General features: G+C 54.1%; 9 protein-coding genes across 18 annotated transcripts in view; 4 read left to right on the forward strand and 5 right to left on the reverse strand.

Annotated features, from left to right (window-relative positions):
* The first annotated feature begins 8,452 nt into the window (after positions 1-8,452).
* DMTN (dematin actin binding protein) lies at positions 8,453-21,362 on the forward strand. 8 transcript variants are annotated; one of them, XM_068973766.1, is made up of 15 exons: positions 8,456-8,532; positions 8,779-8,853; positions 9,593-9,748; positions 10,694-10,738; positions 11,078-11,177; positions 11,581-11,637; positions 11,888-12,040; positions 12,480-12,604; positions 13,468-13,573; positions 19,386-19,450; positions 19,597-19,645; positions 19,840-19,847; positions 20,032-20,097; positions 20,370-20,450; positions 20,575-21,362. In XM_068973766.1, exons 1-15 carry the CDS (start codon positions 8,515-8,517, stop codon positions 20,686-20,688), a joined length of 1,218 nt encoding a protein of 405 aa, XP_068829867.1. In that variant the 5' UTR covers positions 8,456-8,514; the 3' UTR covers positions 20,689-21,362. The 8 variants fall into 8 exon arrangements, with proteins under 8 accessions (XP_068829871.1, XP_068829874.1, XP_068829873.1 ...); XM_068973770.1 differs by lacking the exon at positions 8,779-8,853 and having other exon boundaries at positions 8,453-8,532; XM_068973768.1 differs by lacking the exon at positions 20,032-20,097.
* Positions 21,363-28,114: 6,752 nt separating this feature from the next.
* On the forward strand, positions 28,115-43,957 carry FHIP2B (FHF complex subunit HOOK interacting protein 2B). The gene is made up of 17 exons (XM_068973937.1): positions 28,115-28,190; positions 33,320-33,398; positions 36,051-36,223; positions 36,832-36,936; positions 37,257-37,379; positions 37,593-37,817; positions 37,920-38,116; positions 38,650-38,758; positions 38,982-39,058; positions 39,412-39,601; positions 40,188-40,333; positions 40,442-40,570; positions 40,733-40,823; positions 41,146-41,289; positions 41,634-41,774; positions 41,992-42,092; positions 42,327-43,957. The coding sequence occupies exons 1-17, from the start codon at positions 28,146-28,148 to the stop codon at positions 42,463-42,465; spliced, it is 2,214 nt and encodes a 737-aa protein (XP_068830038.1). The 5' UTR covers positions 28,115-28,145; the 3' UTR covers positions 42,466-43,957.
* Positions 43,958-45,962: 2,005 nt separating this feature from the next.
* Positions 45,963-48,448, reverse strand: NUDT18 (nudix hydrolase 18). The gene is made up of 3 exons (XM_068974550.1): positions 48,287-48,448; positions 47,161-47,374; positions 45,963-46,792 (listed from the first exon to the last, which is right to left on the reverse strand). The coding sequence occupies exons 1-3, from the start codon at positions 48,446-48,448 to the stop codon at positions 46,197-46,199; spliced, it is 972 nt and encodes a 323-aa protein (XP_068830651.1). The 3' UTR covers positions 45,963-46,196.
* A 6,213-nt stretch (positions 48,449-54,661) lies between these two features.
* Positions 54,662-70,129, reverse strand: HR (HR lysine demethylase and nuclear receptor corepressor). The gene is made up of 19 exons (XM_068974310.1): positions 70,094-70,129; positions 68,147-68,797; positions 66,553-67,333; positions 65,166-65,316; positions 64,899-65,086; positions 62,777-62,941; positions 61,823-61,912; positions 61,529-61,644; positions 60,401-60,482; positions 59,684-59,847; positions 59,313-59,567; positions 58,818-58,983; positions 58,543-58,612; positions 58,232-58,362; positions 57,990-58,109; positions 57,777-57,892; positions 55,790-55,954; positions 55,252-55,380; positions 54,662-55,112 (listed from the first exon to the last, which is right to left on the reverse strand). The coding sequence occupies exons 2-19, from the start codon at positions 68,756-68,758 to the stop codon at positions 55,050-55,052; spliced, it is 3,564 nt and encodes a 1,187-aa protein (XP_068830411.1). The 5' UTR covers positions 68,759-68,797; positions 70,094-70,129; the 3' UTR covers positions 54,662-55,049.
* Positions 70,130-70,266: 137 nt separating this feature from the next.
* HRURF (HR upstream open reading frame) lies at positions 70,267-70,371 on the reverse strand. The gene has a single exon (XM_068973736.1). It carries the CDS (start codon positions 70,369-70,371, stop codon positions 70,267-70,269), a length of 105 nt encoding a protein of 34 aa, XP_068829837.1.
* Positions 70,372-77,515: 7,144 nt separating this feature from the next.
* REEP4 (receptor accessory protein 4) lies at positions 77,516-81,197 on the reverse strand. Its single transcript, XM_068974128.1, has 8 exons — positions 80,752-81,197; positions 79,873-79,945; positions 79,395-79,471; positions 79,184-79,304; positions 78,653-78,766; positions 78,114-78,249; positions 77,815-77,969; positions 77,516-77,719 (listed from the first exon to the last, which is right to left on the reverse strand). Exons 1-8 carry the CDS (start codon positions 80,781-80,783, stop codon positions 77,654-77,656), a joined length of 774 nt encoding a protein of 257 aa, XP_068830229.1. The 5' UTR covers positions 80,784-81,197; the 3' UTR covers positions 77,516-77,653.
* Positions 81,198-86,964: 5,767 nt separating this feature from the next.
* On the reverse strand, positions 86,965-92,725 carry LGI3 (leucine rich repeat LGI family member 3). The gene is made up of 8 exons (XM_068974571.1): positions 92,520-92,725; positions 91,584-91,655; positions 90,724-90,795; positions 90,336-90,407; positions 90,161-90,232; positions 88,987-89,156; positions 88,690-88,854; positions 86,965-87,782 (listed from the first exon to the last, which is right to left on the reverse strand). The coding sequence occupies exons 1-8, from the start codon at positions 92,723-92,725 to the stop codon at positions 86,965-86,967; spliced, it is 1,647 nt and encodes a 548-aa protein (XP_068830672.1).
* A 6,280-nt stretch (positions 92,726-99,005) lies between these two features.
* SFTPC (surfactant protein C) lies at positions 99,006-101,490 on the forward strand. The gene is made up of 5 exons (XM_068974551.1): positions 99,006-99,047; positions 99,778-99,936; positions 100,530-100,652; positions 100,895-101,005; positions 101,353-101,490. Exons 1-5 carry the CDS (start codon positions 99,006-99,008, stop codon positions 101,488-101,490), a joined length of 573 nt encoding a protein of 190 aa, XP_068830652.1.
* A 1,261-nt stretch (positions 101,491-102,751) lies between these two features.
* Positions 102,752-136,460, forward strand: part of BMP1 (bone morphogenetic protein 1) — a 45,621-nt gene continuing 11,912 nt past the window's right edge. For 2 of the 3 annotated variants that reach the window (XM_068974663.1, XM_068974665.1), the window contains exons 1-15: positions 102,752-102,905; positions 111,139-111,252; positions 114,245-114,415; positions 114,615-114,732; positions 115,034-115,212; positions 115,938-116,043; positions 117,688-117,812; positions 118,355-118,470; positions 129,437-129,539; positions 131,256-131,372; positions 131,624-131,769; positions 131,864-132,059; positions 133,721-133,846; positions 134,681-134,841; positions 135,467-135,647. In XM_068974663.1, coding sequence (XP_068830764.1) covers positions 102,752-102,905; positions 111,139-111,252; positions 114,245-114,415; positions 114,615-114,732; positions 115,034-115,212; positions 115,938-116,043; positions 117,688-117,812; positions 118,355-118,470; positions 129,437-129,539; positions 131,256-131,372; positions 131,624-131,769; positions 131,864-132,059; positions 133,721-133,846; positions 134,681-134,841; positions 135,467-135,647 — 2,113 coding nt within the window. The remainder of the gene's footprint in view (positions 102,906-111,138; positions 111,253-114,244; positions 114,416-114,614; positions 114,733-115,033; positions 115,213-115,937; positions 116,044-117,687; positions 117,813-118,354; positions 118,471-129,436; positions 129,540-131,255; positions 131,373-131,623; positions 131,770-131,863; positions 132,060-133,720; positions 133,847-134,680; positions 134,842-135,466; positions 135,648-136,460) is intronic. The other variant, XM_068974664.1, reaches the window with a different exon arrangement.

The following is a 136,460-nucleotide window of genomic DNA, read 5'->3' on the forward strand; positions in this document are numbered from 1 at the left end:
GAGCCTGGAGAACAGCAGACAGGTGGGGGGTGTGAGCGGGTGTCAGAGGCACCGCATGGCAGCGTGGGGGGTCCTTGCTGGAAAAGTGGGGGCGTGATCTTGCAAGCAGTGTGTGTTTGCTCTGCACCTGTGTTTCAGCGGGGGCTGCCTGTGTAGGTGAAGTGCCTGTGCCCCTAAGGGGGAGTCTGCGCTCCGTGCTGCCAGCCTTGCCATGGCCACATGTCCAACACCTGAGCCAAATTGTCCACCTGGGGGTGCAGGTCTGAGGAATTCCTCCTTCGGAGCTTATGCGTGTATGTAAAGACCAGAATAGGGATGCCCCCAGGATTCAGGAAACTGAATTTGGGAGGCCATCTCCCTTGCATCTCCCTTGCACCAGCCCTATCCATCCAGCTGGTTAAAGTGACACCACCATCTGCCCACAAGACCAGCTATAAATAGAGGCCAGAGCAGGAACAAGCCGAGGACCAAGCAAACCTGAGGGGCTGGGGGGCATAGAAAGATGAGCCTCTTCAGAGCTGGGGGTGTAGATTGAGGATACAGAAACCCAAGAGAGAGCTAAAAGAAACCGGAAGATGAGATGCATATTTAGGGGAGCGGGGAGGAAGGGGGCGCCTAGGGCCGGGCCCTGCTGTCATCAGAAGGGGCAGCAGGACCTTAAGCAGGTTCCCGAGATGGGACTCAGATTTTGGGCCCTCCTGCCCCTGCGTGATGATGCTTCACCAGAGCGTGAGGGGGTGCTGTTGGGGGTTGGCATTAGAGGAACCTCAACCCTACTCCTAGCAGATAGACCAGGGCTTAAACATGGGGGTGGGGAAAAAGGATAAAAAGAGAGGAGGGGAGTGGAGACTCCAAGGAGGGGAGTGGCGTCTTAAAAAGGTGCAGGCGCAGGCTTGGCACAGGATGTTTCCATGAACCACCAGCCCAGGGTAGGGGAATCTGAGGGGCGACTGTGGGTGTCCCCCCTACCCAGACACAGACACAGACCCCACCCTCAGGGCCTCCCCTGTAGGGCCAGGCTGCTCTGGCCCACCCTTCCCCTCTCCACCCTGGGATGCTGTTTTGGAAACTGGTGACCTAGCTGGATCCTGCCTTTATTTCTGGCATTGAGTTGTTGCCACAGTAACTGCGGGGGTGGGGCCGGGAGGGGGAGAGGGTGAAAGGGAAACAGAGCCAAGGGAAGAAAGATGAAGAAAGGAAAGAAAAAAGGGATGGAAAGCAGAAAGAGCGGGATGGGACTCAGAAATGGGGTGAAGCAGGCAGGGACACTGTAAATGAAATTGGTGAAAAAGGAGAGGAGTACCTGACCCTTAACCTACGGGGACAGCCTGCCCATTGCGTAACCAGTTTACCCGTTTACTGTCTGCACAGCCAGCCTCCAGCCTGGCTTCTCCATGCCCCAGGGCACAGAGCCCGTATGCCAACCCCTTCCCCCAACCCCCAGCCTCTCTGCCCCTTGTCCACAGGCCAGTTCAGCGAGCAGGATTTTGGTGGCTCCGCAATAAGGTTAGCGCACGGGACCCCAAATCGCAAGTCCATATTAAAGTGGGATCTTTGGGGACCCACGGAAAAGGGCATTCATTGGCTTTGATCCGAGATAGACCTGGGTAGGAATTCCAGCTTGACATTTATGGGGAGGTGCGAGGGTAGGGGCGGGGGCGGGCGGGGAGTTGGCAAGTCAATCTCTCAGCCGTATTCTCATCGCCTAATGGGAAGACGTAAACGTGTGTGAAGCTAGAGAGGATGGGTGCAAGTCCCTGGCCCAGAGCAAGTGGTAGTTGGTTTAGAATGCGGGCGGGGGAAAGCTGACTAGAGGATCCAGACCACCGGTCGAGCCTCCATTTCTCAAAGTCCAGGGAACCGAGGCAGGTTCAGCTCCTACCTGGAACCGGCCCCAGCGAGGATGGGTGGGCGGGCCTTATCACCCAGGCCAAGCGGCTCTAGTTGCTATGGAGACGGGGCGGGCGGTGTGAGGTGGAACCGGGCTGGGGGTTCAGATAAGGCGCAGCTGCACAGCTGGGGGAGGGTGGGGCGGAGATGGAAGGACTGGGAGCAGCGGCGCAGCTGAGATGGCCCTTCCGCCACCTGGGCTGGCCTTCCTCCGCGGCGCTTTCCCTTTCCTCTCATTGAGCCCTCCCTTCCTGCTGCAGCCTGCCCTCTTGGTCTGTACACCGGAGGCAGCCCGGACCTGGGAGTGCACGTGCAGAGACCAGGGGTGTGCATCGGTTGGGAGCAGGCGCGGATGGAGTAGGGGCAGCTAGTGCGGACGCGCAAGGAAACTGGCTTTGGGAGGGGCTACTCGTGGGTGGAGTAAGCGGTTCGCGGGCGTAAAACGTGATTTGAGAGAAGCTGCGAAAACACTCCCTCCGTCCCTCCCTTCCCCTTCGCCTTTCCCTCCCCCCACGCCCCTTAGTCCACCGCGAAACATTTTCTCTGCTGGCTTAATATTTCACTAGTAAGACCTTCACTCCTTCAGGTTAGTCCCAAATTAACATGCCAGGTCCCCGAAAGGGTAAGATATTAACAATTGCCGCAGGGTGCTTTCCAACACACCAGGCGCTGTGGAGAAAGAAGGTGGCTCAGGGCAGAAGGCGAGGAGACCCAGCCCAAGGGATGAGCCGGGCGCTGTGGAGAAGGGGCCTGGGCTAGAGCGGGGACGTCATTATTCTGAATCATTTGAGTGGCTGCGCTTGTAGGACCGTGTTCATGCAGGGGAGAGTGGGGCGTCTCAGTTCAAGACCTTACCTGTGACCTGGTTCACGGTGGCCCTCTCCCCTCCCTCTCTGGGCAGTGACCACTCTGATGGGCAGTCACTGCCGCACGCTGTAGCCACCCGCAAATGGTGTTCAAGGGAAGGTTGCATGGGCCACCCCCAGCTTCAGCCTGAGGCTCCAGGACCCGTAGAAGCTCTGTTCTCCCAGCTGCTCAGCTGTCCACAGGCCCCACCATGACCCTTACAGTCCTTTCTACTCTCTTCAGCCTCTGCCTAACCCACCTGGGCTTCCCTGGTGGCTCAGATGGTAAAGAATCCTCCTGCAGTGCAGGAGACCAGGGTTGCATCCCTGGGTGGGGAAGATCCCCTGGAGGAGGAAATGACAACCTACTCCAGTATTCTTGCTTGGAGAATCCCATGGACAGAGAAGCCTGGCGGGCTACAGTCCATGGGGTCACAAAGAATCTGACACAACTGAGAGACTAACCCTTTCACTTTCAACCCACGTGTTGGGTCTGCATATGCCCTTCTGTCAATTTTCCTGCGAAAATAGAAGCCTCCTGATTGGGATCAGCTCCCTCTAAATGCCCCTAGGTTGCAGTTACCAACTTCCTTTTCTTCTCCTTTCAGAGGAGCCATAACTTCTTTCTCTCTGCTCTTCACTCTCCACTGAGAGCCTTTACTCCTCACTCCCCACTGCTTACAAACCTGTTCAAGTCTCCCTTTTCCTGAAAAACCTTCAACCAGGCTCACCTCCTCCATAGTTACTCTCCTGCCTGCCTATCACACTTCTCAGAACTGCCCCTCCCTGGCCTATGCATCCTGGCCACCTGCACCCCTCCACCCTGCACCCCATTACTAACAAGGAGGCTTCATGCTTCCTTTGCAGATGCTCTCAGAGGCTGCCAGGTCTTGACAGCCAAACTGGTGAGCTGTCTCTCCTGTACACACATCTTCCCTTCTCTGGGCAATGGACTCTGGGCTTCTCGACATTCTCTCTTTCTCTTAAAATAAAAAAATTATATATATACATTTGGCTGCACGGTTTTAGTTGCAGCATGCAGGATCTTTAGCTGTAGAATGTTCCCTGACCAGGAACCCAGCTTTGAGAATGTAGAGTCTTAGCCACCAGACCACTTGGGAAGTTCCTTCATGACATTCTTTCTCAACCCCTCTTTCCCTCCCCAAATGTCTTTCTTTCCAGGTGGCACAGTGGTAAAGCATCAGCCTGCAATGCAGGCAACTTGGGAGTCAGGGCTTCCATCCCTGGGTTGGGAAGATCCCCTGGAAAAGGAAACGGCAACCCACTCCAGTATTCTTGCCTGGAAAATTCCACGGACAGAGGAGCCTGGCGGGTTACAGTCCGTGGGGTTGCAAAGAGTCGGACACGGCTGAGCATGAGCACACACCACCCTTTCTCTCATATTTATTGCACCTTCACTGTTTATTAGGTCCTTTACAGGAAATACAAAGAATCACTAGGTATACCCCCAGCCCTCGTCTTTGCCCTCCCATCTCCAGATCCTTTTTTTCTTCTAGTCCTCTAGGTACTTCCTAGAATGCTATTTGTGATCTTCTTTCTCCATTGGCAACCTCACGTGCAGACTACCACCTCTAGCTCAAATGGCTCCCAAATTTGTGTTTCCCGCTACTGCCCCCACCTCAATATCAACCTGGCAAGAAGTGAACTCATTGCCTCCCCTTCTCCTGTCACTATCTGCTCCTCCTTTTGGTGGGGTTTCCAGATCCAGTTCTGCTTTGCACATTCTGCCTCTTCGGCCCCAGGCCCAAGTCTAGCGCCTCACCATCCCCTGCCTGGACTGCTGCCATAACTTCCTGGCTGGTCTTTCTGTGGACCTGAAAATTCATCTCCTAGTCTGCAGCCAGACTCATTTCCCCAAAGCACTGCTTAGATCTATCACTTCTTCATTTTGAAAAAAAGTTCCTAAGCATTCCATAGCCCCAGTTGCCCACGGAATACATTCAGAATCCTCTAGTCTAACTCAAGGCATCTACAGTCTGGTCCCCAGCCTCCTGCCCTAAAACTGTCTCAACCTCCTGAGCTCCACAGTTCAGCCATGTTTGCTGTCCCCAGGCAGACATAGTGCTTCCCCGTGTCTCCACTTTCCATCATGCTGCTCTCTCTTCCAAGGGTCCCTTTTTAGTTTTTGCAGGATCTCCAATTAGTCATCTTTCAAGGGCTGCCTTAAATACCTCCTCTTGAAAGAAAGGATTTTCTTTGGGACTCAGTCAGCAAAGAATCTGCCTGCAATGCATGAGATGCAGGTTCAATCCCTAGGGAGGGAAGATCCCCTGGAGAAGGAAATGGCAACCGACTCCAGTATTCTTGCTTGGAAAATCCCATGGACAAAGGAGCCTGGTGGGTTACAGTCCATGGGGTTGCAAGAGTCAGACGTGACTTAGCGACTAAAACCACCAACACCTCGAAGAAATTTTTTTTATTCCCCCCTCTTGATACTCCATTAGGAGTGATTCCTCTCTCCTGTGACCTCTCACAGCCCCTTATACCATCTTTTTTTGTTTTGGCTGCACCTCATAATTTGTGGGATCCTAGTCCCTCAACTAGGGATTGAACCCTGGCCCTCAATAGTGGGAGTACAGAGCTCTAACCATTGTATCACCGCTTATACTATCTTATCTGGCATATGTAACTGTTTGTTTGCATGGGTATTATCTACACACATGGCCTCATTTCTGGAGGGGCAGCTTAGCTTCTTTGACTCATCACTCTATTCTCCATAAGACCACAATGGTCTGTGGTCATTGAAGAGTAGGTGCTCAGAAAGTATTTGGTGAATGGATGGATAAAACAATACACAACCCGGTGGGTAGGTGGATGTATGTATGTATGGGTAGGTGGATGGGTGGATGGGTGGAAGGGTAGGTGGATGGATGGATGAGTGCTTGCCTCTAGGACTAAGTCAAGTGTATGGCTATTTTGATACTGTCTGTTAACAAGGTAAACATGAAAGAGGAGTGAGAAGGAGCTAATAGCTCTTTGAATATATACTAGAGTTTATTCTGGCCCTCAGACACCTAGTTAAAAGCATTACAAAGTAAGTATTAAGAAAGCAAGAGTAAGATGAAGCTCTGGAATGAAGTCTTTCCATGGGCACCAAATACCTAGTGTAACCCTGATGGTCAGAATCTCATCTTAGAAATGCTTGACTCTAAAATTCCAAAAAGACTTAAGAAGTGTGGCAAATGCTAGTCTGTCCACACCGTGAACCTGACACAGTACTGGGAAGGCACTATGAATCATGCCAGTGCTGAAGACACAGTCATTTTCACCTCCACAACGCTGGACAAGTTGTAACCTCTTTGAACCTCAGTTTTCTCACCTGTAAAACAGGTCTACCTTATAAGGTTGTTAGGGGGATGAAACAAAATAATTCTTGTAAAGCACTTGTCAAAATACCCAGCTTAAAAAAAAAACAACCCAGCTTGAGTATTCAAATAATAGCTATTATTATTGTAGAAATTAGCAGTCATTCTATTTGGCAAAAATACATACCAAGCAACATATAATCAAGGACTGAGTTACATGGTCTCTGTTTAAGTTCCACTGGAATTCAGAGTAGTTTATCAGTGAGGACTAGAATAACTGGGAAGGTCTCCTAGAGAAGTGTTAAGGATGACCCTTGAAGGATTGGTGGGATCTGGAAGAAGAGAATAGTTCAAGGGCATGCACAAAAGCAGGGGAGTGGGAGTGAGCTGCCTATGCCCAAGGAGGCAGTTTGGTGGTGGAGAGACAGTGAGAAATAGAATGGCCTGATATAGAGTAACAGATAAGACTGGGAGCACCAATGACCTGTCATTCATGACCTTCTGTGGCAAAGAGTGGCTATAAAAAAGCCATCTAAATTTATCAGTCCTCAGGGAGATAGACATCATGCTGCTGCTGCTAAGTCACTTCAGTTGTGTCCGACTCTGTGCGACCCCATAGACGGCAGCTCGCCAGGCTCCCCCATCCCTGGGATTTTCCAGGCAAGAACACTGGAGTGGGTTGCCATTTCCTTCTCCGATGCATGAAAGTGAAAAGTGAAAGTGAAGTCACTCAGTCGTGTCCGACCCTCAGCAACCCCATGGACTGCAGCCTTCCAGGGGGCAAGAGTACTGGAGTGGGGTGCCACTACCTTCTCCGATAGACATCATAATAGTTAACATTTTACATAGAATTTATATTTCAAACACATCACATGTTATAACTTGCCTAATAATCAGAACAACCCTATAACAGATATTGTGACCATCGTCCGGTTTACAGATGAGAATATGAGTCACAGAAAGGGTAAGTAACTTGCTCAAGGTCACACAGCTTCTGAGTAGCCGAGTCTCCTCTCCCCAGTCACTCCAGTCCAGAGCCCACACTTTTAACCACTACATGATTGCTGCCTCTTCCCTGTACCTTTTGTAGCCATCAGCTTTCTCATCCTGTGGCTTACTGCCAGCAGCTGGAAGACAGTCTCACTGTCACCATCACATTGGAAACTCAGCCAGGCATTAAATGAATGGTTATTATGTGTTTGGTCCAGGGGTGTGCGGGGAGGATGGGAGGATTGCTAAGGGAGTTACCGAGGAGGCAGATCTGGGCTCTGCCCAAAGGGGAACTCCTAATCTTTGCAGCAGATAGGACCCAGCTCCCCAGGATCCAGCCCGGAGGCTTTCCTGCTGAACCAGGGGGCTCTGGCTTACAGCAAAGTAGTACCTCAGAGGGCAGCCTCAGCTCAGGCATTCGAAGATGATAGGGAACTGGGATGTGGCCTTGGTCCCCAGGGTGCTTTACCAAATGCCTGAAAGTGAGATTGCCTGTTGTACCGGGACAGGCACAGGGGGCTGTGGCTCCTTCCCTTCTCCACTGGGCAGGGATCCTACCCAGGGCAGTGAGACAGTTCCCAGTCAGTGGTCTGACTGCTTCCCACCAAGTTGCCTTCACTCTGTGCTTCCCTTCTGCTGTAGCCATCTCATAGTATTACTAAGACCTTCTGTGTTAAAACTTTCTGGGGTGGCAGGGGACTTCCCTGTCAGTCCAGGGAAAGTTAAGCCTCTGTGCTTCCAACGCCCGAGGTACATGGGTTCCATCCCCTGGTGGGAGAACTAAGATACTATATGCCATAATGTGGGGCAAAAAAATAAAAACAAACAAAAAAAACCACCACACCTTTCTGGGCTATGAGAGGGTGTGGTACCTCTGATAGTAGGTTAAGAAGGAGAGGGGCAACGGCCCAAGAACAGAGCCAAGGAAAGGTCATGGCAAGGGAGTGAAACCCTGGGCCTGAAACTGACCACAGGCCGGGCAGGGCAGGTGTGAGGAAGAAGGGATGTGGAGACTGCCTTGGGAACGGCTGACCCTTGCCGTCATTTCCTTTCCAACGAGAGAACAATGGCTTAAAAACAAGTGCAGCCTGTCCGCTTTCCCGTCTCGCCGAGGGCCACAGGCGGCTCGCTGTCCCCGAGGGCTGAGCAAATGAGAAAGCCGAAGCCCTGCTCCCCGGAGATAAGCTGAGCCAGAGAGGGCTGTCCTCGCCCCCGCCCTCAGGAGATTGCGGGGTCCGACAGCCCCGGCTGGCACGTTCTCCCTCCCCTTCCAGGCCCTGCACTCGCCCAGCAGCCTGGACAGTCACCGAGGGATGAGGGCGCCACAGCCTGGCGGAGCGCCCTCTCTGCTCTCGCGGCCCCGAGCGCGCAGCGCCCAGGAGCCGGACAGAGCCTGACGCCTGCGTCGTCTCCTCTCGCGCACAGGATCCCGAGAGTGATCCGACCGTCCACATCCTTGCTGCATGGAACGACTGCAGAAGGTGCGCGGGGCTGCACCCACGCAGGGGCAGTGGGATGCTGGAGACAGAGGGGCACGCGGTGGGGTCCCGGCTCCCTGCAGAGGGTCAGGTCCGGGAGTCAAGGGTGCCACCTGGTGGTTGCCCATGGCACCGCACCCCGGGGCCCCGGAGGCCTAGGGAAGCCCTCCTCTACCCCAGCCCGCTTGCTCCAGCCCGGCCCTGACACCCACACACATTCCCACCTGCCTGCCTTCTCGCTCTCCCCAGCAACCACTTACCTCCCCTGGGAGCGTCAGCTCCTCCCGAGACTCCAGTGTTCCCGGCTCTCCCTCCAGCATCGTGGTGAGTACCCGTTGGCCACCAGCGTCCTCAGGCTGGGAGGAGGGAGGAGTCGGGGACAGGCTGTGTGCTGGGCAGCTTCACTCAGAGGACCATGGTCCTGCCAGGGTTGGCGAGCAGAGAAAGCCCCAGATCCAGAGAAGATTCCATGCACCCCCTCCTGCTGGTCTGGTCCTGTCTCCTTGTATCCAAAGTGCTAGGTGAAGGACTATCATTGTTTTAAGATCACTCTAGCATTACCGACTGAATGGACATGAGTTTGAGTAAACTCTTGGAGTTGGTGATGGACAGGGAGGCCTGGCATGCTGCAGTTCATGGAGTCCCAAAGAGTCGGACACGACTGAGCGACTGAACTGAAAACCCCTTAGGGGCTGCCCTGGTGGCCCAGTCGGTAAAAAATTTGCCTGCAATGCAGGAGACCCAGGTTCAATTCCTGGGTTAGGAAGATCCCCTGGAGAAGGGAATGGCAACTCACTCCAGTATTCTTGCCTGGAGAATCCCACGGACAGAGGAGCCTGGCGGGTTTCAATCCATGGGGTCACAAAGAGTCAGACACAATTGAGTGACTAACACTTTCACTTTAAACCTTTAGAATGAAAACAATAGAAATGTTAACTTATAGGAGCCGATCTCTATCATGGCTGCCCATCTTCTTCCTAATAAATTGAAATCGGGCTCATAACGGCAGTATTCTAGATGAGGCTTTTGGCTCCTCTGTTCCATGGGTACCATTTCCCTTCAGGCCAAGATGGACAATCAAGTGCTGGGCTATAAGGACTTGGCTGCCATCCCCAAGGACAAGGCCATCCTGGACATCGAGAGGCCTGACCTCATGATATATGAGCCCCATTTTACCTATTCTCTGCTGGAACATGTGGAGCTGCCCAGAAGCCGGGAGGTAAAGGGTGGGAGGGTCCTCTTGGACGGGACTCGGGGCAAGGGCTCCCCAAGCTGCACTAGGTGGGGGGCAGGATCCCTCTCACACTTTCTTTCCTGGAGGCCAGATGCAAAAACAAGAAGGAGAACCTGTGCACGGGAATCACCACTCAGCTGGTGACTGAGTGTTTGTACTACAAAGCAGGTAGAGATGGACTGGCCTCTGGCCGGTTCCAGGTGGAGAGCAGGAGAGGCCACGTTTGAGTGGTAGCACCACAGAGTGGGATCATGCAGGAATGGGGCGCGAGTGGGCAGAAAGTGAGCAAATTTGTGGAAAGCATGCAGAAGCCAGCAGCTCAGAGGCCGAGTTTAGCAGCCTGAACTTGGAGGCCAGAAGTCCTAGCTGAGTGTGACCTGTGTGATGGTGTGGTCTCAGTTTCCCCTCCTCCAAAATAGAAGTGATACCTTCGCCCGTTCACCTCACCAGGTAGTAAATGCATGAGATAACTCGGGACAGGTACTTTGCAAACTGTATTGGAGAAGGGGGCTGTGTCATGGCTGAGTGGAGAGAGACGGCCAGGCTATGGGGAGACTTAAGCCTGGTGAGGGGCCCCGACTCCATCCTGGATACTGTGGGTCTTGTCCCTTCCCGTCATTGCTCGGCTCTGGGATCAGGGCCAGAGCCACCTTCAGCTGGCCCTCAGAGCACATGGACACTGCTCCAGAATCCTCAGCTTCTTCTGCTTCTTCATGGGTCCTCGGGAAAGTTTCAGGACCCTCTTCGGGAAAGAGAGGGTGGAAGGCCAGCCCTGAGAGCTGGCAAGGACTGAGAGAGAAGAGGAGGCCCAGAAATCAGCGGAGCAATTGCAGGATTGGGCGCGGGGGAAGAAGTGGCCCACCTGGGGCCTTAGGGACGAGGGTTTAATCCCACCCTTGTGGCTCTGACCAGCCTCCTCTCCATTCACAGCGCTCGCTGTCACCCAAATCCACATCCCCCCCACCATCCCCAGAGGTGAGTCTGCCCCGCGCCTGACACCGGTCCAGCCCTGCTCTGATGGGGCTAGCCCCTGCCCCACACACATCGAGGCTGGGCTCGGCAGAACCTAGGGGGTGATGGAATCAGTGGACCTTGTCCTGTCACTGGCCAGCTCTGGGTCCATCTGTGTCTGACCCAAGATCTCATTTAATCCTTTCTCCTGGATCAGGCACCATTAGTAGATCAAGTCCTTGGACAGCCCTCCTCTGCCCTGGGGTTGGGGGCGTGTGGGCTGCTAGGGTGGGAGCACCAAGATAGTGGAAGGGGTGGGGTGGGGGCCTGGGAGCTGCAGGGAACCGCACTTCTGCTCTGCAGGTGTGGGCAGAGAGCCGGTCTCCTGGAACCATCTCTCAGGCTCCAGCCCCCAGAACTGCTGGGACCCCCCGGACCAGCCTGCCCCATTTCCACCATCCTGGTAGGTTTCACTGTCAGCATGGCTACATCCTTGCCCTAAGACCTCTTTTTTTCCTTCAGGAACCCAATTGCATTACTCTCAGTCCCCTATTCTCTGGAGTATATGCACACCACCAGAACTGGCTAATGCTGGAACCCAGGCAGAGCTCCCAGAGAGAGTGGACCTGTTGTATTTTCCCTCCCACCCAGACAGAAAAGTGTGAAACATCCCAATCCCTGAGGGAGGGATAAATTCTAGGATCTCCAGTTCTGTCTTGGCTCTTGGCAGGCCCCTGAGAACTTCCTACCTCCTCCCAATCCATGTCTCCATCCCCTTCTCTGACCCAGCCTTCCCGTCATCATCACTGTCATCCCTTCCTATCGTCACCACCTCCTTCTCATCCACTGTTACTCCCTCTCCACAGAGACCACTCGCCCAGATTCCAATATCTACAAGAAGCCCCCCATCTACAAGCAGAGAGGTGAGGGTTCCCCTGACGGACCAGCACCCCTGTTCCCACCACCTGCTGGGAGGCTGCACTGAGGGTGGGAGGGCCATAGGGGCAGAGATGTTCATAACATGCCCTGTTCTCTTCCTCGTGTATTGCTCTTGTATCCACGATCTTACAGGTGTGAAGAGGGAGACGTGAGCAAGTGGGAAGCTGAGGTGGGAGGTGGCCTGCTGGGCAGGGTATGCCTGGGCTTACCTTGACCTCCCCCCCACCCCTGCAGAGTCCACTGGAGGCAGCCCTCAGAGCAAGCACCCCATTGAGGACCTCATCATCGAGTCCTCCAAGTTCCCCGCAGCCCAGCCTCCCGACCCCAACCAGCCAGCCAAGATCGAAACGGACTACTGGCCGTGCCCCCCATCACTGGCTGTTGTGGGTAGGAGAAACTGCTGGAGAGGGGAGAGGGAGGCCCAGACACTGCCTTGTAAGCCCTGCTGAAGCCCCAGGAACCCACTCCCACCCCCTACATGAACCCAGCATCCCCATCCCTCTCAGTGTAAATGACCCTGATTGTTAGTCATTCATTCACTTTCCGTTCATTTCTTTCACTGCTTAACAGATATTTGTTGAATTTCTACTGCGTCCCAGGCTCTGTGATGAGAGTTCTGGAAAGAGAAAGAGAAATGAGACGAGGTCTTGGTCCCTGGTGACTTTTAAGTCTCATGAGCATGTGTCTTGCATCTTCACTGCAAGACTAGAAAACATTGCTTTTATTTTAATGATTTGCAGTGTTCCCTTCAAGGTGCAGCCCTAGAGAGATGCGAGTTGAGTGCGTGGTTGATTGACTGATGTGCCTGTTTGCCTGTGTTCCCTAGAGACAGAATGGAGGAAGCGGAAGGCGTCGAGGAGAGGGGCCGAGGAGGAGGAGGAGGAGGAAGATGACGACTCCGGGGAGGAGATGAAGGCTCTCAGGGAGCGGCAGAGAGAGGAACTCAGTAAGGTAGCATCTGGAGACCCCCGCCCGCCTCCCTATGTCATCCTGGGCTTCCTTCCAACGTGGCGGCTGGAGAGGAGCGAGACCCAAAACTGGAAGCTACCAGCCCTCTCAGAGCCTGGCCTCAGAAGCCACGGGGCATCCTTCCAGTGTCCCGTTCTGATCTGAGTGACTTCATGTCTGAAAAGCATGCTGGTCAGAACATGTGAGGAATTCCCCTTCTTTGCCAGGATGTCAGGCTATGCTTTGACAGGGACACAGGGATTGCATGTCACTGTGGGGGACGCCACTTATGATTAGAACCAAAGGCACAGAAAAGGATGGCGTGGACAGTGCTAGGCTTCAGCAGCCACAGTAGTTCATGGGATGAGGAGAAAGGAGTGAGCAGACTGCTGGCCTCCATGCAGAGAGAGGGGGTCCAGGGAGTCAGAGAAAGGCTACTGTTGGTGACATGGGCTTGTGCTCTGGGCATTGTGGCCTGGGATACAGAGGCCCCTGGGGCAGAGGTAAGATCAAGCAGCTCTGACTCTTTGCTCTCAGGGGTGACCAGACCCAGTGTGGCAGAGCTTCCCACAAGAAGGACAGGCTCCATGGGCTCCAGGCTACCAACCAGCCCCTCAGGAACTCTGTCCCCACTCCTGCCTGTGCTATACCAACTCCAAACCTTTTGGAGATGAGAAACAAGTATCAGGACTTCCCTGGCAGTCCAGTGGTTAAGACTCCATACTTCCAATGCAAGGAGCACGGGTTCAATCCTTGGTCAGTGAACTAAGATCCCAGATGCCATGCAATGCAGTCAAAAAAGTTAAAAACAAAAACAAATAAGTACTGATGCTGCCTTGGATCCATCTTCCCTTCTCCTTCTGCAGGTTACTTCCAACTTAGGAAAGATGATCTTGAAAGAAGAGATGGAAAAGTCATTGCCTATTCGGAGGAAAACCCGCTCTCTGCCCGACCGGACACCCTTCCATACTTGTGAGTGTCATCGAGGGGGCTCAGAATCACCTGGCTAGACCATGAATCAAATACTCTGCTGAGTCTGTCACGTGCCCAGCCCTGTGCTACTGTGGGTGTATGAGAGGGAGAAGATTCCGGTGCCGGCCCAGGGTGCTCACACTCTCCTTAGGGCAAGAGCACCAGCTATGGAACAAAATGAGATGACAAAAAATGGCATCAGTTAAAACAGAATTAGCATATTTCATTGAATTCAACGAGCATTTATTGGGTGTCTACCATGTTCTTAGGGCTTCCCTGGTGGCTCAGAATGTAAAGAATCTGCTTGTAATACAGGAGATGCAGGAAATGCAGGTTCTGTCCCAGAGTTGGGAAGATCCCCTGGAGAAAGGAATGGCAACCCACTTCAGTATTCTTCCCTGGGAAGTCCCATGGACAGAGGAGCCTTGTGGCCTACAGTCCATGGGGTCACAAAGCATCGGACGCACCTGAGTGAGCAACTCACACTTCACCATATTCTTGATCCCCGGGGATATAAAGAGTAAAACACTATAGTGCTGCCTTCTGGTAGCTTCAGGGCATGGGGAGAAGTAACATGGAAATGGGTTTTAGCACAGCATAGCAGGTGCTGGGAGATGAGAGCTATATTTGGAGTTCTTTGAAAGGATGCTGACAGGGCCTGGGTTCCAGAGTTGGAGTCTTGCAGAATGAGACACAGTGAGTGGGGGAGAAGGGCAGTGAAGATCCCAGGGATGGTGTGGGAGCAAAGGCCAGGAGCAGCAAACATGCAGCCAGCGGAGAGGGCCTCTGGAAATCTGGAACTACAGAGCACAGAGCCTGTGGTGGAGTGGCCAGGGCTTTGGTGCCACAGTGCTCATCACCAGGACTAGCCTGGGCTTCCTTCCAACATGGTGGCTGGAGAGGAGGGGGGCAGATCTGAGAACCCCAAACTGGAAGCTTGAGGCCTCTCACTGCCTGGCCTTGGAAGCTGTAGGGCATCCTTCCAGTGCCTTCTTCTGGTCAGAGCAGGTCATCAGGCCCCCCAGACACAAGGGAGAGGAAAGAGATTCTGCTTCTTGATGAGAGGAGCCACCCAAGGGCACACAGGCTCAGAGATGATGTTGCAAGCCATCTTTGGAGACAATCTGCCACCCTTCCCAGTTGTCTGGGTAAAAGCTAAAGATTTTCATAGGCCAGGGAAGAGGGAATGAGTTTGAGAATTATACAGACACAGTCTGTATAGTAATAACCCAGAACTTAAAAATTTTCAATTTTACAATGGTGCAAAAGCAATATGCATTCAGGAGAAACTAACTGTACATCCAGTTTTGAATGTTGACCTTTTCCCAGGCTAGTGATGTACAGTATGATGCTCTCTTGACTTTGTTTTCTTTTTGACACATTGTACAGCATAGGAGATCAAACCCGCGCCTGTGCCCTCAAGAAGCCCAGAATCTTAGCCACTGGACCACCAGGGAAGTCCCACAGTGCTTTCCTGAGATGCTGGGCAGCATCAGTGAGCCATAGCTCCCAGTCAGTCACACCATCAAGACAGGAAACAACCCGTGCACGTAACAACCCCAGGGGGCTGTTCAGTTTCTCACTTTGAGTACAGTATGCAGTAAACTACATGAGCGATTCAACACTTTATTGTCAAATAGACTTTGTGTTAGAGGATTTTGCCCAGCAGTAGGCTCCTGTAAGTGTTCTGAGCACGTTTAAGGTTGACTGGGCTAAGCTCTGATATTTGGTCGGTTCAGTGTATTAAATGCTTTTTTTTTTTTTTTACTGTGATGGGTCTTCATTGCCATGCAGGCTTTCTCTAGTTGCAGCGAGCTTGGGCTAATCTACTGGTGGTGGAAGGGCCTCTCATTGAAGTGGCCTTTCTTACTGTGGAGCACAGGCTCTAGGGTGTGTGGGCTTCAGTAGTCGTGGCACATGGGTTCAGTAGTTGAGGCTCACGGGCTCATTAGTTGTGGCCCATGAGTTCAGTTGCCCCGTAGCATGTGGGAATCTTCCCGGACAAGGGGCTGAACCAGAATACCTTGCATTGCAAAGTGTATTCCTTAACACTGGACCACCAGCAAAGCCCTGTTAAATGCATTTTGACTTGCAATGGTTTATGGGCTCGTGACTCCATCATAAGCCGAGGAAGGTCTGTAGAGGAGTTGGAATCAACAGGACTGAGTGACTGATTGGATTTGGGCAGTGAGGGAGGGATGAGTGGGGGGTTTTGCCTTGGGTTCTGGGTAGTGACAGACCTGGGGCAGGTGTCAGGGGAAAGGTGAAGACACTGTTTGGGATATGTGGGTCTTAAGTGCATGTAGGTGGGATGCTGAGTTTGACTGAGTTGGAAGCTTGAGGGGTGTGTCAGGGCTCAGGTAGAATCTTCAGCTTATATATGGTAATGGGACCATGAGAAAAAAATCTCATTGTGTAGACAGAGAGGAGAGAAGGACAGGCACCGAGGGCTTAACAAGGTTCACCGAGGGCTTAAGGGTTTGAGGAGCACTTAACTATGCTCTCCTGGGAGCACTGGCTGGGAAGAAGTGGGGAAAGAGACCCAGTCTTAGGATGCAGGAGGCTGACCTTGAAAGGGTCTGGGACTTGGACCTGGGAGCAGGCCACATGAGAAATTGGGCAAAGAATCAGCCTGCAATGTGGAAGACCTGGGTTTGATCCCTGGGTTGGGAAGATCTCCTGGAGAAGGGAATGGCAGACCACTCCAGTACTCCTGCCTGGAGAATCCCCATGGACTGAGGAGCCTGGCAGGCTACGGTCCATTGGGTCTCAAAGAGTCAGACATGATTGAAGCGACTTAACCCACATGCACGCTGAGCTCAGGGTGAGGCTCAGTGAGAGTGGTGAAGGTTCAGAACAGTTTCTGCTGGAAATGGGAACTGGGTAAAGGGTTTAGGGTCTGTAGTGATACTCATCCACATGGGGTGGGCTTCCCTGGTGGCTCTGAGCGCCACACAGGGTGGTGCTTCCCATAGCCTGTGGGCTGAAGGGGAGCACAAGGTTGTTGCAGATTAGATTTTTTTGTTTGTTTGTGTTTTAACAAGAGGAGTTTTTTCCTTCATATTAAATGTTTAAAGTATTTAATTTATTTATTTGGCCATGCTGGGTTTTAGCAGCAGCAGGCAGGATCTTCGATTTTCATTGTGGCATGCAGGATCTTTAGTTGCAGTATGTGGGATCTAGTTCCCTGACCAGGGATCGAACCCGGGACTCCTGCATTCGGAGCATGAAGTCTTAGCCACTGGGCCACCAGGGAAGTCCCAGGGTTAGAGTTTTGTAAGGCAGGTGCTGAGGGACTAAGTGCCCAGATGAGCTGCTAAGTGTGGATGGAAGTGTGAAAGTAAAAGTGTTAGTCGCTCAATCGTATCCGACTCTATGGGACCCCATGCACTGTAGCCCACCAGGCTCCTCTGTCCATGGGATTCTCTAGACAAGAATACTGGAGTGTGTTGCCATTCCCTTCTATAGGGGATCTTCCCAACCCAGGGATCGAACCTGGGTCTCCTGCATTGCAGGCAGAGTCTTTACTGTCTGAGCCACCAGGAAAATCCAAAATACTCAAGGTTATATGCCCAGTCACAGGTTGAAGGTCAGGGGAGAGTGGGGGATGCGGATGCTGGAGGCCCCATGAAACTGACCAGCAGCTGTGCCAGCAATGTGGCTGATGGAAAACTTCAAACAAAGAAGGGCACTGTGACCCCAAAGTGGGATACCCAGGCTTCAATGTCAAGGTGAAGCCGCTATGGACAACAGGATCCAGGAGCTGACCATTGGAAGGGGTTGCCTGCTGTGGAGCAGAAGTGAAGGTCACTGGGTTGGGGGACTCAAGGACTGTTAAGGCTCATATATGGCTGGGACCTCCACCTGGTCATCGAAGTGATATTTCAGCTGGATGATATTTCAGTGCGGGTGGGAAGAGTCATGGTAGGCTTTTTTAGAGAATGTAGAATAAATAGTTAAGGCCTGAAGAATGAAGCAGAAAGAGAGAAATGTCCCGGAGGTTGGATTCAGCAGGATTAACTAGTCAGGCAAAATTAGCTCTTTAATGTGCATTTGGCCTTGCAGAGTTGAGTAGCGAAACGCCTGCGTCAGCATCATTGTTGGCATCCCTGAACTTGTATGGGACCAATGGTCACATGATCGAGTAGGTTACAGCATAGCTGATCAGCCTTGACAATTGCAGAATTACGAACAGGCTTGTCATTCTGACTTAATGGTGACACTGAAATTAATGGTCACTTTCAAACATAATCGAGAAGTAATTAGGAGTGAAAACCTTATGGCTGAAATTCTACTGGTCCATCAAGGGAGAAGTGCATGCTCACTATCACTGAGGTGAAGCACTTCAGTAATGAATGAAGGACTTCTCTGGCGGTCCAGTGGCTAAGACTCCACACTCCCAATGCAGGGGCCCCAGGTTCGATCCCTGGTCAGGGAACCAGATCCCACAGGCCACAACTAAAGCCTGGCACAGCTAAATAAATAAATACTATTTAAAAATAATTATTGGGGGTTGTGTAAGCAGACAATTCTCTATATAAAAGTAAGGAGTATCAAGAGGAAAAAAACGAGGTTGCCCTAAACACATTTTATTCTCACAAATTTCCAAATAACATATCTTATAAGAATGTTTGAAGAAAACAATTATTCCTCACAGTTTTGAGTCTATCCAGGCTAAACTTTCATGCACACACACAAAAAAATGCTGGTCAAAACAATTGCTATGCAATGTCTAGCCAGCAATGTCAAGCCTCTGGAGATGAAGGAATTTTGAGATTAGCCCAAACAAGCTTTCTAGGAAACCTGTTACTGAAAACCAATTTTCCTGAATTATAAGATGTATTTCTTGAAAGCTTAGTGATGTTGAAAGTGAAAGTGAAAGTTGTTCAGTCATGTCCCACTCTTTGTGACCCCACAGACTGTAGCCTGCCAGGCTTCTCTGTCCATAGCATTTTCCAGGCAAGAATACTGGAGTGGGTAGCCGTTCTCTTCTTTAGGGCATCTTCCCCACCCAGGGATCAAACCCAGGTCTCCGGCATTGCAGGTGGATTCTTTACCATTTGAGTCACCAGAGAAGCCCTTAGTGACATTATTAGAGGTCTAATTGCAAGTGACGTCTGACTTGGGAATGTCAAGTCTAAGTGACTGCGGTGCCATCTAGCAGCTGACAGTGCTGGGAGAATGACTGCTTCTGTTTTATGACATCAGGCATTTGAAATTTGATTACTAACATTGCTAAACATAAAACTAATAATTCGATTCTTTTTACTTATTTTAGACTTATTTTTGTATCCCAGAGGTTCATTGTATGATGGTGAGCCTCATCACCTGGGGCTTCCCAGGTGGCGCTAGTGGTAAAGAACCTGTCTGCCAGTGCAGGAGAGATGTGGGTTTGATCCCTGAATCGGGAAGATGCCCTGGAGGAGGGAATGGGAATCCATTCCAGTATTCTTGCCTGAAGAATCCCATGGACAGAGGAGCCTGGCGGGCTATGGTTCACAGGGTCGCAAAGAGTCAAACATGACTTACCTCATCATCTGACTCTGAATTTGAACACTTGGGCCTTTGGCCCAAATGTCTATTTCGCTCACATCCGTTAAAGAAAGGGGAGGCGTTAGGGGCAGTTCAGAACTGCAGCATGCTGTCACCTGCTGCAGGTAACAGGCAGGAGCTAGAAAGCAAAAGAGCTCCACTGGGTTCCCCCGATTCCCCTCTCCATGGCCCTGCCCCTGGCAGGGGCGGCCAAGGAATGACTCTCAGGAATGACTGTCAGGCCAAAGGGACTGAATCGGGGCCTCCTGCTCTCTTCCAGCCTTGCACGCAGGAACGTCTAAATCTTCTTCCCTCCCCGCCTATGGCAGGACCACCCTGAGCCGGGTAAGGTCCCAGCATCGAACTCACAGGTTGCTAGGGAAGAGTGGGCATGTGGGGCCGCCCGTGAGGGACGGGGTACTCGGGCAGGGGGTGAAAGGGAACGATGCAGTACACTCCCATTTCCTCTGATCCTTTTGTGTCCTTTCCAGCTCCAGTCTACAGACTTCAGCCCATCTGGGAGTGAGGCTGAAAGCCCAGGTGAGAGACAGAGCTGACGTGATGCTGGGCAAGGGGCTTGGGCAGGCCCCAGGGGCAGCCTGTGCGTGCAATGTGGGCAGGGCTCTGTGGCTGGAGGTGGGGGAGGCTGAACTGGCAGGTTGGAGGCCTGCTGACCTCAGGCCTCCAGCTGAACCTCAGAGCCACCTCTGAACAGTGACTCTTCTCTCCCGCAGGCCTGCAGGTGAGTGCCCTCTGCAGGGGAACATGTGGACCACGAAAGTCACGGATGGATGGGGAGACTGGCAGTGCTGGGGGAGGGGGTTGTGGGGCCACGGAGTCACCTGGTGAGGCCGCAAGAAGCACATGAAAAGGCTGGGGAGGTCTCCTTGCCGCACTCTGGCTCACTGCGGCTTTGGTCTCCCCAGAATGGAGAGGGCCAGAGGGGGAGGATGGACCGGGGGAACTCCCTGCCCTGTGTGCTGGAGCAGAAGGTGAGGGGCAGGGGCAGAGGCAGGGGGTGGTGGGCAGGGGACAGAACTGTCTCTAGCGGGGGAGGGCCAGCTTGGGAGAAGCCAGAGAAGTGAATGCACTGAGGGGTCCTCGGGGCTGATGTTGGGAGGGGCAGCACGGAAACTGAATGGCAAGATGGCATGAGACCCCACGGCCCCTTCAGGCTGATAAGCGGGCCTGGGGGACGGCAGGGGTAAGGTTGACAGGCACCTCCATGCGCCTAATACTACCCCCCTGTCCTCCCAACCCCCAGATCTATCCTTATGAAATGCTGGTGGTGACCAATAGGGGGCGAACCAAGTTGCCTCCAGGTGTGGATCGGATGAGGCTGGAGGTATGCAGGGACAATTTGCAGGGTGGGTGAGGGGCTTCCTGCTGGGGAGGACCACCTCCTGGTCACTCGACCCAGCCCCACCTGTGCCTCCTCCCCTAAACTGCCCCCGTGTGTCCCCTCGCAGAGGCACCTGTCAGCAGAAGACTTCTCTAGGGTCTTCTCCATGTCTCCTGAAGAGTTTGGCAAGCTGGCTCTGTGGAAGCGGAACGAGCTCAAGAAAAAGGCCTCTCTCTTCTGATGGCCCCCACCCACTCCATGACTGACCCTCACCCTTGCCGCTTCCGGGCCCTGGAGCTGGGGTCCCAAGACCCCAGAGCATCATCTCTTGGTGGGGGGAGCAGGGGTGGGGTTGGCTCCGTCATCCAAGTTGAGGGGGAGCAAGAAAGACCTCTCTCTGCCTGTTGGGGTTGTAGAATGTGGACTTTCTTCCCCATAATGAGCCGGGACGGGGGAGGGGGCTCTCCTTCTCTCACCCCTGGTCCTCACAGTACAGGGCAAATGCAGTGTGGACTCCCTGTGAGTTAACGTTTGCATCCTCTCCCTGCCCCACCCCCACGTGAATGTCCCAGAAGAGAGTGATGAGAAATGAACATGGCACCTAGTGGCCAAGCCTGTCTGCTGGGTGGGAAGATCTCTTGGGCCTGGTAGGAGGTCCCGTGAGGATGGGGAGCAGCCAGGTAGGCAGAGAGCACCCCAGTACCCCATGTGTACCCAAGCACTCCTCTGCAGCTCACCTGGGACAGGTTCCCCTGCACTTGGGCCTCCCGCCTCTCAGCCTCCAGCAGGGAGGCCACCTGGTCCTCCAGCTCGCGCCCTACCCTGCCCTTGTGACCCCCAAGCTTCAGAGCCTCTTGCTCTAGCCCCGTGGCTTCCCCAGAAGCCTGCGGCATAGAGTGGAGATGTCGCCTATACAGACCCCCAGCCCACCACCAGCCTGCAGGCGGGGTTGGCTAGAATGCTGCCTTCTAGCATCCAAGTCTTGGGCGGAACTCATCTCCTTGGATGGGATGAGGAGCCAGGCTGAGAGTCCTGGCCACCGGTTCTGCCCATGCCTGTGCACCCCCCCCACCACGCTCTCTAAAGAATGTAATTTATTGGGGCACCCCCAGCTGCTTTCCTCACCTTACTCTCCACCCTACCCTAATCACACTCCCAGCTTTTCTTCTCTCCAAATACACATGTGTATATAATTATATATATATTTTTGCCCGGGTCTGGGTTTTGTTCCTGCCCAGACCCTGAGATCCCTTTCTGCAGTGTGTGTGTGTGTGTGTGTGTGATCATGCTGGGGGAGGGGGACTGTGCTTGGAATTATAAGGTTTCAGTGGGGCCCCTAATCTATTTGTTCTTTATGAGCTTCCAGATCGGGGTAGGAGGGACAAGTGATGCCAGGCTGAGAAAAGCCATGGAGCAAGGGTTCAAATGAGGGAAGTGGGAAGGCAGAGTTGCAGGAGGGAGAGAGATGGCACACATACGACCCGCCCCCTGTCCTGCCCCAGGAAAGCCGGGGCAGGCTAGCAGTTCCTGTCTGCCTCCTCTCCTTCAGGGGCTGAGCGATGGTGGCATGGACAAGGGGACAGAAAGTCACACTCTGGAGGGTGATACAGAGCCAGCTGGGAAAAAAGGCTCTGTCCTCCACTGAAGCCCTAAGTGTAGCCTTTGGCAGTCAAGCTCATCAATAGTCAACATGGTTGTACCCTTCCGGGCCTGTGATACCCACAGTTTAATGGGGAGGCCAAACACCCAGGAAAGGTCAACGGTGTGTGAGTGGGCAGTGAGCTGATTGTCGAGGGTCAGGAGGGAAAAACTGGGGGGTGTTGTGTTTAGTTGTGTCCAACTCTTTGCGGCTCCGTGGACTGTAGCCCGCCAGGCTCTTCTGGCCATGGTGGGATTCTCCAGACAAGAATACTGGAGTGGGTTGCCATTTCCTCCTCCAGGGGATCTTCCCGACCCAGGGACTGAACCCACAACTCTTGCATCTCCTGTATTGGCAGGTGGATTCTTTACCACTAGCGCTACCTGGGAAGCTGGGTGAAGAAATGATGGGTGAAATCTAGCAGGAACAAGGGTCAAGCGGAGGCTGAAGGAGAATGGGTAACTTGGTTGACTTGGCAGGACCGTCCAAGGCAACTGGGCAGGGAACAGTCCTGTTTGAGTGGGTGGAGGGGGTGAAGACTGCACTGGAAGATCAGAAAAAGGACTTTGGCTGTGGGTGCTGGTGGGGGCAGGCCCAGATCACCCAGCAGGATCAGAACCTGGGTTTGGGGACCTGAAGAGGTATGCAGTCTAGAGTACCCGGTGAGTTGGAGGAGGGCCCGAGTGTGAACCCAAGACTGTACCTGATACCTGAATCAACTCTCCTGCCCCCCTGAGTTTCTAGGCCCTTCAGCTGAAAAAAAATCAAAGTGGATAACAGTTCCTCAAATGGGAATGATTACTTCTTTTTTTTAACTTTTATTTTGTAGAGTATTTATTTATATGTACTTCTTTTTAGCTGCACCATGCGGCATCAAGATCTTGGTTCCCAGACCAGGATGACCAGGGATCAAACCTCAGCCCCCTGCATTGGGGATGCGGAATTTTAACCACTAGACCACCAGGGAAGTCCCTGAGTGATTGCTTTAAATGGTAGGAGTTCTGTGACATCCAAAACGTTGTTTGATCCTCTTAACAAACTCGTGAGGTCAACAACACACATAGGTTGTTTTCATCCTTTTCCAGAATGAGAGAATTGTGGAATAGAGACATTTCATGTGAAGTTTTCACTAGAGGCTACAAGCAACTAATGAATGCAGACTGGAGACACACATCCCAGTTTCTTCACCACTAAGCTGGGACTTTCCCAGTACAGACAGTTGTCTCTCCAAGGGCAGCAGAGAGAGGAATGGGTATTTAGTGAGTTTTTGGAAGGCTTACCGTGTTCTAGCATGATGGACAGGAGGTCCCAGGATGCTTTGCACCAAGAGGTGGGAGGAATGTTTGATCCCAGGGCACTCTGGGAAATGTTTACAGTAGGGGCTCAACTGGACTTGAGGTCCTAAAGGATTTGAGGTTCCCGAGAAATTTAGAGCAGCTCAAAGTGGAGTGTGTGAGCTCAGACTCCCAGTCATTTCCAACTCTTTGCAACCCCACTGACTGTAGCCCGCCAGGCTCTTCTGTCCATGGGATTCTCCAGGCAAGAATACTGGAGTGTGGTGCCACGCCCTCCTCCAAGGGATCTTCCCAACCCAGGGATTGAACCAAAGTCTCATACCTTCTGCATTAGCAGGCTGATTCTTTACCACCAGCACCACCTGGGAAGCCCTCAAAGTAGCGATCTAAAATAAAACCTAAAATAAAACCTTGGTGATTATATAGTCCAGTGGTTTCCAAACCTTCTTAGTAGCCAGTCTTTTTTTTTAATTAGATCTTACTATTAGTAATTAGAATACATTTACAAGTGAATTTTATAGTCAATTATTATGAAATCAATCAATGAGAATAAGGAAGCTATTTGATGGATATAAAAAATTTAAGCCAGGGATTATATATGACCACTGCCCTTTCAACAAGTGCAGGACCTAAATTACTCTTATTTTTGGTTGCAAAGTATCAACAAAATCCTGATTCACATAGATTCAGATAAGGAGCTCAGTCATGTCCAACTTGTTTGAGATCCTGTGAACTGTAGCCTGCCAGGTTCCTCTGTCCATGGGATTTCCCAGGCAAGAATACTGGAGTGGGTTGCCGTTTCCTTCATAGATAAGTAGTTTACATAGATAAGTAGTTACAAAATTTTGGTGGTTTAAAAATGCACACAAGAGACTTCTCTGGTGGTCCAATGGTTAAGAATCTGCCTCGCAATGCAGGGAACTCCTAGTTGGGGAACTAAGATTACACATGCCCTGGGTGACTAAGCCTGTGTACCCCAGTGAAAGATCCTGCATGACACAAGGAATATCCATCATGCTACAACCAAGACCCAATGCAGCGAAATAAATAAATAAATAATTTAAAATAATGGCACACACAAATGCGAACAGCCACATTCCTAGCGTTGAGAGATAGCAGCTAAGTCCCGTCTCTTTGAATCTGGGCTTAGTGACTTGCTCTTTCAAGCTGTTTCTTCTGCAACAGCCTTCTACCTTCATTTACATTGACAGAAAAGAAAAAAAAGAAAAGTGAAGTCGCCCAGTCGTGTCTAACTCTTTGCGACCCCGTGGACATCAGGCTCCTCCGTCCATGGGATTTTCTAGGCAAGAGTACTGGAGTGGGTTGCCATTTCCTTCTCCAGAGAACTTCCCGACCCAGGGACAGAAGGGGAGGTTTATTCAAACCTCTTCTCAGTAAGGTAAACTGGCAGCAGAATTTAGCTGCATCAGTAGGCTCTAGCACATACACAAGTGTGTCCACTGACTTTTATTAGGGCTTTTAAAATTAAAAATTTAAAATTTAACCAAATAAAATATCATGAAGTTCTTATACACTTCCCCTATATCCTACATATCCTTGAAATATCTTGAAGGGGAAAATAAGTGGATTTAATCTATCCAGCCTGCTTCCTTTACCTACGAGGAAGGAGACCCAGAGAACAATGTTGGACTACACTCTAGATTACTTCTGTTTTAATTTTTTTTAATTTACTTATTTTGGTGGGATCCAAATACTAGCTCAGCCCGGGCTTGGCCGAACTCTAGCCTCTGCATCGCTGCACAGGCTTTTCTCTAGTTGCAGCGAGGGGAGGCTCCTCTCTAGTTACAATGTGCGGGCTTCTCGCTCCGGCGGCTTCTCTCGTTGCTGCAGAGCGTAGGCTCTAGGGTGCGTGGGCTGTATCAGTTCCTGGGCTCTAGAGCACAGGCTCAGTAGTTATGGTGCATGGTCTTAGTTACTCTGACATATACGGTATCTTCCTGGACCAGGCATCGCACCCTGGTCCGAAAATACTAAAGGTGATCTTATTTGCAAAGCAGAAATGAACACACAGAGAACAAATGACTGAATACCAAGGGGGGAAAATGGGGGTGGATGATTTGGGAGGTTGTGAATGACATCTATACAATGCTATGTATAAAACAGATAACTAACAAGAACCTACTGTATTTAGCACATCGAACTCTACTCAGTGCTCTGTGGTGACCTAAATGGGAAGGAATTCCAAAAAAGGACATTCCAAAAATGTCTCATGCATTGTTGTTGTTGTTCAGTTGCCAAGTTGTGTCCAACTCTTCGTGACCCCAAGGACTGCAACACGCCAGGCTTCCCTGTCCCTCACCATCTCCTAGAGTTTGCCCAAGTTCATGTCCATTGAATTGGTGATGCCATCCAACCATCTCATCCTCTCCTGCATTGGGAGGTGGATTCTTTACCAATGAGCTACCAGGGAAGCCCTAGATTGCTTCTTAATACACAATACAGGCTTGTTTCTTGTCTTTGTTCTTATATTTTATACTTTTTTAGCTTAAAAAGCCTCCTCTCATTTCCCATAGGCTTCTCACCAGGGACCAATTGTAGATGAACTGTTTGAAACATCTATTTTTCCCCCAAGCAGCTGCCAGAGAACTGAGATCCAAATACTAGTGCAGCCTGGGCTCAGGGGAACCCCGGCCTCCCCATGACTTAGTCTGGACTGCAGGCTCCACTCCACGGCACACAGCCACCTCTGGGCAGGTGCTGCCTCTGGGGCCTCAGTCTCACTGGTGAATGGGGCCCCCAGGGCAGGGCTGGAACAGTGAAGCTCCAGAATCCCACAGCTCCAGGTCCTCAGATCTGTGACAGGGGCTACCCTCTTCCTTCACAGAACCCCTGGTGCCTTACTTTCTCATCAGATGGTGTCAGGGGTCAGCAGGAATACATTCTGAACAGACATCAGCCCTGTAGCCGTGAGGAATATCTTTCCATTCTGGGCAGGTGGAGGGGTGAGGTGGGGAATGGGCTTTGACTCGGCAGAGCTGGCTGCTAGAAAGCCTCCTTCTTAAGGGCCCAGCTTTGTACATTAGGGGAAAGTCTGCTCCTGTTGAAGGTTCTGCCTGTGTGACTCTGGGGTGTACTTTTCCAGTGTGGCCCCCCACTTTTCCAGGAGACCCACCATCTGTATCTTTCCTTGGTGTGTCTACAAGGGCAAAATGGGGCCAGTGTGACTTCCTTGACAGGAACCATGGACCAGCACTGCAGCCACTTAAAGTAACAAGCAACAATGAAATTAATTTTTATAATATACTTTGGTTAACTCAATTTACCTAACATTGCATTTGAACTTGCAATCAACCTAAAACATCATTGTGTGTGTGTATGTGCCAAGTCACTTCAGTTGTGTCCAAATTTTTGCGACACTATAAACTAACTGTAGCCCTCCAGGCTCCTCTGTCCATGGAATATCTCCAGACAAGAACACTGGAGTGGGTTGCCATGCTCTCCTTCAGGGGATCTTCCCCATCCAGGGACAGAACCTGTGCCTCGTATGTCTCCTATATTGGCAAGCAGGTTCTTTACCACTAGTGCCACCTGGGAAGCCCAAAATATCCTGTGACTATTTTTTAATTTTTAAAAAAATTTATTTATTCATTTATGGCTGCACTAAATCTTCGATGCTGAGAGGGCTTTTCTGCAGTTGCAGCAAGCAGGGGCAACTCTGTAGTTGCAGTGTGAGGGCTTCTCATTGCAGTGGCTTCAGTGTCGCAGAGCACGGGCTCAGGGGCATGCAGCCTTCCGCAGTTGCAGCAGGTGGGCTCAGTAGTTGTGGCAATGGGCTTAGTTGCTCTGTGGTATGTGGGATCTTCCCATACCAGGCATCAAACCCACGTCTCCTGCATTGGCAGGCGGATTCTTTACCCCGAGCCACCAGGGAAGCCCCGTTAGTGACTATTTTACATTCTTTCCTTTGTCTGACATGTCTTCAGCATGTGTCAGTTAGGCGTAACTCCATAGCCACAAGTGGCCAGTGGCTACTGTGCTGGACCGGGATGGGGGAAGAAGTCACACTGACCTGGTTCTGCCCTTCTGGACTCAACAGGGGAAGAAGCAGTGTCTAACTTGGGGAAGGGGATAGCACACTGAGAAAATCAAGGCCAAGGATTACATAGGCAGAACCCTCAACCAAGCAGGGCTTCCTGGAATGTTCAAAGATGGGCCCTTTGGCAGCGTGCTTTCTAGTAGCCAGCTCTGCCAGTTCAAAGCCCATTCCCCATCTTCCCCCCCAGGGCTCCCCGCCCCCCCCACCCAGCCCCTCAGGAATGGAAAGAGATTCTTCATCACAAGGCAGTCAGCCGTTCAGAATGTATGTCTGCTGATCCCTGACATCGTTACGATGGGGGTGGGGGGCGGTAGGCATAATGGGATCCCATGAGGGACATCTAGAGACTTCCAGACCCATGGACCTTCTCATCCCTCATGGGAAAAACGTGCTTGGTCCCACGCGCCCTTCCCTAAGGGTCGTTCGCACGCTGCCTCCGGGCTTCCCCAGGGGCCCAGGCGGACTTGACCTTGTCTTTCTGCTGCCGCGGCGGGCGGCGGGCACCCCCAGCCTCAGGGCCCCTCCTCGCTGCTCCGCCGGGCCACGTCGGCTGCCGGCCTCCTCTCCGACCCCTCGCTGGGCCGGGCGGGGGCTGCAGGGCGGGGCGGCCGGGGCCCCGCCTCCCTCGCTGCGCCTCCGGGTCGCCGCCTGCGCCCGGGAGCTCCGCCACCGCCCCGGAACCGGGAACCGGGAACCGGGCCGCCGTCATGCTGAGCCGGCTCGGGGCGCTGCTGCAGGAGGCCGTGGGGGCGGTGAGGCCGGAGGGGGGCCGGAAGGGCGGGCGCGGGGCCGGGAGAGGAGCCGGCGGGCGCGTGGGCGGGCGGAGGGTGCAGGCCGCCCCGGGGAAGGGACCTCTACCCGGGCCGCACGGAGCCCCGTCTCGGGCCTCTTCGCTCGCCCGCCGCGCCCCCTCCCGGACCCCTCTTCCCGTTTCCAGTGGCTTCTTTCTTCCTAGCTTTTCTCCGGGTCGCTCCAGCCCCTAACCCTTCTCCCCGAATTGCTTCCTGTTTATTTTCCCTGCTCCCGGAGTCTCCCAATTCCCCAACTCCTCCGTGCCGAGTGCTCCCCTGTCACCCAATAATTTCTGCTCAAAATTCCCCCCAAGTCCCCTCCCCCAGCCTGTGGGCCTTCCTCTTCCCCCGCGCTCCTCCCTTCCTGGTCACCTGGCCTTAAAAACTAACTGCCCCTTCCCCTGGTTCCTTGCCTTCCGACGCCTCCAAGACCTCACTCGCGCGGTAGGCCCTCTCACCTTCGACTTGGGAAGTGCAGGCCCCAACTGCCCAAGTCCCCACGAAGGGTACAGATAACAATCGAAGTGTGTTGGGGGGAGCGGCGCCTAGCCCAGGAAACAGTCTTATCCTGGGTACAAGTGCCGTTTCCAGAATGTTATCTCAATCCCAGGCCACCGCAAGCCCCGTTGACCTTGAGTCCAGAGGGGCCAGCTCTGGTGGTGCCTGGGGTGGCCAGGGGGGCAAGGAATTTGTGTTTCTGCCATTTTCTGTTGGGTTTGAAGGCTGGTCAGAGGCGCCCACAGTTCACTCAGCAAGATAAAAGTGCAGGTTTAGATAGGGTAGGCAGGATGCCTTCCAGTCAAAGTAACCCTGCCAAGAATCTGCCTGTGAAGTTAACAATTCTTTTGTCCATAGTCTAAACTCTCCTAATTGATCAGTTGAGTGTATCAAATGTTCTCGGGAGAAACAGCCTTGGATTCTATCCTTTTCCTTCTCAATGCATGCCTGGGTGCTCAAGCTCTCAGTCCAGTCATTTCCTACTCTTTGTGACCCCATGGACTGAAGCCAGCCAGGCTCCTCTGTCAGTGGGATTTTCCAGGCAAGAGTATTGGAGTGGATTGCCATTTCCTCCTCCAGGGGATCTTCCTGGACCAGGGACCGAACCCACATCTCCTGCATTGGCAGGGGGGTTCTTTACTGATGAGCCACCAGGGAAGCCCCACCTCCCCAACACACAGCCCAGATCAGGGCTTATGACTGAGAACAGTCTCAGCCTTAAGCAAACTTGTGGGGAAAGTGAAAAGTTCTGCTTTCTCAACTCTTTCACCTGCCCCAGGCCTGCCCTGCAGGCACCTCGGGCCATCCTGCCTCCGGAGGGGATTCCAGAATGATCTCTCCTCCCCTCCTCTCTGTCCCCAGTCAAAATAGCTGTCATGTTAGAACATAATCTAACACTCCTTCATACCTGTCTGGGAAAGCTCCAGACACAAGGTGGGTGAACAGGACAGACAGGACCTAGCCCTGAGTGAATTTCTAAGGCTTCCTCTGTAGAAATTTCAGTGTCTTGCTGGAGGCGAGTTGGTGGTCACGGGAGATATTTTTAGGCGGGTGTCCTTAGGCCCCTCAGTATACAACATATAGTCGATGCCCTAGAAATTTGACTGGTCCCATGTGACCACCAGGGGAGATGGTCCCCTCTCCCTCCTCAACCCCAAGCTTGAGCACAGATCTTCCCAGGGCTGGGTCACTAGGTTAAAACCCCCAGCAAGTTGCTTAACTCAACTTGACCCAGCAAGTGTTAAGGAGAAAGAGTGCTCTCTCCTGCCCTCTTCTGACAAAATAGAATAGCAATCTTTACAGTTATTTGTAAAAAAAATAATAATAATATTATCTTTAAAAAGAAATCATTTGGTGCAGTTTGTTTTTTCTGGAGTTACAGTAGCTAACAATATATTCAGGTAAAGGTTATCTAATGGGTTTTTTTTTAGCTCTAACGGTCTGTTTTGGCTAACTTTTGTTGTGTTTCTCCTTTTTTTTTTTTTTTCCCTGGGTTGTTCTTTTTTCGTTTAAGTCCAGCTTAAGGCTTTAGGAGACTATAAGTGAATTTTAAGGTTAGATGAGACCCCATCACAGGCTTGTGAGGCGATCATGGTGTGGTTAAGGGTCAGAGGGTTTTCCCAGAAAAAGGAACTGTGGGAAGGGCTTGAGGGTTTTGTTTTTTTTTTAAATGTATTTACTTGTTATTTATTTATTTTTATTTTGGGCTGCACTGTGTCCTCGTTGCTGCGTGCAGGCTTTCTCTGGCTTCGGCAAGCGGGCCTATCCTTTGTTGTGGTGCTCAGGCTTCTCACTGCCGTGGCTTCTGCTGTTGTGGAGCACTGGTCCCGGGTGCATGTGGTTCGGTAGCTGCAACCCTTGGTTCAGCAGTTGCGGCCCTCGGGCTCCAGGTGCATGGACGCTGTGGGTTTAGTTGCTTCACGGTATGGGATCTTCTTGGACCAGGGATCGAACCTGTGTCCCCTGCATTGGCAGGCAAATTCTTAACCACTAGACCACCAGGGAAGTCCAGGTTTAAGGAGTCTGCTGATATATTTTAGTAAGTATCAATGAGTAGTCACTCTGTGCAGAGCCCTTTAGGGACTCTCAGAGATAGAAACACAGAACCCTGGCCTTGAGGGAGCTCACAGTCTCCTACAGAGATGATTGTTCACCCAACAATCATAGCATCATGTAGACCGTGATAAGATGCAGTCACTCCATATGGTCTGTGTGTTTAGAATGACTGTGGGAGGTGCCACTTCCATAAAGGTCAAGGCCCCCACAGCTAACTCTGAAAGAAGACTGCCCAGGCTGCCAGGGCAAGGGGCAGTATCTCTGATTCAGTGTCATTTCTTCCTCCTCTTGTCATAATGGCCTGCTAAACCTTCATTTTGCATTTGTCTCCTACACACCTACCAGATGACTCTTCTTCAGGAGCTCAGAAGATGTCACTGACCTGCACCCAACTGCCTGCAAAGAAAAAAACAAGGGACTTCTTGGTTTTGCCAAGAAGTTTAATGCCCCACACACTCATCCATCCATCCTTTTGCTGGACACACTTTGCAAAGATTGTTCTGCAGGAAACGTCTCTCCTGTGTCTCTTATTGTTGAAATCAGACCAGTTCTTCGGGTTTTAGTTCTTGCATGATCTCAGCATAGCCTCTTCATTTCACTTGTTGGAACTGACCCTTCTTCGCCCAAAGGTCACTGTCCACCTCTCCTGTGTTCTCACACCACTACTACTACTTTTATTTGACTGCCCTGGGAAGACCTTTTGATTTTCATTGTTGCATGTGGCATCTTCTGTTTGTGACATGGGGCATCTAGTTCTGAACAAGGGATCAAACCCAGGCCCCATGCATTAGGAGCATGGAGTCTTAGCGACTGCACCAGCCACTATCTCCCACTATTTCCTGTAGTTGAGTCATCCCGTGCATTGTATATTCTCTTCTCCTCCATGGCACGTTTCTGGAGGACTGGCTCTTAGACATCCTTGTGTGGCTCATAGCATCAGGCGTGGTGTTTCGTACACAGTAGGCATCAATAGATACCTGCTGAGGGAGTTGTGGAAGGAGGAGACACCCTGTCCTGTGGTGCAGTGAAGCATGAAGTTAGAGAGAGGTGCGTCCAGGGACCCTGGAGACAGCTTTGTGGAGGCGGTAGCTTTGAGCTGGACCCCACTGGGGACTGCTAGGACCTAAACAGGTGTAGGGGGATATACAGAGTCTCCTAGGCAGAGGAGCAGCTAGAGGAAAGACCGTAAGGTAGGGATGTGGGTAGGGACTACTGGAATATGCATTTTTCCCCTGGGAACATTGACTCTGCAAGAAAAGAGAAGAAATGCCCTTTTTGGAGAAGTTTTCAGAGGTAGTGGTTGTTACCAGTTCAAGGTTAGTTCCACCTGGGGCATGGGAGTGGAGAGGTTGCTTTAGGAGAAGGGGGAGGTTCGAGGGCTGCTCATGGAAGATCGGAATTCCTTGGGGTGATTGAAGGAGCTGGAGGTGTGGACATGAGCAGAACTGAGAGAAGATAGGGGTGCACACCCTGCACTGTGAACAAAAGATGCAACACGTTATAAGTAAGGTGGGCCTCCCAGGTGGCACAGTGGTAAAGAACCTGCCTGCCAATGTGGGAGACCCAGGTTCAATCCTGAGTCGGGAAGATCCCCTGGAGAGGGAAATAGCAACCCACTCCAGTATGCTTGCCTGGGAAATCCCATGGACAGAGGAGCCTGTCGGGCTATGATCCGTGGGTCCCCAGAGTTGGACATGAGTTAGTAACTAAAACACCACCATAAGTTAGGCACTTTTTGGTGGATGCAAGCCACATGGCACATGGGATCCTAGTTCCTGATCAGGGATCCAACTGGCGCCACCTGCATTGGAAGCACAGAGTCTTAACCACTAGTGTGTGTGTGTGAAGTCACTCAGTCGTGTCTGACTCTTTGTGACCCCATGGACTGTAGCCTACCAGGCTCCTCCCTCCATGGGATTCTCCAGGCAAGAATACTGGAGTGGTTTGCCATTTCCTTCTCCAGGGGATCTTCCCGACCCAGGGATTGAACCTGGGTCTCCCACTTAACCACTGGACCCCCAGGGAAATCCCACTTGCTTCATATTCTAACATTACCCACCTAGCTGAATTGAGTTGTGGTGGCCTTCAACCCAAATTTTCAGACTCTCAGAGTGAAATGGACCCAAATGCTTTGTCTCTGCCACATTTTCCATTTATATTTTGTTGTTTTGGGGGTGCTTTCCTGTTTTCCTCTACATACCTCTATCATAGCATAACCACATTGTACGGAAATGATCTGTTTCTGTGTCTGTTTTCTGCACCAATAGTCTTAGCCACTCTGGGATGGGGGATGATCATGACATGTTTCAGGACCACAGCATCTCAAGGAGGGAGGGGGTGTCTGGGGAGAGAACACAGGAGATTATTGGGAGATACGAAGACAATGTGCAGATGTCCTGGAGAAAATGTGTTACTGATTCAGTTTGAGAACCCAGGATCCCAACTGCCTCCTCCAGGGCCCAGCAGCCGTCCAACACTTAGCAGATGGTAGAATGTCATAGTGGCAGCCACTTAGGTTGTGTCTGCTCTCTCCACAGCGGGAGCCCAGCATTGACTTGCTGGAGGCCTTCGTGGAACACTGGAAGGGCATCACGAACTACTACATCGAAAGCACAGGTGGGGCCTCGTCTCCTGTGCAGGGATCCCTGAAGTGTTTGGGGAGCGAGGGGTGGGTGGGGGTCACCTCACAGCTCAGAGATGCAGGTGTCCTGGGGAAGGTGACATCCACTGCCCACTTCGGAGTGGGGGCTGCCTCACCCTGACCTTCCAGGAAGGGACCTGTGTGAGTAGGAGTAGGGACAAGGAGGCTGGGTTTCACTGGCCTGACTCTGCATCCCAGATGTTGAACTCCACTTGCCCTTAGCTGGGCAGAGTATCCAGGCCTTCAGTCCCCAGGTACCTGTGCCCAGAGCTTACCAACTAAAGAAAAGAAGTGGAATAAATTCCTCTTTTCCTTGAGCCAATTTAGAGGGCATTTCCCTTGTAGAGATCTGGCACAGGAGGAGAAAAAACCAAGGCACGTAGCGTGCCTGGTCCTTCTCCCCCAGCTGACACTCTAGCTCTGGTTCATCTGGGCCCACCAGGATCCCTCACTGAGGGGGCAGCGTCTCATTGGCTGCTTGGTAATCAGTATGCTGGGCTTGGTGGAGATGCACTGGTTGCTAAGTAACCTTCCCTGCATTCCTAGCCTTCCACCTCCTAGAGTTCAGACTGGGGATTGACTCCAGTTTTGTTGTTTGTGGTTCAGTTGCTCAGTCCTGTTCTGTCTGACTCTTTGTGACCCCATGGACTGTAGCCGGCCAGGCTCCTCTAGAGTTTGCTCAAATTCATGTCCATTGAGTCGGTGATGCTGTTTAACCATCTCATCTACTGTTGCACCTGCCATCTGCCTACACCTTTCCTAAGGGCTTTACTTCCAGCCTGAGCCAGCCCCAAAAATTAAAAGTGGCCTTAGGACACTCTGAGGGGCCCTCTGAGTGTTCTGTTAGACCAAGGTCCTCAGTCTTGGCACTGGTGACATCTGGACTGGATCATTCTTTGTGGTAGGAGGTTGGGGGGTGGGGGTACACCGTATGTTTAGCAGCAACTCTGACCTCTACCCACTAGATGCCAGTAGCACCCCCTCCCCATTGTGATAAGCATAAATGTCTCTCCAAACATTGTCAGATATCCTGGGGAGCAGGGGCAAAATTGCCCCCAGTTAAGAATAATTGCTTTAGGTGGTGCAGTGGTTATGAGTCCTTGCTTCCATAGCAGGGGGCATGGGTTCAATCCCTGGTTAGGGAGATAAGATCCTCATGCTGCACAGCAGCAAAAAAAAATCCTGATCCATACCAATAGGTCATTTTATGGGATTAATATAAATGTAAAATATATCCTATTTTATATAATCTAAAATAACAAGCAATAGTTTTTAAAAAGAATGCTTTAGATTGACGATCTCTTTTTTTAAATTGAGATATAATTGACATATAACATTATGTTAGTTTCAGGTGTACAACATACTGATTTGATACATGGATATGTTGTTAAATGATCATCACAATAAGGTCTAGTTAACATCTGTCACCACCTATAGCTACAATTCTTTTTTTTCCTGTGATGAGAAATTTTAAGATCTCTGTTAGCAACTTTCAAATATACAATATTATTAACTCTAGTCTCCGTGCTGTGCATTACATCCCCAGGACTCATTTTACATCTTGATTTTACACCTTTTGGACTGAAGATCTCTTGTCATGGAATCACAAGCGGAAAACTAGGAAAAGTTCTAGAACTGCCTCACGTCCACCTGGGGCTTCACCTGGCCCAATTCATTAATTACCAGACGGTCTCTGGACCAGAAGTGCAGGGCTGGGTGAGGTGAGCTGCCTTGCTCAAGAGTCTATGCTTTCAAGAAAAGCTAGGGGGTGCTGCAAGGCCAGTCCCAAAGTGCCAGAACTTTATAAAAATCCTCCACCCTGTGAGACTGACTAAGAGAACTCCACTAACCAGCAGGACCTGGGCATCAGGCAGTGAGTTTGAGTCTGAACCCATGGTCATAAATGGATTTTTTTTTCAGCTTTTTTTTTAAAAAAAGAAAATAGAGTATTGCCTTCCATGAGTATAAAAGAGACATAAATAGGCCCCTGGAGGTTATCTGTTAGGAAGCTGAAGACAGCTTCTAAATCATAACAGAGACCCCTGAGCCCATAGCTTCTCACTCAGGCCCAGAGCTAGCCGGCAGCCCACCAACTGTCCTACCCCAGAGTTCAGAGAAAAAAATGCTGCTTGCTTAAGTGCTGGGACCTGTACACATGTCCTGTCAGATAGCTATATCCTGGGCTTCATCTAAAAGGTCTTTCATCTTTTTAGCTAGCACATGCTAAGTCAGTTCAGTCATGTCTGACTCTTTTGCAGCTCCATGGATTATAGCCAGCCAAGCTACCCTGTCCATGGGATTTTTCAGGCAAGATTACTGGAGTGGGTTGCTATGCCCTCCTCCAGGGGATCTTCCCGACCCAGGGATCCAACCCATGTCTCAGTCTCCTGCATTGGCAGGCAGGTTCTTTACCACTAGTGCTACCTGGGAAGCTCTTTTTAGGGTTAGCTAGAGAGGCATCAACTGTAAACTGCCCTTTGCTCTGGTCTTTGAAGAAAACTTAACCTGGCCTTCTCCAGGCTGTTCTGTCTCCCTGACTACCTCCCCTAGACCCTGTGGGTTGACCCTTTAAGCCACAGTGTCCCTGGACTTCACCCCATTCACCTTGTTTCCTGGATCTCTGTTAGATGAAAACACCCCTGCCAAGAAAACAGATATTCCCTGGCGGCTGAAGCAGATGCTGGATATCCTGGTGTACGAGGAGAAGCAGCAGGCAGCGGCTGGCGAGACGGGGCCTTGCCTGGAGTACCTGCTGCAGCACAAGATCCTGGAGACCCTGTGCACACTGGGCAAGGCCGAGGTGGGCCGGACCTCGGGTGCCTTTGCAAACTTCCGCTTGAGCTGGGGCCCCGGGGATCCAGGTCTTTCTACCTGTGCTCCTCCTAGTGCCCACCCTGGGGCAGGGGGCAGGGGGCGGGGGGTAGGGGTGGGATTGGGGTGGGGTGGGGTGCGGTGTGAGCTCGGTGGGGACGGGATCACTTGGGATGGCTCAGAACAGCCACCACCTTCCCCAGGCTTCAGGCCCTCACTGCTTTGCTTTGGTGGCGTGTTCTCGCTGTCCTTGGGTTGAGGACATGCTCCCTTTCATTCAGTCCCCGTTCGTTCATCAGTGATGTACTGAGGACCAACCATGTACCAGCCGTGGCCTAGGCGCTGGGGACCCGACAGTGATTGAAACAGGCGAAAATTCTAGTCAGGTGCATCAAAGGAGCCCACGGATAGTATGTTCAATAACGATAAGGTTAGGGACAAAAATTAAGGGAGAAAGGGGCAGGGCAGCAGCAGGAGGCCAGTTTCCTAGTGTGAGAGGAGGAGGCGCTGGTGGAGAAGGCAGTGAGGGGAGGAGCAGTCCAGGCGGGGGCGTTGCCTCGCCGACTGACTGACAGGCGCTCTGTCCCTGCCCCGCAGTACCCACCTGGCATGCGGCAGCAGGTGCTCCAGTTCTTCAGCAAGGTTCTGGCCCAAGTGCAACACCCACTCCTGCATTACCTCAATGTCCACAGACCCGTGCAGGTGAGGGGCCCAGAAGGTAAGGGGTGTCCGGAGGTGAGGCCTGTGCTTTCAAGCAAAGCTGGTGGGGGTGGGGTTGCTCCAAGGCCAGGCCCAAAGCACCAAAACTTCCTTGACAGAACGCTCCGCTTTCTGAGACTCTAAAAGAGCTCCCCCTGCCCCCCACCCCGTCCCCAGCTTCTCCATCAGGCCCTGGGCACCGTGCCGCATGACTTGAGTTTGAACCCTTGGCCGTGCACAGATTCTGTTCCCTGCTGCCCCATTCTTCCATCTCTTCCCTGCCACCCCATCCCCCTCTTGTCTCTGTCCTGCTCCCCTTCTAGAAACTTCTCCGACTTGGTGGGACAGTTCCTGGATCCCTCACAGAAAAGGAGGAGGTGCAGTTCACCACAGTCCTCTGCTCCAAGATCCAGCAGGACCCAGCCCTGCTCACCTATATCCTAGAAGTGAGTGCCTCTGGGGAGCAGGAGGGGGAGGGCCCAGACCCCAGGGCAAGCCCCCGGTGGCCCTGCTGAGGGGCAGAAGGATGGAGCAGGTACTGAGGAGGCACTTGACAGGCTCCCCTCCAGCTCTAGACTGAGGCCCCCTTTGGACTCCCAAGGGGCTGTCATGGAGAATGGTCTGCACCGCGGCCTGGCCTTACCCATCCTCCCTTGCAGGGTAAAAAGACTATTGGTAGGAAGGCATCCAGAGAACCCACCGCCTCTCTGAGAGAGGCAGCCAGTGTCAGGGACAAGGACCGCCCACACAGCAAGGCTCCGGACAATGGTACCTGTGGGGCCTGGGCCTCAAACACCCAGCTGCCTGCTGAGACCGAGGAGCCAGATGGAGCCATTGGGGAGAGCAGCCTCATTACCACCCTGATTGGCTTGTGCAAGAGCAAGGTGCTGGCAGCCTCCAAGACACAGGGGGCGGGGACGGGGTGGGTGAGTTGCTGGGAGGTGGGGATCAGCCACAGGTCTCTGAAGTCCTACCCTTATCCCCAGAAAGGTCGGGTGGCCCTGAAGGCCCAGGAGAACCTGCTGCTCCTGGTAAGTGTGGCGTCCCAGGCGGCCGCCACCTACCTGGTACAGAGCAGCCCTTGTTGTCCTGCCATCGTCGAGCACCTCTGCCAGCTGTACCAGTCCCTGCCCAGCTCCCTGGACCCTGCAGACATTGCTGCTTTAGAGGGCATCAGCTGGAGGTAGGCGCTTAGCTAGGGAAGGCAGGTCTACATTTTCAGCAGCTGGAAGCCCTACCTGGCATCTTCCTGGTAGCCTCTCTTGTTTTCCAAGGGGAATGGGGACCCCTGCTGGCCACCCTCCTCCTGAGGCTATAGCCCATGCCAGGGGCCTTCTCACCCTCCAGGAAAGCATCACTCTGGTTTCTGCCCTCAGGAAAAGTGAAAGTGTTAAGTCACTTCAGTTGTGTCCAACTCTTTGCAACCCCATGGATTATAGCCTGCCAGGCTCCTCTGTCCATGGGATTCTCCAGGCAAGAATACTGGAGTAGGTTGCCATTTCCTTCTCCAGGAGGTCTTTCCCACCCAGGGATTGAACCCAGGTCTTCTGCACTGTAGGCAGATTCTTTACCTGCTGGTCTGAGCCACCTGTCTGCCCTCAGAGCCCCCAGTAGAACGGCCCTCCGGCAATGGAGGTTCCAAGGCAAAGGGTGAAAGAGCCCACTTCCTGGCTATACCTGAACCAGGCCTCACACACTTCCTTTACTCTCATGCAGGTTACCCAGCGCCCCATCTGATGAGGCTTCCTTCCCCGGCAAGGAGGCCTTGGCTGCCTTTTTGGGCTGGTTTGACTACTGTGACCACCTCATCACAGAGGCACACACGGTGAGCAGAGCGGGTGCTCCGCCCCACCTCCAGCTTCATGCTGCTCTGTTCTGTCTCTACCTGGAGGACCCAGGGGATCTCTTGGGAGCTGGGCAAGGCCCAGGATCAGCAGATCCCCCTCTACTTGTTATGTTAGGCTCTGTACAAGGACACAGCTATTTCTCAGTGGAAAATTGTCGGTGGTCGGTAAAACGCGTTTTAAGACGTGCTCTTTGGCACCCAGGTGGTTTCGGATGCCTTGGCAAAGGCTGTGGCTGAGAAGTTATTTGTGGAAATTCTGCAGCCCCAGCTCCTACACGTGTAAGTTCTATCTAGTTCCTTCCAGGTGTGGCTATGCTCCGGGCGAAATGCCCACCCCACCAAGCCCTTTCCTGTGCTTGAGGCCAGGGACCTCCTTGGCCAGAGTCATGGGGTCAGTGGGCTCCATTGGTCGATGTTCCCCTTCACACACTTGTGACCCAGAGCCATGTGGGCTAACCAAGGCCTCCCACCCTCAGACTCTAGGACCTCAAGTGGAACAGGGAATGAACAGAGAAATACCAGCAGAAGATGCAAGAGAACCAGGAAGGGGTTCTGCGCCTCTGCACCCTGTCCCTCCCTGCTCGTCCTCTGCTGTCCCCTGCCTGGCGTGGCTCAGTGCACTCTCCCCATAGGTCTGAACAGAGCGTCCTGACCTCCACTGCCCTGCTCACAGTCATGCTGCGCCAGCTCCGCTCCCCGGCGCTGCTGCGGGAGGCTGTGGCCTTCCTCCTGGGCATGGACCAGCAGCCTGCAGCCCCTGAGGATAGCCCCTGCACCCTGTGCGCCCACCTCATCAGGCACTGTGACCACCTCTCTGATGAGGTGAGGCGGGCAGCCCTCCTCTTTATTCACCTGCACCCCACCTTGCCCATGGGATTTCCAGAAGCTTCTTCCCATTTTCATTAGTTTCAAGGCGGTTCTACCTTTGAGGCACTGAAACCCAGCTGCCTCTCACCTCCAAGCAAAGAAAAAGACAGTGACCCAGTGACTGGTAGCTAAACTCTTGTCCCGCAGTAATTTTCTGTGATTACAAACTTACGATGACACTTTTTATTTTTACAAAGTGCTTTTATTATATTCACTTGGCTTGTTGGAGGCTGACAGCCGCTCTGTGAGGTAGGCGAGGCCGGTATTCGATTTTTCAGACATGGAAACTTAAGGTGCAGAGGAGCCAACTGGCTTGCCCGATACCACACCTCAAATTAGTTAATGGAACTGAGACCAGCCAGACTTGTGGTTCTCAGGCCAGCACCCATTTACTCCCCTTGAAACCTGCCACCTGAGCCCCTGGCCAGAGGAGGCAAACCCCCATCCTAGGGGACCTCTTCTCACCTGGGTGAGCAGTTTCCAGGCACTCCTGGAGGCCCGCATGGGGAAAGGGTGTCCCACTGATTCCTTCTTGCCCCAGATCAGCATCGCCACACTGCGGCTGTTTGAGGAGCTACTGCAGAAGCCCCATGAGCAGATTGTCCGGAGCCTGATCCTGTGCTACCTGGAGGGCCGTCCTTACGTGGCCCGTGGCTCGCCTGAGCCCGAAAGCTACGAAGACACCCTGTAAGTGAAACCCGGCACCGTGGAGGAGGCCTGGGGCCACTCAGAGCCCCTCCCCGGCCCCTGCTGGTTTCTGTGCTCACTGGTGCTGCACTTTTCCGCCCGGCACAGAGACCTAGAGGAAGATCCCTACTTCACCGACAGCTTCCTCGACTCTGGCTTTCAGCCCTCCACAAAGCCTCCCCCGGCCCCTGCCACCAACCCTGATGGCAAGACAGCAGTGACCGAGATTGTCAACAGGTAGGGGCCCATCAGGAAGTCCAAGCCACCTGAGCTTTGTTCTGTCTTTGGCCAGAGCCCTGATGGGGCACAGGCTGGGATGGAGTGCTCCCGAGGGCTGGAAATGGAGCAGGGCAGCCCAGGCTGGGCCCTCCTCCCCACATCTAGGGTCCTGTCTCTCAGTTTCCTCTGCCTCGTTCCTGAGGAAGCCAAGACATCGGCCTTCCTGGAGGAGACAGGATACGACACGTATGTCCACGATGCTTATGGACTGGTGAGTGTCGAGGCCTCTGCCCGTGCTCAGTCCTTGCCACTTAGAGTGTGGGGTTAATGCACTCTGCCCCTGTGATCTCCAGCCCAGTGCTCCCAGCTCTGGCCAAGCACCCGAGCCCCATCTGCCTGTGTGGCTCTCCCAGTCTGCTGGCACCCCTGACCGCTGGCGTGTGTTAAGTCACTCAGTTGTGTCCGACTCTTTGTGACCCCATGGACTGTAGCCTGCCAGGCTCCTCTGTCCATGGGATTCTCTGGGCAAAAATACTGGAGTGTGTTGCCATTTCCTCCTCGGCCTATGTCCTTAACTCTCCCGCCTCTTTTAGTTCCAGGAGTGCAGCTCCCGAGTGACACCCTGGGGCTGGCCACTGGCTCCCCCACCCCTGGACCCCCATGAACCCGAACAGCCTTTCTTTGAGGGTCCCTTCCTCCAAATGCTGTTTGACCGCATGTCCCGGATTTTAGAACAGGTAGACAGCAGGGCTGGGCCCTGGCCATGGGGTGAGGTCTCTGGAGTCCTTCGGGAGAACAGGGCCCAGCCCTGGGGGTCCAGCCATCTTCCCTTTTCTGGCTCCACGACCCCCCTCAATCCCCACCTTTCTCCAGCCGGGAAGCCCCGTCTCGCCTCTGCTTCACACGCCCTAACACGTCCTGGCCCTCAGCCCCAGGGAACCCATGATGCACACATCACGTGCGTCTCCAACCCCCGCACACGTTCACACTGGCCAGGCACAATGCTGGGGTGGAGGAGGGCAGGGGGTAAAAACGCTCAGCACCCCTGCCAACCCTTGCTTGTCCACTGCGCTCCCCACAGCCATACAGCCTGAACCTGCAGGTGACCTCAGTCCTGTCCCGGCTCGCCCTCTTCCCCCACCCCCTTATCCACGAGTACCTCCTGGATCCCTACACCAACTTGGCCCCTGGCTGCCGAAGCCTGTTCTCTGTGCTCGTCAGGGTAAGGGCGCCCAGGCCGGACCAGAGGAAGCATGCCAGTGCTGGGGGCAGGAAGGGAGGGCAATGGGACGGGGGCGGGCTAGGGGCTGCAGGTGTGGGCACCCTTGCCAGCGCCAAGGGAGAACCCAGGTACCACCCACCCTCCCATGGTATGACCAGGCCAGGGACCCCACGGCATGGTCTCTGGTCTCATCAGTCCCCTCTTGTTCCCACTCCAGGTGATCGGGGACTTGATGCAGAGAATTCAGAGGGTTCCCCAGTTCCCAGGCAAACTGCTCCTGGTGCGCAGGCAGCTGATGGGCCAAGTCCCCGGGGAGCAGTAAGTACCCGAGGGAAGCGGGTGCCCAAGGAAGAGCCCAGGGTTGACATGGCGAGGGCTTCCAGGTGGGGGAGGCACCAGGCCAGGGGCAGAGGAGGGCTCATTGCTGAGGCCTGTGGTCCCTCATAGACCCTCAGAGGTGGCTGTCCCTGGGTAGTCCCTCAGATACTGGGATGTCCCACTGGGCACACTCCTCACACTTCCCAGCTGTGACCCCTGTGCTGTCTCCCTCAGGCTGGACCACCAGACCTTCCTCCAGGGCGTGGTCGTCCTGGAGGAATTCTGCAAGGAGCTGGCTGCCATTGCTTTCGTCAAGTTCCCCCCACACAGTCCTCACCTGCACCTCTCCAAACCCCGAGAAGGGCATGTCTGAGTCAGGAGGGGAGACTCCCGTTCACGCCTCTGCCCAAGAGCTGCCCCCTGCCTGGCGGTGGTGCTGTCACTGTCCTGGAGCGGGGGGCTGGCCTTGGCTCCATCTCCTTTATATCCCAGGGACTTCTACCCGTGTGGAGGTCTGGCCTTCCACTCTTGGGTTGACTCAAGACCACCTTGGCCTGTTGGCTGCACCAGACTGGATTTCAAGGAGTGGGTCTCTGAGGTACCAGGAACCAAGGAGCCAAGGTGGTGGCTTCCTGGGCAGCATGGTGTCCTTGGGGCCCTCTCTGGGGAGTTGGGTGACAGCCAGGTGAGCCCCCCGAGCCAGAGCCTCATTTGCTCTGTGCCTGTCACCTGTGTCCATGGGTCTTCTGTGGCCACAGCCAAGACCTGAGACTCAATTATAGGGGCACAATGGGGAGTAAGTCAGTGGCTCTGAGGCTGGTCATGCCCCTAGGCCAGAGAGATGGGGGCACGGCCCTGTCTCTGTCCCACTAGGTACCACAGATACTGCTGACACTTGATGTTTTTTCTCCTGCCTTCTTGGTTTAACCCTTGGGGAAGGGGCCATGGATGGCAGGGGAAGCCCCTCCTCCAGCTCACCCTCCTAGAGACTGTTGCAAAATTCCAACAGCCTCGTGGCAAATGCCCAAAGCATGTTCCACAGCCAGGCGGGGGCAGCTGCTAATGAGAAGCTTGATGTAACTGCAGCCAGGGCAGGAGAGGGCCTGGGAAGCCGGGGGGCTGGATGCCAGGCTCCAGCTCCAGCTGGTTTCTCGCTGGCGCCTTCTGAACCCGTCTCGGCAGGTCCACAGCACCTGGGCAGAGGGGCTCAGAGACCCGGGGAGGCCAGGCCTCACCCCAAGCATTCGGCTGGGGTCCTCCACAGAATACTGTTCCCAGCAGAGCCGGAAGGTCCGGGTCCAGGTGAGGCCAGGGTGCCCACCAGACCGCAGCCTGCCCCGTCCCTCCCCCACCCCCTCTCGACCCCAAGGCCTGGCAGGGTGGGGCTGGGGCACAGGCAGTCCTTTGCGGTGCCGTTCTCCCAGCGTGCCCTCTGCGGCTGGGGCTGCCACCCCACCCGGCCCAAATCTGTCTCGACCTGCAGGAACACACAGGCGGCGCCAGGCATTACCTCACAGCAAACTGCAGTTGCTGGCTTAACTCCTGGGCAAGGAGAAGCAGGCCAGAGCCCCTTTCGCTTCCTTTTCCTGCCCATGCCGCTTCTAGAAGCCGGCCACAGGTTGCCAGGGGGTGACATGAAAGCAGAGGAAACTCGGTGACCTCTACCTCTCCTGCGTTCCTCCAAGCTGGGGAGGATCTACCTGCTGTTCCCGAGGACACCGTGCAAGTCCCTGCGTGTGCCCACGCATGGGCGTTAGCATGGAACGAGGCGGTGAACTGGGTCTGGACTCGATTCAGAAAGAACGTTCAAGCGTCCGGGAGTCAGACCCTCCCCTCCTCAATGCACTTGGGCATTCGCACAGTGTCTCCCCAGACAGCATGGCAATAAATGGTGTGGTTGCATGGTCATGGCTGCCCCATTCTTCTCTGCCCTCCCCGTGTCCTTCTGCCCAGGGCTCCACTGCTCATTCAGGCACATCTTCCTCCCTAAGGAAGACAAATTCAGTTCTTCTCCCAGCACAGGAGCAGAGGGAGGGCAGTGTCTGTGTGGTGGGGGTGGGTGGTAAACAGGGGCAGGCTCTGGCAGCGCAAATGTGATGTTCCCCCAGCGCCTGCCAGGAACCGGGAAACCGGCCTCTCTTGGGCAGGGAGCTCTATTTCTGCTCGGCCTGCCTACAGCTGAGAGCCGGCAGCTCCAGAGACACTAAGGAATAGGCCACCTGGGGCATCCGTGCACAAGTCTCCTTTGCAGGGTTTGTGTTGTGAAAGGTATGACTGCTTTAGTGGTGAACAGTGGGCCTGATTTTTATTTTTTGCAGCACTATGCAGTGTGTGGGATCTAGTTCCCTGACCAGCGATGAAACCTGTGCCCCCTGCATTGTGTGTGGATGCCAGGGAAGTCCTGGGCCTCATATGTAAAAAAATCTAGTCCCTGAGTGCGTGGAGATGCTCTGGGGAGGAAGGTCACCAAGAGTCCTCCAGGCAAGGCAAGAGGGAGGGCTAATCAGTAGCTTTCACCTCCTGGCATGTTCCAGTCACTTGGGCTGCTTTTAAAAAAATACCGATGCCCTGGTCCCACCCTCCATCAGTTAATCACATCTCTAAGGGCACACCCACAGTTGCTCTTTTAAGGCTCTCCAGGTGATCCTAGTGGGCACCTGGGGTTGAAAGTGCTAGAGTTAGGTGCTCAGTCGTGTCCGACTCTTTCTGACCCGATGGACTGTAGCCCGCCAGGCTCCTCTGTCCATGGGATTCTCCAGGCAAGAATACTAGAGTGGGTTGCCATTCCCTTCTCCAAGAGCTCTTCCAGACCCAGGGATCAAATCCAGGTTTCCTGCATTGCAAGTGGATTCTTTACTGTCTGAACCACCAGGGAAGGGTTGAAAACTACTATTAATAATAGGCTAAATAATGGAAGTAAAGGTCACTGTCCAGTGTGCTTACAGACTGGTGCATCCCTCAGACACTGAGAAGGGATCCAGAATAAAAGGGTTTGATTCCTTCATTTGGAAGAAGTCTTTAGAGGAAACAAGAGGGTTCCTAGCACAGCTCCAGAGGTCAGAAAAACAAGATGGCAGCCCAGAGAGGCACAGCAGGGGGCCTCTGAGGTTGTCCTGGTCCTTGAGCGTCAGAGTGGAGTTACTTCAGGAGGGAAACCCAGCCAAGTATTTTCCCTGCTCAGAACCAAAACTGTACATCCAGTGATGCATGTATAGCAGTCAGTACATATTTCTTCATTTCCTTTGGTTTTCCCTTAAACTTCAGTAAAGTTCTTTAAAAAAAAAAAAAATTCCTACCATGATTCAGCTGAGCTAAGGGGAATGAAGAGAGGGTTTTGGTCTGGCTTTGGGCTGGAGTTGTACCAGGGCAGAGGCAGGAATGAGCCTGGGGGCGGAGCGACGCTGATCCCTCAGAGAAACTCAAGGAGAAAAGAGACGGGCAGCTCTCACAGCTCCTCGCCCACCTGAAGCTTCTGGGCATCTCACTGCTCAGACCTTGGAGGGGATGTGCCCACATCCCACCCAGCAGGCCTGCACCAAGCTGTGGTGGACAAAGGGAGTCTGCCAGCCGGTCACCTGCTGTCTGGGAAGGCCTGTGTGGTTTCCATGGGATGAGTGGAGGAGCTTCTCTTGATAGCAGCTCCCCCTTCCAGCTCAAGTCCGACCCACAGAAACATATAGGTGGGAATGCAAAGTCAGTAACACTTATTTACTCAGCCAGGGACCCTCTCCCTTGGAATGACCTCCCCCACACCCATTCCATGTTCTAAGTGCCTAGCATTTGGCAAGGGCACAGAAAATGAGGAGATGCCACCTCAGGTCCCGAAGGTCCTCACGTCCCCTTAGGGAGTCCTGCCCTCATTGGAACTTCAGGGCAACTGAGTCCCTGAGCTCTGGACTCCTTGTTCAGCTGAAGGCATTGTCCCTTTGGGTGCTGTGCAGGGACCTGCTCCGTGGTGATAAGAGAGGGCAGTCCCCCTGGGAGCCAGGAGAACTGCTCAGGTCCTCATGCAAGATCTCTGACTGCCACACCCCTGCCCCGCTCCAAAGCAAAAACTTCCTCCGAAGCACGAAAGCCTTGCTCCGGCCCACTGACGCCCACCTCCTATCTGTTGATTGGGACGACAGATGAGTCCCGAAGCCGCTGTAAAAGCTGGTTTTGTAGGTCTTCCTCCACCACCTTCCACCAAAAGAAGTTCTCACCCCGAACCTTTGGGGGCTCGTTTTGGAGACCCGGATTCCGAAAAGCCACGGTGACCAGCACGTTCATGCAGATGCCATCCGTTAGGTCTTTGCCCAGGTGTTGCAGTCCAAGCAACCCCTTGGTCTCTACTGCCAAGTGGTGCAAAGCCAGACACTCCTGGAGCAGCCGCAGGACGGCCATCTTGATGCCACCCCTCTGCTCCATGGGAGCGAAGCCACAGGCGGTGACAGGCAAGTGAGGCGTCCCCACTGTGCCCGCCAACACCCACACTGTCTGGACGCTGGTGAAGGTGGCCACAAGTCGCTGGCAGACCAGACTGCAGGGAAGCTCTTGGGGAAGGAGGAGAGGGTGCCTGGCTCGTTGGCGATACTGGGCAGCGAGGTTGACCAGATGAAGAATGTCCTGGGCCCGCAGTGGGGTAGGCAGTGAGGTTCGTGGGTACCAGCCAGCCTGTAGGGACTCTGCATCTGCTTCCTTGGGAGTCTTGAGAATTCCACCTGGTGGAGATGCAGGGGGTGTGCTCAGTTGTGTCCAACTCTGCAACCCCACAGACTGTAGCCCACCAGGCTCCTCTGTCCATGGGATTTCCCAAACAAGAATACTGGAGTGGGTTGCCATTTCCTTCTCCAGGGCACAGGGAGGGAGAAAAAGTCTATGTTGAATGAAGTGGTGGCCCTGGTAGAATAAAGGGCCACCCAGGGTTCCAGCTGTGACCCAGGGGGGAGGCCCAGGATCAGGTGTTCAGTCTGGAATCTGGAGATGCCAGGGTTATCCTAGCCAGACTAGGGGCTCATCTCACCTGAGGACAAGCCAGGGGACTGGTGTCTACTGCCCTCAGCCCACACTGCCACCTGCAGGGCCATACCTGTGGGGCGGGTGAGGAATGCGAAGCGGATCCAGGAGGGCCCCCGCTCCTCCACAGACAGCAACGTCAGAGGCTCACACTGCAGCCCGGCCTCCTCCTTCACCTCCCGCTGCAGCGCCTCCACAATGGTCTCCCCAGGCTCCATCCGCCCCGCAGGAAGGTACCACGACCCACGGCACTCCTTCTTGGCCTCCTGGACCAGTAGCACCTCATCCTGAGGGGGAGAGAGAGGGTCCTCACCCACCCCAGCTGGGATGGGAGCTCCAGGGGGGCAGCAGAGCCAGCAGCCTTCACTTGCTCTGGGTCCAGCTCCAATCTCAGATATAGTCGCTCAATACCCACATCCCAGGGGCCACCCTGAAATTGCTGAGTTCTCCAGGGAACTGGCCCTGGGTATGGGGACTGCAGCGGTCTCTGCAGTTCATCTTTCCCTGCATTCAGGTTTCCATTTCAGAAAGGGGTTAAGAATTCTGGTAGCTACTTCAGAGGCTGGAGATTAGGCCTCCAGGGAGGGTTGCCCTGCGTCCTGCACTGATTAGCATCTGCACAAGTCACAGTATATCTCTCACCTCCCCTCACGGTTTATAAACTGTGTGGCCTGCTTAGGCTTTGAAACACACCCCAAACCCTCACACCAAACAACTCCTACCTATGGCTCTGACCCGTTCTAACTGTTGTTACCGCACCATGTACAGGGATCAACACCAATCAGAGCATCAAACAGGGGGTCAGAGGCCTGGGTGTAAGGAAAAATTGTGCACTTACTGCCCATGGGGCCGAGGGGAGGCCTCTGAAGCACTGGACAGGTTTTTAAGCCCACTCCGTGGCGGGCACCGCGCTAGCTTCTGGGGAAAATGGAAGAGGAGTAAGACAGCCTCCTCTCAGGAACTGAGGCCTGGTGGGATTAAACAGGCTCGTGAACCTCAGTTTCCTCCCTTGTACGTTGGGAGGATCGCAGGGCTGCGCTGCTCAAGGCTCAGATGTTAAGTGTGAAAGTGCTTTGCAAAACTGAGAAGAGCCACACACCAGGAAGCTGTGGCTGTTGCCGGTACGTCCTTTGTTCCCTACCGGGGCTGGCTGCGAGCCCCAGAGACCTGGGCGGTGGGCCCGACGGGCGGACGCTCACCTGCTCGTTGAGGAACACGGCCAGCACCACGTAGCAGACATTCTTCCGCAGCCGCACCGGCGCCGGCGGCTCCCCAGCCGGCCCCGAATCATAGTTCTGCACGAGCAGCCCCCGGCCCCCCAGCACGGCCGTCAGCGCCCCTCTCAGGCCTTCCGAAGCCATAAGGTCCCCCGAGAGGCGGCGGGCCGGGAACCGCAGATCTGCCGAGCCGGGTGAGATGTACGTGGGTGACGGTGGGGCCAGTCGGCCTCGCCGCCCCCCCCCAAGGACTCGGGTCGGGTGCGCTCGCGAACACGGAAGCGCCCGGCGTGTTGTGGACGCTGATAGGCTGAGCGTCACCGCGGCCGGCTCGGATTGGCTGGCGCGCAAAGGTCACGGCGGGGGCGGAGCCAGTCCATAATGGGGCTAGGCGCCCAGCCCTGGTGGTGCGGACGCCACACCGCATCTGCCATTGCATCGGTTCCTCCTCTTTCCCGGCATCTCAGGCCGCCAGCATCGCTAATTCCTCCAGCGCGCACTTGTCTGCACGGGTTCCGACGGTGACGTCACCTGCCCGCAGGCTGCGGAGCGGCGCAGCAGCCAGCGACGGTGACATCACAAACCCGAAGACGTAACCGGGCCCGCGGCGTGGACCCAGTGTCCAGCACTTGTAAACAAACCTCGGCATTGCCCTAAATGACACTTCCCAAATAACCTTATTTCTCTACTGAGAAAGTACTGGCTGTCACGTGGCAGGGAGGACAAGAGCTCCTGCCTTGGAGAAGATTCTGATCTAGTTGGAAAGGTGGACGTAGACAAATAATGGAAAGCCAGCTGACTTATAAGTCGAGTGCTACAAGATTGGTTCAAAAAATTGATTTGGGCATGAGATGCTGCAGGCGCTCAGAGGAGGGAGATGGCAGAGTGGGGATGGTCGGAGGTGTGCCTGGCCATGGGAGGCACAACTTGGAGCAGAGATCAGTGCGCGTAGCCGTTATCAACCTTGTCCCGGCCTCCAGTCCAGCGCATTTCCTAAGCAGGGTCCGGGCCCTCTCCCCTTCAGGGGATGGGTACTGCTCCTTCAACTTTGTTATTACCGCCCCCGCCCCCCCAGCCCCCCCTTCGCCCCCTGCCCCACGCTCCGCCACCACTACGTTGGTGGGGTTCTGGTCTGTTGAGAGCAAGGTGTGGGTTGATTTCAGGAGCTCCTTCTTCTCCCCCAGCCTGACCTTTCCTTCTTCCTTTAACCTCTTCTCAGGACAGGAAGGAAAAAGCTGAAACCAGACAAGTCTGAGCTCCTCAGTCCCAGTGAGGGCTCCCTTTTCCCTCCTCCTGGCTTTGGTCATGCCCCTTTTCTGGGGGACAGTAGCTTGGTGGCGCTAAGCACTGGACTTGGAGTTGGATGCCCAGCCATTGCTCCCTGGTTGATTCTGTGCCCTAATAGCGTCAGGGACTTGTTTGTGGGTCTGTTTTGCGGGCCTGTTTCCTTGTCTTTCTTGTTGTCATTCAGTTGCTAAGTCATGTCCAACTCTTTGTGAGACACAGACTACAGCACGCTAGGCTTCCCTGTCCTTTACCATCTCCCAGAGTTTGCTCAGACTCATGTCCATTGAGTTGGTGATGCCATCCAACCATCTCATCCTGTCGTCCCCTCCTCCTGCCCTCAATCTTTCCTAGAATCAGGGTCTTTTCCAGTGAGTTGTCTTTTCACATCAGGTGGCCAAAGTATTGGAGTTTCAGCTTCAGCATCAGTCCTTCCAATAAATATTCAGAGTTGATTTCCTTTAGGATTGACTGGTTTGATCTTCTTGCTGTCCAAGGGACTTTCAGAAGTCCTCCAACACCACAATTTGAAAGCATCAGTTCTTTGGCATTCAGCTTTTTTTATGGTCTAACACATCCATACATGACTACTGGAAAAACCATAGATTTGATTATATGGACCTATGTTGGCAAAGTGATGTCTCTGTTTTTTTCTACAATAAGTTGCTAACAGCTCTTCCTTCCCAGGACTGCTAGGAAGGTGAGCCATCATGAGAGGAACTCTCTGGACTGTCCAGCATGGGTCACCACCACCAAGCAGCCCAGCAATGCTCCAGGCTGGGCTCTCCTGGCCACAGCCTTTGTGCCTACCAAACAAAGGCTCACTTATGAAATGTGCCTAAGGGCCACCATGAACTAGACCTTAGTCTAGGGAATTCCAGCCACACCAGATAAGCCTCCTTAGGCCCTTCTCAAATACAAACTGACTGCAAGGTCTCTGGAGGCAGGACACTGGATTAAGCTGTGGGTTATCCCTGGGGGAGCTGCAATCATGTGAGGCAGTTGTGAACGCTGCCACCCCCACCCCAACCAAGACCTCAAACGTTCCAAACAACTGAATTCACAGGGCTGAAATCAGGCTCCCAGGACTGCAAAGCAACTTTTTCACATATTTGCCGGGCACACATGCATGTCTGTGTGTGTTTAGACCTTTATTTTCACATCTGTGAAATGGGGACAGCATTCATCCCAGACTCCCTTCTGCCTCCCAGGGATGATTTGAGAGAGAGTGAGATCATGTCTGGGCAGGGCTCTGAAAGCCTCAGAGGCGGCCTAAGATAAACACCAGACAGCCTAACTGCCTGGAAGAGCAAAGACTGTGGCAAACCGCGGCTCCACTCTCCCCATTATCACTGGGCAAAGCGTTCCTCGCCAGTTGAGTGGACCTAATCACCCCGGTGATGGGAAGCACATGAGAGAAACTTGAAAACCAGCTGTAAACAGTGAAGGGCCCCATGGGTGGAAGGCCCTAGAGGGGGTTGTGCTGTACCATGCTAAGCCACTTCAGTCATGTCTGACTCTTTGCGACTCCATGGACTGTAGCCTGCCAGGCTCCTCTGTCCATGGGATTCTCCAGATAAGAATACTGGAGTGTGTTGCCATGTCCTCCAGCAGGGGATCTTCCTGACCCAGGGGCAGAACCCACCTCTCTTATGTCTCCTGCATCGGCAGGAGGGTTCTTTACCAGGCCTTCCGAGATGCTGAGAAAGACAACAGAAAGTGACTGTCTCCAGGTGTCAGAGGGCACACACCAGATGGAGACAGGAGACAGGAGAGGCCCTAAGACAGAACTGGAAAAGCTGAGGGAGGGAGAGGGGCTGAGATAGAAACCTCTAGAACCTGAAACCAAGGTAGGGCTCCATCAAATGTGCTCTGCGTCCTCCATTCCCACAGAGGCTAGAGCACTGGCTTGTGTGGGTGGCCGCATGCAGCCCAGTGGACAGAAGTGGCTGAACTGGTTGGCCCTGCGGTGCAATGCTTCCAGCGCCCACAGGAGCCAGGCTTGGACCAGCCATTTCAGGGCCTATGGACAAGCATGTGCATGTGAGCACGTGTGCAGAAAGACAGTGTAGGCAACCTCAGAATCGGGCCGGGCAAGCAAGGTGGGGGAAGGGTGTCTATAAAGTTAGAGTTCTTTAAAGGAGCAGCAGCCCTGGCCCTGGACAAAGCAGGAAGGGTGAGGAGGGCAGCAGCCCAGGGCACTGGGAGGAGGAGGCCCGACTTCAACCTGTGCGCTACCACTAGCTTCCCAAGTGACCTCGAGGGAGCCACATCTACCCTCCAGGCCACCTGTAAGGAAGATGAGTGGATCCTCAAACAAAATTGGTGAAAGCCCAATAAAGTCTGTTGCTTAGTTAATAGAGTTGTATCAGTACCAGTTTCTTATATTTTGATCACTGTACCCTGGTTACATGGGCTTCCCAGGTGGTGCTAGTGGTAAAGAACCCACCTGCCAATGTAGAAGATGTTAAGAGACAAGGGTTCGATCCCTGGGTTGGGAAGATCCCCTGGAGGAGGACATGGCAACCCACCCCAGTATTATGCCTAGAGAGGAGCCTGGCGGGCTACCATTTGTAGGGTTGCAAAGAGGTGGACACGACTGAAGCAATTTAGTACCACCACTACCACGGTTATTTAAGATGTTACCACGCGAGGAAGCTAGATGAAAGCTAACTGGGAACTTCCTGTAGTATCTCTGTGACTCAACTGGAAACCTCAAATCATTTCAAAATAAAAAGTCTAAAAGAAAAAAGAGACTTACCACCTTCACTGCCTATGGCTTGGCTTCAGTCCTTGTTGGGGAACTAAGATCCCACAAGCCACAGAATACAGCCCCCCCGCCCAGAAAAGAGCCTAAAAAATGTATTTGATAAGAAAAAAGAGAAAGGCAGAGTTGGATATGTACATTCTGATGTCACTTCCAGCTCTGAGGTTGTGAAATCTGGGCCAGTGAGCAGGACTAGAGCAGGTAGACCACAGGATGCTGGGAGAAACAAAGGCCCAAAGGACAGGGCTGGACTGGGGGTGGCCCACTGAGCCTCCTTGAGGAAGAGGGCCACCAAGAGCCCCAGGTTGTTTCAGGGTCAGTCCCCACCTGGACTGGCTTCATTCCCAGGTGAGTCCTGGAACATTTGGTCCACCTTCTGTTCCCTAGGAGCCCGACCCAATATGCCCTCAAGAGAGGACTGGAAGGGGGAGAGGCCCGGAGAGGGGAGAGGCCCTGTCACGAGGCCTTACCCGTCTTCCCACAGGAAGGACCCCATGTAGGGGGTTCTGGGGTGACATTAGGACACAGCATTACAAGGTGAGATATAGGTAAGGACAGCTCACTCTGTGCCACTTGGAACAAGAGCAGCTGCGAAGTGCCTGTCTGTATTGGAAGGAAGAGGACAGAGGAGACAGCAGCAAGGCCATCTGCAAAGCCCATTAAGTGTGAAGGCTGTGATATCCATGAGGTAGCTCGAGTCAGGAAACCTGGCTCCAGCCCCAGTGCTGCCAGTAAAACTGCTGTGTGACCTTGGGTGATGCTGTGTGACCTTGGGTGTGACTTAACCCCGGCCTCCCTCTTTCCTCTTCTGTAAAACAGAATTAAATAATATCGACCCCAAAGTTATGATAAAGAGTTTCAATGAGATCAGTTAAAACACTGACACGTCAAAGGCAGTAGTTCCTTAATTTTCTCTTCTTTGCCTATCCCAGGAAAAAAAAATGAAAATAGCCTAGCCTTGCATACAGAGAAGAAATTGAATTATTTGGAAAAATGGGTGATGTTTATGTAAATCACTGCCAAGCCTAAAACAATATAAGTGACCATTTAAAATAAATTGGCTTCCCTGGTGGCTCAATGGTAAAAAATATGGAAGCAATGCAGGAGACTGGGGTTTGATCCCTGGGTCAGAAAGATCTGCTGGAGAAGGGAATGGCAACTCACTCCAGTATTCTTGCTTGGAGAATCCTATGGACAGAGGAGCCTGTGGACTACAGTCCATAGGATGGCAAAGAGTCGGACACGACTGGGCAACTAACACTTTCTTAAAATAAAGGTTAGAGAGCAACCCAGAAAATGATGATCAGTGTAAAAGAAAGAAACTTAATGCAAAACACCCCCAATTCAACCATGTGTAAAACAGATCCCTGGAGAAAATAAAACTAAAGGAAATACACCAACATAAGAGTGGTTGGATTGAAGGTGAGTGGAGATAAATAGTATACAGGTTTTTCTTATTTTCTAAAAGTTCTGAAAGTATATTAAATTTATAATAAAAAATTTTATTTCATAAAAAAAATAACATTCCCAGAACCACCGCAGGAACAATTGTAACAAGAGTCAGAGCGTGTTGGGGGTGAGAAATACAAGGAAGAGGGGAGGGGTGGAGCCACACCAGAGGGCCCTAGGGGTGGGGAGGGACTGTCAACTGTCTCCAGCACCAGCCAGTGGGCATGGGGCTGGCCATGGGCACCGACGGCAAAAGGCTGGTCAGGGGCTTTCTGGGGCCAGACTCCCAGAGCTCCAGTTCAGACAGGAGAGATGTTTGGCCTGAAGTTTGCAAGGTGAGTTAGGGCTTCTGGGGCTCTAGTGTCACACAGGGAGATGCCATGCTGCTGTGACCGAGACCTCCGCCTTGCCTGCTGTCAGGAGCATCCTCAGGGTCAGCCCCCCTTTGCTCCTCTGTGGGAGGGAGGGGCACAGCGCCCTCCCCCACCCTAAGAGGAGCAGGCAGGGGTGTCTGAGGTCCCTGCTTCAGCCCCCTTCCACCCTGCTCCAGTTCCAGGTGTCCCCCTCCCTCCCTGTCCACATGGCCTGCAGGAGCAGGGCCAACCACAAGGCAGCATTCACAGAACAACAGCCTTTAATGGAAATCCCGAAGGAAGGAGGCAGAGGAGGGAGCAGGGATGGGGCCTCACCCATATCTATCGCGCCCTCCGGCCAAGCCTAGATGGTGACCTGAGGCCGTCCCCTCCCCACACTTCACAGCTCTGTGGCAGGAAGGCGGGATGTCAGTGACCCCTTGTCTAGCACACCTGCAGGGAGAAGGGCCTCTGGGAGCCCAGGAGGATGTGGGTGGTATGAGCAGAGCTCAGGCACAGGAGACAGCAGGAGGTGAAGCAGCAACAGAAGGTGTCACTTAAGCCAGAATGATGCCTGAGGTCCCCCAGGGAAGGGCTGTTTGTCTGCTGGGTTGGGGGCAGGGGTTAGGGGACAGTCACCCCCCAGTCTGGGTCTGATACCTTGGAGAAGGGCTTAGGGACAGAGCAAGTGCCAGTATGCAAAGGGCAGGTGTAAGCTTCAGTGGCACTGTGGTTGTTGGCATCAGGGCTCAGGTCAAGGGCAGGGAACGTGGTGCCTGTTTGTATCCAGAGTGCGGAATTGATCCAAAGTCCCCAAGTTCCCCAGTGCCATTCTCTGCTGAAGTCATGCCTGCCCCTGACCTCCACCCCAGACACCTGGGACCTCCCACCCCTATTTAGCCTCTTGCAATGTTCCCACAGCCACCTTCACTGCTTGGAACACAGCCCAGTCCATCTAGGAGAAAGAAAGAGGACAAGGAGTTTACAGTCATGCCCCTGGGCTCACCCTGCCAAGAAGGCCCTCCCTGGACCCAGCTCTGCTTGATGGCGAAACTGGGCAGCACACCCAGGCTCCTGGCCAGTGTTCCACTCACCTGGGCATAAAGCAGGCGGTGGTCAGTGGGCAGGCTGGGCCCCTGGTGGCAGAGCTGAGCAGAGAGGGCAGAGGTCTCAGGGGACATGAAGTGCTGAGTGACGCTCACTGTGCTTACCAGGCCCTGCACCTGTGCCAGGGAGGAGACAGGTCGGGGGGGCGGTCAACGGAGACTCAGGGTGACGCATCCTGCCCCTCTGATTCCTGAGCTCTACTTCTGGTTAATGAGCCCCACCCAACCAGCTCTCAGAGAGCGGACGCCCTGGATCCAGCAAGGGGCACCACAAAGGGTGTGGCCAAAAGCAGGCCAAGGGGATGCCAGAGATGGTGCAGGCAGAGCAGACAACGAGGGATAAGCTTGATGCCCAGTAAGCTTGATGACTTCAAGACCACAGAATTCTCCTCTTCCCTCCAATGGAGGCGTGACTTCCTGTTCTGCCTAGCTTCGCAGGAAGAACAGAGGGTATAACAGCCTGGAGACTGCTTCTGATACTCTGAGCTCTCTGCAGAGCCCCCACTGGCACGCGCTGGGGAAGCACCTGGTGGGGAGCCCCCGCGGGGACCAGCACGGCTTCTCCGGGGGCCTGCAGCAGGGTCCAGCAGCTCACACCCCACTCCTCCCGCAGGCGCCGCCGCAGCCCTGCGTCCAGGTAGCACCTGCCAGGGGTACCAGGCTCCAAGTTTCCTGCCCCAGTGGGGCACACCTCAAAGAAGAGAAGGAGGGATGAGCAAGTGGAGTGGGGGAGAGGCTAGGGTAGGGCTGCAGGAAGATGGGGCATGGGCTTCCCAAAGGCCAGAGACACAGGTAGGAGCTGTAGAGTCTTGAAGGGCAGGTCGGGGAGGATGTAGAGGTGACGGGGACAGGACCCGGGTACTGGGGCCTGGGGCCGCTTAGGCCAGCAAAGCAGAGATCTGGCTGGAAGAAGATCAGAAGGAAGGATTAAGAGTCTGAGGCAGAGGGTCCAAATCTCTGCTTTTCCTGGGGATAGATGGCTTGAATAGCCTCTGTGTCTCTGGCCCTGGGCTCTCTGCTCCCTCCCTCCAAAGGTACTCCTTTCTCCAAAACCCAGGAAGACATCCTGCAGAATTGCAACTCATAAACCGTCTATGCCAGGATCTCTTAACTTGGTGGAGTCCTGGGACATCCTGAACTGCATGCTAAAGTGGGAGAGTAGGTAGCCATATGTCCCTAGGAAGACAATTTGAAGCTTTCGTCAGATTCTCCTAAGATCCCAGATCAGAAGTTCTGACTCTCAGTGGATGAACCTAGACTGTCTAGGCTAAGACCTCTGAAGCAGGCAAAGCTTTGAGGGGCCTTCACCACCCCTCCCCTCTCCAACCAGAGTGGGGAGCTTCTTGTGCAGACAGGGGCTCATGGAGGCCATGGAACCCAGCCTTGTGCTCCAGGTGCCCACCAGCTCCTTCCAAGCCCTTCAGTTAGGACCTCAGCCATTATCCCTGGGCTCAGGGTTCAGACCTCCAAGACCAGGCTGATGAGTCAGGCTGGACCGTAGGCTGGACTGTAGAGTAATCCCAGGCAGGTGCCAAGAAGTCCGACCTGGAATCTGAGCAGTGTTTCCCAGGCCTCTCAGTGAGGCTATGCCCCTCCGACCCTCCCCATGAATCATCGGCTTGGCCATTCAGGACTGCCCACATCCAGCCACACCCAGCCCAGACAAGGCCATGTGTGTGTGAAGGCATACTGTGGTCTGCTCCGCTCTGTGTGTTCCAGCCCATGTGAGTCCACCCATCTTTCCACGCGTGTGGGTAGGGGGGTGGTGATGGACAGCCACGCTGACACTTGCATGTCTGTGTGTGCGCATGTGCCTGAGCAGGGGTGACCCTTGGTGGGCGTCCCTTCCCTAGGACAATCAGGGCTCCGCTGGACTTTGGAACCACAGGGCCTCGGCCACCTTCTGCTCAACCCCTCCTCTTCTCCTTCCCTGCCCCTTCTCTAGGTCCCATCTCTCCCTCTGCCTACTATGGCTGCCCCCCCTCAGCTGTTCCTTGCTAGCACCCCAAAGGGCACCTCCTCATAAAGTGTGTGGGTTAGTCACTCAATCCTGTCTGACTCTTTGCAATCCCATTGACTGTAGCCTGCCAGGCTCCTCTGTCCGGGTAATTCTCCAGGCAAGAATACTGGAGTGGGTTGCCATTCCCTTCTCCAGGGCATCTTCCTGACCCAGGGACTGAACCCTGGGTTTCCTGCACTGCAGGCAGATGCTTTACCATCCTGAGCCCCCAGGGAAGCCCTATCGAATGTGGTACCGGTGACAACTGACGAAGACGATAGACCCAGGGCCCAGCCGGCGGCAGCTCGTGCCTCACTCCATCACCAGGTCCTGCCTCAACCCCCGACTTGCTGTGCACCCCACCACACACCTCTCCTAAGGGCCCCGTCTGCCTCCTCTGCACCTGTCGAGTCCATCTCACCTGAGGCGAGGGAGCGAGCACACAGGGTACACACAGAGGGAGAGCTCCTGGGGCTGGGAGGGGAAGGGGAGGGGTCCCCGGCTCCCTCCTCACCATCTGGAGAAAGCGGCGGATGCGCTGGGCGTCCTGTGCCCGGAACACATGCCACACGGTGCTGACCTGGCTGCCCGGGGACCACAGCCCCTCCCCGTCCAGGCCTGAGAGGAAATCTGGGAAAGAAAGACAGCTCAGGAGGACCCGGGGCCAGCAGAGACACCACTTCGCCTCAGAAGCTCGTGCCCACCCTGCTTCCAGCTGAGGACGCACCTTTCTGTGTCCGGCGCCAGGCAGGCAGGGGGGCTTCAGCATGTACCAGGACACTGACCAGGTCGGTCACCTCCACACAGAGGTTCTTGGTCCCCAGGTGCCCACGGTGTGGGCTCACACCTGTATGGAGGTGGAGAAAGGCTAGTTGGGAATAGGCCCCAGGACCTTGGCACAGACTCATGGGTTCTTGGGGATGACAGCTAGAGGGGTAGGGACTGGGCAGGAGTGGAGTGCACACTCACCATAGGCTGCCCACAGCTGGGGCTCCAGTGGACTCAGGACAGGGCCGGGAGGGAGGTAGGAAGCCAGGTTGAGTTTCCCATGGCGGGCACAGTACTCTGGGAGTGGGAGGCTGGCAGCCAGGTCCTCTACCCTGTGTTGAGGGGGCAGGGGGAGGGTAATGTCACACCCAACAGACTCAACTCAGGCACCAGGGACCCTGTCACAGCCCCTGAGACTAGGGTAACCCTCCTAAGGCAAGCACAGAGCACTGAGGATCCGAAGTCCAAACAGGAGATGTGGGGAGGCCCGGGCAGCCCTTGGCACCACATACCTGATGGTGTCCTCGTCCCCCAGAGCTCTGTGCAGTAGGAACACCGAGCCCTCTTCTGACTTCGGGCGACCTAGCAAGGAGACAGAATAGCTGTTGGCTCAGGGAGAAACCTCATGGGCCCAGAGGGCCCTGCTCCCATGGTGGTGATAAGAGTCTAGTTTCTGCAGGGGGCTCTGCTTCTAGCCTCCCCCAGGTCCACTCTGAGACTCCACGGCCTTGCCCACTGCCACACCCCAGGCTCAGGCTCCCGCCTCTTCCTCATCTGGGATACTCACTCTCAGGCCGGGAGAATCCCTCCCAGAATGTTGCGCTGCCCAGGCTGGTGGGCTGGGGAGGCCCAAGGGGGGTCAGTGCCTGCACCTCGCCTCTGAGCGCCCCGAGAGCTTCTGACCCCCAAAGGTGGCCCTGAAGTGTCCTCTGAATTCCTGACACCAGCACAGGCTGCAGTGGGAAAAGAAAGGGGAACATGGGGAGAATGGAGCGGGTACCCAGTGGGGCCAGACTGTAGCATGTTGTCAGGCACCAGAACGGCATGGGGACCAGCCTTGTTCCCTCTGAGTGACTGACCAGGTTGCCTCAAGATCAAAGGCCCTGTGTGTATTCGGAGGAGGGTGGTCATGCCCAACAGACTCAACCCAGACACCATCACAGCCCCCCTGACTAGGGTAACCCCTCAAAGCAAGCACAGAGCACTGAGGATTGCGGGGCCAAAGAGCCAGGAAGCCTCCCTCAGGCCTCTCAGGCAAGGCCGTGGGAGCTGGGAGCCTCACCTGGCCCTGCCTCCAGTGCTCCTGGAAGAGGTGGAAGCCTCGCTGAGGCCTGGGCTCCTGCAGCCACAGCAGAGCTCCAGGGGGAGGCAGCCGGGGCCGAACGGGGGAGAGGGGCAGGCCCAGGCCCTTGCGCAGGCCCGGCCCGGCCCGCATTCCCGGCCCTGCCCGCAGCCCCGGCCCCAGGGCTTTTTCCTGGATCTTCCGCTCCACGACCTGCGCAATGATGCTGTCCAGGATGTTGGTGATGCGGTCGTCCTGCGGGGAGGGAGGGACAGAGGGGAGGGAGTACTTAGGACCCACCTGAGCCTACAGGGGAGGGTAGCCCAGCTTGGGTCCCAGGCCCCCAGGCCTCCCTTTACGCCCTTGCTCACGCTGGGCAGGGCCGGAGTGACAGGGGCAAAGGCCATGTGTATCCGTTCATGCCCCAGGCAGAGTTTGACAGCAGTGGAGGCAAGCAGTTCACACAGAGAGGGACAAGGCAGGGGCCCTCGGCTGGCACGGTCTTCTGCCGGGGTCTCTGTGGAGTCTGGGGTCTCTGTGAAGGAGGAGAGGGGTGCGGGGCTTCACCTTTCTGTAGAGGTTCCATTGCCCACACACGTGCTTTCCTCATCTCCTGGCTATGCCTGTTCAGCCTTCGCTGGCCTTGCCCATCTCAACTCTGCCCTAGATGCACTCACCTCCCACCAGCCTTCCTGGCAGGGTCTCTAGGGCCTCTCCAAACGAGGGACTCAGATCAGGGGTCTGGACAGAAAAGAGCTAGAAGTCTTGTCCTAGATTTTACTGAGATTGATTTTCTTTAGATGGAGGAAGGCATGGCACCCCACTCCAGTATTCTTGCCTGGAGAATCCCATGGACAGAGGGGCCTGGTGGGCTACAGTCCATGGGGTCTCAAAGAGTCAGACACGACTGAACTGACTTCACACACACACACACACACACACACACACTACACTTTCTTTAGGATGACTTGAGGAGAGAAATGGTGATGGGGGTATGGATGGCTAAAGCAATTCCAATCTCTCCTAGGGATTCCAACCTGACTCAGCTTCCCCCACACAGTCTGAGTGAGGGGCAGGGGGCTGCTCACCCTCTTTAATGTCCTTGGTCCTGTTGGTATCCCCATTGCAGGAAGGTTGTGGAGTTGGGGGAGTTTTCTCCGTCGGCTCCTTCTGTTAAACCCAGTCACCACCGCCCCCCCAATCCAATCAGAGATGTAAAAATGGCAAATGCAGCTCAATCCAATTCAACCCCCAAGTATTCACAGTGGACCCCTGTAAGTCCTAAAATGGTGTTTACAAGGAGCAAAATGTCATATGATAGAGCATTAGGTGGAGAAAAGTTGCCCATGGACTCATGCGTGCAGCCGGACCTAAAGTCTATGTAAAAGAGGCTGGAATAAACATGGAGGCAAATGAATGGAAAGAAATATGTCAAAACGACAATGGTGACATTATAAGCCATTGCTGTTTTCTTATCTATATTTTCCACATTTTCCACAGCTGGAATGTATACAGTATCTAACACACAAAAACCATTCTCTAAACTATTTATTGAATATATGACTTTTATAGTTAAGTACATGAACTTCATAAAAAAAAAAAACTGTGAAATGCATATTGAGCACCTGCTCTGTATTAGGTGTGGGGAATACTAAGAAGAGGACTTCCTACGGTGGCTCTGGTGGTAAAGAACCCATCTGAATCAATGCAGGAGACATAAGAGACGTGGGTTCGATCCCAGGGTCAGGAAGATCCCTTGGAGGAGGGTGGCAACCCACTCCAGTAATCTTGCCTGGAGAATCCCATGGACAGAGGAGCGTGGCAGGCTATACAGTCCACGGACGGACACAACTGAAACAGGTGAATACGCATGCGCATACTGAGAAGACGGGCGCACACTCTGCCTGCAGGCGCGCTCTCCCAAGCGGAAAGAAGAAATGCTGGCAGTTATACCAAGAACACGCACAAAGAAGGTGGGAGCTCCCGGCAGGCAGAGTGAGGACTTCTGGGGCCTGGGTGGGGGCAGATGCTCGAGCTCACTCCAGGGATCCTGGTCCCCAGGGGAAGAAGAGAAGTGTCCCAACTTCACCCAGCTTCCACGTCCCTCTTCATTCCCACTGAAGGACCAAACCCTGCCGAGGTCAGAGATTTGAAGACACACTGCCTTATCCTGGGCCCCACAGGGTAGCGCCCTATCCCATGCCCTGCTTTCTTACCTGCAGGCTTCCATCCCCAGCAGTCCACACTCGGGCATCAGCTTGGCAGGGGCAGTGCCCCCGGATGTCAAACTTGACCCAGACCTGGTGCATTGCAGCGCTTAATTCTGCCAAAGCTGTAAGGGGTAGAGGGGAGATGGGACTTGCCAGTGACGGCAGACAGGGGGCCACTCCTGCACTGCTTGGCCTCACTCACCAGGAAGACATGGGATAGCGCTGAGGGACATCCACACAGGAAGCTGGTCTCCCCCTGGACCCACCCTCTGTCCACCCTGCCCCTCCAAGAGAGCTCACCCTGACTGGAGACAAACTGGGTGAGCATCAGGGAACCGGCACTGTGCCCAGCTTCCTGGCCACACTTCTCTGTGGACTGTCCCTGAGAGCCTGTTGGGGTGGGAAGGCAGAAGCTGTGGGTCAGGAAATCAAGGTAACCTCAGGTTAAGGTAAGGTCAGGGAAGAAGGGCAAGGGCGTGATATTTCAATCGGGGACCTAGACAATCTACAAAACACGGGCCTTCTGGGAAACTTGGGTTCCATAGTGACATAAGGTCCTCTGCTTGCAGAACACAGAGCCTTTAATATGCTGAGTGCATTGCAAGATGATCGTGTAGAATACGGTGTTCCGAAAGGTTTCTGACCCTGGAACTCTTTTTGGCCATGTCTGTTGGAACACTGGGAAACTTCAAGTGTTGAGGTGGCCGAGTTGAGCCAAGGGAGAGAAAGCTGAGAACCATGAAGACAGCAGGACTTGGAATCAGAAGACCTGACTTTAAATCCTGGACCTAACACTTACTTGTTGTGTGACCTTGGGCAAGTCACTTAACGTGAGTTTTTCTTCCTATCTGGAAAATGGAGGCAATAATATCCACCCCTCAGTGTTGTGAGGTTTAAAAAGGTACAAGCTGAGCAAAGTGAGGGACAGAGAGTAGGCATGTGACTTCTTTCAAGGGTGGGCTAGAACACAGGCATGGCCCTCTGATCTGGAGAGGAAACTGTCCGGCCCAGGGGGCACTGAGCAGGCTGGGGAGGGAGACTCTTGGGGAGACTCAGCCAAGAAATGGCCTTGAACTCTTTTTTTTTTTTTTTTTTGGCCCATGCCTTGGGGCATGTAGAATTTTAGTTCCCTGACTGGGGATTGAACCCATGCTCCCTGTAGTGGATGCAGAGTCTTAACCACTGGACCACCAGGGAAGTCCCTGACCATGAACTTTAAAGCAGCCCTTCCGAGGCCCCCAGCTCCTTTCCTACCTGCTTTCTCCCTGGTCCTCCCAGCACCTGCCATGCGACCACAGGCCACACACAGCCGGTGGCTGCAGCGAGGGCATCGCCAGTGGGTATTGAACAGTCCGTGGTGGCAGTGGCTGCAGCAGCGTGGAAGGCTTGGGGCGTCCTCAGTCCCGACTGGTGCCTGGCCTGCTAACCACAGGAGAGAACAGGGTCAGAGGGGCCTCAAGCCAGTGGCCCCTTTGGGGACCTCATGTGGGAGGGATGCACAGACAGGGGCAGTTTTCACTGAGGGGTTACCCCAAAAGGGAGACAGGCCTCTTGCAGTCACCCTGGATCACTCAACAGCCCCTCTACCACATCACCATCTGCAACCAACCCACCCAGGACAGCTCAGTCAGTATGCCCCTCCAATGCCTGTCCCAGGGCTTCCAGATCCACCCAATACAAACTTTCATCCCTCATCCTCCAGGGCAGTGGGGTCTTCTCAGGGGCATGCGTGCTAAGTCACTCAGTCATGTCTGACTCTTTGCGACCCCATGGACTGTAGCCCACCAGGCTCCTCTGTCCATGGGATTCTGGAGTGGGTTGGCAAGGATACTGGAGTGGGTTGCCATGCCCTCCTCCAGGGAATCTTCCCAACCCAGGGACTGAACCTGCATCTACTCCATCTCCTGCATTGGCAGGCAGGTTCTTTACCACGAGTGCCACCTGGGAAGACCGTTTCCTCAGGGACTCCTCTGTATCTCAGAAGAGGAAACCTTACTCCCTCTCTCACCCAGAGTTTCAGACTAAGCACTTGCTGGCAGGTGGGAGGTCGCTGGTGAGCACACGTTCATTTACTCATTAGACACACACTTGTCCCATCTCGGACTGGGTGCTGGTAGTTCAAAGCTGGTCAGAACCTGGTGCTTGCCCTCCCAGCACTCACATCACAAGGCGAGAGATGAGCCCACAAACACGGCAGTGATCATGGCATCACGGGGTGGCTGCTAGATTATGAGTGGGACGGAAGCGTGAGGGTGGGGACAGTTGCCCAAACGGGCCCCAAGTGATGAGTAAGTTTTCATTCACCAGGTAGGAAGGGAGGAGAAGGGCATTCCAGACGAGGGATCTGAGGTGCCAAGGCCTGAGGGAGCAGACAAGCTCAAGTGAGCTGTGCAGACAGTGATGCGGTGTGCCGGGAATCCGGACGGAGGGAGTGGTAGGGTGGACAGGAGCTGGCTGTGAGAGGGGAAGGGGCTGGACTTTCTAGGATAGGAGGGAGCCACCACTGCCTGGATGGGAGGGAAGGTTGAGGGAGAGTGGATACATATATATGTGCGGCTGAGTCCCATTGCTGTCCACCTGAAACTATCACAACATTGTTACTTGGCTATACCCCAATACAAAATTAAAAAAAGAGGGAACCACCTATGGGCCTCATCCAGGGAGTAACAAGGCCAAGGGTGTGTCTTTTCCAGGATCCCATGGAAGGGAGCCTGGAAAAGACCCTGATGCTGGGAAAGACTGAGGGCAGGAGAAGGGGCGACAGAGGATGAGCTGGTTGGATGGCGTCACTGATTCAATGGACATAAGTCTGAGCAAACTCGGAAGATGGTGAAGGACAGGGAAGCCTGGCGTGCTGTGGTTCATGGGGTCGCAAAGAGTCAGACATGATTTGGTGACCAAACAACAACAAACAGGAGGGAGAGGCTGGAGCCAGAGGCACTAGCTGAACACCTCGCTGCACTCTGTTGACCTCTAACCTTGGCCCCAATCCTACCAGCCTCCCAGGGCCTGACAGTTGGCCGCCCCGGAAGCCTTCCCTCCCGTGCAAAGCCACAGGGAGCTCCCCCGCCACCTCCTGGAGCTCTTACAAACACTTGGCATTCAATCTTGTTTCCCTAGCAAGCCCAAAGCTCTAGAAGCGTCGGGCCAGACCAGGTTTTACACCTTCCCGACATCCTCCGCCCAGGCCAGAAACTTCCGAATACAAGTTGACTCAGAGCCTGAGCTGGAAATATGGGCACAGCAAGGCAGGAGCTCCTGAGCTGAGCTGGAGGCAGGATGGGCAGGCAGTACGGGCAGGGAAGGAGGTCCCATGAGAAAGCACTGGCCACAGGATCAGGCCCTCGCAGCGTGAATGCCCCATGGGTGCACTCACCTTCCTGGTGCGCCCAGACCAGGGCCTCCCGCTCCCTTCTCAGAACACGGCACAGTCGGTCTCCCAGTGCGCTGAGCAGGTGCTTGGCGAGGCCCACGCTGAGCCCAGCCTCCGGGCCAGACCCTCCTCCCTCCTCGGAGCTGGCTGCCGAGTCCTCCTCCTGTGGCTGCTCCCCTCCCAGCGGCAATCTGGAGACAGGGTGGAGGCAAGTGAGCGGGGAGCCCCCACTGGGAGGGTGCTGAGGCCAGCCAGGGGCAACAGGCTCACCTGGACAGTGGCTGGGAGTAGTGGGCAGGCCCTCCCGTCTCGCCAGCTGCCTGGGCACAGCCTTGGCACTGAGTGATGCCTGCCACAGGAGGCACGCCAGGTGTATCCTGGGGCCCTGGGGCCTGCAGGCTGGCCCTGTCGTCCCGGGGTCCTGAGGAGATATGGCAGCAGGTCGGGCATCTGGGCCTCCTGGGCTTTGGTGAGCCCCAGGCCCTGCCTTAGCACCCAGCCCGCCCCCACGTGGGGCCAGCGCAGCTCCTAGGCCCAGGCCTATGAGGCCGGATTCGGAACAAGAGAAGCAGGCCTCCAAAAACTTCAAAAGAGCTGAGCCCTGACACGGACTGATGGGCCACGAGGTGGGCTCTACGATACTAGGGTAGCTGGGGCTCTAGATACAGTTGGTGTAGACTTGGGATGGCTTTGCCTCAGGCTCAGTGATGCCACTGGCTGTGTGACAGCGTGAAGAGGCAATCCCAACGTGGATGGAGGGCGCTGGAAGGTGAGAAGGCCGCAGAGTTTCAACACAGGCCACAGGTGCAGTAACCCAAGAAGGCGGTGGAGGAGCCAAGAGCTTCCCACTGCAGGCAGAGGCCTGGGAGAGTGCAGAAAGACCCGTGCCAGGCGCAGGGGTGCAAGGCCAGCGAAAGAGTCCTGATCCAGGCCCAGCTTCCAGGAGGCCGAGAAACTGAGGCGGTCCTGAGGAACCGAGGCTGGGTCGGCAGTGCCAGCCTCTGTGAAGGGCACCGCGTGACACAGGGGTCCAAGTCGTGCCCAAGTCCTAACACCAGCAATGTTCACACTGACTTTCCATGATCCAGCTGGCCCAGAGATTTGTCATTTGTTCCTGGGGCAGGACAAGGGGTCCTTCAGGAGAGCCAATTCTCCAATGGGGTTTGTGGCCCAGATAATCACAGAGATGCCTGTTCACTGGGTGCTTACTTAGTGTCCTTCATGTGAATGATATGGTTTCATCTCTGCAGCAGTCTTTACGAGGTAGGTGCTGTCTTTATCCCCATTTTATAGATGAAGAAACTGAAGTCCAGAGAGGTGAAGTAACTAGCCCAAGGTCACACAGCACCTAATCAGTCAAGTCAGGACCCAGGTCCTTTGACTCCACGCACTGAACCCTGTCATTATATTCTCACTAGTATGCCATGACTTGGGAGGAGGCACAGGAAAATAGGAGCCACTTGCTGGAAGGCTCTGGCTTGTAGATGCTAAGGGACTCAGTGAACTACCCCATTGAGGTGGACAATGGGGCAGCTGGATGTAACCCACTTATAAAGGTATACTGACCCCACCTCCCTGGAAAGCCCCTGTCCCAGTGGTGCCCTCCCAAGTAGGACCCCCAGCAGCCCCCGTTTCCACCCCATCTCAGTCCCCTTACCTCTGTGTTCATCACGGTGTTCTTTCTCCACCTTGTTCCCAAATAATGAGTCCAGCACTTCCTGCCGGCCTCTGGCCCCCTGACCCACACTGCCCGGGAAAGGACCGGTTGGGCGCTTGGCAGCTGGGCTGCTCGCTGTTCCCTGGACCTCGGGGCTGCTTGACCTCTTGCGGGCTGGCAGCTGGGCTGCCGGGCTCTCCTCCTCCCCAGGGCAGCTGTCTGGGTACCCAAACTGCTCAGAGTGTCGAGTGAGCCACGTCTTCTTCAGCTTGGTGTGATGGCTGGGCGGGCAGGCCCTGGGACCGGGGGTCTTATAGGCTTCCTCGCTGGATTCACTGGGCTCACTGGTGGCCCCCTCCAGGTCCTCCTGGCACTGCCCACAAGGGTCATCTCTAGCTGGTGGGTGAGATGAGCAATAGCCTGCCTGGGTGGTATGAGGTCCAGGAGATGGGCACCTTGTTGTGGCTGATGGCCCCAGCTGGTACCCAAGGCTCCCACCTCCAGGGACAGCCCAAATATTGCCAAGAGTATGAACCAGGCCTGGGGAACAAGTGGGCCACGGGGTCCGGGCCACAGTGTCTGGATGTCCCAGGAGAAGGGGACAAAGGTTCGGATGCCTGCCAACTCCTGTCTCTCCATCCCTCTGGTGGAGAGAAGGGTGTTCCACCTCCCCAGTTCTCTGGAGATGCCCACCAGGGGCTGAGCCCAGCAGCCCAGGTTCCACAGTTGCCAATGGGTCCTTTGCCAGCCTGAGTATGCTTGGATCCTTGTGGTAAAAGCCCTAAAGAGAGGAGAAGGGATTAAGCTAGTGCTGACTTTGCTTCCCAGTGCTTAAAAGGACAAGAACGGGTGTGTGCCTGTGTGGCTTTAAGAGTTGTGAAAATACAGAAGAATCTACTGGTAAATAGGCACTGGATCTCTAAATGCCTGCTGCACAGCCTCATAGCCTTGGATATCCCAGATCCTTCCCCAGGATTTCTCAGGTCTCCCCATAATCCAGCAACTAAAGGGTTAATGCCACACACAGTCAAAGGGCTTTCAGGATCTATTCAAATGGTGTGATACCCTGTACCATACTGGATTCAAAATATTTTACATCTCATCCCCGAGATGACCCTGGAGGCCACTTGGAGGAGAGGTGCCATAGGTACAGGCCATAGGACCACCAGCACATCCCAGAGGACCTTGTCTGCCCCTCCTCCCAGAAGAAGACCACACATTCTGAGGCCCCAGTTCCCAGGGTCTCCTTCTGGGTGGACAATGGGTGAGTCAATTCCTGAAATGGCCCAAAGGCCACAGGGTCACTCTTGGGATGGCCACCCTTATGCTCAGGAATCAGGGGGCTGTAGCGAGGCAGGCAGAATGCCAGCGAATGGGTAAACATCACCTAATGAGAAGGCTATGCCCAGAAAAGGAATTGCTTGGTGTTGACTCTGTCTGAGCTGATAGCCTCCTCCCCAACCTGGGTACCACCTTATCTTTTCATCAGAATGGATTGGCAGAGTGGTCTGGCCCTGCCAGTGTTGCCCCCGGGGCCTGCTGAGCTCCCATGTGTGGCCTCAGCCCCAGGTACCCTCTCTGCTCCAACACTCACCTTGCTGCCTAAGCTGAAGGCGGAGGGCACTTTGGGCTGGCCCCCGGAGTACACCCAGGGGTGTGGGGCCAAGGGCCAGTCACATGGATGCTCTGGGGGCAGGCTGGACACTAGGTAGGGTGGCAAGCAGGTGGGCATCCAGAAGGGAGCTCGCTCCAGGATCTTGGTCTCCAGAAGGAAGGGGCAGTGCAAGGGTCGGAAGGCCACAGGGTCACTCTTGGGATGGCCACCATTACGCTCAGGAACCAGGGGGCTGTAGCGAGGCGGGCACGGTGAGCCACAGAATGCCAGTGGATGGGTAAGCATCGCCTCCTTCCAGCGCAGCCCATCCTTGCTGCTTGGCCAGCCAGCCTTCCTCTCTCCATTCCGGGGACCTTCACCTTCCACCAGAGGGAGCGTGTCCTTGGGGCTCTGCGGGAAGCCAGGGGGCAGCCAGGAGCCTGGGGTGCTCAGGACACCCCTCCAGAAGGGAGCAGGCTCTCCCAGGCACAGTGCCGCAGGGCGCAGGCCATCTCGTGGTGGGGTGTCTAGATCCCGTCCTGCGATCCCATTCTCAGGGGCTGTCTTCTCCCAGGCTGGGCTGTCCTTCAGGAAGCTGGGCGGACCCTCCATCACTCTCCTGCCCTCATGGGGCTCTCCCAGAGGGGGTCCCTGGAGCAGAACCATGACGGCATGAGTTGCTTAGAAACATGCTTCAAGCACCCCAGTTCCTGGCACCGCCCTTGCAGCACCAAGGCACCCCAAACCAGTAAGGCAAGTGCCAACCTACAGCTAGGTTCCATGCTACCTGCCCACATGAGACTCGAAGGACCTGCCTGGGTGGGATGCCCCAGTAGTGGGGAGGTTACCCTTTCCCCCAAGTGCCTGGGACCTGACAGCCCACCTGGGCCAGAGCCCCTTGTCAGAGACTACCATTTCTAGGATGACATGTCCTGGCCTCGCTGAGCCTGGAACTGGTCATGAGCCATGGGGAAGGACAGAGGGTGAGAACCCAAAAGATGAGCTCTGTAGAAGGTGCTGCCCTGGGAGACAAGAAGGTTGGATCCTGGCCCTGATCCAGTCCCCTGCTGTGTGACCTCGGGCAAGTCAGTTCACTCCTCTGGGCCTCGGTGTGCCCTTGTGTCAAACACGGTTGGGAGATGCACAGTTTCGGAAGCCTCTTCCTACACTGCATCTTTGTTTCCTGGGGTGCTGCCAGGCCACCCCGAGCCCCACCTGGGCTTGTGTGGGTGGGCAGTGCAGGCAGGGCAGGCTGGAGTCATCGGGAAGAACAGGGCTGCTGGCCCGAATCCGTCTCTACACAGAAGCAGCCTCTTAGCGGTGCTTTACAGTTTCTTAGCTCCTGAGGCAGAGCCCAGGACAACTGCTGGGGGCTGGGGTCCCCATCGCTGCCCCAAGGGAAGGAGTGAGCCAGTCTGGGAAAGGGGAGTTAGAGGCCTCAGGCCAGATGGGTCTATATACCCCAGTCTAGCCTGCAGTGCAAGGGCGGCTGTGGACGCTGGTAACTGCAGCCTGGCCGGGGGGAGGGAAGGAGGCGGGGAAAGCAGGCTGGGCCCCAGAGAGAGGCAAAGGAGGGAAAATTGAACGTGCGTGCAAAGGACCAGGATGACAGGTGGTACCGGAGCTGCTGCACTCTCCCAGCAAGGCGGCATGGCCCAGTAGGGGAAGCCCCAGGAAGGAGGCGAGGGAACCCAGGAGAGCCGTGACATAGGGCGCTTGGGTTTTCTGGGGCCACTGCTCTGACACAGTTCAGCCCTGTCGGGCATCCTAACTTTCAGAGGTGTGTGGCCCAGCCCAGAGGAGCAAGCAGAGCTCACTCCCTGCTTGTGGCCGGCTCGGTTAGGAAATGCAGGGCTATGGGCGTCCTCTGTAGCCGGCTCGGTTCGGAAATGCCCGGCTATGGGCGTCCGCAGAAGGCGCGGGTCTGGCGCCCGTCTCTGCGCTTACCTGGGCTTCACGGGCCCGGCGCGGCGCGGGCGGCGGCGGTCGTGGTGGCCGACACCGGGCGTCCTCTCCCCATGGGCCGGCTCCGGGGCCTCCTGGCCGGCGGGCGAAGACTTTTCTCCCGCTCTCTGCTCAGCGCGCTCGCGCTCTCTTTCCCCCGGGGCGGCGGGGGCGCTCTAGGGCCGCAGGCTGGAGGGGTCGGGCTCCGGGATCTGCAGGATGCGGCACACGGCGCGAATCGGCCGCACCAGCTTCTGGGCCGAGGCCGTGGGTTGCGCCATGGGACGCCGAGACTCCGTGCTGCGCCGCGGGGAGGGCCGGGCCGGGGCTAGGGAGCGGGTGCCCCCGGAGGGAGAGAGGGAGCCGGGCCGGGGGGAACGCGCGCCCCGGGTCGGAGATGGCGGAGTTGGGGGGAAAGGCCGGGGGGCCGGGGGGAGGGGGTCGTGCCTGGAAGGGGGGCCGATCCCGCGACCCGGGAGAGAGGCACCAGCGAGGGCGCAGCGCGGAGCGGCGCGGCTAATGGAGGGAGAGCCCAGCGGAGAGGGCAGCAGGACCTCTGATCGCCATCGCCAGACGCGCAACTGAGAGTGGGGAAGCTGCTCCGCCGGTTTCCTCCTCCAGCACCCTGCGGGAAACAGGAGCCCGTGATTCGGCGGCCCCGCCTGGGCCTGCCCCCTCCCGGGCCCCGGGGGCTTCCGCCAACGCCCCGGCGATGCCACCGGCTGCGCACGGGGAGAATGAGCCCTTTGTTCCCCCCTCCCCCCCGCGGCACCCGGGCGCCTGCCGAGAGAGGCTCCCCCGGGGCAGCGTGCCAGCTTCCCAGCCGCCCCACCCTCCCGTGGGCCCGGCCCCGGAGCCTGGCAGGCGGGCAGCACCCCCACTATAGGTGCCAAGCCCGGGAACTGGAGCAAAGGGCGGGAGGGGCCGGACCAGGCCACCGATGGGGCGGGGTGCCCCCAGGGGTGCCAGGGCAGGGCGGCTGGGAGGGGTCAGTGCCAGAGCTGGCAGGGGCAGTCGAGTTCTCACGGGTCAGTGATGGGCGCTCTGACCCACGCCAGCCACCCCGTGCCTCCTGGACCACTGGCTCCTGGTCGTCTCCAGCTCTGGCACACAGGCACACTCGCTGGCCCCACTCTGCCCAGCCTGGTCCTCATCTGGCCAAGCTGCTGTCCACCGTTCCAGACCCAAGCCCCCTTCCAAGGGGGTGTCCTGCACTAGCCATGCTAGAAGGGTCTAGACTCTATTCTGTTCTTGGTCTAAGGGTCCCAGTTTCATCCGCTGCCCAAAGAAGTGGGACCAGATGCCCTCCCACCCTGTGTTCTCGGGGTCGGCCCCTGGCCTGGGATCCCAGTGTCTCCAGGCCCAGGACTGGAGAGGAGCCCATGGGAGTGGCTCCTGGGAGGGAGCAGAGAGGAGGAGAGGAAATGGGAACGCAAGGCACCCTCCACCCGAGGAAGCATCCCAGCTCCTCTGCGGGGGTGGTTCCAGAGCACAGACACAAACAGACAGATTCAAACACACACAGACAGATTCAGACACACACAGAAACCCACACGCCCAACAGGCGCTTCCCTTCCCCTGGGGCACCCACCACCCACCCCGCACAACTCCCCTGCCTCCTTGCGGAAGCCATCCTTGGCCTGCCTTTACCCAGCCTGGGATATGGGCAGTGCCACCCCACCCACCCCCGGTCCATTGAAGGGATGAGTTCACGGATGTGGCCAGCCTTGTCCCAGGTCACTGCACCATTCCTGGAGAAGGGCGCCATGAAAGGCCTGAAGGGAGCCTTCCTTGAGAGGCCAGAGGGGAGGCAGGGATCCTTGGACCAGCTGAGAAGAGGAGGGGTCCTGAGGAGAGGAGGCTTGAAGGGGTCAGCACCGGGCACGACTTAGGTCATGTTGGCATAGATTCTCCGGCCTTTTGCCTCCCTCCAGAGGCTGGCTGGTAGGGGTTGTTTACATGACTGAGTTGTTAACACTCCCTTCCTCCCCTGGCTCCCCTGAGGGGTGGCCTGGACCTGAGTGTGCCCGGGGAAGTGATCACGGAGGGTCTAACCCAGATTGCAGTCCCAAGGCCCCCGAGCCCTATCCTCCCAATCCTAGGCTGGTTCCGGGATGCGGATGGGGGCCGGGGTGTGCCCATGGTCCCCCATTTGTGTCCTCTGGCAGCCGAAGCTTGTGGGAGAGTACGGGGGAGAGTCCAGGGGGAGAATCCTGGGGCTCGAGGCCTAGAAGAGGCTGGGCTGGCCAGGGTGGGAGTCTGTCATGAGGGCCGGTCACTGTCATGCCCCAAGGGGATGGGGACTGTCCCAGGGGAGTGGAACAGACACCCATCCCACCCCATTTGCCAGTCTCTCGGGTCACTGGACTAGACCAGGACTCTCAGGACAGGCTCCTAAAAATGCCCAGGGGGTTGTGGGGGGGGAGTGGGGCGAGAAGGAGCCCCTTTCCACCCTCACCAGTTTTCCATCCTGCTCCATAGCCCATGCCACAGGCCCAGAGCCCTTGTAGCCGGCTGTTCTGTGCCTGAGGACAGAGCAGGTCTGAGGAGACACACAAAGACACAAACACAGAAGGAAAGCCACGCAACGTGGGGACACAACGCCGGCTCCGGCTCCGTGGACAAAGGCGAGCTGACCAACACCCTCCCCCCACGAGCAGGCCGCTCCTGCCCCGCGCCGACCCCTGGAGAGCACACACACTCACACACACACACTGAGACACACGTTCCCGCTGACACGCGCAGCAGCACTCACAAGCCAGCTGACCTCACGCTGTCCCCAGAGCCCCTTACCTGGGCAAGCACAAGTGCCCCTCGGGCGGAGCAGCCCCCTGCCCAGGGGAGGGCAGCAGGCGGGGGCGGGGGAAGGAGCCCCGGAGAGTCAGGCCAAGCTGCCACTAATCCGGGCGGGGAGAGGGGGGGCACCCACGTCAGAGCGGGGACTGCCGGGTGGAGGGCATCTCAGGACATCCCCTCCCACACACGCGGCCGTCTGGGCACCTAGCCCTGCTTCCCCAGCCCCTCCATCCTTCAGACAGCTGAGGCCGGCCTCCCCCCCAACCCCCTATCCTTGTGGCAACGCCTGGGGCGGGGGCAGGGGGGAGGGGGAATACCGGGGAGATTTCTCCCAGGACGCTGGGGGAGGGGCGGAGGAAGGGAAGTGTGGAGATGCTTTGGGAGCCAGGAGGAAGCCCTGTGGCCGATGCCCCCTCCCCTCTGACCCACCCACCCACCCACATCTCTACCTATTTCCTCTTCTACCTCCCCGGTGCCCCTCCCCCCTCAACCTTCCCTCTCCTGCAGTCTAGCCACCCCGTAGGGAAAGCCACCTCATGCTGCCCCAAACTCACTCAGGACCTTCTGCCTAGCAACCCAGCTCTGGTCCCCCACCCTGGGGTTTCCCCAGCAGGGCATCATCCTCTTGCCCAGGCTTCTGCCCCTACCCAGCTACGGGGCATCTCTGATACTCTGCAGGCAGCGGTGGGGTGGGGACAAGGGATGACTGCCTAAGAGTTGTCTCCTCAACCCTCTCAAGGGTGGGGCCGTGTCAGCCAGGACTCCCCAACTCAGCCTCGGCCCGGGCTGTGTTGAAACAAGAGGCTAACCACGCTGCCGCCGCCCACAGTAACACTGAAAAATGCACCAGTGAGGCCGGGGCACCTGGAGGCCAGAGGTGGGGAAGGGGGACCAGGATCCAGAGGAGCCAAAGAGGCAAGGAGAGAAAGGAGCTGCCTGAAAGGTCCAATGGACTGTGGGCGTGGGAGGGGGGTGCTGTAGGGAGGAGGGAGTAGGAAGATCTGAAAATGAAGGACCACTAGGGAACTTGGAAGCATTGGGGGGCATCCCTCAGAAACAGGCCAGGTGGATGGGGAGGCCGGAGTGAGCTCAAACCAAGCAGGACTGGTACCTGGGCCAAGCAGAGGTGTGTGCTTCTAAGGGGACTGGCCTAGGCTCTTTATCTCTGTACCGATGCCCGTGGCAGCAGAACCTGGCCCATCTGTGCTCCAGGCCAGTTGGAATTCTGGCCAGCTCTGATTCTGCCTGGGGAGGCAGTGGGCACACTTGTGGGTAATTGGGGATGGGGGTGTGGGCAGGCCAGGGCACAGCCCAACCTTCCCCTAGGGGCCAGGCCAGAGAGGTGGCGGGTTGGGCTAGGAACCCCATGCAGAGGGAAAGGATGCCAGGCAGGTGTCTCAGTGATTCTCAGAGGGAAGCCCAGTCTGCATCCAGTGCTGCAGTCTCAGTATCACACGTGCTGGTCGAGAACTTGGATTTCTCCTTGCCCCTTCCCCTCTGGCCTCAGGAGGTCTTGGAACCCATACAACTGCAGCAGACATTCACCAAACATGTATTACAGAGACTCGGGCATTTTCAAGGCTCTGTGATGGGCACCCAGGAGATTCATAATACAAAAATGAACATACAAGGTTCCCTGGCGTCGAGAAGCTTCTGCTCCCTTGATGCTTGTTCTTTTACCAGCAAACATTTGCTGAAACCTCTCAGGTGTCAGGCCCTATGCTGGGTGCTGTGGGTGAAGACTGGGGTCAGGCATGTTAACAGACTATTAAGGGGTTTCTGGTCCCAGGCTGGGAAAGTCAGGGGAATGTCACAGAGGGGGCAATGCTGAGCTCAGAAATGAGAGAACAAGTATTTCACCATGAACCACAATATGTCACCTGCTCTAACCACTATTTGCTCCAGGACAGGATACAAAAGTAAGATGTAGATCTGTTCATTATGAAGCCACAGTGCAGTGTGGGAGGTGGTCTGGATGAGCAATCAACCCCAAGGGGACATGGGGAAGACTCACAGAGGGCTTCCTGGAGGAGGTGATGTTTGAGTAAAGTTCAAAGGGTAAATAGGAATAGGACAGAGCACGGGGGGTGGGGGAGGGTGGAGAGGGGGACAGGAAAAGAGCCTGGAGTCATGAGTCCAGATTGATAAGGTGGGGAACAAGAAGCTATTGGCATCTGGATGGGCAGGAAGCAGAGCAGGCAAGGAGCATGCAAGCACAGCCCAGAACAGGGTGAACTGGCCAGAGATCAGGAGCTTCACAAGGGCCTAGAGTCAAGGAAGGCTTTTAGGTGACATCTGATCATGAAGAAACACTGTGACAGCCTGGAAGGAAGACCATAGGAAGCACAGGAGATTCATAGAGCGGAGCAAAGGCCTAGAGGCTGATGCTGGAATGAAAGAGATGCTTCCAGAGACAGAAATAGGAGCAGCGGGGGCAGCCAGGCTAATGGGAAGGCTGGGGCCATCTCTAATTCAGCCCCGGGGCCCTAGTGACCCTGCCACTCACTGTAAGGTACCATCCGAGGAACGAGGGCAGGCGAAGCCCCACAGCTCCCAGGAAAGCTCCCTTACTGCCACACACTGTCAGCCTCCTGCAGTTACTCCCTGCTTTGAGTTTTTATTTCATTTTGACAATTTATCACATGCTCTTCTGTTTTGTTCTTTTGGTACGGGGCTGTGGATCCTGCCATTCCACCCCTACCAAAGCAACCTCTGGGCAGACTTGCCTCAGGAGATGGTGCTCTGACCCAGGGGCAGCACAATCGTGGAAAATTGCTTTATTTTTCCAAGTCTCATCCTTCCATCTGTAAAATGGCTATAACTCCCACCTGACAGTCTTGTCAGGAGGATTTAAGGAAATCACCTCTTTAAGATGCACAAGGTCCAGGACACAATCAGTATTTCATCTCTACTAGTTTCCTTCTCCTTTTCTCCCTGGCAAGAAACTTTCTCATTTACTCTCGTTCTGCGCAGTGGTTAAGAATCCTGACTCTGGGGTCAGACTACCTGGTTTCCAAGCCCAACTCTGCCACTTACTAGCTGTGTGACCTCAGGCAAATAACTTGCCCTCTCGGTCCCTGTTTTCCCTTTTGTGAAATGGAGATTATAATAATAGTAACTGCTCTGTAAAGATTGTTGTGAGGAATAAATTAATACCCGTTGGGGGCTCAGAGCAGCCCCTCCTGGGGCAGCCATAGTCTAGATGCTAGCTATTACTAGACTTTGCACCCCAAGTTTCTTGAAACATGCCTGGTACCTGGCAGATGCTCAATAAAGATTTTTTGAATGAATAAATGAAGAGATAAGGCAACCCCATGATGCAAGGGAACATCACGATAGGAAATCACTGAACACCAATCTGCGAGGAGCTAAGCCACCCAGCAGATTAAGTACCTCTCCCGAATAAACCCGGATAATCCCCACACCAAGAGTTAATCCACACTCCTCAGGTCACTCTGGGTGACTACCCCATATCCCCTCTTCCCACCTGACACTCTCCCCCATCTCTAGACTTAATCAAAGGTGGGAAAGGACAGCAGGCATATGGGTGGGAGAGGGGAGCAGCCCTAGGACACTACAATAAGACCAGGGCAGGAGAGGGCAGGGCTGGGCACCGGCTGCCCCAGGGATTAAAGGATGAAGTGGAGCCAGCAGACAGCCTGGGTCGCAGAAGAGATTCGAGGATGGGGCAGGCTGAAGACCAATGACCACAAGCAGCAGGGAAGGCCTTTGGAGGCAGAGCCAGGGTTCTTGGATCAGCCCTCCAGCCATCCAGCGGCCACGCCCCTGCAGGGGCAAGGCTCTGCTCAGCCTCCAAGCCCCGCCCTCCTTGACCTGGAAGCTGAGGGCAAACCAGACTCTGGCAGCTGCTGCCCCCCCGTGGCCACTCCATAGAGGTGCAATGCTCCCACCGTCAACCTGAGGGTTTGCAGACCTAGGCACCCCTGGAGGTGCCCAGAGGCCCGGCAGGCCCTTGGAGGAAATCGGCCTCCCCAGGCCTTATCTGGCATAGCTCAAGTTAATCCCCTGTGAGATTATCGTGCTACCTGAGGTCCCTCCCCACCTTCACTCCCACTGGTTTCTACTTCCCATGAAGGTCCGCTTCCATCTCCTCCTGACTGCTTTGTTAGACTGTCCCCTTCCAGGGCTGTCCCCCAACTCTCCTATCTCTGAGGTCCCCAGGAGCTTTCTGTAACAGTATTTTCCACATCACAACTATCTGTCAATGGCCATCTGGCCCTACTCTAGTCTCAGGCCTTTCAGCACTGGTCCTAGGCCGACTGGCCTGTGGCGGGCTGTTTAATAACATGTGCTGTGAGGACAAGGACTACAAACAGAAGAGATGGAGCACTTTTATGAGTTTATTTATCAAAACTTCCACAAACCCAGCCTCATTCATCAACACAAACCGTACAATGAGCAACCCCCCGCAACCCCACCCACACACAGGCCTTGGAAAAGGCTGTCAAGTACTTTAAAGGACAGGAAGGAAGGAACAGAGCTGGGTGACCTTTGGGTTTCATTTTCCAGGGGTCTGGGGAGGGCTCTGGTCCCACATCTGGGAAGGTAGAAGGGAGAGGAAGGCAATAAATAGAACCGTAAGCCCAGCCTGCTTTGGTACATTGTGGGTGCTGCCCTGCACGTGGCCAGGAACTATCAGCAAGAGCCAGGAGGGCCAGGAGGGCTGCTGGTATGGCCAGAGGTCCCTCGGAAGGGCCCCAGCACCCCAAAGGGCAAGAGGTAAGACCCGGCCTGGCTCCGCAGACCCTAGCTGTCCATGTCTGAGGGTGCGGTCTTTTTCCTCGTCCGAACCTTCAGGGAGCGCGAGGTGCCCTGTTGGGGGAGAGGAGGCAGGCACATTGTGAACAGTCGGGGCTGCGGCAGCAGTAAGGACAGCCCCCTTCCCTCGTGCCTGCCTCACCACCGACCTCCCGGGCCAGAGGCTTCCTCTTGATCACACGCAGACTCTGGCTGCGGCCCAGCGGCTTCTCTCGGGGCCGGGCTGGTGGCTGGGGGACCACTTCTGTGTCGGACCAACACTCATTATCTGTGTCACTGTCTCGCAGGCCCCCTGCCCGGTACCCTGTGTGGAGGAGAAGGAGACAGGAGGCAAAGCTAAGCATTTGCCAGGGCTGGGGGCAGACTGAGCCAGGCCTTCCTCCGCCCCAGGGGAGGAAACCATTCCTCTCTCTGGGGGGCAGAGTTTCGGGTCCCTCTGCCCACTCACCGATAGGTGGCCTGTGGCGGGGTACCTGGTCCTCCAGGTAGAGGGGATCCTGGTAGGTGAGGGCGGGGCCGTCAGGGATTGTGCGCAGGTCCTGCATGGAGAAGCTCCGCAGCCTCCCGGCCAGTGCACCCTGACTCTGCAAGGGAGCAGGAGCCGCTGTACCACCTGATGGAGGGGGCAGGGCTTTGGGCAGAAGGGGCCTCAGGCAGGGGAGCTGCCCAGGGAAATCAAGGCTGACCTGCGAGCAATCCCTGGGGCACAGGCCCAAAGGCAACATGGCAACCCTTCTAGTCCTGTGCCGGGGTGCCAACAGCAAGGTTGGGCCCAGAGACAAGGAGCAGTGGCTCACAGTCAACGTTAGAGCAAGAGAGTCTGAACTTCAGCTCCATGCTCCCACCAACACCGCAACCTGTCACCTTTCACCCCGGCTCCCTGGCATGGACAGCTGCTATCCCTTGGCTCCCTGACTGAGAGCTGGACCCGCCCAAAGGGCCCTGGGGGTGGGCGTAGGGCTGTTGGAAGGCTGGGGCCCAGGGCACCTTGGTAGCAGCCTGCACAGCAGCAGAGGCGGCAATGTTGAGGCCCCGCTTCCCAAAGCTGAGCACCGTCTCGTAGCTGCGCTCCTTGGCTTGCACAATGTAGGTGTCGATTTCCTGCAGATGATATGTTGGGGAGGAAAGCTCAGGCGGACTACCCGGGTCACTCCTGTACGGACCCAGAGAAACCACTGGGAGTAATGCCTCCTGGTCCACCCCATCCACAGAGCAAAGGGCTCCCCACCCACTCACCCATTCCTCCACCTCAATGATCCACCACGCTCCAGGCTCCCCACACCATCCCCAAACCAGCTTCCAGCTGATGTTTTACACCCTCCAAAGATCATTCACCTGTGCACCCATTTGATTAGTCCAGAAGAGGAAGAAGGCAAGGCTCTGTCAAGGTCCCACAGTTCAACAGCAGTAGGACTGAGATTAGAGCCCAGATGTCGCCCAGTGTCTCAGGCCCCAAATCCAGGGCTCCTCCCCTTGCACCGACCCCTACGCTGCCCACCCTGCCTCCCCCTGGGGTACCTTCTCATGGCGAGACAAGGATGGGTGGACAAACTTTCGGTAAAGCATGCTGGCCCCCCTGGTGTAGGGCGAAAGCAGCCACAGCACAAATGCCATCTTGATCTCGTAGTAGAAAGGGAACCTGTGAGAGCAGAGGGGCAAGGTCCACCAGGGAGCCAGGCCAGGGAGAGCCAGCCCCTCCACGCAGCCCACAGAACCCCGGTGCCCGTACCAGGAAATAAAGATGTCCGTGAAGGTCTCCACCGCCATGAAGAGCGCAAAGACGATCCAGTACATCATCCATCGGACCTGGATAGGGTGAGGCGGGGCGAGAGGTCAGGAGCCAGAAGCTGAACCGGCAATACCAACTCTCCTGTCCTGGGCTGACCCAGTCCAGAGATTCCAGAAAGCCCTTCCCACTGCATTCCCCTGGCACTTGGCTGGCCTTACAGAATTGCCTCTGGGAAACTGCCACTCATTCCTGTACCCACCCTCAATCAGCTTCACCCACAAGATCTTACAAAGAACCCCAACAGCCCACCCTCCATTCACACCCATGCTGCTTCAGGATATCCCACCAGATTATACCCCTGAAAAAGAGGGAGCCCAGCTTGGACCCCACACACCTCGCCAAATCCTACCACACACCTCGCCAAATCCTACCACACCCCTCACCTGGGCTGAGCCCTCCTGCCCACCCCCACACTCACATATTCACGAATGTTCTTGGTCTTCACAGCCTTGTAGGAAGCATAAGCTGGGTACAGCATCCCAAACACCAGCCTGAAGAGCAGCTCCCAAAACAGAGGAGAAGTGTGAGGGGCACCATTCCCCACCCCCTGCCAGGTGGCCGCCTCCCAGGTTCAAGGCGGCAGTACCTGCCCTGTTCTTCCCGCTTGGCTTGCACAACCTGTGCCTGAGTCAGTGCCCTGGAGGCCACCTCCCTACCCTGCTGTTTACAAACACCCCAAGCCTGCTCAGGCCTGCAAAAGTGGCCCATGGGTGCATGATGCAGGGAGAGCACAAGGTGGGTGGGAAGCAGGCTTCGGAGCTGTGAGAACACCAGGCTGATTCCTCTCCTGGACGTGCCATCAGGCGCAGGGCCATCAGATCCGGCAGTGCCAGGTTGCAGACAGAGATATTTCAGCCAGGTGCTAGAGTACCGAACGGTGACAAGTAGGACTGAGTGGGGAGGCTGAGGCCAGGATGGTGAGTCACGTGAATGACTACTCAGTTGGGAAGCGCCCACAACGTGCCACATCTTGTGTCTGCCAAGGGGCTGCTGGCCGGCCTGTGGTCCTCTCTCTCCCACGCACCTGCCTGCAAAGTGTGTCTGACTGCAAGGGGTTTCGCCTGGGCGTCAGCCAAGTAGGCTTGAGGGTGGGGGTACCAGCGCGCCCCACCCACCCCCACCCCCGCATGCCTTGTGCAGGTTCACAAGTCCGTTAACCCCTGCCGTGAATGTTGGAAGGAGGGAAAATGTGTAAGGGAGCTCAGAAAGCCCCCTTTCCACCTGACAGTCCCAGTTTCCACCCCAGGAGCGGGTTGAAACCCAGGGACAGAGGGAGTATTAGAACGGCCATACTCACACCACCAGGCGACAGATCATCCACGACACCATTCTGCAGCCTTGGGAAGGAAGGGCGATCCCTCCAGGAAGACGACCAGAGAGAGGGACGCGTACGCCACGGTGGAGGTGCAGGAACCACAGGGGCACTAGGGTTGCCCCTTTGTGGAGGCGGAGCCTGCCGCTCACTAACTCCTCGGTGCGGAGAGCCTAAAGAAAGGGGAGATGAGCGGGCCGGGGCAGGCAGGACCGACTCGGGAGCCGGTACCCGCCAGCGCGCTCCTTCGCCCCGCCGCGCCGCTCTGACAGTTACAGCCCTGACCCGCACTTCCTGCTCCGGAGAACGAAGCGTTCGGCCCTTGCCAGGGGCACCGCGAGTCCCGGGCCAAGGGTGGCTGGTCGCAGCCTGCGCTCGTGCAGGTCCCCGGGCCCTCAGTGCGCCGGGCCACCGGCACCGGCTTCGGGGCGGAGTTTGCAACTCACTTGAAAGTTGCACGGAACTGGGCGCTGCCCAACCCCAGGTCTCCGGCGCGGGGCGCAGGCGCAGAGAGGCTCCGAAGGGGGCGGGGCGAGGCCAGGGAGGCGAGAGGCCTGCCACTTAAAGTGGCGATGCTCAGCCGTCTCGCGGCTGGGGTCCATAGGTTGGAGTAGCCCTCGAAATGGGAAATTTGGAGGTGGGAAGCGGAAACAAAAAGGTGGGGCCGGGGGAGGAGGAAACGAAGGAAATTCGGAGTCTTGACTTTTCGGGGCTCTTTACTGGCTCCTCTCTTTTACCTCGTTTTCCCGCCCTCTGTAAGATGGGAATGGGCGTGAGATGGGTGGAGGTCCCGGGTTAGAGGCTCAGTCGAGAACTAAAGGAGGTTTGGCTGAGCGCCGCAAATCTCGCTCTTACAAGCACTAGGTCAGGAGATGGATAAGCGCTTCAGAGGTGCTGAGGTGACCTAGACGGAAAGCGGAGAAGACTCGGAGGAGAGGGAATCTGAGGGGCTCATCACCCCCATCCCAACGCACCCTGAAGGGTGGGCTGCAGGAGTTGACTTCTCCCACGTCCGTGGGCAGGCAGATTTGAGAAATTCTGGGTGAAGTCCTCAATCCATCTTCCCCCAAAGTTTGAAATGCCACCTATTTTCGTGAGTCAAGAGCACAGATATCCCTGAGAGCTTTAGTATCAAGAATCGCCACTTTGTAGTGCATTTTTGAGCACAAGGCTTGAACTTTACAAGACCCCCTTTTTACCATTTAGGAAGTAGGCTCAATGGTGGAAAGTAACTTGCTCAAGGGCACCTGATGGTGTTTGACGGTGGACTATAAACAAATGTTTGGCTCAGCCTTCTTTTGAGGGGAGCTCTAAGAAGGGACAGGTAATGGGAAAGCTCCTCTAGGAGGAAGGTATGTATCTGCAAGAAGGTGGGAGGCTAAAAGAGAAGACTTGCAACATTGTAACACATATTTTAGTATATATGCCACTCGACTGAGTGATATATACATATATATATATACATATATATATATACACATATATATATGTATATATATATGGAAAGTGGTAGTCACTCAGTCGTGTCCACCTCTTTGTGACCCCATGGACTGTAGCCACCAGGCTCCTCTGTCTATGGAATTCTTCAGGCAAGAATACTGGAGTGGGTAGCCATTCCCTTCTCCAGAGGATCTTCCTGATCAAGGGATTGAACCTGGGTTTCCCTCATTGCCAGCAGATTCTTTACCATCTGAGCCACCAGGGAAGCCATATATCTATTTCTATAAAAATTATTTTTGAAAAATCAAAAGAAGACAATCTTTGCTGCTTCTACAGCTTTGCAGGTGGGGTTGCATTCTTTGTACCTCTTCTGCTAGGTGCCCCATTCCTCCTTCTGGACATGGGGAGCACATCACCCTCCCCCGACCCAGCACAGCCTCTTCACTGCCTCACGGAGCTAAAGTGAGGATGACAGCTGAGCAGCCAAGAGCTGTGGGGGCAGTTACTACTTTTTATTACAGCCATAGTTAACCCTTGCCATCTTTCAGAAGGACGGAGTAGCTAATGATGGAGGCTAGGGAAAGGAGGCTTTTGGGAGTAAATAAACACTCAGTGATTATACAGTCATAATTATGATCATCAGTTTTATTGGTACTGCTGAGTGGGAGAGCTTGCAGTGAAACCGGCCCACAGGAGAAACTCCCCCAAGGCCCTGATGCCTCCTTCTCTCCGCCCCCACCTGCTCATGCTTTTTGGAGCTCCCACCTAGACTGGAGGAACAAGAACCATCCAGGGCTAAGGTACAGGCAAGAAGGTCCTGACCACCATGCAACATTGTAACAAAAGTGAAAAATACCCTTGTCTTCTTGGGGTAGAAGGATGTGATTGATCCTCTGGACAGCTCAGGAGGAGCAGGGTGGGGAAGTGCAGAAAAGGGAAAAGACATCGATTCTTCTGGAAGTAAGGCTGCCTGGGCTGACTGTGTGCATGTGAACCTCTAGCAGCCTTCGGTACTTGCTGGAGATCGGCCTCTCCTCCCCTACCCTCAGTGCCTTCCAGAGTCACCTGACCTCAGCATCACAGGCTTCGCTTTACCCCCATTCACTGGAGAGGAGCTCCCCTGTGCCCACTCTAAGCCAACCCAACTGGGACTATCTCTCAAAGGGAGACTCTTGGTCCCAGTGACTGTGCTTGGAAAATGTAAGAGACAATATGCCAGAGGTCTGTGGCTCAAAGCAGAGCTCAGCAGGGAGGGGCGTGAGGCTGACAGCTGAGGGGGGTCACCCTCTTGGGCTTTGGCAGAGTGAGTGGACTCTACCTCTCACGCCCTTTGGTCCTGAGCTGTTGACACAGTCACCCGGTTACATTGGGTTGCTAAGCAGCTCTCTGGACATACAGATGACCTGCCCCTGGCAGGTGACCATGCAGGCATACGGTGGATTCCAGCCCTGCCTTGTGCAAAAAGCTGGGCATTCAGGAGGGGGAGTGTCTCTCATCCCCGGGAGGTGCCCTGGTGGGGGGTGGGGAGCGACAGAGTGATGTTTATCTTTCTACTCGGTGACAAAATGCCAACATGTCTAGAAGACTAAACCCACTGTCCCTGGCAACCTCTCCCCTGGCAGAGGATGAGACCCCATTTGAAAAAGTAGGACAGGCATTCCCAGGACAGTATGGCTGGGGGACCCAGGAGGTCCCTGTGCTAAGCCAAGAGCACGTGAATATGGTTTCAGAAGGTGGAAACCCAGACATATCACCTATGCGGTTCCCTGTTGTGAGAACTGGGCATCTGAGGCTAAAGGTAAGATGTAGGGTACAGGGGCTCTGTGAAGATACTGAAGGACAGGGAAGCTTGGCGTGCTGCAGTCCATGGGGTCGCAGAGTCAGACATGACCTAGTGACTAAACAACAAAAACAGGGGCTCTGAGACCCAAGATGGGTAGGAATCCTCATCCATAGAAAGTGGGTCTCCTCAAAGATCAGCCTTCTCCCTGCCATTAAACAGTCTTCTGTGAGACACTTGGGTATCTCATAGAGTCCTACAACCAAAAAGTCTTAGCTTTGTGCCAGACACATGATTCTAAGGGTCATACATATATTATTGTTGTTCAGTAGCTCAGTTGTGTCCAACTCTTTGCGACCCCATAGACTGCAGCATGCCAGGCTTCTCTGTCCTTCACCATCTCCCAGAGTTTGCTCAAACTCTTGTCTATTGAGTCACTGATGCAATCTAACCATCTCATCCTCTGCCGCCCCCTTCTCCTTTTGCCTTTGATCTTTCTCAGCATCAGGGTCTTTTCCAATGAGTTGGCTCTTCACATCAGATGGCCAAAGTACTGGAGCTTCAGCCTCAGCATCAGTCCTTTCAATGAATATTCAGGGTTGATTTCCTTTAGAATTGACTGGTTTGATCTCTTTGCTGCCCAAGGGACTCTCAAGAGTCTTCTCCAGCACCACAACTCAAAAGCATCAATTCTTTGTTGCTTAACTTTCTTTATGGTCCAACTCTCACATCGGTACAAGACTACTGGAAAAACCATCGTTTTGACTATATGGACCTTTGTCAGCAAAGTGATGGCTCTGCTTTTTAATATGCTGTCTAGGTTTGTCATAGCTTTCCTTCCAAGGAACAAGCATCTTTTAACTTCATGGCTGGAGTCACCATCCACAGTGATTTTGGAGCCCAAGAAAATAAAATCTGTCACTGTTTCCATACATACATCAACATATTATAAATCTAATGCATTCAAATCTCACACTAATCCTGTCAGGTAGGTAGCATGGTTAGCCACATTTTTCAGATGAGGAAACTGAGATTCAGATAGGTGAAGGAACATGCTTGAGACCTCCCAGCTAGTAAGTGGCACAATCAGGATCGGGCAAAGTAGGTTTTATTATCTACTTTACAGAAAGAGACTCTCAGCTGGAGGAAATCAGTCCACTTGCTTGAAATCTCACACCAGGTCTGAGGGTGGCAACCATGATGCATGTTTGTCCAGCAGAGGGGGATGGAGAGGCGACGAACCACTGAGCTTGTCCTTAGCCCTATTGGTTGGACTTGACCTGACCGAGGGACAGACTCTGATCTCAGTGGGCCCCAAGACTGTGATCTCCAGGAAGGAACACTTGGCCATGAGTCAGCCCCAGGTGATGGAGACTAGTCACACTGGCCCAGCAGCTGAGTGTCATCAACGTGAACTCCTGACCCCAGCACCAGCTGACCATGGGATGCTTACTCCTTCCGTAGAGGGAGGGGAGCAGGGAGGAAGGGGGTCTGACATCTGATGCTGGCCCCCTCTAAGCATCAGGGACAGAAAACACAGCTTTGTTCTTAAGGAAATAGGAGCTGCAGATCATCGCTATTGGATACCTGAGAGCCATCAGTGGGGTGGGATTTTTATTTGAAACAAGTGAATCAGATCATTGCCCCCAAGTGCTTCTTGGGGTGGGATCTTGCTACCTGGGGGCCCTCATACCATTTGGGCACAGGGAAGAGCCTCCCCACCCTGTGCCTCCCCCACCAATTCTGCATCTCAGAGCCTTCTATTCCCAGTGTACAGCAGAGGGCAGCAGAAGCTTGGCTGTCAGGGGCCGCTTCCTCAGGACCCTCCCTCCCTCCCTCTCTCCCCGCTCGAGACTCAGCTTGCATTGAAAGGCAGTGCTCTTGGGGTGTGTCTCTGTGGTTCAGAGGGGTGCCAGGGCCCCCAGGGTGCTCTCCACTCCTGGCACCTGCCCAGATACCTAAGGTGCTTGGCCAGCCCATGGACACATCCAAAGGAGCCCACACAGCACAGGGTCCACGTCCCAAAGGTAGGGCTGAACCCAGAGGGCAGTCAGAGGCAGGGGCAGCTACAGGAAAGAAAAGCAGAAGGCCTTTACCTGGGTGGTCTCCTGTGAGTGAACCAGATTCAGGGTGAGAGAAGGAAACTCCAGTGAGAACAGAGACAGCGCTGGGAAGAAGTCAGGGTCGGCTGTTGTTGTTATTGCTTCAGGCGGAGGGGCTTTGTCCCCCAGGAAGTCCGGCTGGTACCCAGAGGCTGGTACCACCATTCCCGTCTTATCAGCCATGGGGTGGGCACACCAGGGGGTGAGTGGAGGAGGACCGGTACTATGTGCCCCTCCAGGAAGAGAGGCAAGGTCACGGAGGAGACCCCCTTCAGGCAGCACTGAAGCTGTACATGTGCACACGGAGACAGGCGTGTAGACAGATGTGTGTGCATGTCACTGAAGGAGTGTGTCCACGTCCACATGTGCCCGCAGAGGGCATGTGGCATGGGAGAGTGTGCCCGGCAGCATGAAGGATGTGGCCACGGGCTGCAATGCGGAGCGTGAGCAGGTAAACAGACACCCGGAGCACCAACAGGAAAGACTAGAGGGTCAGAAGGTTAAGCCGAAGAGCAGGAGGGAGCAGTTCAGCCTCCCTCGCTCCCTCCCAGGACCCCTCCCCAGGCCAGAGCACGTGGAAGGCAGCAGAGCAAGGGCGGCCGCGGGCGGGGTCAACAGGCGTCCATACGTGGGAGGGCACTGGGCGCTGGGTTGCCAGGTGTGCATACAAGTCTTCATGCTGATTCCAGTGAAGATTAAGGGGCATCCCTGGGCTATAGTTCATGGTGCGGCCCATGCTCACTGGGGTGTGTACATGTGAGAGCACGTGTGTGGATGGGCTATGTGTGTCTTCCCACAAGCGCATATGTGGCTCACCTGGAGGCTCCGACCCAGCCTCCGGCGTTGCCCGAGGAACCCCAAAGCCCCCGCAGCTCCCTAGGCACTGAGGTCCACCACCACATGTCGGTACACCAGAGTCTGTCCCTTGAAGCTGGGCGCCAGGAGCAGCTGGGCATCTCCAGCCGGCATGTAGCAGAAAGCCCGGGGGGCCTGCACTGCCAGCTCTTGGAACCGCAAAAACTTCTGCCGCCCTTCATCCCACTGGTAGATCTGTGTGAAGGAGAAGTCGCTGCCTAATGCCAGGTAGCGGCGGCCGCCCACCAGGAAGGGTTGCAGGGCTAGCGAGCCCCGGGAGGGCAGGGCCTGCACCTCGGAGAAGCGGGCGCCCTCCCAGCGCAGGATCTTGGAGTCACCGATGTAACGGCTGAGGCACAGGTAGCTGTCGCGGCCCGCACGGAAGTGTTTCACTGCCTGGGCATCAGGCACCTGAGTCACCTCACCCTGAGCCACAAACTGCTTCTGGGTGCGACTCCACTGATAGATGACGGGAGCCTGCGAACTGCTGGACACGATTAGACGCGGCTTTCCCTCGCCATCCACGAATTCCAGGTCGGTGTCACGGTGCCAGGGGTGCAGGGCCTGGTGGGAGTAGAAGCCATTCTGGTGCCAGCGGTAGAGGCTGGTGGCACCCGCCTTGGAGCTGTCGGCCACAGCAAAGTACCAGTCACCATCGATGCGGAAGGCCTCGAGGTCGTTGGGCTTGCGCACACGCTGAGGGTCAATATCCTGCAGCTTGGTGAAGCGTGTGGTGTTGGGGTCCCAGTGGTAAATGTAAGAACCCCCAAACAGCTGGGCCACCACCACGTACAGCTGGCTGTCCACCACCATCGGCTTGCAGTGCACCGCAGAGGGGGCTGCAGGGTGGAGGAGAGCAGTATTAGGGGCCCCCCACACCACACCCTCAGAAAAGAGGGTCGGGCCCTTCCAAATAAGACTCTCTGCTACAGCATTCTCTCCCTGCTGAATATCCATCGTGTGCTCAATGCGTTCTAATTGTCTCACAGCTAAGAATCCATCTCACCGTCACCCTCCCTTTGCCTTTGACCCCAGAGTTCCAATATAAGCTTACACTGAGCACAAAATAGGTGTTGCTAGATATTGACCAACTGAATAACCATCATGTCAGTATATTGTGTACAAAGGCTCAGTGGTAAAGAATCACCTGCCAATGCAGGAGACACAGGTTCTATCTTTAATCCAGGAAGATCCCACAGGCTTCGGAGCAACTAACCCAGTGCACCACAGCTATTAAGCCTGTGCTCTAGAGCCTGGGAGCTGAGACTACTGAGCCTACCTGTGCTGAGCCCATCTGTGCCACACCTGCTGAGGTCTGCATGCTCTAGAGCCTGTGCTCCACAGTAAGAGACGCCACTGCAATGAGAAGCCCATGCAGCAGCGAAGACCCAGCACAGCCAAGATTAAAATACATAAATAAGTAAATATATATATATACACATATGATTCAGCTTAGGCATCCCCTCTACCAGGAAACCTTCCCTGATTGCCCAAGGTAGGCCTCTCCTTTGGCCCCCAGAGGATTGTGGTCATATCTTCCTCCTAGCACCTATGTATTATGTGGATGTTATCTGTGTATGTGTCAACCCTTCCCCCTACCCCCCGCCTCGCCAAAGACTAGGAAAGTTCTTCTTATGGACAGAGACCATGTCTCATCTATCCTTCTACCTGTAGGAACTCAAGGAAGAGGAACAACAGAGCCCACCCCACCCTCAGGGCCACAACAGCCAGGCCAGGCCTAGATACCTGGGATTCTATCATAGTCTCGAAGCTGCCTTTCAACGTAGTCCCACTTGAGGATGGTGCAAGCGCTGGCTCCTGGCTGGGCCAGAGCCAAATAAAGATCGCTGGAGTAGAGGAAGGGCTCGGCTGACACTGCTGGGAAGGACAACGTCTGGTACAACACGAAATCTGCAGGGACGAGGGGTTAGGGGTTAGGGTTAGGTTAGGGAGAAGGGTTAGGGCTACTCGACTGGCAAGGCAGGGCACCGGGAGCATCCCAGGGGAGACCCAGCCTGATGCCCAAGGTGGGGCATCTCCTACCTGTGGTGATGCAGTCGAACTCACGCAGTGGTAGATCCTGCACCTTGTGCTCTTGGAAGCGGGGTGGGCTGGCGCAGTAGATGGGTGCCACCGTGGTGTTGGTGTGTGCCAGCCACTCCACCAGCCACTTCACCTTGCAGTCACAATTGAGCGAGTTGCCCCGCAGGTCCCTGGATCATGAGGGTGATGGAGGAGGCACAGAGAGGGGCAGGCTCTCAGCTGCTCTGCCCACCCAGGCCCTCTAGGTTTTCAGTAGATGTTGGCAAGGCTGCTGCTGGTTGCTTATGTGGCATCTTTGTGCCAGTTAGAGAGAGGTCCCCCATGGGGTGGGCTCAGCCCCGCAGACATGTGCTTGACCAGGAGAGTACAGGCTGAGTTTCAGCCCCTGCTTGTCTCCTTGGCCAGGTGCCTTTTCCTGTGTATGACTTCCATATCAATCTGCTTCATCCCCGTTCCTCCAAACTTTCCTCAGTCTGGGGCTTTTTTTCTTGTAGAAAAACTGATCAATGACTGTGGCTATGCCACTAGACTTTAACACAGATTCAAATCAAACATATGTTTTAAAAGCATATATTCAAAAAGTACACTGTAGGAAGAAGGCTCAAGAGGGAGAAGACATATGTATACTGATTGGTTTCCCAGGGGGCGCTAGTGGTAAAGAACCCATCTGAGATGAGGGTTTGATCCCTGGGTGGGGAAGATACACTGGAGGAGGGCATGGCAACCCACTCCAGCATTCTTGCCCAGAGAATCCTATGGACAGAGGAGCATGGCGGGCTACAATTCATAGGGTGGCAAAGAGTCAGACACGACTGAAGCAACTTGGCATGCACAGAGCTGATTCACGTTGTTGTACAGCAGAAACCAACACATTTTAAAGAAATTATCCTCCATTTAAAAATAGATTAAAAAATAAAATACTTCCCAAATTGGAAAAAATATACACATAATGTCTTGCATGCATTTTAAGAGGGTCCACAAATGCCTTGAAGAACCTCAACTTGAAAGGCTACCAATCTCTGTATAAATCAACCTAGCCTTCTTCCCCGCCCAAATCTAAACCCTCCCAGCCTGTCAAGACCTTATGATCTTCCAATTCTGGCTCCCACACTGCTCCCTCCAGGGCCACGCCCTTCTGTGCCATTGTCAACAAAAGGTAGAACTCAGGCCTTACAATTCACTCAGGATGTCCAGGGGCCGAAAGATGTCTCTAGGCAGTGTCTGCAGGTTATTGTTGGCCAGTGAGCTGAAAGAGAGACCTCTGGGTCACCTACCTGAAGGTCATGGCCAAGGCCAAAGGCCACAGGAGACAGGGGCTTTGGGCCGGTGTATGAGCGTGATGTACTCACAGGTGCGTCAAAGACTTGAGTCCTCGGAAGGTAAACTTGGATAATGCCCAGATGTCATTGTTCTCAATGAAGCTGGAGAAAACAAGAACTTATTTCAGCTGCCATTCAGCATCCCAGACCACTTCCCCCAACCCCAGCTGCTTCCCTATTGCCCTCCTAGATTCCAGCCCATGACCCTAAGGCAGGCTTTCATTCTGAATCGGGACATGAAGCCTGTGGTGACAGGCATCCAGGCGGGATGGTTTACGCAGAGGGATGGATGAAACGACCTTCTGCTTGGGCCCTGCAGTCAGAGGATTCAGAGCTCTCTTCCCACCTCCCCTCCAGCCCTCCTCTCTCCATCTCTGTTCTCAGCCCTTCTCCCAATTCCCCTTTCCTTCCCACGCACAGGTACTGCAGGTGTGACAGTCCTGTGAAGGCATTGTCTCCAATCAGTGTAAACTTGTTGGAATTGAGTAACCTGCAGAGACAAAGGCGGATTAGTGTTTCCAAGGGCACGCCTGCTATGCCAGCTCCCAGCCAGTTGCCTCACCCCCAAGCCATGCCTCCCACCCTGGGGACCCTAGCAGAGAGTCCCGGAGCAGCCTGGGTGGCAAGTCCAGGCGGGAATCTGCTCTGGTCCCAGAAGCTCCCAGAGCCCCCATTTGCTCCTCGGGCATGTCTCTCCTGTCAAGTTGGGTCCTTCCCCACCGCTCTGCCTCCCACCCTCACCCAGCTCACTCCAGTTCCTCTCAGACCGATGGCAACTTTGAGGATAATCACGTTTATCTTTTCTTGTGACTGGGGCTTCACGCATAAATATCTCCCTTTAGAATTCCAGACCCTCCTGTCTTCCCTCCCTTTCAGCTCCAAGCTCTCTTTTCAAACCCTGATCCTTGGGGTCACTTGTCTCTAAGGTGACCTCTCTCACCTGCACTGTCCACCCTCTGGCTCCAGCCCAAACTACCGCACCCAATTCTTTGGGGTCTCCAGAGGACACAAGTCCATTCCTAACCGGGCCCCAAATATCCCCGTTCTTTGCTTTTGCGTGCAACCTGGACCTTCCTTCCCCAAATTGCTGCTCTCTGCGGCCCTCTGGACTCCGCACTGCTTCACTGTTTGCGGCTCTCTCACTGGAGCGAAAGTAAGGGACACCTGCACCTTGACCTCCACAGACAACTTAGGACCACTCTCCTCTCCCCTCCCCCTAGTCTGAGATCCTTCCCTTCCCCTGCCCGACCCTGCCCTTCAGCAAAGCCCTGTCCATACAGGAACTGCAGCAGTGGCAGGTGGGAAAACGCTCCATCCTGGATCTCCGAGAAGGCAGCATTCACCAGCGTCCTGCAAGGTACATCTGAGTGTCAGTAACCAAGGGGAGAATACAGGACTGTGCTGGGATGGCATGAGGTGGACAGGGCAATGTCTTCTGTATACACTCACCTTGGAAACTCCCCATGTCACCTGGCTCCACCCCCCTCTCCCTCAACCTGAGGCTATTTTCCCCTTCTCACAAGCTCATTATCATCCTTCACTACTGACTCCCTGAGTACCAAGGACCTCGGCCCAAAGAAGGTTCCATTACCCATACCTGCTTCATCATCCAAACACCCACAGTGTGCTGGGTGCTGTTGAGGGATGGAGCACTGGGATGGGGCGGTGGATTAGCATCTTTCCCTCAGGGACCAACCACACAGCCTATCTAGTCCCTGAGGCTGCTTGCTGCAAGTGATAGGCTGGCTGGCCCCGTGCAGAGTGCTGGCAAGACCAGTGGCAGGCGTCCACCAGTGCCAGGGCATGGTAGGGGTGTATCTCCCTTCCACCCTTCCCCCTGCTGCCACCTTCCCCCTCCAAGAGGCCTTCTGTCCTCGGTATGACATCACAGGCAGGGGCCCCCATGCTCATGTAAACAACCCCCTCCCTCCAAGTCCAGCGCCCGCACACAGTAGGTCTCATTAATGCTCATGGTGATGATGATTCTTTCTTGGCCATAAACACTCTTTTTTCCAGCCATGGCTGCTTTCCCCAGCACAACTGCAGAACTCCCAGCCAGGCTGCTGCCTCTAATCTCCAGTTCCTGAGGACCCCTGGAGCCCTCCTGGTCCTCACACTCTGTAGACGGGGAGCAGGGGTTCTCCCCAGAGCAGGGTTTTTGCCTTCTTCTTTCCAGCTCCCCCACCCAACCGCACCCCAGTCCAGAGCACTCACAGAGAGATGACCTCGGAGGGCAGGTTCCTGGGCACTGCCTTAGAGTCCACGCAGAAGGCAGTGTCCCTAGTGCAGGAGCAACTCGGGGGACAGGGGGGCGTCTTGGGGGGTCTCTTGGCGCCGACTTGCAGCATTAGGCAAAGGCCCAGGGTAGACAGCGCCAGCCGCCGGAGCCCTGAGACCCGCCTGGCCTGCAGCCCCGCCATGCTGCCTGCGAGCTTGCGGCCCCCGCCCCGCCGCTCCCGGCCACCCCGTGTGGGCGCTCCCGGGCAGCCGCTGTGACAGCTAGGGCCCCCCTGGCTGTCCTCTGCAGAGCTACTCCTCCGGCCCTCGGGCGCCGGCCGCCGTCCCCGCCCCTGCTCGCTCTCGCGAGCCGAGCACTCGGAGAGATGCAGAGATGCGCGGAGCCGGGGGCCCAGCCAAGGGCTGACAGGTTGGGAGGACGCGGACTGCGGCGGGCGGCGGGGGCGCGCAGGGCGGAGCGGGGGAGTCCCCGGTGTGGGGAGGGGAGTAGCCACAGAAAGGAGTGGTTGCGCCCCGGTCAGCCGCTGCGCGCCCTACCGGCGGGACCATCGGCTTACCGGCCTGGCACCCAAAGCGGCTGGGCGCGCGCGCGCGCGCGCGCAAGATCTCCTTGTGAACCTTCGCGCGGGCACACTTGTCTCTGCTCGGACATGTATTTCCCCGGGGCAGGCATTTCTACGCTTTGGATCTATGTGCCTCTGTGCTTCTGTTTTGGCCCCCAGCGGCCTGTAAGCAGAGTTCGTGGGCATGCCATGTGTCATAAGTGACATGTGTGTATCTGTTCACATCTCCAAAGGCTAGTCAACAGAATGTGCCTTTGTGTCTGTGCGAACCTAAACGGGAAATATCACTGGAGCTGGAATGGGAACGTGTGGAAATCCAGAACATTCCTCATGAGGCACAGTCTGTGGTCGTGGGTACTGGGAACAGCCTTGGGCATTTCCAGTCCAACCCTTGGTTTAACAAAGGAGGAAACTAAAGCCCCAATGCAGAGGAAAGCAGCCAACCTTGTTATCACATCTATTAGTGTGCTGTGTACTCTGTGTACTTAATCGCCTCAACCTTTTGAGGTCTTTGTTATTAATCACCTTTTGCAGATAAGGAAAGTGAGACCTGTAGTACCCAAAAAAGAAAGTGACAGAGCAGGGATTTAAAATGCACTCTGCCTGACTCCTTGGGCTCCCTGGTAGCTCAGCTGGTAAAGAATCCGCCTGCAATGCAGGAGACTCTGGTTTGATTCCTGGGCTGGGAAAATCCCCTGGAGAAGAGATAGACTACCCACTCCAGTTTTCTTGTCTGGAGAATCCCAAGGACAGAGGAGCCTGGCAAGCTACAGTCCATGGGGTCACAAAGAATCGGACACAATGAGTGACGGAGCACACACTACCTGGCTCCAGGGTCAACAATTGTTCCACACAAGGGGTTTTCAAAGTCTGGTCCAGGGAGCCCGGGGTCTGAGGACCTTCCAGGGAGTCTTTGAGGTCAAAACAATTTTCCTAATCATGTTAAGGCATTATCTGCCCCTTTCATTTTCACACTCTTACAGATGTACCCTGGAATTTTCCAGAGGTCACAAGACATATCTTCTATGAAATTAAAGAAATTTGCAAAAATGTAAAACAAGGACTCCCTGCTCCATAATTTTTTGTTTTGTAAAGTAGTTAGTTTCATTACATAATTTATCTTATGTGTGCTACAAAACATTGGTATTCAGTCGCTAAGTGGTGTCTGACTCTTTGCAACCCCATGAAGTGCAGCATGCCAGACTTCCCTGTTCTTCACTATCTACTTGAGTTTGCTCAAACTCATTTGTTAAGGGTTCCTGAAACCAAGAAGTTTGAGAACTGCTGCTTTCTACTACGTTATTTCCCAAGGGTGTGTGGGCGGGGCGGGGGGGTGGGGGGGGTGGGGAGGATTGTCCCGAGAGCTCACAGATACAGTCAGGTGGAAGGGCTCCCAGTTCAGTGCACTTTCCATCAGTCCAGAAAGCCAAGATCACTGGGTAGAAGATGCTTCCCCAGCTGTCCCTGGCCTCTGCCAGGCAGGGATTCTCTGGTGTGAGTGTAAGTCTATGTTCTCCCAACCAGGGATGCCCCTGCCCTTGGATGCTCACTTGCTACTGCCCATCCAGCTGCCCGTGCTGCCCTCCCCATGCCAGTTTGTGGGAAGACAAGCAGTGGGGGTGGGGAGGGTGGCGTGGGCAGCTGGACAACCATCGCCACCCGTCCCTGGCACGGCTGTGCCCAGCACACAAAGGGCAGAGTGAATCTTGTCCCTCCCCTGCAGCTGAGGGGCCAGAAGGAGGAAAAGAGAAAGCATACACAGGAGTGGCTACCATGGGCTTCTCCATCACCCATGGTTCTTGGAGAGCTTTAACTCAGATACAGACAGAATGGGGGAGTCTGGGTCCTATTCTTAGCCAGTGGGAAGAGGTGCCCTGGGGATGAAGTCCATGGTGATAATCATGACGACTGAACTTGCACATCGTGATGTCATTGGATCCTTACAACAGCTTGGAGAGAGGAGCAAGATAGGCTGCATTAGTCCCCTTTCACAGATGAACATGCAGGTGCATGCGAAGTTACTTCAGTCGCGTCCGACTCTTTGTGACCCCATGGACTGTAGCCTGCCAGGCTTCTCTGTCCATGGGATTCTCCAGGCAGGAATACTGGAGTGGATTACCATGCCCTCCTCCAGAGGATCTTCATGACCTAGGAATCCGACCCGCATCTCTTATGTCTCTGGCATTGGCAGGTGGGTTGTTTACCACCTGGGAAGCCCACAGATGAATACACTAAAGCCAAGAAAGGCAGATGACTTATTCATGGTCCCAGAGCTGAGCTGATCAGTGAAGCACTGCGTCTTCTACATACTGAGGGAATAAACTACTGACCCCTCATTAGGAGCCCTGTCTTGTTTGGTGACAGTCTCATTATCACTGAGTAGAGTTACAGGTTGGCTGCATGCATGTGCCTGGGCCTGTGTGAAGCCTCAGGAAGGCATGGTCTCAGGGCTGGTCCCAAGGGCTGGCAGCCTGGTTGGGAAGAAGGGCAACACAAAACACCCACAGAGCTGAAGGGGACAGCAGTGCCTGCTAAGTGGCAGGTGAATGTGCAGGAGGGAAGGGGCACTGTGGGCTAGGGTGGGAGCACAGAGGGGGTGCCACTGGCTCTTGCCTGGTCTTTTAGGGTGGGTGGTATTCAGAGAGGTGAAGAGGCATTGAAGGTACGCTTTCCAGCAAGGAGAAATGGCCTAAATAAAGGCCAAAAAGTGAAAAGCCCAGAGCAGAGGGCTGGGATAGTGTGTGTGTGGGGGTGAGAGCGCTGCATGCTTAACTGAAGGCCCCTTGCCCCTTTCTGAAAGGAAGAAAAGAGTCCCAAAGCCTTCCATGTCAGTGCCAGCATGTGCATTCCCCTTATGAAACTTGAGAGCACCCTTCCTTCCCCAACTTCCAAAAAGGCAAAAATGAATTAATAAAGAAAGGGATAAAAACAAAGTTGTAAGAACCACAGCCTAACGGCAGCCGGCAGGGGAGACTTTCCCCAGCAGACAGAGATGCTGGCAAGCTCCAGGCACAGTGCCTGCTCAAAACAAGCCCCACAGCTGGATCTTGCCCCACCCACCCCCAGGATGCCCACAGGGACCCCCAAGATGCTTGCCATTCTCCTTGGTTCTCCCGCTGGCCCACTGCCCATCTGGCTCAGGTCCAGTATGTGTGAGTCAGCCAATCAATCCAGTGTTGCCAGGACAACCGGGGCAGAAGTGGGGGCCCTGGGGCCAGCAGGGGTGGGCATGGCAGGCGGGCTGTCTCCTGCATCTGGCACCTGCAGCAGCTGAGGCTGCATACAGTCCCTAGAAGGATGCTTCTCCTCCCTCCTTCTTCCTGGACTCCCATCCCTCTCTCTCCCTCCTCCTAGGACACTTGCTGCTAGAGGCTTAGGCAAATATTTAAAGTGGCAGTTGGGGGTGAGGAGGGTGGTGGGAACAAACACTTCTGTCTCTCTCTGCTTTCCGGAGCTTCTCTCCTGGGACTCTCAGCTCAGATGCCATGCCATTGTGCAACCTGGAGGCTAAAGGCTCTCCAGCTGGAGAGGGGGTCCTTGTGGAGACAAGGGAACCTGCCAGGGCTGGAGAGTTGGGGGCCAGCTCGTGACTGAAGGGCAGGGCCAAGGTGGGAGGGGGTGCCCAGCAAGGGACAGGAATTGGGGTGAAGTGTTGGAGTTCAAGTACAAGGAGAATGGGGTGAGGCCAAGAGAGGAGTAAGGTGTGGGGCTTTGACTTACACTTGAGTTAAAGTTCAGAGGTGAAGGCAATGTAGAGACCACTTGGCCCAGCAAGTGGAGGGACCTGGAGAGAAAGGAGGCAGTCATTAATTGATGAGGTTTAGTACTACAAAGCAACAGAGATGACTTTTGGGAAAGAGACAGGAAAGGGGTAGAGAGGAGAAGAAGAAGATCCAGAAGAGGTTCAGATCTGGGTAAGAGCATCCTCAGAGGACAGAAAAAGAAGAGTGTTGAGAGGGTAGGGTGCAAGGCAGCACTAAGCAAGTGGGCTGATTCAAGGACAAAGAGATGGGGACCCCCTCAGACACCACCACCAGCCCTGTGCAAGGCTGTCTGGGCATAACTGTCAGGTGAGGACTCCAGCTTGGGACTTCCCTGGTGGTCCACTGACTGAGACTCCACACTCCCAATACAGGGGGCCCAGGTCCAATCCTTGACCAAGGAGATAGATCCTGCTGCCGCAATAATGATAAAAGGTCTCATTTTTTTGGCCCAGTGCAGCCAAAAAAAAAAAAAAAACCTCCAGCTTGATCTCTGAAAATGGTTTGCTCCTTCTTTGATGCAGAAAACCCACAGAAACATGCAAACCCAGAAGTTCAAACATTCGTGTTCACTTTAGGAATATTCATGAAACAGCGCAGGCTATCAAGGGTATGTATATCCCTAAGGCCACCAAGTGTTTGAAGGATGTCACTTTAGAGAAGCAATGTGTGCTGTGCCCTTGTTCCAATTGTGGAGCTGGTTGATGTGCCCAAGCCAAACAGAGGGGCTAAACATAGATTTGGTGACCCAAAAAGAATGCTTGAGTTTTGCTGCACGTGCTTAAAAATGCAGACAGTAATGCTGAACTGAAGGGTTTCGACGTGGATTCTCTGGTCAACAAGCCCCCAAGATGCTGCACAGGACTTCGCAGAGCTCGCAGTCGGATTAACCCCTGCAGGACTCCCCCTGGCACACAGAGATGATCCTGACTGGGAAAAGAGCCAGTTATTCCTAAACGTGCACAGAAACTTGCGCGGAAGAGAAAGCTGTCCCAGAAGAAACTGAAGAAGCAAAAATGTATGGTCTGGAAAATAAATTCAGCATAAAATAATTTCAGGGACTTCCCTGGTGGTCCAGGGGTTAAGAATCCGCCTGCCAATGCAGGGGACACAGATTCAATCCCTGGTCCGGGAAGATCCCACCTGCCCTGGGACAACTGAGCTGGTGTGCCACAATTCCTGAGAACTCACTCTAGAGACTGTGCTCCGCAACAGAAGTCACTACAGAAGAAGCCTGTGCACGGCAACTAGAGAGTAGCCCCTGCTGGCTGCAGCTAGAGAAAGCCTACAAGCAGCAGTGAAGACCCAAGACAGCAAAAATAAACAAATAAATAAATACAACTTAAAAATAAATGCAAAAATGGTAAAACCAGGTTAAAAAGAAAAAGCCTTCAGCTTACACATAAGCCCATACAAAGAAAGAAAAACTGCATGTTAGTAAGAATTTATAACTAGAAGGGACAGTTTTCAGAATTTGGGAAAGAATGACCAGGGGCATGTCTGAGGTTAGGTACAAGACATGTGTGAATAGGCAAAGAAGGTATACTTGAATTGAAAATCTGACACTCCCAGGAAATTTATGAACCATTTATGAAACTCTGCACTGATGCCAAAGCACCTCGTGCCTTTGGTACTATCCCTGTGGGTCCACAAGATTTCCCCTTCCTGGAGCTTAGGCTCCAGGGGCAATTTGGAGGCAATTCTGGGAGCAAATCTGTTGGGAAGTGTGGTGGACCCATTGGGTCTGGCCCTTGGTTGCCAAAGAGGTTCAGCCTGGCAGAAGAACAAGAAAAGCCATAAGATGGCAGGGGCAGGTGCCAGCAAGAATGGTAGGCATGCCAGGAAGACACCCACGGTGAGAGGTGCAGATTTCTCAAGGGCAAGGTTGCTCAGCTTACCCAGCTTTGCCTTCCCTGGGGCCAAGAGGACTCACGCGCCAGGGCCAAGGGCCCTTAGGTGCTCTTGCAGCTGGCTTATCCGGCCCTTGGCTCTGAAGGGCCAGGAACAAACAGGCTTCAAAGCTGAGGGCTTGGTTGGCAGACAGGGGCTGGGTCTTTTACCTCTGTCCTGTGTCCATGCTGGCACATATAAGACCCTAGTCATACTCAGAGATGAGGAGGGAAGGTGTCTACAGCAAGATGGATGTGGGCAGCAAAGAGGTCTTGATGGAGAGCCCGCCGGTGAGTCTGATCGTGTGTACATGTATGTGTGTGTGTATGTGTGCAAGAGTGTATCTATGTACGATGGGCTCTGCCTCCTCCAACTTCTCCAGGCCTGTTTCCTCACCCAAATTCATTCACTCAACTAACCTAGGACTGTGCTAAATTAAGACAGGGACACCAACCACTAAGACAGAGACTCTTGGAGTAGCAGACTCAGCAGCCACTAATTCCCATACAAGGGGCTGCGAGCCATTAAAGGGGTCCATGGAAAAGACTGTAGAGAGCACTGGGAAAGGAGCCACTACGCGGGAGGTCACAGGAAGCTTTGCAGAGAAACTAACATTTGAGCTGGCTCCAGAGGAACAAGCCAGAGCTCAGCAGGTGGAGAAGGAGGAAGGCATTGCTGGAAGAAGGGATCATACACCTAAAAGCATGGATTTGGAGGGGACCTGGAGGGGATGGGTGTGGCTGGGATGTCAGAGGTGTGGAGGAAACAGCAGCAAGTGAGACTGGTGAAACAGGCTCTCTTGGATCTGTTCAAGCTAGACCTCACTTCTAAGCATCTACGAGTTTGTTGGAATCCAGGCCCCCTCCTCCAGGAAGCGTCTAACCGGCTCAGCCCTCTTCTGCACATCCATGGCATTCTTTGTTCAGTCCCGGGAGAGACTGGGAGGGTGTCCCGGTTGTGCAGGGAGAAGTGGCATCTTCATGACCTCATACCTGTCTCTTCGCCTGCCCCACATGTCAGGACTACTCAGCAGTCCCCGGGGGCCGGCTCCGCATCCCCTGCTGTCCCGTGAACATCAAACGCCTTCTCATCGTGGTCGTGGTTGTGGTCCTTGTCGTCGTGGTGATCGTAGGAGCCCTGCTCATGGGTCTTCACATGAGCCAGAAACATACAGAGATGGTGAGTAGGCTTGGGATGGGGTGGGCAGTGGATACAGGGCAGGTCAGATAGAGGCCCTGGGATGGGGTGGGCAGAGAGCAAATTGCCCACGGGGAATGAGGGGAGGAGGCAAGTGATGCCTCAGGGAAGGACAGAGGTGGAAACAGGGTGGCAAACTCTGCCTGGGCTTTTTCACCAGCCCCCACCCCACAGTTGGACAATCTCTTCCCTCCAGTGCCTGGTTCCCCTGGGCCTCTCTGAGCTCCCAGGGAAGAAAGAATTGCATTTGAGTAAAGAGGACTGGGGCCTCCCAGGTGGTGCTAGTGGTAAAGAACCCGCCTGCCAATGCAGGAGACATAAGAGATGAGGGTTTCATCTCTTACCAGTCGGGGAAGATCCCCTGGAGGAGGGCATGGCAACCCACTCCAGTAACCTTGCCTGGAGAATCCCATAGACAGAGGAGCCTGGAGGGTTACAGTCCACAGGGTCTCAAAGAGTTGGGCATGACTGAAGTGACTGAGCACAGCACAGCACAAAGGGAACTGAGGGTGGGCATGAGGTGCAGGGATGAGTGGGGAAAGAGGAATGCCAGGCAGCACGATGCCCTCCTCTAGGTTCTAGAGATGAGCATCGCAGGCCCGGAAGCACAGCAACGCCTGGCCCTGAGTGAGCGTGTGGGAACCACTGCCACTTTCTCCATCGGCTCCACTGGCACTGTGGTGTATGACTACCAGCGGGTGGGTATGCGCGGGCCTCTTGACCCCAAGGCTAAGGAACCAGTGATAATTCTGTGCTAGACCTCTTCAGCTTTGGCCTTCCTACAGGTTCATCTCTCCCCACGCCCAGCGCTTTTGCTAAGCGCCAGATTCCAGTACGACTCCTTCCAGTGCCCAGCCTAGAGGGGGATGGCCTAGGACCAGAGTTAGGAGTGAGCTAGGCAGCGCCTTCCGAACTGACCCTCGTATGTTCCCATGCCCAGCTCCTGATTGCCTACAAGCCAGCCCCCGGAACCTGCTGCTACATTATGAAGGTGGCTCCGCAGAGCATCCCAAGTCTCGAGGCTCTCACTAGAAAATTGCAGAACTTCCAGGTGGGTGTACGGGTAAGAGGGAGTGGGTTGGTTTTTCCCAGGGCTGCTGGCAGGAGCATTTTAGATGATGATTTTTTCACCTGTAAAATGGTGCTCCTCGTGGACTGCCAGGTGAATGTTCTCCCTGGATCCCCCTGCACCGGACCTTTCCTAGCCAAGTTCCCCATCCCTGCCCCGCAGCCAAGCTGTTGGCTTAGCTGAGCCCACACACCCCCTGGGGGCTCTGACTCCAGCACAACACCTTCTTTACACAGAGAGACTGCCTGGTACACCTGAGGTCCCACGATAAGGACCACAGGTGAGACAGAAACTCAGTTCCCAGGCTCCAAACCAGATGCTCTTTCCAGGCCAAGCCCCCAGTGCCTTCCTCGAAGCTGGGCCAGGAGCAGGGCCGTGACGCCGGCTCAGCATTCTCTGGGGACCTGGCCTTCCTGGGCAGGACCGTGAGCACCCTGTGTGGCGAGGTGCCCCTGTACTACACTTAGGACTGGTCAGGTGAGCAGGTGTGACCTCCAGGGCACAGGAACAGACGCAGTCCTGACGGTTTGGGCCACCTCTTCTTGTCAGCTGACCAGGCACTGGGGGACCCAACAAGATGGGGTCACCTACAGAGCTCCAGGGAGGGAAGGCTCACAAACACCCCCTCCAGTCCTTCTCCCTCACATAATAAACAGTGTTTCTTCGCTTCCCAGGGCCTCAGGGAGCCCCAAAGGGACAGCGGAGATCCAGGGGCAGAGGGACTTGTGCAGACTGGCAGGAAGCGGATACTGTCGACACCTCTGGGACTGGCCCTGGAGAAATGGGAGCTGTGGGGAGAGGTGGGCAGAGGTGAAGCAGTTCCCAGGGCCCAAGGGGGCTCCTACCACCAAAGATTAAAGCATCCTGATTGCAAAACGCGTCTGTCCTCTCACAGCCCGGCTCTTGGGGGGTGCCGGCCAGGGGAAGGCTAGAGCCTTGGGGGCGCCAAGCCGGCTTTCCCGTTCTCCCCTATCCCAGAGTAAGGAGACTGGGGAGCAATCCGCGGGCTCGAGGCGCCCTCCAGTGGCGTCTCCCGAGGGAGGGAGCGAGACGGAGACGGCGAGAGACCGAAGGACCGAACTAGAGGGACAGGGACCGAGATGGGCGAGAGCGAGGGTCCGAGAACCCGAGAGAGCGAGAGCCGCAGGCGGGGAAACGCAGTCCGAGACAAGGGGGGCTAGAGCAGGGCGAAGGCTGCACGATCGACCCGACGGCGTGTCCGGAGGCCCAGGAGGGGGCTCGGGCCGGACACCCCGGGGACCGGCGCCCTCTTCCCGGCCCCGCCGCCTCGCGCCCCGCGCCGCCCGAGCCCCCTCCGGGCCTGCCGGCTCCGTGTCCTCCCCGCCTCCGGCTGGCGTGCGTCCCGGCCCGACCGATCGCCGTCCCGGCCCCGAGGGGGGCCGAGCTCCGGGCGAAAACCCGCCCTCCAGCGAGCTCATTTCCCTAAAGAGGGGGAGAGGGAGGGAGGGAGAGAAGGAAAGAGACGGAAAGAAGGGAAGGGAGAGCGGAGAAGCCGGGCCGGAGAGGGGGCGGGAGACAGGAAGGAGGGAGGGCGAGCAGAGGGAAAGGGAAGAGGTAGGGAGAGCGCGGGGGGAGAGCGGGCGGCCGGGAGCGCCCTCCCCTCGCCGCCAGTCCTCCGCTTCCCCTCTCGCCCGCTCCCGCGTCCGGGCGCGACCCGCCGCCGCCGCCGCCGCCGCCGCCGCCGCCGCTGCCGCCGCGCCCGCCAGCATGCCCGGCGTGGCCCGCCCGCCGCTGCCGCTGCTGCTCTGGCTGCTGCTGCTCGCGCGCCCCGGCCGGCCGCTCGACTTGGCCGATTACACCTATGACCTGGGGGAGGAGGACGACGCAGAGCCCCTCAACTACAAAGACCCCTGCAAGGCGGGTAGGTGCCCCCGACCCCGCCGGCCCGTCCCCGGGGCGCCAGGGCCGGGTGCGGGCGGCCCGGGGCCCGGAGGGAGGCGCCGGCTGCTTGAGGGTTCGGGGGAGGACAGTCCGGTGTGGGAAGCTGGGAGCTGCCTGGTTGGCAATGCAGTGGGGAACAAAAGAAAGGGAGAGAGTCGGGGGTGGGGGGAAGTTTGGGGGAATTGTAGGGACTGAAGTTTTCCTGCGATTGGTGTGAGCTGCCCAGTGGCTACCTCTGGTGTGACCCCAGGAGGGTTCCTCCCGGGATACCGGGAGGAAACCTGTGGCCAAGGAGGCTTTTCCTTCTACTGGAAACTTTTCCGGCCAAACTCTTGTGTGTGTGCGTGTGTGTGTGTGTGTGTGTGTGTGTGTGTGTGTGTGTGTGTGCACACGCAGTTTTCCCTTCTGCCAGATCCGGGGCTCCAGCACACTGGTGTTTTCCATCCTGTCTGTCTGGGCTGCCCTAGGGGCTGCACATCTGTCCGGCTGGGTTCAGGGAGGCCTCAGTCTCCAAGCAGCTCTCCTGAGACCTCCCCCCAACCCAGTCCAAGTGGAAGAAAGTTTTTTTCAAGGGATCCTCTGAGATCATGCCCCCTGGGGATCCCATTTCCCCACCAGCAGCAGCAGCTTACTAAGACCTCAGAGACAGCTGTCAAAAGTCAGAGAAGCCAGTTCAGGACTGGGACTGACTTCTGTCCCCGTGTGCCAGAGGCCCCTGCCAAGGCCAAGTGGTGGTGGAAAGGGGGAAAAACAGAACTCAGATACTGTATATCAGCTCTCTCCATCCTACAGACATTGGAGGTTAATTAGCCCAGGTCAGGGCCCCGGAGGGTGTGTGTGTGTGTGTATGTGTGTTCTTTGTCCATGAAGACCTGGTGTAACCCCTTCACTCCTGCTGGGCCCAGAGGGATTCCCCCCTGCCCCCCCTACCAGAGTGACCAGATGGTCTTGCACTCCAGCGGTTTGCCTGATCGGATGACCCTGAACAGGCTGCCATGGACAAGAGAACACATAGGGCATAAGATATCAGAACCTTTCCTCAACTTCCAGCCTCTGATTTCACACTGTCTTCAAATAGCCAGGGCCAGGGGAATGACTCGGGGTGCTTGGAATTCTAGACATACCTGTGGGTGGCATGGGGGACTGGGGGTCAGGTTGCTCTGGTTCTGACCCAGGGGATCCCTCTTTGGGTGATGGAGCAGAGCAAACTGCAGGCATAAGGGACCTTCCAGTGGGAGGAGGAGAAGCCAAAGCCTCAGCCCTTCCTCCTTCACCCCAGCTGGGCTGTGAGCAAACCAGATGTTAGCCTCCATCTTTCTCACTGGGCTTGGGGTGGACATAAGGCTAAGTGGCTAGAGTGTGGGCTTTGCAGACAGGCAGACATAGTTCTCAATCCTGGACCCACAACTCATTAGCTGTAGCATCTTGGGAACAGCAATTATCTCTGGACTTTGCTTTTCTCACCTGTAAAATGGAACTGATAATATGTTTCTCCATAGACTTGGTGGTAAAGATTAAGTGTGAGAACACATATAAAATACATATTAGAGCTTAACACTCAGGAAGCACTAAATAAATGTTGGTGGCTTACCCCCTGTTTTCTGTGCCTCACACACTTACTTCATTTTTTTTTTTTTTCCTGAGAAAATAGGCTTGGTTTTCAGGAAAAGAGAATAGCTTTCTAACCCCATCCTGTGTCATTTATTCATTCAACTGCCCTGCATTTGGGCTTCCCCGGTGTCTCAGACAGTAAAGAATCTGCCTGCAATGCAGGAGACCTGAGTTCAATCCCTGGGTGCGAAGATCCCCTGGAGACGGGAATTGCTACCCCTCCAGTATTCTTGCCTTGAGAATTCCTTTATGGAAAGGTGCCAGGCCATGGTCTTGATGTTGTGAGAGATAGAATTATAAGCCAGGCTCCCTGCCTTCAAAGAGCTTACAGTCCAAAAGGGGCAAAAGACATCTGTGGATGAACCAACTGCACAAACCAAGATATCTTACGTGCCACCTTGGAGGGAAAGCCCTTAAAGGCTCAAGGAAGCTCTTGCCCCATGGTAGTGGTGCTGGCAGAGAAAGAGTGATCACAGCATGCCGGGAAGGTTTGGGAGATCTTCACGGAGAAAGAGAGCTGGACAAGGCCTTAAAGAATAGGAAGGAAGCCAGGCTGATGTATTTCACTACCAGTTGGAAATTGGAGCGATTTTTTGGAGCAGCGGAGGTTCAGGGCTCCATCCCAGTCTCAGATTTCATGCTGGCTGGGTGGGGCTAGCTGAGTTGGAACTTCAAACGAGGGCTTTGGAGCAAGTTCTCCACTAGGGTGAAGTGAGGCTCGTGGGGAGCTGGGCCAGGCCTAGGGGTGGCCAGGAGAGCCTGACAAGGCCAAGACTTGGGGTTGGAGCAGGCTTCCCTCCTTAGTGTGACTGGTACAGCCCTTCCTCCCTCCTGCCTGCCTCCTAAGACCCCATATCAGCACCCTTGGGCCTCAGGTCCCCAGATTCTTTCCTCTGTGTTAACTTCTCCTGCCTGCTGTTACCTCTTGCCCCAGCTGAGCCCTGACCTCCAGATGCTGGTGGCAGATGGTGTCTGTCTTGACTTCCTTTGAATGCACCTGGCTGTACCTGCTTGATGCTCTCCAGCTCCCTTCTCTTCCTTCTCCTTCTTCTGACTGTCAGAGTTCCAGTTACTGTTGGCAGTAAGGACAAAATGAAGACCCTTGAGACCCTGGAGAGGTTCAGGCAAGACCAAAGCAAAGGGCAGGAAGCCAAAATAGCCTGTGTGTGCTCAGAGCTGTTTCCACCAGGCCCTCTTTTTCTCTCCCAGGGAGATTGCGACTCAGCCCTCATTTTTTGTATGCTGGGATGCCAAACCATCAAGGAAATCGTTTCCCAAGATTCCCAGTTCCTTCTGGCTGCCCCAGATGACTCAGGGTTCTGGGAGAGACCATAGAGGCAAGAATTGGGACGCAGCTGCTCCATTCAGCAGAGAAGCCCACAGGGATGCTCCTGAGCCAGCAAGGAACTTAATTCTGCCTCAACTGGCAGCTCAGAGATATGCTATGGGGAGGCCAGGTGGTCTAGTAGCTCACCATCCTTATCCCAGGGGCTTTGTAACCCAGATTTGGATTTCACAGGGCCTCAGAGGAGTAGATTATAGGCTCTGGAGGTTGAGAAGCAATTCCTTCTCCTGCCAGACCACTTTCCCCCTCCAGACACGCTGCATGAGTCACCCACCCACCTATACCCCTGCTCCATGAGTCACCTTCTCTTTTCGGTGCCCCAAGGGAGGAGGAAAAGTCTTATAATCTCCCTGGACTCGGGATGAATGGCAAACAGTGGGACTCCCCTGGAAGAAGAAGCTCTCAGAAATTCTAGTTTCTCCGTGGATTTTGGGAGAAGATATTGGGGGAGGAGGTGATGTAGTAGAGTGCATCACTCCTCAGGCCACTAAAGACCTGAGGATAGCTAAGGGATTCAGCTACTTTCCCTTTCTCCTCTCCTCTCTCCATTTCTAAAGGTGCCCCTCTCCTTCAGTGAGGGGGTGTAGCCTGTGAAATGGAGTGTGCACATACATTTCTTTGTGTATTTGAAAACACTGGGACTTGCACAGGGAAGCAGTTAGTGTGTTTTTACACGTCTGTGGGTGTGTCCCTGCTTTATGGGCAAGTCTATTCATCTGTGCATGTAGGTACTCCTGAGAACATGTGTATGTGCAAATATGCCCCTGTGTGGAAATGTATGCCTCTGATTAAGTACATGCAAACACTTGCAGGGGGGCTTCCAGGTAACACTAGTGGTAAAGAATCTGTCTGCAATGCAGGAGACCCTGGGTTTGATCCCTGGGTGGGGAAGATCCCCTGGAGGAGGAAATAGCAACCCACTCCAGTATTTATGCCTGGGAAAATTCCATGGACAGAGGAGCCCGGTGGGCTACTTATCCATGGCGCCACAAAGAGTCAGATATGACTGAGTGACTAAACACACACACAAACACATGCAGGAGCTTAAGCATGTCCTCCCCCAACTAGAAGCTTGCTAGAAGCCTGCATTTGTGTGATGGGTGGGACCTGTGTAGGACACCTGGTACACATGGGTCTTTATCACACCAGCCAGGCTCCTCTCCGTTCTTCCAAAAGACGAGGCGACTCTGTGGAGTCCCAAGGCCAACTGAAGGATGTGCTCAAAGGATGCAGCTTGATGTCTTTCATCTCCTGCTTGAGGTGGGGGGACTGGCTATGGAGCATTCATAAATGCCCCTGGCTGATTTATAGCCTGAAAACAAAACAAAACATTGGATTCCATGTTGAAAACAACTACTACTCTGACCTTGACCCTTCCTTCTGGGTGAGGAGGGGCTTCCTGGACTCTCCAGAATCCAGTTTCCCTAACTGCCCTGGAGGGCATCGCACATGGTCAGGGCCTTCAGCTCCTGGCCATAAAGCTCTCCTGCCCACCCCATCAACCCTCCCCCCTCGGTTCCCTCGCATTCCTCAGTCATGACATTCACACCACTGGGTGCTGCTGACAGTGAGTGCTCCACTCCTAGACTAGCCCAGGGCTGCTAGACTAGCCCAGGCCTCTAGCCTAGCCCAGGACTGGTCCTGCCTTCTGCTCAGCTAGCCCTCCACACTGCCTTTCTCCCGCAGGCCAGCACAGTTCTGTGGCCTCTGTACTTGGAATTAAAGGTTCTGCTTCTCAGGGGCTTCACTGAGCCCAGAGGCCTGAGTGGGTGAAAACTGTATGGCCTTGAAAGTAGAAAGCTGACCTTGAGACCACAGGGCTATTATTGGGGTGATGTTAACAGTGGCCATTTCGTGGGTGCTTACTATGCTCCAGGCTTTGGGCTGGATGCTCTCTTTACATGCTTTATTTTGTGCAGTTATCCTGGGAGACAGATTCTTTTATTAGCTCTTTTTTTTTTTTTTTTATGTAGGGGAAAATTGAGCTTTAGAAGAGTTTTTGTGACTTGTCAGTGAGAGGGTAATCACTCAGATTCAAAGCAGATCTGTCTGACTCCAAAGACCTTGTTCTTTGCTGCTGTGTCCGAAGATGAGTTTAATATCCAGTCACACTGTATCCCTGTGATGCCTGTGGTTGTGGCTATGTGAGCCTGAGGGTGCAGTGTCTGTGTAGAGGTGCAAAGAGAGAAGAGGTGTAGGTGCATTTACACTGGGTGCCTGTGTAAACTTTAGCATATAGGACCCGCCACCACCTCTGTGGGGTGTATCTTCCATCCCATGCCCTTGCTCAGACCACAGCTGAGAAGCACCTTGTATTGCTGTCCTATCAGTTGCTGAGCCAAGGCCACCAAGGGTGATGTTTTCAGTAAGAAAATTTTTCCCATGTGGAGAAAGAAATTCTGGGCCACTTACCAGTTGGTGACCTTGGCCAAGTCGTTTCCCATCTCACATTCAAGTGTTCTGATCTCTCAAATCAGGGCTGGCGTGAGCATGCGTGCTAAGTCACTTCAGTCGTGTCTGACTCTTTGCAACCCCATGGACTGTAGCCTGCCAGTCTCCTCTATCCATGGGAATCTCCAGGCAAGAATACTGAAGTAGGTTGCCATGCCCTCCTTCATGGGATCTTCCCAACCCAGGAGTCAGACCTGGCTCTTGCATTGCAGGCAGATTCTTTACCACTCAGCCACCAGGGAAGGCCCACTCAAGTCAGGGAAGAGGGCTCAAATCTAACCACTAGGTTATTTCTCCACGAGTTTGTAATGGGATGCTCCTTGGCAAGTGTATGGCTGGAGTTTGGCTTATTGGGAATATCCCTGGTGGGCCAGGATTAATGGATTCATTAACGTGAGAGCACTTCGTCAACAGGAAAGCACCAGGCAAATTTCAACAGATATTTACATAAGGTGTCATTATTGCTACTATTACTGGCTTAAAGGGTTTGGAACTTGCTGTTGGTTTGTGTGTGTTGGAGCTTTTGCATGTGTGTTTTAGGACTGTCTCTGATGTGTGTATTTTTTGGTGGATGTGTGTTTCTGAATGAGTATTTTTGTGTATATGTATTTAGAATATGGGGCTTCCCTGGTGGCTCATTAGAAAAGAATCTGCCTTCCAATGCAGGAGGTGGGAGTTTGATCCCTGGGTTGGGAAGATCCCCTGGAGAAGGAAATGGCAACCCATGTCAGTATTCTTGCCTGGGAAATCCCATGGACAGAGGAGCCTGGCGGGCTGCAGTCCATGGGGTCGCAAATGAGTCAGACATGACTTAGCAACTAAAAAAAAACAATTTAGAATGTGGGTTCTACAAGCTGACAAACTCGAGTGCAGTGAGCACTGGACTGGGAATTGGGAGGCCTGAGGTATAAATCCAGCCTTGGTAGTGACTAACAGCATGATCGCCATTAAATCATTGCCCTTCTGGGCCTCAGTTTCTGCATCTATAAAATGGGACACTGGCCTAGACAATTGCTAAAGTCATTCCACATTCTGCCCATCCAGCTCCAGATCACACCTGTCGAAGAGTGAGTGTCTGTTGGCACATGTTTGCACGCCTGACGTATGTCAGCATGACACTTCACTTGAACAAATGTATATCGAGTGCCTCCCACCACCAGAAGGGGTGGTGTGGGTGCTACTTGTGTGTGCAGGACTGTCTATGTGACTTTTGTAGCTCTCTTTTGGATGGCACAGGTGTGGATGTTACCGTGAGTCTGGCAGAGCACTGACGCCTGTGTATGATGCTGTGGTGATGACTAGGGGTGTGTGTGTGTGTGTGTCCACCCAGTGGGCCAGCTGGTGAGGAAAAACCTGTGTGCAAGGCCTCAAGGTTAGAACAGTTTGTGTAATGCTGCCCGCCAGGCCTCTGTAGCACTGGGGATGAGAAACAGATGTCGCTGTGGGTGGGTCTGCGGGAGGCTGCTCTCTGCTCCACCTCCAGCATCGCCTCCTGCCTCCCCCACGGCAGCCCAGCGTGAAGCTTGCATCTGAGCATCTTCCAAAGTACTTTCCAAAGGGCTCAGCTCCCCCTGTATTTCTCAGAAAGCAGACTGTTCAGCCCATCCCTCTAGAAACCTCAAGAAAAGATGTTCAACATCACTCATTATTAGAGAAACACAAATCAAAACCACAATGAGGTGTCATCTCACTCCAGTCAGCATGGCCATTGTCAAAAAGTCTACAAACAATAAATGCTGGAGAGGGTGTGAAGAAAAGGGAACCCTTCACTGTTGGTGGGAATGCATACTGGTACTGCCACTATGGAGAACAGTATGGAGATTCCTTAAAATAAGTTGGGAATAGAATTGCCATATGACCCAGCAATCCCACTGCTGGCTGGGCATACCCCTCAGGAAACCTCTCCCCACAGCACCAGGAATCAAAATGCCCTGGGCTGGGGGACTCTTTTCCCCCAGATCTTTCTCCCTCCCGAGAAGGGGACTTGAGACTCAGAACAGGAATCACTGTTAAACCTTTTCCTCCAAGCCCATCAGGTGTCCTGACTTCCCTACCATACTTTCCTGCTCCCATTTTTATTCATAGGGTCTCCCTCAGTGTAATTGAAATGGCAATTGTTAAGCGAATTCCATATGCCCAGCACAATGCCAAGGTTACGGACCCCCAAAGTAGACACTCTGTCCTCTTAATGCCTTTGATTTTGTTGGTAATACCCATCCCTTCCTGGAATTCTCCAGCTCTGTTTTTGTTTACTTGTATATGTTTGAAGGTCAGTTTCCTACAAGCGAGTGGGAACCACTTCTATCTTGCTAATCACTAGAGTAGCACCTGGCCCACAGTAGGTGCTTACTGTGTGCTCAGACTCTTTGTGACCCCATGGACTATAGCCCACCAGGCTCCTTTGCCCGTGGGATTCTCCAGGCAAGAATATTGGAGTGGGTTGCCATTTCCTCCTCCAGGGGATTTTCCTGACCCAGGGATCCAACCCCCATCTACATCTCCTGCTTTGCAGGTGGATTCTTTACTGTTGAGACATTACTAGGCGTTTGCTAAAGAATGATGGAATATGTGAAATGACTCTGTCTTTGAGAAGTCTGGTGGAGCTGAGCATCAGCTTTGATGAGATTTCAACTGAAAAATGAGCCTGAGTTTCCCAAAAGATCCTCAAAGCTGGCCCCGCACTACTGTTCTTCCTTAGAAGGCATTTGAGGATTACAGTTGCAGTGAGGGCCGGGGCGGTGGCCACAGGGTCAGGCTGTCAGTGCTGCACTGGGGGACTGACTGTCCTTGCCTCTTCTCTTTCCAGCTGCCTTCCTTGGGGACATCGCCCTGGACGAGGAGGACTTGAGGGCCTTCCAAGTGCAGCAGGCTGCGGATCTCAGACAGCGTGCAACCCGCAGGTCTTCCATCAAAGCTGCAGGTACACTGGGTACGGGCCAGCCCCCCTCTGTCCCAGAAACGGGTTCCAGAATTGGAGAAACAGGGAATGCCTCTGTTCTCAGCCAGGCCCTTCCAGGATAGAGGTGGTGAACTTGAATCCAGCATAAGGGCTTGTCTTCTCCTAGTGTATTTTTATCCCTTCCAGCGTAGTGGCAAGTGTAGACATACCCAGAAGCTAAGCACCCATGTTGTTTTTGCTTACAGTTTAGGAAGTACTTTCAAAAACATTATCTAACTTGACTGTCCCCAACCACCTTCAAAGGTAGGTCAGGACAACTCCCACTTTACAGGCACAGATCTTCCTCACCTTATGATTGGGCTGAAAGTGTCAAAAAGTCAGTGTTAGTTGCTCAGTCGTGTCCAACTCTTTGTGACCCCATGGACTGCAGCCCCTCCAGGCTCTTCTGTCCATGGAATTCTCCAGGCAAGAATACTGGAGTGGGTAGACATTCCCTCCTCTAGGGGATCTTCCCGACCCAGGGATCAAACTTGAATCTCTTGCATTGCTGGCAGATTCTTTATTATCTGAGCCAAGATGCGGTACATCCTAATAAACCCATCATAAATTGAAAATAGCTGAAGTTGAAAATGCTTTTAATACACCTAATCTATTGAACATTGTAGCTCAGCCTAGCCTACCTTAAAGGTGCTCAGGACACTTACATACACCTATTACTGGGCAAAATCATCTTAACACAAAGCCTATTTTATAATAAAATGATGAATCCCTCATGTAATTGTTGAATACTGTCCTGAAAGTAAAAATAGAATGATAGTCTGGGTACAGAATGGTTGCAAATGTGTGGGTTGTTTCCCGGTACGATGGTGTGGCTGGTGGGGAGCTGCAGCTTGCTGCCACTGCCCAGCATCTCAGAAGATACTCCCTATCGCTAGCTCAGGAAACTTAAAATACAAACTTTGAAGTATGGTTTCTCCTGAGTGTGGATCACTTTCGTCCCATCATAAAGCCAAAACACGGTAAGTCAAACCATCATAAATCAGAGACTGTCTGTACAGAAACCAAGAATCACAGAGGTAAGGTGACTTGCTCAAGATCCCAGAGCTAGTCAGTGGCAGAACTAGGACAGGAACCCAAGCCTTCACACTCTAAATCCGAAGTTCTTTGCTCAACCCCACAATCCCTCCTGGCCTCTCCTCCTGCTCCCATTTTGCAAGCTTCTACGCATCCTTCATGGCCCATCTCAAGAGCTTCTCTTGGGAATCTTCCCTGATCGTCTCCCAGGCATGACCAGGCCACCATTTGCTGTGCTCTCTCTGCTCTGAGCTTATACTTTTAGCATCTCACAAGTCAAATCACACTGCAATGACTGGTTTATACCTCTCTCTCCCCAACTGGACTGGAAGCTCTTCAAGGTCAGGGGTGGGTCCAAGCACCTCCCAGCCAGCCTGGCACTTGTGAATGGGGGAGGGGAGGGTGGGGTCGAGGCCCTGGGCTCTTTTAGTTCTGTCCAGCCTTCTCACTGCTTTGCAACGTGGTCCTGCTCACAGATAACCCTCCCCTTGCCAAAGTGGGGGATTCTCACTTGGGGCCTGTTCTGGGCACACTCTGGTGGTGTTGGGTAGTTGTCCAGTCTGCATGAGGGAGGATCTTCGCTGGGCAGTCCATGGAGTAAAGGTCAAACTATGCCAGTGAGCAGCTGGCATTGGAGGGTGACCTGGTAGCCTGATAACTGGCAAGGCTTATTTGACCTTAGTGGGGGGACTAGGATACATGGGATAAAGGGAAAGACAAGGGGAAAGCTGAAAGGAGATTTGGATCACCTGGACCTGCCACTTACCATCTAACTTTGGACAAATCTTAGGCTTTAGTTTCTTTATCTGTCAAATGTAGATAGTGACACTTGCCCAGTCCAGCATGAGAGCTACTGTGTCAAATGAGGGCCTGTACTTGGGAATATTTAAAGAAGACATTAAGTTCTGTATGCTCCACAATTATGAAGGTTCCCTGGTAAGCTCAAGTGGTAAAGAATCTGCCTGAAATGCATGAGACTCAGGTTTGATCCCTGGGTCGGGAAGATCCCCTGGAGGAGGACACAGCAACCCACTCCAGTATTCTTGCCTGGAGAATTCCATGGATAGAGGAGCCTAGTGGGCTCTAGTCCATGGGGTCACATAGAGTCAGACATGATTGAGCGACTAACACTTACATTAGCTGAGCAGGAATGTTTCCTAGTCTCAGGTTCCCTGTAGGTCCAGGGAAATGAGTACACCGCTGTTCTCTTATTCACTTGTAGTCTATTCTTATTGTTCATGACAGTTACAGTTTATAGTTATAAGGTTATAACTATAACCTTATAGTTAGTTATCCCATAAAGTCACTGCAAACACTGAATTAGTGAATTCTGAGCCATTACTCCTAGGAGAAATACAAGGTTAAGTTCCTACAAGCCTCTGGTCACATTTTCATCAACTTGTTAACACATAACCAAGTCATATATGTGTTTCTATTTAAAGACATCTTATTTGCTATATCATTGATTTATTAACACTGAATTCATGGTCAACAGCACTGTAAGTCAAGCCTGAATGAAGATTATCTAACACAGGTATTTTCTGTATATACATCCCAGCCCTCTTGTACCTGGGAGTTAAGGGGAGGGTCATTTTAGACAGTGAAATCACCAGGAAAAGGCATAAAAATGCAAAAAAAAAAAAAAAAGTGGCGCTAACTAAATTATGAAGAAGATACTTACCTTCAGAATGAGCTGAAACAGGGAGGCAGCCTGTCCCCTTGTTCAGGCTCAGCCCAGGTCATGTACATTGGGTGACTCAAATTTTTCACTGCTCTGTGCATCACAGCCAGTGACCTTGAAAGAGCTGATGGTCTTGATTTGGGGGTTTTACAAATTTTACTGAGTGGGCAGGTACAGAACCCCTAGACAATGAGGATCGGTTGTCATTTGCTTCCTCCTGCCCTTCATGCTCTTGCTACCAATGGCTTCCTTTTTCAGTTTCAGGAAACTCCTCTACCCTCAACAGCCAGAACGCTAGTATGAAGCCTCAGAGGAGAAGCCGTGGGAGATGGAAAAGCCGGTCCCGGAGCCGGCGGGCAGCAACGTCCAGACCAGAGCGGGTGTGGCCTGACGGAGTCATCCCCTTTGTCATTGGGGGCAACTTCACTGGTGAGCATGATGTTGGGGGCGGTTGGGGGTGGGGGCCCCCGAGCAGCCTGCACCCCACCCCAGCCTCGGCACGGCCCCGTCCTGCGCAGTGGTGTGAGTGGTGCCTTCTGCCTGTCTGATGAATGGCTGACTCTTTAGCAGAAGCGGGAGGTGAGCCCACCTGGACACTGTGGCAGCCTGGCCTCCTTTGTCCCCACAGGCAGCCAGAGGGCAGTCTTCCGGCAGGCCATGAGGCACTGGGAGAAGCACACCTGTGTCACCTTCTTGGAGCGCACGGACGAGGACAGCTATATCGTGTTCACCTACCGACCCTGCGGGTGAGCAGGGGCCCCTGGGCGCTGTACCCTCGGCCATCGCCCTAGCCCGTGTTCGGTCCTGGGCACTGCAGCCGTCCCCCCGGGCACGGCCCTGGGTCATCTGTCCCCTCCCGCCATGGGGGCATTTCCCCAGGAGCTGCCCCGGATGTGGCTCAGACCCCAGCACACACCCGGGCATCACGCGCTCAGGCCCTTCCTCCACCCCTCTGCTCCTTGGCCCCCCTGGCAGCCACGCCCGGCCCCTGAGTGGATGCACTCCCCCAGCTCGGGACCGCCCCCCTGAGCTGGCCCCGCCCTCCAGGTGCTGCTCCTACGTGGGCCGCCGTGGCGGGGGCCCCCAGGCCATCTCCATCGGCAAGAACTGTGACAAGTTTGGCATTGTGGTCCACGAGCTGGGTCACGTCATCGGCTTCTGGCATGAGCACACGCGACCCGACCGAGACCGCCACGTCTCCATCGTGCGGGAGAACATCCAGCCAGGTACAGACCTCTGCCTGCCCCTCCAGGGTCCCTGGTCAGGGTGGGGGCTGCTCCCTTAAGCCATCACCTTTGCTCAACGTGGTATTACAGTCCCAGCTGTGCCTGGGGTCCAAACACTCCCCCTGAAACATCTTCTCTGGGTCAGTGGCAGCTCAGGGACCACAAATCCATTGTCAGATGGGGGCCGGGACAGGTCTAGGTCCTGCACACAGGGCTGCCTGGAGCAGCCAGAACCCACCTGGTCTTCAGGGTGGGGGTTGGGGAGGGGTCGGCCCTTTCTCCATGCTTCCCTAGGCTTTCTCTTCACTTTTACCGTCTTCAGCTCTCTGCCTATTCTGTCCTCTAAAGGGTTTTTTCTCTCTCCTTTCTCCCGACTATGCTCTCTCTTCCCTCCCTTCCTGCTTCCTCCCTCTCCTCCCCTCTTCACTGCTCTCATCTCCCCGGTGGTTCTAGAAATGGGCGCCTCCTTTCTATCGTCCCTTGAGTCATTTCTCCAGCACATCCTCACCCCACCTACACCCTGCTGGACAGACTCTTCTAGAGATTTGTCTCTCCCCAAGGCTTCCCTGGGTCGCTTTTGGACCCCCAGGTAGGGGGTCACCTCTCAAGAGCAGAGGGGACCCCATCCCTGACCCTAAAGAGGTAGCGCTGCAACCCCCACATACCTGCCCCCTCCCGCTCCCACCCCCTCCCCATCCCACACTCCCTTCTCCTGGTCTTCACAGGGCAGGAGTATAACTTCCTGAAGATGGAGGTCCAGGAGGTGGAGTCCCTGGGGGAGACCTATGATTTTGACAGTATCATGCACTATGCCCGGAACACATTCTCCAGGTGAGAGATTGGGGCCCCCCTCTTCTGGGGCAGCCCAGCCCTGCCCTCTGTAGACCTCCCACTTTGCACTACCCTGCCCCACTGGGGTCATCAGTGAGGACAGGAGTGAGCCCCTGGGTGGTTGAGGACCCATGGGTGCTGCCTGCCCTGCTGTTCTCTTCTGCAGTGAATCGGTGGCAGGACTGGGACTCCCAGGGCCTAGGTTCCTCACCTAGTACTGGGCACAGTGGGCCCAGGAGGGTGAAACCCAGCTGCTGCCCAGGCACATGGGATGCCAAGGCCCCAGAGCTGTATCAGCCCGAGGGAGCTGAGTTTTTCCCTCAACCATCTGCCAAAGGGGGCACATTTTTCTGGTGGGTCTGCCTTTTGGTAATTGACTGATCTGTACAAAGGCTGGCTTCTGTCCTGGATCAGCCCTGCTCCCTAACTCATGAGCACATATACACCTACTCTTTATCCTGAGCCCAGGCTTCCTGGTGGCTCAGACAGTAAAGAATCCGCCTGCAGTGGGAAAGACCCGGGTTTGATCCCTGGGTTGGGAAGATCCCCTGGAGAAGGGAATGGTAACCAACTCCAGTATTCTTGCCTGGAGAATCCCATGGACAGAGGAGCCTGATGGGGTACAGTTCAGGGGATATTGCAAAGAGTCAGACAGGACTGAGTGACTAAGCATAGGTTCCCAGAAACCACAGGCAGAACCCCCAGCGGTTTTGGCCCAGCCTCCCCATCCCAGCTTCTCCTTGGCTGAGTATGGCACTCTGCCCCTCCCCCTCCTCAGGCTTTCCCTCACCCGCCACGCCTGGCCTTTCCCACGCCTGGCTCTGCCCTCTTCCTCCATCTCTGCTCTCCCAGACACTGGCCCTTCCCCTCTCCTCGGTCGCTCCTTCTAGACCCTCTCTTCCTGCCTCCAGACCTGAGGGAATAGACCAAGGAAGGGTAGTGAGGTCACCCCAGCCCCCACCCACAGACCACCCATTTCCCACCAGTCCAACCCCAGCTCCTGCTGAGGTCTACCCAGCTGGGTGTGAGTCAGGGGCCCTGGGGAGGTGGAGGGCTGCCTGCTCTGCCTGCATTCTGATCTTCCCAGATGGAAACACCCGGGACCCAGCAGGCAAGAACTGGGGGGACAGGAGACACGATGGGTCAGGAGCTGGAGGGGCTGTTTTGGGGTCTGGTCTGGCCACAGTGAAACCTGCCCTTTGGCCTTGTCCCAGGTGCCACCAGGAAGGAAGAAGGGCTGGCCCTGGGTAGTCCTGGGAGAGGTGTCAGCAGGGCTGATACACACCAGGGGCCTCAGAAGCAGGGCTGAGACACGGCTGACTAGGGGGTCTGAGGTCTCCCAGGGTTGGGAGGTGGGCCAGACAGAGCTAGGGCACGGGTGGGTCCCCAGGGCCTCCTAGGTCTGTGTTCTCGACCTCCCAAGTGTTCCCGGGGCTCCCCCAGGCCCTGTGGCGTGGCTGCCACGGAGCAGAGTGGCAGCTGGTCAGTGGGCAGTGTAATGACAGGGTGAGATGTCTCCACCCGTCCCCGACCCTGCTGAGGAATGTCTGGGCTCTAGCAGGGTCGTGACCTTGGGTGCATGCAGGCGAGCCGCCCTCCTTCCGATCGATTCTCACCCCAGGCTGGGCTTCTTCTCCTCCCCAGGGGCATCTTTCTGGATACCATCGTTCCCAAGTACGAGGTGAATGGGGTGAAGCCCCCCATTGGCCAGAGGACACGACTCAGCAAGGGGGACATTGCCCAGGCACGCAAGCTCTACAAGTGCCCAGGTCAGGGCAGGGATGGGGACGGGACAGGGTGGGGTGGAGGGCAGGCCCTGGGGCCAAGAAGGTTGAAGCTGTGAGACTTAGAAGTCGGAGGCAGCCTGGTTTCTGAGGAGGGGTCACCCAAGTAGGAGCAGTGTTCAAGTTACAGACCCAAACTGGGGCTTGGATCTAGTGGGGAGGTGCTGAGCCACCCACCTTCTGAGGGTCTCTGAGAGTGAGGGGCAGTGGGAGTAGAAAAAGCCAAAGGGGGGGGGGCGGTGTGTGCAGAGCAGTTCCCAGGAAGTGAGACAGAGTGAGGCCCTCCCAAGGAGCTTGACCTTAACTCTGGAAGGCTTGTTGCCTTGACAACAGGGCATCCCTGGCACTAGGTAGAAAAAGAGGAGAAGGAGGTGGATCTTAAAGGGACAGAATCATCCCAGACTCTTTCCTCTGCTCAACCAGTCTCCTGTCCCCCAAAGGGCACCAGGGCTCAGGACGAGAAGCCAGAAGGTTGCGGGGTCTGGGTACCTGCAGCAAGCAATCTGATCATTTCCTTTCCTTGACAGCCTGTGGAGAGACCCTGCAGGACAGTACAGGCAACTTCTCCTCCCCCGAGTACCCCAATGGCTACTCTGCCCACATGCACTGTGTATGGCGTATCTCGGTCACACCTGGGGAGAAGGTAACTGAGCATTACTTCCTCTGCCAGGACCCCCGAGTAGGAGAGCTGAGTCCTTATGGCTGTGAATGACCTTCCTGGGAAATATGCTCATTCACCCCACAGGAGGATGGGAAAGTGTGAAAGTCACTCAGTCGTGTCCAATTCTTTGTGATCTCATGGGCTGTAGCCCGCCAGGCTCCTCGGTCCATGGAATTCTCCAGGCCAGAATAATGGAGTGGATGGCCATTCCCTGCTCCAGGGGATCTTTCCAACCCAGGAACTGAGCCCATGTCTCTCGCATTGCAGGCAGATTCTTTACCATCTGAGCTACTAGGGAAGCCCAGGAGGATGGGAGGCTTCTACTGATAATTGTATACAAACGCTAAAGGAAGAGCATTTACTATGTGCTAGGCATGTTTCTACTTGCTTCTCAGATCCATTCACAGGCTTTTCACGTGGAGTCTGGACCTCTCACCCACCCTTGGGCCTTCCATGTCCTTCATATTTTTATTGCACCCACAGCTTTTCAGGCTTTATTTGCTTTGACTGGAACTTGGTACTTAATGTTCTAGTGCAACCTTGAGCTGGGTTAGATTTTATTATCAGTCACATTGCTTATTCCAACAGGTCTCAAGATCATTTTGAATCAGAATTCCACCATCCACCATTCTCACTCTGTCATGAGCTCATTGGATATGCATGTCTTCTGGGCCTTCCAAACTCAACCTTTGATCAAAATATTGAACAGAACATGAATCAAAGCAGATTCCAAGATCTCCCTCTGAATTGACATTGACCCAGTAATCTGCAGGCTTCAGGCAGAGCTATTCCACTAGCAATGACTACTTTAAGAGTCATTACCAGTCAGCCACAGGTCACCACTGGGTTGACCAACCACAGTAGGAGCCGCTTCTGAGACCAGGCCTGTGTCATCTGTATGTCTTTGACATAGGAAGTGATTAATAAATACCAAATAGGTGGGTGGATTGCCTTAGCAAACATAAGTACTATTTCACCGGTTGGTAAAATTCCTTTTAAAAAGGAAGTAAGATTTGTCTAATGTGTCTTGTTTCCAGTGAACCCAGACTGGCTCCTAGCAATCAAATGTTTCTTTTCTAAATGGTCACAGGCTGTCTATTTTAAATGGTCACAGACCATCTGTTGAATTGGGGATTAACATTGAACTCCATGGTTTGCAATTCCCAGAATTAAACTCCAAACTCTCCTCCCCAAACACTCATACGTACATTCTCGCACACACCCCTTTTGAAAGTTGGAAAGATTCTGTTCTGACTTCTCAAGATTACAGACACTGATCACATCTGCAAGTTATTTGAATGTCCTCTGATGTCATTTTAAGTCTAGAGACAAAAGCCAATTTAAATAGGCGCTTGCTGACTCTCCTCCTATATTATTGAGCTTCTCTTTCCTTTTCAAATGATGTTTACTTTTTTGTAATTTGAAGATTATCCTTTTTTATGACAAACTTTCATTGAGAGTTGAATAATTCCCTGTCTCTCTTGCTTAGTTTTCTACCATCGTCCCTCAACAGTGAGCCCATCCCTTCCTTGTTCTTCTCCTTGTTCTGAATCTGACTTAAAAATTGCAGTCCTTTTTGCTGTCTTGTACTGACCTTGCCCTGGATTCTTTCATTCCTCTACTGAGGAATTTTGAAATCTTACCACAGATAATAACAACATGTAATGACTACTGAGCATAATGATTAGCCAATCACATGTTAAATTCTTTGTGTTATGTCTTTTAGTTAGCCCCACAACGTTAAAGGCTGGGTGCTAATGTTAGCCTTATTATTATTATTTGTTTGGCTGCACCATGCAGCCTGTGGGATCTTAGTTCCCTGACCAGGGATCAAACTCGAGCCCTTGGAGTAAAAGCACAGAGACCTAACCATCTGACTGCCAGGGACTTCGGGCTGGCTTCATTTTGTATATAAGAAAGCAAACTTAGAAAAACTAACTTGCCCAGGATCTCGTAGAACCTGGATTATGATATCAGAGTCTGCGATTGTAGTACTATATGTATTCCAAAGCCTATTCCGTTCTTACAACAACTACTTAAGTGCCCTTCAGCAACAGTGTTGTCTGGGCACTTTGTGCCTGGCGCTGGGCCTGGCACCGGAGATGGACAGGTGCCCGAGATAGTCCCTGGCCCTGAGGAACACTGAGAAGGGTAGAGCATCCTTTCTTTCCTGTTTAGGAGGTTTGCTTTGTCAGAAGGCATAGGGCAACTTTGTCAGGACCCACTTCTTCCCTTCCTGCTCTGGGCTGATATGGGCTGGCCCTAGTCTCTAGAGCAGGGGTTCCTAACCTTTTTGGCACAAGGGACTGGTTTCATGGAAGACAGTGTTTCCACGGCCCAGGGTGGGAGGGATGGTTTCAGGATGATTCAAGTGCACTGCATTTATTGTGTTAATGATGGTATTTGTAGCCACTCCCTGGCGCTAGCATCACTGTCTCAGATCATCAGGCATTAGATTCTCATAAGTGTGCAACCTCTATCCCTCGCGTGCGTAGTTCACAATAGGGTTCATTCTCCTGTGAAAATTTAATGCCATGGCTGAACTGACAGGAGATAAAGCTCAAGGAATAATGTGAGCAATGGGGAGTAGCTATAAATACAGATGAAACTTCACTCACTTGCCTGCTGTTCACCTCCTACAATATAGCTAACAGGCCATGGCCTGGCAATTAGGGTGGGGACCCCTACTCTAGTGGACATGTGGGCTTGCCTTAGAAAAATCTGTGTATGCCTTGAGTCTGCTTCCTCCATAACTCCCACAAGACTCACCATCCTTTTTCAGCAGTGTGCCCAGTGCTCCTGGGAGTAGGCTAGAGATTAAAAAAAAAAAAAAAATTCAGATTAACCAAGGCACAATTGGAGAATTCCATGAACAGAGGAGCCTGGCAGGCTACACTCCATGGGGTCACAAGAGTCAGACACGACTAAGTTACTAACACACACACACAAAGTATACCCATGGTCCTGGTTGAAACCATAGAATTATAACTGAATGAAAGATGGAACTGTCAGGGACAGAAACATTTAAAGGCTGGGGAGAATAGAAGAAGATGGCATCATAAAGCTGTCACAGCCACTCCCTGTGGCCAATTATGTGCAAAGTATTGGCATCCTATTTGCATGATGTCTTTATTCCTCACAGCAGTGTCGTGATGTAGGTACTGTTATCCCTGTTGGAGAGAGGAGGGTCTCGAGGCTCAAAGGGCAGAAGTAGACCTGGCCAAGTTTGCTGTGGTAGCAGTGGTGGAACCAGCACTCAGTTCTAGCTATCTGACTCCAAAGTCTACTCTTTCAACAGTAAACCTTAAATAAATCCAACTGCATTAGCAAATGGACTTTGACATCTTTTTGGCTCCTGAGAGGTTGTTTTTCACTCACCTCCCAGTTCTCAGCTTATTGCCAGCAATGCACGTGATATGTGAATCTTATCTTGTACAATCACGCAAGTCTCGGTGATGTCAAACAGATGAAAGAGCCACTTTGGAGGACTACTCTGAGGATCCCTAAGCCTTTACGCTGCAAGTGATTAGCAGCTGCCCTGAAGAGTATTTACAGTGTTTCCCAGGCAACAAAGGGAACTCCTTTATGAGCAGGAGAGTGGTTTCAGGACATGAGAGTCAATTGTTGCAGAGTAGCCAAGAAGATAAGAGAATACAATGTTTTTTGGATTTGGCGTCTCCACCCTCCTTCCCATCCCTACTTTCCGACATCCTGACTCTTCCTCAAGGTCCAGCCCAAATTCTGCCTCCTGTCTAAGGCCTTCCCTAACCCCTACTTCCCATTCCCCAGCTGGGCAGAGATGACCCATCTCCTCCCTCCTCTGCAAGGTCTGGGCTGAGTCCACCCCTAAGTCTCTTTTCTTGGGCACTGAAGGGCATGGGGCATCAAGGAGATGTAGCGAAAGTTGATGCTCTTTCTTTGTACAGCTGTTGGGCAGAACTGATTGGTAGGCCTGGGACAGCCACAGGGAATAGAGGTTAAAGGCATAAGTTTAAGAGCCAGAATTTAAGCCTAGGTTTGACTCTCAACTGTGTTCTTTTTTAAAATATATATATTCGTTGTCGTTCAGTTGCTAAGTCATGTCCAACTCTTTGCAATCCCATGAACTGCAGCACACCAGGCTTCCCTGTCCTTCACTATCTCCTGGAGTTTGCTCAAACTGATGTCCATTGAGCCAGTGATGCCATCCTGCCATCTCATCCTCTGTCGCCCCTTCTCTTCCTGCCCTCGGTCTTTCCCAGCATCAGGGTCTTTTCCAGTGAGCTGGCTCTTCACATCAGGAGGCCAAAGTATTGGAGCTTCTGCTTCACCATCAGTCCTTCCAATGATTGTTCAAGGTTGATTTCTTTTAGGATGACTGGTTTGATCTTTCTGTCCAAGGGACTCTCAAGCATCTTCTTTAGCACTGCAATTCTAAAATTAATATATATGTTTATTTGTATTTATTTGGCTGTGCCTGGTCTTAGTTTCGGCATGTGGGATCTTTAGCTGTAGCATGTGGGATCTAGTTCCCCAACCAGAAATCGAACCCAGGCACCCTGCTTTGGGAACACAGTGTCTTAGCCACTGGACCATCAGGAAAGTCCCTCAGCTGTGCTCATTACTGGATGTATGATGTTGGGGAAGTTGCTTATGCTCTCTGAGCCTTTGTTTCCCCATCTGTAAAATGGGCCTGGTGATAGTACCTCCCTCACGGGGTGGATAACAAGGGTTAAACAAGTTAATGTACATACGATGCTTATAGGGCACTGCCTAAACATAGTAGGAATTCAGTGTTAGCTGCTAGTATCATTCTGTGTGTGTATGTGTGTGTGTGTGTGTGTGTGCTCAGTCATGTCTGACTTTTGTGACCCCATGGACTAGCCTGCCAGGCTCCTTTGTCCCTGAAATTTTCCAGGCAAGAATACTGGAGTGAGTTGCCATTTCCTACTCCAGGAGATCTTCCTGACCCAGTGATCAAACCCATCCTTTCTGCATTGGCAGGTGGATTCTTTACCACGGCACCACCTGGGCCATTCTATAGTCCTGATCTATTGAGGCCTGGCGTGCTGCGATTCATGGGGTTGCAGAGTCGGACACGACTGAGCGACTGAATTGAACTGAACTGAACTGATTAATGAATACTGCTGCTGCTAAGTCGCTTCAGTCATGTCCAACTCTGTGCGACCCCATAGACGGCAGCCCACTAGGGCTCCTCTGTCTCTGGGATTCTCCAGGTAAGAACACTGGAGTGAGTTGCCATTTCCTTCTCCAATGCATGAAAGTGAAAAGTGAAAGTGAAGTCGCTCAGTTGTACCCAACTCTTAGCAACCCTATGGACTGCAGCCCACCAGGCTCCTCCATCCATGGGATTTTCCAGGCAAGAGTACTGGAGGGTGCCTCAATTGCCTCCATCTATTTTCCTGGATTCTGGTGTGGACTATCTTGTGACCCAAATATCAGACTATCTAAACTCAACTCTAGGAGTAAAATCCACATATATTGAGTGACATACACTGCCATACGGATGTGTGACGTGTATGTTTGACCCCGGTGTCAGACAAGGTCTTAAATTTTACATGTAGTAATTTAATTCCCCTAAACTCTATGAGGCAGGTACTATTACCATTTGTTGTTGTCATTGTTGTTTAGTCACTAAGTCCTGTCCGATTCCTTTGTGACCCCATGGACTGTAGCCCACCAGGCTCCTCCATCCATGGGATTTCCTAGGCAAGAATACTGGGGGCGCGGTTGCCATTTCATCCTCCAGGGGAATCTTCCTGACCCATGGATTGAATCCATGTCTTCTGCGTTGGCAGGTGGATTCTTTACTGCTGAGCCACCAGGGAAGCTCACTATTACCATTACCATCTTGCAAATAAGGAAACAGAGGAGTTCAATAATGGGCCTAAGATCTGCCTGAGGCCAGCCAACTGGTCTCCGAGGATTGATGTGTTTTCCCAGCTCCTCCCTGAGACCACTCAACACGCATGAGGAATACTTCCCACATGCAAGGTTCACCTGGGGACGCTGCACCCCTATTGCATTTTCCCCACGACTCCCCAGTGGAATCCTTATGATCGCCTCCATTTTTCAGACAAAGACAGCAAGGCCCAAAGTCAGGCTCTGGGCCAGAGTCACCAGCTAGGAAGTGGCAGAGCTGGCCAGGTTTTCCTTGGCAAAGGGCAGTGCCCCTGCCACCAGAGCACAGCTGTTTCCACATGACAGAAGTCGTTACAACTCTTAATTGGACACCTCCGGTCTCAATATAGCCACAGCTGCGCCTCCCTATGAGATGCGCCTGACCGCCAGCCCAGGTCTCTTCCTCCTACTTGTGGTGACCTCTGCTTCCTCTTGCCCGTGGAAGGTTTCGGGTGGGCCTGGTAGGGTTCTGCCAGCCGGGCGTGGTTTCTTTTTTGGGGGCCTGAATGTATCCATCCTGGACAGAGTCACGGTTGTTTCCGGGGAAGAAGGAAAAGTGGCTGCTGTTCTCCGTGCAGCTGCTGAGCAGACTTGATTGGCAGGCTCAGAGAAGCCACGTGGAGTAGTGGTTAAGAGAGTAAGTTTAGGAGCCAAGAAGCCCTCACTTGGCCCTCTGCATTCCTTCTTCCATCCAGCCACTCTTTTTTTTTAAGATTGATTTTCTTTGTTGGCTGTGGTGGGCCTTCGTTGCTGCACACGGGCTTTCTCTAGTTGCAGAGCATGGCTTTTCATTGTGGTGGCTCCTCTTGCTACAGAGCACGGGCTTCAGTAGATGTGGCTCTCGGGCTTAGTGGCTCAGTTACATGTGGAATCTTCCCAGACCAGGGATCAAACCCATGTCCCCTGCATTGGCAGGTAGATTCTTAACCGCTGGACCACCAGGGAAGCCCCATCTAGCAACTCTTTAAAAGATATTTTTGTTGTGTGCTAGATATAAAGATAGCATATGCATGTTATTAAAATTTTGAGCAATATAGAAATGCCTCAGCTAAAAAATGAACTTTCTCCATTTGATTATCCTTTGAATGCCACTCCTCAGAGGTAACTAAGCATTGGTAACACTTGGGATGTCCTTCCAGACTCTTTTAGTGTGTGTGTGGTCTTCTGTAACTTGCCTTTCATTCAACAATAAATCATGGTCATCGGTCTATGTCAGCACATATATTATCTAGCCCAATCACTTTTGAGGCTGCTTGGCATCCCATCATCTCAATTTAATTATTTAATCACCCCCTGCAGGTCTCTTTTTTATATATAATTTTATTTTTATTTATTTTTGACAGTGCTGGGTCTTCATTGCTGCGCACGGGCTTTTCTCTAGCTACAGCGAGTGGGGGCTGTGCTCTAGTTGCCGTGCATAGGCTTCCCGTTACAATGATTTCCCTCGTTGCAGAACATGGGTTCGAGGTGTACAGGCTTCAGGCTTGTGGCGTGTGGACTCCGTAGTTGTGGTTCCCCGGCTCTAGAGCATAGGCAGAGTAGTTGTGGTGACTGGGCTAGGTTGTTCCTCAGCTTGTGGGATCCTCCCAGACCAGGGACCGAACCCATGTTTCCTGCATTGGCAGGATTCTTTATGACCGAGCCCCCAGAGAAGCCCACCCTGCAGGTTTCTTGATGGACACTGTTCTAAGTTTTCCCAACCTTTCATTACTACCAAAATAAACACCTTGACACTTATATCTTTATACACTTAGGCAAGTTTCTCTGTAGAACAAATTCTAGAAAGCAAAATTCTGGTCAAGAAATGTTTACTAAGCAACGACTATGTGCCATGCACCAAGGATTCCATAATGAATTAAACTTCCTCTGTGGTCACATTTGATCATTTTCTGAAAAGATAAAATATTGGGTAATAAGACACTGGCTCTAGAGCAAGAGCTGGAACAGATTTTCGACTTCAGTTTTTCAAAATGTCAGGACTTGTCTTTTTATCATGATGATACTCCCGATGGTGATTAGTCATCATCAGCAAGAGTAATATAGTGTACTTTTGAAGGGCTTCCTGGTAGCCTGGTTAGGGTTCCGGGCTCTCACTGCCATGGCCCAGGTTCAATTTCTGGTCAGAGAACTGAGGTCCTGCAAGCTGTATGTGTGAATTCAGTCGTGTCCAACTCTTCGTGACCCCGTGGACTGTAGCCCACCAGGCTCCTCTGTCCGTGGAATTTTCCAGGCAAGAATATTGGAGTGGATTGCCATACTCTCCTCCAGGGGATCTTCCCAGGGATTGAACCCATGTCTCTTATAACCTCTGCCTTGGCAGGCAGGTTCGTTACCGCTAGCACCACCTGGGAAGCCTGTGCAGTGTATCCAAAAAAAACAAACAAACAAACCCAAAAAAGAGTAATATAGTGTACTCATGTTTTCAAAACATGATCTCACTTGATTACCTCTTGTAATCCCACTTGATTACATCAAAGCAGCAAAATTAATGAAAGCCTCCCCAGTACAAACATATTTAAACTCATGTATGAATCAAAAGAAAAGATAAAAGGTGGACCATGGATTCCAAACTAGGTCAGGATGACATGTGAATAAATGGGGGTGAAAAGCAGTGAAAATATGATGGACTCAGTAGATTGAAGGTTGTAGTAAATTGGAAGGATTGGGCTCTATGCACAGAAGGAGTGAGTGAGAAAGAATGGGCCACATGAACAGAGAATGGGGTCCTTGGGTTTGAGACTGAGAATGTTAACAAGATTTAGGGCATGATGTATTGGCTGGGAAGGGGCAGAGAGAGGGTGAGAGAGGAGGACAGGGAATGCAGAGGTCAGAAAATGGCAAGGATCATGCAAGTCGATGGTGAAATCACGAGGAGTTCTGACGGGGTTGATGCTAAAGTAACCATAAGCCAGGAGCTCTTCTTTGACCAGTGGTAGCATTGACCTTGGCTGCAGACAGCAGCTGCCAGCGCCTGCTGTGGGATCTTTTTCATTCCAGCCTCTACTCTGTGTGTTAGTCACGCAGTCATGTCTGACTCTCTGTAACCCCATTGACTGTAGCCACCAGGCTCCTCTGTCCATGGAATTTCCCAGGCAAGAATACTGGAGTGGGTTGCCATTCCCTTCTCCAGAGGATCTTCCTGACCTTCCTGACCCAGGGATTGAAACTGGGTCTCCTGCATTGCAGGCAGATTCTTTATTATCTCAGCCATCCTGGAAGCTATGGGATCTTTTTCATTCCAGCCTCCACTCTGTCTGCCTCTTACATTGCAGGGAGCCAGAGGGGAGATGGACTCCCTTGTCCCTTTCTCCTCCAGCAGGGAATCTAGTTCGCACCTAACAGGTGGGCCCCGTGGAGCTTCACATGCTCATTGCACATGCCTTGCAGATGGGCAGGGGGGCATTCTCTGGAGTCCCTGCTTATTGGACTCAGAAAGTATAGCAAGCTTCAGGGCTCACTCCAGAAACTACTAAGCAAGAAAGTGTGCTTCTCTACCTGTTCATGAGCCCACCTCCTGGGGAGACTTGGTACTTACCAAGGTGTAGAGGTCCCTCCAGTATTAGGTGAACATTTGATGAGTTCAAAGGCCGAAATGAGTATGTGCAGAAGGTGCTTAGGGCAGTGCCTATACCCATGAAGGGCTGTGTCAGGGTGAGATGTCTTTCCTTGTTTTACGTACTAGGTAACTGAGGTTCAGAGAGGTCAAGTGATTTACCCAAGGACTCACAGCAAGAAATGCAGAGATGAGATTCAAACCCAGGCTCAAATGACTGGGTTTTCACTCAGTGATCTTTTTAACATTATGCTTTTTTAAAATGATTTATTTGACTGCCTCAGGTCTCAGTTCCAGCAGGTGGGATCTTTCACTGTAGCACACAGACTCTCTAGTTGTGGCTTGCAGGCTCAATAGTTGTGGCACACGGTCACAGTTCCTCTGAGGCATGTGGGATCTTAGTTCCCCTGTGTCCCCTTTCATTGCAGGGAGGATTTTTAACCACTGGACCCCAGGGAAGTCCCTCATTAGGTGGGACTTAATGCATGTCTTATTCTTCTAAGTCCTAACTTCCTTGATAGAGATGTGTGTGTGTGTGTGTGTGTGTGTGTATGTGTGTGTGTGTGTGTGTATACTCAACTATACTGTATAGTTGAGTATCTCAAACCCATTCACTAGAGGCATACAGACCTGATGGTCTCCTCAGCGGTCAGCATGACCCCTGCTCAGGACCAGCATTTAATAAATATGTGATGACAGGTGACCTCTGCTCTTCCTCTCTGGACCCTGCATTCCCATTCAGACCCCCCAGTACCCAAATACTGTCCTGGGCCCTTCCTATCACCAAGGAGACCTCTTCCCTCTAAAGATGCTGTAATTTATATTATTTAAGTTGACCACGAGAAGAGCTAGGTTTGTGTAACCCTAAGCAACGGCTCCTTAACTAAGGAGAGCAGTAAAATGAGACCCTGGGTTTCAAACATATATTCAGTGAGGTCGTGCATTTTAAGTGAGGCCTGGCCCGGGATGTCTGGGAAGAATGCTGACTAGAACTGGCAGATGGCTGGGGAGGAGGGACATTTCTGTGCCAGGAGCTCCTTTTTAGAACTCTTAACTATTTTTTTTAAATTTATTTTTGGCTTCGCTGGGGTCTTTGTTGCTGAGCACTGGCTTTCTCTCTAGTCATGGCAAGCGGGGGCTACTCTGTTGCGATGCCCAGGCTTCTCACTGCAGTGGCTTCTCTTGTTCCAGAGCACAGGCTTTAGGGTGGGAAGGCTTCAGTGGTTGCAGCATGCAGACTCAGTAATTGTGGAGCACGAGCTTTTGTTGCTCTGTGGTGTGTGGGATCTTCCCGGACCAGGGATTGAACCCATGTCCCCTGCATTGGCAGGTAGAGTCTTTAATCACTGGACCATCAGGGAAGTTCTAGAACTTTTAACTATTTATAACCCATGGCAGATGGCCTTACAAGGCAGGCGGCGGTCATGGGACTGATGGGTGAGGTCAGCGAAGCATGGGCAGCAGTGTAACCTTCTTCCTCCCCCATTTTGCCAGATCATTCTGAACTTCACGTCCATGGACCTGTACCGTAGCCGCCTGTGCTGGTATGACTACGTGGAGGTCCGAGACGGCTTCTGGAGGAAGGCACCCCTTCGAGGTATGGGCCCCACTCTTGCCTTGCCCACTCCGCAGTCGAATCCTTGGTATAACTACTCACATCACAGCCTGCATCCTCCCTGACACCAACACCTGGCCAAGGGCAGCACCATGCCATGGAAGCCAGGAGTCCTGGTGTAGTCAGTGCTGCCAGCTCTATCGCGAAGTGTGTGACTTTGGGCAAGTCCCTTCCCTAGTCTGGACCTCGTGGAGACCTTGGTATGGGCTTCTGGGCTTCTAGCAGATGATGGCTTATCAGTGTACGTGGTGGGGAGTCACACCAGGTAACAGAGGGAGATGGACAGGCCCATCTTCTCAGCTCCAGGCTCTCTTTCTCATCTGGGCAATGTCAGAGGCTCTGTTTCTTGTTTGTGAGATGTGGCCTGAGGGTGCCCATGATGTAGCCTGGTGCATCATGGAGGCCTGCATTCCTGGCACAATGGCCCAAACTTGTTTGCCCAGGATGCTTTGTCTTGGGGTGGGGCGGTAGGGGTGGGGGAGTGGGTAAGTGGGGGATGAGTGGGTCAGAACCACAGGACAGAAGATCCTGTAATGGACATAGAGCCTGAGGGGCTATCTGAATTTTCCTTCTCCAATCTGGACCTGATCCTAAGTGGCTCAGGACTGCTCATTAGCTGTAGAACTTCTGCCCCGTAGCTTGTGCCTGAAGCAGGCTGACAAGTCCTCACTAACCATCTCTTCCCCCCTCCCCCTAGTTTGTTTCTGATGTTGGTCTATTTCTTATTAGTCACCCAAAGCAGCTGTCTTTATGATACTTCCTGCTATGAAGTGTGAGTGTTTCCAAGATTGCAGTTTCTTTTTCAAAACTTGCATTCCTAGGGCAGCACCCCCCTTCCCCTGCCAAAAGCTGGGAAAACACCCATCTTACTAGGAACACACAAATCATCCCAAGTTGATTCTTGACTACAAAGGATTTCACAGATGGCCAACCTCACCCGCTTACGTGGATTCTTGTCAGGTTTTACGTCAAAGAAAGCATTTTCTGCCCAGTTCCTGGATTCAGGGGTTTATTTGGGCTCCTATGGCACCCCCTGCTTTTGAGCAAATGACAACATTTTGTCATAGCCAAAGAAAGCTGTGTTTTCTTTTGGTTATTGCTTGTTAGCATGGATAGCAAGTAAGAAAAGATAGGTAACGATGATAATGCTTTTTTTAAAAAGTGTCAATAAATAAAACACAGGTATCCTTGGTTATGGGCTTCCCTGGTAACTCAACGGTAAAGAATCCGCCTATAGTGCTGGAGATGTGTGTTCGATCCCTGGGTTGGGAAGATCCCCTGGAGAAGGGAATGGCACCCCCCTCCAGTATTCTTGCCTAGAGAATCCCATGGACAGAGGGGCCTGGCAGGCTATAGTCCATGGGATCGCAAAGAGTAGGACATAGTGACTAAACAATAGCACCATTGGTTATGGTGAGGAATCTCTTTCCTCCTAGACACAGACTCCTTCCTATCCTTTTCCTCAAGTACATGAAATCTTCTAGAGTGGCCTCTGGCTCTTTAAGGCCATACTGGACCTTGGATCAGATACAGGACAACTGGAGTGTGTACGGTCTTGAGAATGTGTGTCAAGGGCAGACCAGGGTCCAGCACCCGCCCGCAGAGATGGGGCGGGCTCCCTGGAATTGCAGCCCTGGAGCAAGAAGGGCAGAGGCCTCATTCGAACCTCACTGCCCTCTGTCTGCCCCATCTGTGCAGGCCGCTTCTGTGGGGGCAAACTCCCCGAGCCCATTGTGTCCACCGACAGCCGCCTCTGGGTTGAATTCCGCAGCAGCAGCAACTGGGTCGGGAAGGGCTTCTTTGCGGTCTATGAAGGTACTGAGGCAAGGGGAGAAAGCAGGGTTGGAGGTGGGGGTCCCTGGACACCCTAGAGCCACTCCCTCCTGGCACCCCACGGGTAAGGCCAAGGCCCCTTGAGGGAGGAAGCAGAGATCCCAATGGGATTGGCTGGGGCCTGGGACCCTGGGAGGCTAGGGAATGTGGGTGGGACTGGAAGAAGGAAAAAGGAGCTCAGAGCATTCTGACCAACACTCCCCTCTTCCCCCCCTTGTCCCTTGTCCCCAAAGCCATCTGCGGGGGAGATGTGAAAAAGGACAATGGCCACATCCAATCGCCCAATTACCCAGATGACTACCGGCCCAGCAAAGTCTGTGTCTGGCGGATCCAGGTGTCCGAGGGCTTCCACGTGGGCCTCACCTTCCAGTCCTTTGAGGTGGGTCAGGGAGGCCCCCTCCTGAGGGCTTCCAGGGCTTGGGTCTGGGCCACCAGGGCTCCTCTTGCCAATGAGCCCCCCACTGCCTCCCCAGATCGAGCGCCACGACAGCTGCGCCTATGACTACCTGGAGGTGCGGGACGGGCACAGCGAGAGCAGCACGCTCATCGGGCGCTACTGCGGCTACGAGAAGCCCGACGACATCAAGAGCACGTCCAGCCGCCTCTGGCTCAAGTTCGTCTCTGACGGGTCCATTAACAAGGCTGGCTTTGCTGTCAACTTTTTCAAAGGTGCCTCCTTTCCTGCTGCCCCACCATGCCCGCCCCTGTGGCCAACCCATCCTCTTTGGTCCTTCTTTTTCTTAATTTTATTTGCTTGTGGTAAGAACACTTAGTGTGAGAGCTACACTCAGAACACAACTGAGTATACAATTCAGCACAGGTATAGTGCTGTGCAGCTCTGTCAGCTTGACTGAAACTTTTTTAAAAAATGATTTTAAATTTATTTTTTGGCTGCACTGCATGGCATGGCAGATCTTAAGCTCCCCATCCAGGGACTGAACCCAACCCATGCCCCCTCCAGTAGAAACTCGGAGTCTTAACTACTGGGTAAGTGTTATCACTCAGTCATGTCTGACTCTGTGACCCCATGGACTGTCGTCCGCCAGGCTCCTCTGCCCATGGAATTCTCCAGGCAAGCATACTGGAGTGGGTTGCCATGCCCTTCCCCAGGGGATCTTCCTGACCCAGGGATTGAACCCAAATCTCTTGCACTGCAGGCGGATTCTTTACCATCTGAGCCACTGGGCCACCAGGGAGGTCCCTTGGCTGAAAATTTATGTCCTCTGAGTTGTGACTCCCCACGCCCCAGGCCCTGGCACCCACCATTCCACTCTTTAATTTTATGAATTTGACTGTTTTTGATACCTCATGTGAATGGAATCATGTACATTTTAACTTTCTGTGACTGGCTTATTTTAACGTAATGTCCCAAAGGTTCACCCGTGTTGTCGCGGATGGCAGAATTTCTCTTTTTCAAGGCTGAATAGTATTCCACTGTGTGTCCAGATCAGATTTCCTTAGCCTGATCCATCAGTGGACACCTTAGCTATTGTGAATTGTGCTGCTGTGGCTTCATTCCCACCTCATTCATTCACTCAACACACTCCTAGAGATGTGCAGACCCTGGCGCCCTGTCCTTGAAGTTATGTCCTAACTGGGCAGGAAAGGTCCCAGTGAATAACTACATATGATACCTTGTTGAGTAAATACCACACCTAGGTAAAAGTAGCCAATACATGGTAGGTGCTCGACTGAGAGTTGACGTAATTGAAGAGTTGCTTTAAAGCCCACACGTTTGTGCAGAAGGGGTGTTGGTGAGAGGCAGAGACAGGAAGTGCCATAGCAGCTCAGGAAGGAGGCAAGATAGCGTGGACTTTTTATTGGTGTGATTCTGGGTATTGAGGACATTCTGCCCAAACTTCCTTTCCTTGTTTTAAGCTGGGGACAGCAACAGCCCCTCCATCACAAGCTTCACACAGGGATTGAAGGAGAGATGCAAGAATAGTAGTCAGCCAGGGACGGCGCAGGAGGGACACCGGTGAATGAAGGTGGCCACCAGCGCAGCTGGTGTGGTCAGAAGGAAGGCTCCATGGGCTCCATCTGCCCCTTCCTTCAGGGCCCTGCCTTTGGGGCTGTCTTCAGCCAGATGCCCTTGGGAACAAGTGGGGTTCTGAGCAGCCGTGGAAGGCTGGGTGGGGCAGGGAAGCCCTTGTCCTCGGAGCTGAGTGGACAAAGGAAGATCACAACTGACTTCTTCCCCTTGGAATGGGGCGAGGAGTGGTCGCAGCAGCCTGAGGGACCCTGGGCTTGGCTCTCAAGCAGAGGGCAGGAGGAAGAGGGCCCCGGGTCCCAGACTGGGAGTCACTGACACCCTTGCTTTCTGACTGCAGAGGTGGATGAGTGCTCTCGGCCCAACCGTGGGGGCTGTGAGCAGCGGTGTCTCAACACCTTGGGTAGCTACAAGTGCAGCTGTGACCCTGGGTACGAGCTGGCCCCCGATAAGCGCCGCTGTGAGGGTGAGTGCCCCCAGACCACCCAGGACCCTGTGCCCTATCCCCTTCCAAACCCTCCAGCCTGGGTTTCTTATGCCCCTCAGACAGACCTTTTTCTGGAAAAACTAGGATTCCCTGGCACTTTGGTCACCACTGGTTGATGAGGAATACATTGTATATTTCAGTCCCCCAGAACACACTGTGACCAGGTGTGATGTACTTTGGGTTTTTTTTGTTTTCATTCTTGTTCTTCTTTTAAATGCTGATCTTGATTGATTTCATCACCCACCAGAAGGTGGTGATCCACCATTTGGCAGTTCTCGGACGGGCACTGAGTTTCAGCCTCTCATTATAAATGTTCCTAGGAGGCTAGTGAAACCCTATCTGGCTAACTGACTCCAGCTCAGCCTGATCTTGCTACCGGCTTCTCTCTGCTTACTTCTGAGCAGCTCCTTCTCCCTGCCTCCCGGTCCCCACTCCCCAGCCCTCCCTGCTATCCTTCCAGTCCTCCCTGTCTTCCCTGCCCACTGCCAGTCCCCTCTGCCTCCCTCCCAGCACTTTCTGCCCGCTTGCACTGCCTTTCTGGAGCCCACCCCCAGCCCAAGCAAGTGCCTGGCCTTTTCTCTCACAGAGAAGATAGAAATGACCACACAACTCCTCAACTCCCTCTACTCTGAAGACACCCCCTCACCCTGCCTCTTCCCCCTCTACCCCAGAGACACCAGACACAAGCCCCCGCCTTGGGCTGGGGAATCCACGAATCCTTCCTTCCTCCTTCATGCACCCCAGCCGGTGTTCATGCCCTTTCTCTAGAGCCGAGACTCCTGGGGGGTGACACTGCCTTCCTTGTGCCCCCAGCTGCCTGTGGCGGATTCCTCACCAAGCTCAATGGCTCCATCACCAGCCCAGGCTGGCCCAAGGAGTACCCCCCTAACAAAAACTGCATCTGGCAGCTGGTGGCGCCCACTCAGTACCGCATTTCCCTGCAGTTCGACTTCTTTGAGACCGAGGGCAATGACGTAAGTGCCCGCCCCAGGGGCTGAGGAGACTCAGAGAGGTCCAAGATGTGGGAGCTCGGCTCAGTGCCTGTTTCCTACCCTCTGAAAGAAACACTCCAGGAATGTAGAGATGGAGAGCACCTCAGGGAAGTGGTGGGGCTCAGGGAGGAGGGCCCAGAAGGCCATGGAGCATGTGGCATGTGGGAATGAAGGACATGGAGTCCGGACGCCTTTGGAGAGAGACGGGGCTGGGGGGCTTGTGTGGGGAGCACAGGAGGAACTGACGGGGCGGGGGTGGCACCATTTTTTAATTATTAGATGTGGCGAAAGAGATGTGGGCTTCCCAGGTGGCACTAGTGGCAAAGAACCCGCCTACCCATACAGGAGACACAAGAGACGTGGGTTTGATCCTTGAGCTGGGAAGATCCCCTGGAGGAGGGTATGGCAGCCCACTCCAGTATACTTGCCTGGGAAATCCCATGGACAGAGAAGCCTGGCTGGCTACAGTCTGTGGGGCAGAGTCAGACATGACTGAGCACATACATAGCAAAGGCGAAAGGACCCACAGAACAAGGAGCCTCCCTAGGTGGGGGTGGTCAGGAGTGGCTTCCTGGAGGAGGTGGCCTGGAGCTGTGCTGCCCCACAGGTGTGCAAGTACGATTTTGTGGAGGTGCGCAGTGGACTCACGGCCGACTCCAAGCTGCACGGCAAGTTCTGTGGCTCTGAGAAGCCTGAGGTCATCACCTCCCAGTACAACAACATGCGTGTGGAGTTCAAGTCCGACAATACGGTCTCCAAAAAGGGCTTCAAGGCCCACTTCTTCTCAGGTAACCCTGGACTGCCCCGCTTTGGCCCCCGCCTCCCCTTCTTACTGCCGCTGCACCCCCTGCACTCCCAGCCCCTCTGGTGCCGGGTGGCACGGTCTGTCCCCTGCTCCCCCCACTAGCCCTCCACCACCAGGCCAGCCCCTTCCTGCCTGAACTCTATTCCTGAGCCCTCAGAGCGGTATGGGAGCCACCCTGAGGCCGGGCAGTACATAGACGTGCAGAACAGAAGGGAGAGGGCACTCCAGGACTAAGGAGCCCCAAAAGAGGGGAAGCCCTGGGAACAGGGAGCACAGTGAGGTGGACATTGCCCTAGGCAGAGGAGGAGGGTGTTTGTGTTGGACTGTGGGGCAGATTATCTGGCAGTGGTTGGATCTTTAATCAGACCCTGCATGTGCCAAGTGGGGTCATACCGGGGGCTTCACAAGAGATGAGGAGCCCCTCCCGTCAACCCCAAAGCCTCCCCACTCCCCAGGACCCACGGTGGGGGGATTCAGATCCAATCAGCACTTGTCTGTTGAGAGCTGCCGCATGTAAGGCTAGGGGGTCAGTCCCTTTGATGGCCCCATCTCCGGGCAGACTCAATGATAGTTAGAGCACCTGCCCAGCCTCTCCGAGCAGACCTCCAGGGGTCCCCAGACACCTCTCCTCTGCTTTAGTAACCCCCAGTCCTTCACCTGGGACTAGGCTGGGAGGAGGCTGGTAGTCTTCTGGAGGCAGTAGGACCTGGGACACTGACAGCGTTTAGGGTGGGAGAGAGTGTGGGGGGGGCGGTGTGGGGGGCATGGACTGGCTGGAGTGGCCCAGGGGTCCTTA

Source organism: Capricornis sumatraensis, chromosome 6, assembly GCF_032405125.1.
Source record: "Capricornis sumatraensis isolate serow.1 chromosome 6, serow.2, whole genome shotgun sequence".
NCBI lineage: Eukaryota > Metazoa > Chordata > Mammalia > Artiodactyla > Bovidae > Capricornis > Capricornis sumatraensis.

Bases quoted from the DNA above. Each gene is read 5' to 3' on its own strand.
- DMTN (XM_068973766.1), top strand. The intron at 8,854-9,592 runs GTGAGTACCCGT...ATTTCCCTTCAG, and splicing joins GCTCTCCCTCCAGCATCGTG to GCCAAGATGGACAATCAAGT. The intron at 9,749-10,693 runs GTAAAGGGTGGG...CTCCATTCACAG, and splicing joins AGCTGCCCAGAAGCCGGGAG to CGCTCGCTGTCACCCAAATC.
- FHIP2B (XM_068973937.1), top strand. From the start codon at position 28,146: ATGCTGAGCCGGCTCGGGGCGCTGCTGCAGGAGGCCGTGGGGGCG. The intron at 33,399-36,050 runs GTGGGGCCTCGT...GATCTCTGTTAG, and splicing joins CTACTACATCGAAAGCACAG to ATGAAAACACCCCTGCCAAG. The intron at 40,334-40,441 runs GTAAGTGAAACC...CGCCCGGCACAG, and splicing joins GAAAGCTACGAAGACACCCT to AGACCTAGAGGAAGATCCCT.
- NUDT18 (XM_068974550.1), bottom strand. From the start codon at position 48,448: ATGGCTTCGGAAGGCCTGAGAGGGGCGCTGACGGCCGTGCTGGGGGGC. The intron at 47,375-48,286 runs GTGAGCGTCCGC...TCTCCCCCTCAG, and splicing joins CCGTGTTCCTCAACGAGCAG to GATGAGGTGCTACTGGTCCA. The intron at 46,793-47,160 runs GTATGGCCCTGC...CATCTCCACCAG, and splicing joins ATTCCTCACCCGCCCCACAG to GTGGAATTCTCAAGACTCCC.
- HR (XM_068974310.1), bottom strand. From the start codon at position 68,758: ATGGAGGGTCCGCCCAGCTTCCTGAAGGACAGCCCAGCCTGGGAGAAG. The intron at 61,645-61,822 runs GTGAGCTCTCTT...TACCCCTTACAG, and splicing joins CCAGTTTGTCTCCAGTCAGG to CTTTGGCAGAATTAAGCGCT. The intron at 58,110-58,231 runs GTGAGTGTGCAC...ACCTCCATACAG, and splicing joins CCAGCTGTGGGCAGCCTATG to GTGTGAGCCCACACCGTGGG.
- HRURF (XM_068973736.1), bottom strand. From the start codon at position 70,371: ATGGCGCAACCCACGGCCTCGGCCCAGAAGCTGGTGCGGCCGATTCGC.
- REEP4 (XM_068974128.1), bottom strand. From the start codon at position 80,783: ATGGTGTCGTGGATGATCTGTCGCCTGGTGGT. The intron at 79,472-79,872 runs GTGAGTGTGGGG...CACCCTATCCAG, and splicing joins CCAAGAACATTCGTGAATAT to GTCCGATGGATGATGTACTG. The intron at 78,767-79,183 runs GTACCCCAGGGG...TATCATCTGCAG, and splicing joins CCTTGTCTCGCCATGAGAAG to GAAATCGACACCTACATTGT.
- LGI3 (XM_068974571.1), bottom strand. From the start codon at position 92,725: ATGGCGGGGCTGCAGGCCAGGCGGGTCTCAGGGCTCCGGCGGCTGGCG. The intron at 90,408-90,723 runs GTGCGTGGGAAG...TGTTTTCTCCAG, and splicing joins CTGTCACACCTGCAGTACCT to CTTCATTGAGAACAATGACA. The intron at 90,233-90,335 runs GTGAGTACATCA...TCTCTCTTTCAG, and splicing joins CTCAAGTCTTTGACGCACCT to CTCACTGGCCAACAATAACC.
- SFTPC (XM_068974551.1), top strand. From the start codon at position 99,006: ATGGATGTGGGCAGCAAAGAGGTCTTGATGGAGAGCCCGCCG. The intron at 99,048-99,777 runs GTGAGTCTGATC...CCCACATGTCAG, and splicing joins TCTTGATGGAGAGCCCGCCG to GACTACTCAGCAGTCCCCGG. The intron at 99,937-100,529 runs GTGAGTAGGCTT...GCCCTCCTCTAG, and splicing joins GCCAGAAACATACAGAGATG to GTTCTAGAGATGAGCATCGC.